This window comes from Oryctolagus cuniculus, chromosome 13 (genome assembly GCF_964237555.1).
Source record: "Oryctolagus cuniculus chromosome 13, mOryCun1.1, whole genome shotgun sequence".
NCBI lineage: Eukaryota > Metazoa > Chordata > Mammalia > Lagomorpha > Leporidae > Oryctolagus > Oryctolagus cuniculus.
In genome coordinates, this window is record NC_091444.1 from 90751886 (window position 1) to 90859060 (window position 107175).

A 107175-nucleotide genomic window follows, 5' to 3' on the forward strand; every position below is an offset into this window, starting at 1 on the left:
AGCACCCCCACGCACGCATGCTCCCTTGGTCCCCACGTCTCTGCCCTTGGAGCCCGTCAGGGCTGGGTCTCATGCAGTGGGAGCCCTGTATGGTGACCAGAATGTGTCCATTGCTGCAGAATCCGGGGAAGTGAGCCACAAGGCAGGAGGTAGGGTCCCCGCAGCATAGACGAGGAAGTGGAATGGTGGCCGTGGTGTGCAACCTGGAGAAACCGGTACTTGCAGGTTTCTTCGGGAAGGTGGAATTCGAGGCAGGTGGAAGAGAGCGGAGGGATGCTCCCTTTCCAGTGCCTACCGGGTGTTGGATCATTCAACACACGTGGCCCTATGAGGGAGTTGTTGTCTGTATTAAAGAGATCAGCTCAGTGAGGTTGGCTTCCTTATTCGAAGCTGCACCACCAAAGGCAAGCCTTCGCCGCAGAGGTTGGGGTGCCCACGTCGCACATGCGAGGCTCAGGGCTCATCCTGGCCCCCGCTCCTGACTCCAGCCTTCTGCTGTTGCAGACCCTGGGAGGCAGCGGGGATGGCTCAAGTGATCAGGTCCCTGCCACCCACATGGGAGACCTGGATGCAACTCCTGGCTCCTGGCTTCAGCCCGGCCCAGTCTCGGCTGTTGTGGGCATTTGAGGAGGGAACCCGCAGTTGGAAACTCTCCGTGTCTCTGCCTGTCAGCTTAGAAAGCAGAAACAAAAAGCATGTGGCTAGTCCGAGTGACAGCCGGTCTGGCCAGCTCCTGAACCCGTGTTGGTACTAGCTTGGTGTCGTTTTTGAAGAACACGGTGATGCTGTCATTCGTTGTGTGTGTGCATGTGTGTGTGTGTATGCGTGTGTGCGTGTGGGCACATGCATGCCTGTGCTTCTGCTTAGGGAATGAGCCACGTGGGTGGTTGTGACCACTCTCAGAGCAGCTGCCACCAGAGGGCGCCGTGCTCCTCTGACCCGCCACTGTTCCTGGCAACTCAACTGGAGGAGCCTCCTGTGAGCCCCTTTCTGGGGCTGATTCCGATTTGGGGGGTGGTGGGGGGACAGCAGACAGCCAGAAGCCAGTCAGAGCTGGGACTGGGGGTGGCGTGAGGCAGAGTGGACAAGGTCAGCGTCAGGTCTGCTGGACCCCTTTACACATCCTTTCCAGTGCCTGCTGCCCTGCAGCCTGTGGGAGACCAGTTGTCCCACACGGCCACCCAGCCGTGAAGAACCCCAGGTCGTGTTCACGCTCTCCATCAAGGGGAGGAGGGCAGGGTTGGTTCTGGGAGCTGAGCAGACCCAGTAGACCAGTGGTGATCACACACAGCTCTGCCTGAGGGTGAGACGCGCGTCTACTCGCTGCCGTGTGGGAGACGGCCACGCATGCACACGCACATCATTCCCAGAAAATGAAAAGATAAATTAATAAGAGTATAACGATGTTGAAATCCAGCTGTGGGTTTTCCATAATAGGCATTTTAAGAGCCCTTGTAATGGGTTGCAGAACTTTAAAATTAATTTTTCTATGATAAAGGGATAGATGTTTACCGTGATTTGAAAATACAAAAAAAAAAAAAAAGTAATAAAAAACATAAAACATTTGGAACTGCACCAGCTGGAGACTCCCTTAATCCTTTGGATCCACAAACCCCAAAATGCCCTAAAATCTGAAGCTTTTTTGTGTGCCAGCGGTTGCAGATTTTAAAGCATTTCCGATTTTGGATCTTCAGGTTGGGGCTGTCCAGCCAGTCACGTCTGTGCAAATATTCCCCAGATCTGCAGTCCTTCGGGTCCCAGGGGCTGTGGATAAGCGATGCTCAACCCGCACCTGCGAACTTTGCCCAAATCTGTGTGTTTGAAGGAGAGAGACAGACAGACCAGTAGGTAGGTAGATAGAGATAAGTGGGTGGCAAGGTGGATAGAGATTAGGCAGATAGGTAGATAGGTAAATAGGCAGGTAGATAGAAAGTAGGTGGAGACAGAAACACAATAGCTAAGTAGGTAGGTAGAGAAAGTAGGTGGAAAGGTAGATAAGGATTACATAGATAGAAAGGCAGACGGAAGTTAGACACATAGGTAGCTAAGTAGATAAGTATGTGAGATAGATAAATACATGGGTACAAGGACAGGTAGGTAGGAAGGTAGAGATAAGTCGGTAGAAAAAGATGATACTGATAGATGGATGGGTAGACGGATGGACGGATGGATGGACGGACAGACGGATGGATGGACAGGCAGGAGCACAGGCCTTTAGCTTCCTTACCCCGGCACCTGCCCCCTGGCCACCTTCCTGTGGTCCTCACCGGGTGGAACACGGCTGGGGTCACACAGTGTGCGTTAGACGAGACAGTCACAGTGTGGGGGAAATGGGTGTATTTCAGGGGCCACCTGGGGAGGGGGCAGCTCGGGCCCCCTTTTCCCACGTTCTCAGCTCCTTCGCTGCTCTCTCCTCACAGGCATGACCCACATTGCCGGCGGGAAGACCCTCGGCGCCCTGGAGCCCGCGGAGCCACTGGGGCCACCCAATCTCGCCGGCGCCTCGGCCATGCACCTGAGCCTGCTGGACATGCGTCACGGCATGGCAGAGCTCAGATGCCAGCTGCAGCAGATGCAACAGCTGCAGGTAGCATGCACGTCCCTCTCCCCCCTCACCGACCCCTCCTCCTGTCCTATGGCTTGGCCACCACGATTGACAAATAGGAAAAAAGCAGACGAATCTGTGCCCTGGCTCAGGTCCTAGGGAACCAGGGGCTGCGGTCTCTGTGACACCGTGCATTTGCACCGCGTCGGCCTAACACCTCACTGCCTGGACAACGCTGGCCTCGCCTGGTGTCACCCGGATGCAGGCTTCTGCGCTGCCCTTGGGGAGCTCTCGTGCAGCACTGCTAAAAGCAAGCGCACTCAGGAGCCTGGTGCCCTCCATCTCCCCCCAGACCTCCACGATGGAGAATTCTCCCATCACCTATCTAAGGCTGACAAAGGGATTTCCCTGGGCCAAGAAGGGTGGTGTGCCCGAGGGCCCTGCCCCAAGGCCCCAGCACCAGATGGGCCTGACCAGGCTGCCCAGTGTCCCCAGCTCCCAGGGCCGCTGCATCTCTGTGCTTGGATAGCCAGCGCACGTCCACTTCCGGTCTGTGGCATCCATGAAGTTCCCCACTGCTGGTATGAGCTCTACAGTCTTAGGGACACTTTGCAGGGTGGGCATTTGGCTTCACGGTTAAGGCACTACCTTGCACACTGGAGTGCCTGGGTTCTGCTCCAGCTCTGGCTCCTACATCCGGGTTCTTCCCAGTGCCTGGTGACGGCTGCAGGACTCAGGTCTCTGCCACCTATCTAAGAGACCCTGATTGAATTTCCAACTCCCAGCTGTGGCCCTGGCCATTGCAGGCATTTGGAGAGTGAACCAGCAGATGGGAGCTTGCTCTCTGTCTCTCGCATTTAAAAAGAAAAAAAAATTAAGACACTTTGCAATGAAATAAAGTGTCCAGGTCGGGCAGGGCTTGCATGCAGGGTGGCAGAGTCAGATAGCTTCCTCATCCAGCAGGTGGAAGAGAGAAGGGACAGTGGGCTGTGGTACGCTCTACCCAGCCAGCTGATAACCGGATGCCGTGAGACCAGCATTTGTAGGTGTTTTAGTGCTTCGAGGGAATCTGGGAATATGAGCTTTCTGTGAAATACCTCTTCCTTAAAATGTTGGAAAGTCACTGAAATCTCTGTTTCCAGTAGAGAGGGCCTTCCCCCAAACCCCTTTCTTCACCAGGACTTTGTGGAAATTAAGCCCCTTCACACACACTGTCCCTGCCTCTGGCGCCACCTGCTGGCCATGCTGGAATTGTGCTCTCACTGGACCCAGCAGAAAAATAAGGCATGGTGGTGCACCGGACCCACCTGCTCTCCAAACCGGGCCCTTTCTGGTTGGAGACAGGAGTAGAGTTGCTTTGGTGTGAACTGCACGTGTGCCATGGCTGTTTCATAGGTGTCAGAGGCTAAGCTGTGGCACAGCTGGGCATTCCCGCTGGCTGGGCGGGCTCTCCCACCAGTGGCCACTCCTGACAGAATCACAGCCTCCTCAAACAGGTCAAGGTCAAGGTTTAGGTCTGGGACGGCGTGGGAACCACACCAGCACCCTGCTTGTTCCAGCACTGTCCAGCTGTTCCTGCTTCCTGGGAATAAAGGGCAGACACGCAGGAAGAGGGGGCGGCACCTCGTTCGGTGCCCTGGCTGACTCTGGGGTCCACTCCCTGTCAGCTTCCCTCCCTGCCCACTGTCTGCCCCTCCTGCCACGATTCACAAGGGCCACTCAACCCCAGCTCTCCCCCAGCATGTAGGTTCCCACAAACCAGAGGGAAGCATGAGCCCACTGGCCGACATGTCCGACAGTGGGGCCGTCACCAGAGATACACGGAAGCCCCTGCCACGGTCTCACAAGAACAGAGATGGGCTGAGACGCTGAGATGTGCTGGGAACCGCGCTGTACAATGGCGAGACCGCGTGAAGCCTTGTGCTTGGCAGCCAAGCTCTGGAAATCGGATGATGGAACCGTCGGGAAGTCCTCTTGGAGCGTTCGTCTTTCAGACTGATGGGTGATTCTTGGGAGGGGACACCTGGTGCAGCCCCCCCGGGGGGGTGGATTTCAACAGGGCAGAGTCTGTTTGGGAAGGCAGAGGGTGGCCCGTGATCACCCTTCCCTGCACATCTGTCTACTAGGATTAATTTGTTTGAAAGGGTCTGACCTCGTCGGCGTGGACTGGAGCATAGGCAGGGGGAGCCTAGCAGGTTCTGGGAGTGCTCAGCCCCCCGAGGTCCCTCCCGCAGTTAGCACAGAGGGTGACACAGTGGCAGGAGAGCTGACAGGGGCTCTGCGCCATGTCCCCGTGCCCACAGGTGGCCTGTGGTTAGCTGGGGCGGTGTCTTTCCCATGATGCCGCAGGACCTGATGTTACTAGGATAATCAGGACAATCCTATATCCACAGAAGGGACTGTACTTTGGTCCCTCTGGGAGGCGCTGAGGGGTGAGAGAAGTTTCTAGAAGCAGAAACTTCTGGGAGAAAGATGAGACCTGACCCAAGTTGAGAGAATGGATGCATTCCGTTTCTCTAAATTCCCACTGTTGCTCACTCCATCTCTTGCTTCCTGATAAATTAAAAAAAAAACAATAGGTTATTTTTATTCTGGTCATAATGTGGCCTTTTGTAGATTCCTGAGAATTGCTGCCCCTTCCCATGAGAGGGAGGAGATAGAACAGGAGCCCCAGCACCCAAATCTCTTATGTTTGAAAGGATATCATTCAGAACACTTGTCTCCACCTCTCTGCTCATCAGATAGAACTGGTCCAGGGCCCCAGTGTCCCGCTGACATCCAAAGAGAGCCAAGGGAGCTCTCGGAGTGTCCCTGTGGGGAGCTTGCTGGGGCATGGTCCACGTGGAGCGGGCCAGGCAGGACGGGCAGTGGGATGAGCACAGGGATTGATGTTGGACTGCTATTTACTCCAAGCATTTGTCACATCCCCCGACAGCCAGAGGCTGTGGGAGATGCAGACAGCACCCGCAGAACATACAGCTGTGACCAGGCACCCTCCGTGCTGGTCTCTGAAGCCTGGAGGAACTTAGCCTGGAGGCCAGGGCTCAGTCTGGAGCCCAGCTGTCATCGTGGAACTTCTGGACTTGCCGCTCACAGACCATGCAGGGACCCTGCTGAGGAGCAAAGCCAGAGTCAGTGTGGTTATGGTTCTGGGAGTGCTCAGCCCCCCAAGGTCCCTCCTGCAGGTAGCACAGAGGGTGACACAGTGGCAGGAGAGCTGACAGGGGCTCTGTGCCATGTCCCCGTGCCCTGTGGGCAAGCCCCACAGTCTCAGGATTTGCCTAAGAAACCAGGATTGGGTATGTGAACTACAGGTCCATTTGGAGGTGGGTGGAATTAGGTTTAAGTAACTTTCTAGTTTCTTCATGAAGTTATTATGGGTAGCTTATGTGGTCCAATTAAGATTTTAATGGCCAGGAGCATTATTTCTGTCTAAGGATGCTTGTCAATAAACTGCTTCCAGGCAGGAGGGAGGAACTGCCTGGCCTTCCCGCCATTAGCAGCTAGGAAAGTGGAAGGTAGATAATTTCACAAAGCAATGGTGTTGACATTGGACAGCACACAGCGCGGGAGTGTGACCCTACAGAGAAGGGAAGCTTAGGATTCACCTGGCTTTCTGGATGGAGGCACCACACAGATACGACACAGACCCAGAGCTGGCGAGCAGGACACAGTTATCAGAGCTGCGAGGTCAATGTGTATAGAGAGCATGTGAGAAGGCGCTATGGACATCTGTGGGTCTGTGAGTGAGCAGTAAGCTATGCACGGGTGGTAGCGAGCTCACACAGCCTGGGAGATGACCACTCTCTGACAAGCAAGCGTGGAGAGGCGGAGTTGCGCCGCTGGGTTTCAGTCTTGGTGCTGAAGTAGCCCTGGAGGAAGGCTGCCCTTGATTCCAAAAACGAGTCTCTAAAGAGCAAAGTCCGTCCCCGATGCAGTGGCCTCCCAGGAGTCCAAGACCCAGAAAGGAAAACAGCAGGATTGCACGTCCCATGCCCAGCATCCAATCAGAAATTACTAGACATGGTGCCGAAATAGGGTCTTCAAGAGCTGGGAAACACAGAGTATGAATGGACCTCACAGAAGATTAATCACAGCCCGAACACGGAATCAGTCAAATTGAAAATGTGATGGAGGCTGTCCAGATGGAAGCATAGAAAGACAGAGGCGTGAAGACAGTGAACGGAACTACAGTGACCCATGGGGTAGTGGTAAGTGATCCAAGATAGAGGGAAAGACAGTTCAAGAGATAATATCTGGGCCAGTGTCGCAGCTCACTAGGCTAATCCTCCGCCTTGCGGCGCCAGCACACCAGGTTCTAGTCCTGGTCGGGGTGCCGGATTCTGTCCCGGTTGCCCCTCTTCCAGGCCAGCTCTCTGCTATGGCCCCGGAGTGCAGTGGAGGATGGCCCAAGTGCTTGGGCCCTGCACCCCATGGGAGACCAGGAAAAGCACTTGGCTCCTGCCTTCGGATCAGCGCGGTGCGCCGGCCGCAGTGCACTGGCCACGGCGGCCATTGGAGGGTGAACCAATGGCAAAGGAAGACCTTTCTCTCTATCTCTCTCTCTCACTGTCCACTGCCTGTCAAAAAAAAAAAAAAAAAAAGAGAGATAATATCTGAGATTTTTCCCAAATTTGGTGTAAGCTGTAAATCCACAAACCAAAAAAAGCTGAGAAAACCCCCAGAACGCCAACCACAAAGGAAGTGACAGAGCACACATCGCAGCCAAGTTGCTCGACACCAGGGATAAACAGGGACATCTTAAAAGTAGCTGGGGGAAGTGGGGGAGAGAGGGACACTGCAGACAGGGAAATGCAAAGAAGAAAGAGCTGGCCCATCAGAAACAAGACTCATAAGACAGAGGCATTGCCCAGCTCGAACCAGACAAAGATGTAACAAAAGAGAACCATAGGCCCATATCCCTCATGAAAACTGAAGGTTCTTTAACAAAATATCAGCATTGGACCCAGCCAGCTATAAAAGGGATGACTCGTTCCTCCAGGGTTTTATCTCAGGAGTATGAGGTGGTTTCAGTATGAAAAAGCTAAGTAACGAACTTGACCTCTTGAACAAGGTGTAGGATGAGAACCGTGTTGTTTCAGTAAAGGCAGGAAAAGCAGGGGTCAGAATTCAATGTTGATGATAGAAACAGCACGCTAAGAGTAGAAGAAAACTTTATCTTTTTTAAAGATCTTGTTTATTTATTTGAGAGGTATGTTTATGGATGGAGAGAAGGAGAGAGAGAGATAAAGAGAGAGGTCTTCCATCCACTGGTTCACCCCCCAAATGGCTGCAACAGCTGGAGCTGCATCGATCCAAAGCCAGGAACCAGGAGCTTCTTCCAGGTCTCCCATGCAGGTGCAGGGTCCCAAGGACTTGGGCCATCCTCCACTGCCCTCCCAGGCCATAGCAGAGAGCAGGATCAGAAGTGGAGCAGCTGGGACTTGAACCAGCGCCCATATGGGAACCGCTGGCCTGGAAGGAAACTTTCTTAACTTGACAACCTACAGATGCATAAAGTTGATTAGGAAACACTAGACACATTCCCAATATTTGTATGTCAGCATTTTGTCACACAAATTCCCGAGAGAAACTGCCACTGGCAGAAGGAGCTGTAAGGCAGCTGAGTGTTTGGAGGTTCACAGTACCAGATCACATGGCCCCACTGATTTGGCGTCTGATGGTGGAGGTGGGTGGTGGGAGCCGAGGAGGCTCACTCCGCAAGCCAGGAAGCAGAGAGAGGAAGCAGGCTCCCCACCAGCGTCTGTGCCGTCCCTCCACATAAAACCACCCTGACTAATCGGGGCTCCACCAGTGACCCCAGCAAATCTGATCACGTCCCAAAAGCCACACCTTTTCACACCATAATCAAAGTTCATACCCCAAAGCCATTAAGCATTTTAAAAGTTTTATTTAAGGCAGAGTTATGGAGACACAGGGAGAGACAGACAAAAACAGAGATCAATTTTCCATCTACTGGTTCACTCCCCAAATGGCCACAACAGTTAGGGCTGGGCCAGGCTGAAGCCAGGAGCCTGGAACTCCATCCAGGTCTCCCATGTGGATGGCAGGGGTCCAAGCACTTGAACCATCTTCTGCTGGTTTCCTAGGCACAGTAGCAGGGAGCTGGATAGGAAGCAGAGCAGCCAGGACTCAAACCCATGCTGTTATCACAGGCAGCATCTTAACCCACTGTGCCACAATGCCAGTCCCCAATCAATTAAACATTAGCATGAGATTTGGGGGCCCTTAAACACCCAAAGTACTAATCAACCACAGCACTGGCAAATCCTGGGCCAGACCTGGCATTTGATTCTCTGTGACACCATACAGAGGAGCCTACCAAGCACAGTAAAACCAAGGAATAACACAGAGGTAGACAGATGGGAATTGAAAAGTATAGTTGTTTATACTCGCTAATGACATCATTGTATGTCTGAAGTCAGGAGTTCGGAACCTGCAAAAGAAAATCAGTGAATTCGGCAGATCACCAGAATCAGGTTAATGTACACAAAGCTAAAATGTTTAGTAGGTGCATACACAACACCTCTCGGCACTAAAAAGAATGACTCACTGGAAGATGGGACACACGGCTGCGAGTTGAAAATAATGCCTGGAATGAAAGAAGCCAGACCCAAGGGAGTGCGTTCTCATGGGTGTGGTTCCATTTCTGTGACTTTCCGGAGCTGGAGAAGCTAATGCACAGTGACAGGAGTGGGTTAGTGGTTTCGGTGGGCTGGGGGTGGGGTGTTGAAGGCAGAGGGTCATGAAGGAGTTATCTGAGGTGGCAGAAAGCGTTGTTTCCTTGTTCAGTTGTGGCTTTGTTTGTCGAACCTCCCCCATGCATTTGCAATGCGTGCATTTCATCATTCTTAAATCGTACCTCCGTAGAGTTGATTAATTTTTTCTAACAATTGTAGTTGAGGGCTCACCTCCCAACTTGATGGTCTGAGATGCTGAGAACTGACTTACTGGAAGCCATAAGATCCCTATCCGGGCTTTGGGACTCTTTGCTCTCTGCTGGGGGGAACAGGGACAGAGCTGTGGCTTGAACACCAGACAGATCAGGTGGGGGGCGGAGGAGACTGCACAGAGGCGTATGCGCAATTCACTCGCCATCGCCTGCATGTGCTGTGAAAAATGCCCTCTTGGTGCCCTGGTGGGATCCCACCCAGCCCCTCTTTCTGGGAAGTCTGGTAATAAACTGGAATGCTCTCTCTCTCTCCCTGTTCCTCGTCTGACGGAGTGGGTCAAGTCGCACGCGGTTCTTTCCTGCACTGGAGTTCTCCCAGCACGGCCACTGCCTTCTCACAGGTGTCGCTTCGACCTTGATTTGCAGGACATACCCACGGGTACTTGAGAAAACCGATGGGATTCAAAGATGAATGGTGCAAGAGATTTTGAAATCCATGCCTCGCATTCTCAGGACATGCACGTGCCATGAACTCTTGAAGCTCTCTCGTGTTGGGGGGAGTACCTGCTGTGTGCCAGGAACTGTGATTGGAGCCACAAACAAAGCAGACAGGGTTCCTGTCTTAGTTAGAAGTGCACCTTGGGGCCAGGGTGGGGGCGGGGGAGGCAAGCAATTGGGTTGAGTTCGAATGACCAGGTCCCAGTCCTGCCTATGCCTTGTCATTGCCAGGCGATCCCCAAAAAAGTCGTTTGAACTCTGGGGGCTCCACGTTTCCTGTCTTTTGAGCTTGGATGTCAAGTTTGTTCAAATATCCCGGTAGTTAATTTCCATCTTGGTTGCCATTGTTCATATCTGCTACCAACGAGAGCATGGGTCACTGCAGATTTCAACGTCTTAGACAACAATTTCGGATTCGCCACGGTTGGCTGTGACTGTCAAACATCCCTGCTGTGTTCAGCCTACTCATTCAACAGATCCTTAGTGGGCTTCTGCTCACAGTCTCCCAGAGACTGCCGAGAGTAGAAATGGAACAGGAGCTGGGACCTGCAGCTCCAGAATGCCTGCGACAGACAAGAGAGTGCCTGGTCTGGAGAGGGTGCAGGGCACGTGCAGTGGGAGGTGCCCGACCGCAGACAGAGGCGCCACCCTGTCCAGCGCCTTGTGGGCAAAATGGCAGCAGCAGAGTGCCCAGAAGGAAGCTGGCCTTTGAGTGCTGCCCCCACCCCTACTGATTGTGTTCAGCAAGCCAGATAGTGCCTGGCTGGCTGTTTTGAAGACCCTAATAAAAGGACTTTAGCCAGCAGCATGCATGATGTGGTGCTTTCACAGATCACTGGGACTGGCACTGGCATGGTTCTTTCTATTCTGCCCCAGACTGAACCGCAGCCCCCCCCCACCGGCTTCAGGCTCCCCAGTAGCAACAGCTGCCATGTGCTCAGGGCTAGAACTCTACCAGACACCTCCATCAGCCCTCTCATTACTGTCTCGCGGGATCTGCACAACCAGCCTGTGAGCCGTGAGCTGTTAACTTCCACCTTTCAATGGACAGACACAGAGATTGACAGCTGGCTGCTGGTCACCAGGCTCTGAGGCAGTGAAACCAGAAAGGGAGCCCCTGGCAGTCTGTCAGAGGCCAGGCTTGTGTTGGGACCCAACGGGGCCCATGTAGAAAGGGTTGTGCTTTAGAGGAAAAGCAGGATGGGATGAGATTTCGAGCAGGTGTAACCAATCAGGCGTGCAGAGAGTGTGCAGAGAGTGGACTGGCCTGAGGCTGGGGACAGCCACAGCAGTGTAGACCTGTCTGTGTAATCAGGCGGCCACCAAACCGTGTCCGTTGAAGTTGCACAGGAACTGGAGGGATTGTGTAACAGGCAGACCATCATTACTGTCAATGGGGGAATCCTGGCGGCCACCTTGCTCTTCCCTGTACTCCTCTATAGTTGCAGACACAAGTGTGTTCCAGAAACTATATGGCTATCGTGGGCTTGGGGACAGAAGCAGCCCATGTTAGATCCTGGGAAATGGGTAAGCTGCCAAGAGCCCTGGGCACATCTAGAACACTCAACGCCACCATCGCTGAGTCGCGTGTTCCAAGGACCTGCGATTTCATGCTATCTGGTGCATGGAACCATGCACCCAAGCTGGAGGCAGCGTCTCCTTTAAGTGACACTCTAAAGAGGTTCCTGGCCAGATCAGCATTTGTTAAGGACATGTTCTGCACCATGCAGAATCCTTGAGGGCTACGCCAGACCAAAGTCGGGAGCCAGGAACTACATCTGAGTCTCCCACGTGGGCGGCACAGCCCGGGTACCTGTGCTGTCCCTTGCTGCCTTCCCAGGTGCAACAGCAGGGAGCTGGGTTGGAAGCAGAGGAGCCAGGGCTGGAGCTGGACTTGGAAACGGGATGCCAAGTAAGTGGACCTTTAGTCTGCTGCACCACAAGGCTGGCCCAGGGCCCCATCTTCTAATACCATTTGCATATTGCTGAGGATGATGGGATTTTGACATTTTTCGTGATTTGTTTTTCATTTTATTTGAAAGGCAGAGAGAGACAGAGATCGTCCATCTGCTAATTCACTCCTCAAAGGCCTGCGACATCCAGGTCTCCCACATGCACCCAAGCACTTGCGCTGTCACTCCTGCCTCCCAGGGAGTGGGTGGGAAGTGGAGCAGCCAGGACTCAAACCGGCACCCATTTGTGGTGCTATAGGCGCTATATATGCTATATAGTGCTATAGGCAGCAGCGTGGCCTGCTGAGCCATGGCACCAGCCCTGAGGACTCAGGTTCAGTGTGAGTTTTGGAGGGGACAAACACCCAGCCTGTTTCCAACAGAGATCAAGAAAGCCTAAGAGAGAAGTGCAAAGTCTCACTGTGAGCTAGGAGAAGTTTTGGGGACTGTGACCCAGAGCGTCCATGGCTGCAGAACTGGGGCCCTCGATTGCGCCCTCTCTATGCAAAGGTGGCAGACATAGGCACACGGGTCTGGTTGCTTGGTGGCTGCTGGAACTCAGATGTTGGGAGAAGCAGCAGTGCTCGGTGCAGCGTGGGTGCCCTTGCCTTTCTCGCTGAAACAAATACATTAAAAAGCAGCGGGGCTGTGACCTCCCAGCACCCGCCGAGGTCCATCTCTTTCGTCCCGCAGCTGCAGAACCAGGAGCTGCTACCCACAATGATAAAAAAGGCAGAGCTGGGGATCAGCAGCAAAGTCGCGGAGACCATGAGGCGCCTGGAGGACCCCGTGCAGCGACAGCGCACCCTGGTGGAACAGGAGAGACAAAAGTACCTCCGCGAAGAGGGAGGATTGGCCAGAAGCTAAGGTGAGCACCTGCGGCTCCAGGCCCCGGGCACCTTAGCCTGGAAGGAAAAGCGGTCTTGGCCAACAAAGAGGCCCTTCTGGTTAGTGTTCTCGCCTCTCTTTAGCGAGCACCGACTGTGTACAAGTCAGAGTGGTGCTGGGTTGTGAGTATCCAGGGACCTCAGGCCCCCCCTCCATGTAGGCCCAGGAGACTTCAGCCAACCTCAGGCCGACTGCAGCACCCGATCTTTCCCAGAATTCAGTGTCAGGTACAAATGCCCAGCACAGTGACCCATGGGAAGTCTGTGTCACATCCACACAACTCAGACTCCTAGCAAGAACAACCCAGCCCTGAAATTATCTCCCTATCATCCAGCTGTAGTTGAGATCACAGGAGAATCTAAATGCAACATGTTCCCCCGGTGCACCCGATCTTGTAAAGGTTCTCACTGAAGATCCCAAGTCCCACCATTGAAAGGAGCAGAGTTGTATGTCTTCTCCCCCATGAGGCTGCTGCATCTGTCATTTTAAAAATACTCATTTTATTTATTTGAAAGGCAGGGTTACAGAGAGAGAGAGAGGTCTTCCATCCACTGGTTCACTCTCCACATGGCTACAATGGCTGGGGCTGGGCCAGGCTGAAGCCTGGAGCCAGGAGCTTCTTCCAGGTCTCCCATGCAGGTGCAGGGGCCCAAGCACTTGGGCCATCTTCTGCTGCTTTCCCAGGTGCATTAGCAGGGAGCTGGACGGGAAGTGGAGCAGCTGGGACTTGAACCGGTGCTCATATGGGATGAATCCGCAGGTGGCAGCTTATCCGGCTGCCCACGTGTTTTATGTTAACGTTTAGTTGTGCACGGAAGATTGACCATGGAACTTTTCATTTTTAGATAATGAATATTCACATTTCTGGGTCCCTTGGTGTGAGTAATTCTCTTGTTTCTGGGAAAGCCGAAGTCTCCCACATTGGGGGTTGTAAAGTTGCAGCTTACAGACACTCTGTCCCATCTCCCGTCTCACATTCAAGCTACAGCCCAGGTCCGCCTGAGGCCAATCCACTGTGTTTGATGAGAACTAAAGCATCTCTCTTAACATTGTCAAGGGGGAAAAAAGATCAATGTATCATTGCCCCCCCCCCCAATTAAATTAGGCCACTGTTGATCCACATTTTCTGAAATCCCTCTCCACTCATGCACTTGGAGAGTTAATCACCCACTGTGAGCTGGTAAGGGCGCTACTTGTTTTTTGTCTGAAATGTTTTTTGGAACAGCCCTGTTTTTTTAAAACTGGGTTTTCCAAAAGAATCTGGAAAACGCATTGTTTTATAGACTCCCGTGGCAGGGTTCTGTGCACCTGTTGTAAGGTGTGTGTGGGTTCACCGATGGGACGGACGTGGAGGCGAGAGTGTGTTGTCAAGGAAAGCTGGAAACCTCAGGTCTGGAGCACCTGTACCTCCACAGCCATCTCCTTCTCTCCCTCCCTCCCTCGCCCCTTCCTTCTATGTCCACACGAGAAACCGGCTCCTGTTGGGCCGAGTCCCTGGGGAACCATTCACATGGCAGACAGACAGATTTTGAGCCTACAGCTGAAACTATGGAGAGAAGTGGGGTGAAGATCCTTTCTCCTTCATGGCTTCCTGATGGCAGGAGTAGATGGATCTCTAATGAAAGAGGTCTGAACAGATGTTCCGCTCCTTTGAGACAAAGGTCAAGTGCAGGCCCTACCTTACACAGGAGGCTACAAATGCAGCATCTGGCTGTTAACTGATCTCAGCCGCTATTCCAAAAGTTGTCTTGATAACAGGATCAGACACGGGATTCAGCAAGTATTTCAGCTCCGTGGTTTCTGTCCCAGCTTTCAAGTGAACGATTTGATCTGTGATGCTTCATCTAAAGTACGTCTCAAAAAGCCTGGGAGCTTTGTGCACAGTGCAGTCCACTTCCATGTCCCATGGTCCCTGCACGAGAGCTGTGGTGGAGTTTTCGGGGTCTCTGCTGTGTGCAGGTCCCGAAATCCACAAGGCACAGTGTGCAGATGATGTGGAAGTAGAATTTGAGGAAGTGGCTTGGGCGGACGATGGCTCTGTGCAGGAGCTTGGGCTGTGCACGCAGCCCTGATGGCACTCGGGTCTTCGCTGGTCTGTCCAGTTCACCCTGCAAAGCAGTGCTCTTTGGGCACAAAATGCAGAAGCACCTGGAGCTGCCAGGGGGTCCTGGGCCCTGGGCCTCCAGGATGCAGGGCTGTGGGAGGGGTCCTGGCAGAGCCTCGTCCCATCCAAAAGATGCAGCGGCAGCCTCCATAGCAGAATGAGAGACAGCACGGGCGCTCCATGCTGCTCCAGGAAGGCGGATGAATTTGCCCTATCCCTGTGGTCCTTGCTGGACGTGAGAACGGGGGCCCTGCCCGGACCCCTCCTGCAGCCACCATGCTCTCAGAGGCTCTGTCTCCTTGGCCACATGCCCCCTGGTCTTCCTGCTGCGGGCTGCAGGCTCAGAGTTCCTGCGGAGGCACCACTGTCTCTCTGCTACCACCTTTTCAACAGGGGTTTTCACTCCTTGGAGCTCCAGGCAAAGCTGCAGGGATTGGGGAGAGACACCAGCGGCCAGCGGGCTGTCTCCTGCCCCAGGGCGCAATGCAGGTGCTGGTGCTGGACGCAGCTCTGTTGGAGAGGAGAGAATCCGTCCTCACTGATGGCACAGTCAGGGGTGTGGGGGGGTGCTCAATCAGGGGCAGCCTGTTCCCCCACCCCCAGAGATAGCCAACAGTGCTTGGGGACTGGGGACAGCCCTGCTTATCACAGCTGGGTGACTGAGGGGCATTGCTCCTGGAGAGCAGAGATGCTGCAGAAAACCTGAGGGGGCACAAGACAGCCCCTCCCCCTACACACACGAAAGATGCCAAAGGCTGAAGTTAAAGACCTATGGACTAATCCCACAGCCACAACACCTCTCTCTCCCTCTTTCTCTCCCTCTACCTACCTCTCTCCCTCTCTCATCCTCTCCATCTCTCTCCCTTTCTCTCCCCTCCATCTCCCCCTCCTCCTCTACTGCCAGCCCTCTTCCCCTCCTCTTACCCTTACCCCTCCCCATCTCTGTCCCCTTCCCCCCCTCCCTTTCTCGCCCCGCTCCCCCCATCACAGTGTGTGCTGGCCCCTCCCTTAGCGGTCATCACTACCCCTGGCCGTGACCAGTGGGTGTTGTTGAGCCGGACACAGTGTCCCCTTGGCCAGCCCAGGGCCCACCTGGGGATGCTTCCTGGTGCCCGCGGGGGTTACGCGGTGGCTGTGGGAGGCGCAGGGCTGGGAGCCTGGGTGCTGAGCCCCACCTGTGGTCTGACTACCCTGCAGCGAGCTAGAGGAATTCATGGACGACCTGAAGAAGAGGCCCACAGCCACGGTCCATGCCGTGATGCTGAAAGACGTGGAGGACGTCCCACCTCCTGCGGCAGGTGGGAGAAGCCGTGGCTGCCCTGAAAGGTGGGAGAAGCCGTGGCTGCCCTGAAAGATGAGCGCCCTGCGGACTCTGGCCTGCAGCCAGCACTAGTGGGGGCGGGGAGGCGCGCTGCTGGGGACATCTGCCCTTGGAGAGGGGCTTCCGTGACAGGCCCTAGGCCCAGCTGACCTCGCCCCAGGCACGCCCCCCTCCCCGAGATCTCACTGCCCGCTCTGGCCCGCAGGGGAGTTCCCCACCCTGCAGAACAAGATGCGTGCGGTCCTGCGCATCGAGGTGGAGGCCGTGGGCTTCCTGAAGGAGGAGCCGCACAAGCTGGACTGGCTCCTGAAGCGGGTGCGGGGCCTCACAGACGTCCTGATGGTGCTGCGCAGGTGAGTGGCCGCCCTGCACCGGCTGCGCTGACACGGGGCGCTGGGGTAGGGTGGGGCCACTGGGGTGGGGCGGGGCCACCAGAGAAAAGAAAGGTGGGATTGGAGGAGCGAGGAGCAGGGCCAATAGGGAAGAGAAGGGCAGGATCGGAGGGGAGGGGCCCTGGGGCAGCTGAAGTGAGGCGGGGCTGCTGGAGAAGGGGGCGGGGCTGGAGGGCGGGGCTTCTGAGGTGGAGCGGAGGGGGGGAGACCCCAGTGAAAAGGGCGGGATAGGAGCAGCCGGGCTGACGGCTGGGCGGGGCCACCAGAGTGGGGCATGGCCAGGAAGACCTGGGTTGCTGTGTAGGACTCCCCGCCTCTGCCAAGTCCCACCCATCTCCTTGCTGTCACTCATCAGGACTCACTTCCGGTGTGCTGATCAGAAGCCTGGACTCCCTCCTACCTTGAATTTCTATTGCTCTATGAAGTAAGGGCCTAATTGAGCAACACAGGCTTACTGCACTGTGCCTTCCAGGGCTTAAACTTCAGTAGACATTTTTTTTTTTAATAAAGGAGGGATTTTTTGCAAGAACGTTTTGAGGCTGAACAGTGGGTTTGCCTCCTTTGCTTCAGGACAGGAGAAGAAATGGTGTTGAAACCAAGTCTTAATGCAATTACCAACTGAAGGTGTAGGAGGGAGAAGCAAGTCCCCCTTGAGGGGCCCAAGCCAGTTACCCCCATTGAGGGAGAACCCCCGCATCAGCCAGGGTCACCATGTGGCAAAGGACCCAAAGAAACCACAGACTCATCGGACACTTCCCTGGAAAAGAAGATTCCAGAAGTCCACACCCACTAGCACTGTGCTGGTCCACGCTCACTAACACTGTGCTGGTCCACGTGTGGGCAGGGTTTGTTTCCAGGAGCACTTTTGTGAGGGACCCTCTTGTTAAGCAAACACAGGCAGCCCACGGCCTGGCAGGTAACTCTGCCCCTGTGGAAGAATGTAGCTCTGTGTCTGCCTTCCCTCCAGTGTTGACTGCCACGTGATGTCTTGTCTCTGAAACCACCAGTGGGGAGAGTGAGGCAGGACACCAGTTAAATAACTGAAAATAAACAGAAATGGGAAGGGCATTTCGGCTGCCATCAGGACCCAGGGGATGAGGCGGGAATACGCACATCCCGAGGTCGTGCACGTGTCCTGTTCCACACCGTGGTGGGGAAGGGGAGGCAAGCACCAGGCACAGTTCAGAGCAGACTCTGGGGGTTGCCAAGCGACAGCCGTGTGTCCCTATATGTTGAACTTGAGACATGGAAACCACATCCCAACAGAGGTGCCCACTAGGGTACTGCAGACTTCGGCTGAAGTTCAGAAGACTAGCTAGAGGGGGTCCCTGCCTTAACTCAGAGGGAGGGGCTGGGAGCAGGGCGGGGCTTGGAGATTCAATGCACTGAACATGCAAAGTAAGGAGCAAGAAATAAAGTTGAGGAGCAGAGGAGAGACTTGTGATATCTTTTATCAAACCAAGAAAGGAAGAAAGAGCATTTTTTAAGCTTTATTTTTGCTTATTTGAATGGCAGAATTAGAGAGAGGGGGAGAAAGAAACAGAGATCTTCCATCTGCAGGTTCACTCCCCAAGTGGCTGCAGTGGCTGAACCCAGCAGACAGGAACTCTATCCAGGTCTCCCACGAAGGTGTCAAGGGCCAAGCACTTGGGCCATCTTCTGCTGCTTTCCCAGGTGCATTAGCAGGGAGCTGGATCAGAAGTGGAGCAGCCAGGACTTAAACCAGCGCCCATATGATATGACAGCAGGGCAGACAGCAACTTGACCCACCACACCACAATGCCGGCCTAGGAAAGAGCATTTTAATAGGAAGGGGGTGGGGCTGGAGTGCGGCATAGCTGGTTAAGCCACCACTTGCAACACCAGCATCCCGTATCAGCACCAGAGTCCCAGCTGCTCTACTTCAGATAGAAGACAGTGGAAGATGGCCTAAACCCTGGGGCCCCTGCACCCACATGGGAGACCCAAGTGGAATTCTGGGATCCTGGCTTGTGCCTGGAGGCCATTTGAGGAGTGATCCAGCAGATGAACGATCTCTATCTCTCCCTCCACCTCTTTTGTCACTCTGCCTTTCAAATAAATAGATAATAAATCTTTTTTAAAGAACGGTGGGATTCCCAGGTGTGATGGTGAGACCAAGTAGAACTGGTCTCACACACAGGACTCTCTGGCCCCCAGGCCTCGTCATTCCCATGGGTAGGGATGGACACACAGCCTCACGTGACTCTGAAACATGGCAGCGTGAGGACTGAACATAAGGCCATGGTCACCACTGACCCTGTGGGAAGATGAGGCAGCCAGAGAGCCCCAGCAGAAGGAACTGGAACACAGCAGGAGGCCGTGGGTGAGGACTGTTTCCCGGGGCCATGGGGGCTGGGTTCAGGTGGAAGCCACAGGCAGAGAGAGAGAGTGTGTTGTTGGGTCAGGTTGTCCGCACCATGGCACCGGCACCAGCACCTGCACAGTGAAGGGATGGCGGCAGGCACCACAGCGCACCAGGCAGGGCAAGCAGCTGTAGGGGTAACCGCTGGACCCATGAGGGGGTCCGGAATTTAAAATGAAAACCCACACCCCGGAACTAACACTCTGCTTTAACAGCATTTCCGGCCGGCTCCTCTAGGTGGTGACACCGGAAGTGACTGGTCTTGGCTAACGCTGCCTCGCACCTGTGCGTGTTCTCTCCTAGGCACCTGACCAACAGGCTCCTGAAGGGCGCTGGTGCTGCCCAGGCCGCGCACTACATGGCGGTGGAGAAGGCCATGGCCGCGGAGGTCCTGGGGGGGCCGGAGGACTGCGGCCCAGCCCGCGGTGACACGAAGCCGGACGTGGTGCCCCTGACCGGGCAGCAGGCGCAGAGCCCGCCGGCCCGCTTGCGGAGGACGCCAGGACCAGAGCCGCGGCCGTGGAGGTAGCGCAGGCCCCTGCCCTCCCGGGCAGGGTGTTGGGTCTCCAGAGGCCTTGGGTCTCTGGGCGGGGAGAGAGGCCCAGCCTACAGGCCTGGGAGAGCCCCTGCAGGTGTAACCACTCCTCCCCCAGCCCCGCCAAGACAGCAAAAGCACCAGGTGTATCCCCGGGCCGGCGGTGGACCCAGTGCCCAAGATGCTGCTAGCCAGACCACCTCCGATAGCAGAGCACCTGGGGTCCAGGCCCAGTGAACTCCCAGTCCCAGCCGGGGTGGTCTTCCACTGCTCTCCCAGGCCATAGCAGAGAGCTGGACCGGAAGTGGAGCAGCCAGGACTCGAACCCACACCCCTATGGGATAACCGGCACTGTGGGCGGAGAGGTAGCCCACTAGGCCACTGCGCCACAGTGCAGATATGTTTTTAAGAGTAGGCAGGTGTTTAGGAATGTGGTCCTCCAATGTTCCCTGTTGCAGAACTCTCCAGAATCTAGATGCCCCCACTCCCACCCCCACCCCCACCCCCACCCCTGTTTTAAAGTGAGAACCCGGGGTCCCGGGGGTCTTAACTGGTGGCAATTCTTCCACTTAAGTGCAACTGAGCCTTGGGATGTTTTCGGTTCTTAGCAGGTGTTGCTCCCAGCCCCACGATGGGAGAAAACAGAGTTGGTAGTGGGAGACGTCCCCTAGGCGCCCGTGACCCGGGTGCTGGTGGGCGTGTGTGTCGCATCCCCTAATCTGAGTGCTCTGGGAGTGTCTCTGGGCCAGACGGCACCTGTCCCAGCACAGGTGGCAGCAGAAGGGAGAGGGGCCTGGGCCCAGGCTGTCCTCCGTCCACGCCCACCCCCCACCCCCCACCCCAACAGGAATCCCCAACACGGCCACGCGCTTTCCCTCTGGGTTCTTGTTTTTGTTTGCTTTTTTTCCCTAACCTTTCTTTACTTGCTGGTTCCCTTCAGAAAGCTGAAAAGAAATGAGAAAAGGCCGAACCTGGACCGCTACAACGGCAAAGAGTTTGAGAAGCTACTGGAAGAAGCTCAGGCCAACATCATGAAGTCCATTCCAAACCTGGAGATGCCGCCCGCGCTGGGCCCGGCACCCAGGGAGAGGGCACAGTGGACAAGCTGGAGCTCTCAGGTGAGCTCCGGGTCCCAGTGGACGTCCAGGGCGCTGTGTGGTGCCACCTCTGGGATAGGGTCTGGTCACTGGGCCTGTGTCTCACTGCTCAAGAATCTTGGGCAGGAGGTGAGGGGTCCAGCACTGTGGCGTCGTGGGTAAAGCTGCTGCCTGCAGTGCCGGCATCCCATATGAGCACCAGTTGGTGTCCTGGCTGCTCCTCTTCCGATCCAGCTCTCTGCTATGGCCCAGGAAGGCAGTGGAAGATGGCCCAAGTCCATGGGCCTCTACACCCACGTGGGAGACCTAGAAGAAGCTTCTGGCTCCTGACTTCGGATCCGCGCAGCTCTGGCCTTTGTGGCCATCTGGGGAGTGAACCAGCAGATGGAGGACCTCTCGGTCTTTCTGTACCTCTCTCTGTAACTCTTTCAAATAAGTAAAATAAACTTCTAAAGAAAAAAAAAAGTGGAGCAGCCGGGACACCAACCGGTGTTCTTATATGATGCTGGCATTGCAAGCACAGCTTAACCCACAGAGCCACAACACAGGCCCCAAGGGTACTACTGTTCTACCCATTTGACAAGTGAGGAAACTGAGGTAGAGGTGGATACTCACGCAGGGTCTCTCTGGGTCTGGGTCTATACCCGCAGTCATCCCTCCATACAGGGAATTCTTCCATTGGATGGCACTGTTACAGCCCACACTGACCCGTGGATGGTATCTCGCAGAGAGTTGATGTTTGCAGTGTCACCCTGTTTTCCAGGAGACTCTCCAAATTCAGAGCAGGGGGGAAAGTCACCACCCCCTCCTCCCCCGCCCCCTCGGCGAAGCTACCTGCCGGGAACCGGGCTCACCACCACGAGGTCGGGGGACGTGGTCTACACCAGCAGGAAGGAGACAGTCACGGCCAAGGTCTGGCATGCTGGTTTCAGGTCCAGAGGTCACTCTCAGAGCAGGCACTCCTCACTCAAAAGTAGAAGTCGTGAGGCAGAGAAGAGAGGCGGACACTGGGCTGGATGGGGGAGGTGCGTGGAGGGGGACCTGGGTGGATCCAGGCAGGTGCCATGGAGGGGAGCAGTCACTAGATGCAGCAGCCCAGGGGGATCCTGACTTGGCTGAGGCAGGTCATGGGCTTCTTCCCAGGAAGGCATTGGCCCAGCATGTGTGGGGTAGGTGGGGATGCCAGCGATCACTGAGGCGGGCCCACACAGGCGTGGGAGGCTGTTCAGGAAGAAGTTCAGGGAGCTGGATGTGGAAGAGTTGCTGTTTCTCCAGCATTGTCAGTGCACACAGCTGGTGCACACGAAGTGCAAATGCAGCGCCGAGCAGACAGCAGACCTCTGCTAGACGGGGACGCACAGTCAGTGGTGTAGGCTGTGGGCACTGCACATCCCCCGCTCGCTGGCTCCTGGCTGGCGTAACGCCAGCATCTGTACTTTGACTCTCCATAGGCGAGCAGCGAGGACGCCAGACCAAGACCACAGACCAGAGCAACCAAGTGTTCCACAGAGGAGCCCACCTCATCCTGGACCCCGGCCTCATTAGCAGTCACTGCGTCTCCCAAGGACGAGGAGGAGGAAGAGGAAGGAGGCAAAATAATGGCAGAGCTGTAGGTATGTGGATGACGTGCAGGGCATCTGGGACTCCCTGCCCAGTGTTCACAGACGTGCTGGCCGCAGAGAGCAGGTGCATCTCCTGCTGCGGCTCCCCCCGCTCAAGATGGAGCTGAGCTAGGTGCCCGCAGCACCTGTGCCGCCTGTGAGAGCGGGCAGCCCACTGACCAGCTCTGAGACTCCTACAGAGAAGCGGTTGCACACTTTCCTGGCGTCAGCTGGGAGCATTCGCTGTCCTTCCCCTCCGTCTCAAGAGTGTCTGCTTCATGCCAGAGGTTGCCAAGGCGGGACTCTGCGGGTGTGCAGCCTCGCTGAGCTCTGGTGGAAGCTGGCTTCCAACGGGCTCCTCTCTTTGGCATTCACAGGAGGAGAATGCCTCTTTGGCATTCACACGTGGGATGCCAAGGGTGTGGGCGAGGGGCGTCCGCCTCTGGGACTCAGCTCGGGGAGGAAGACACCATGACCGCCGACTTGCCCCAAGTTTCCAATCCAGGTGAACCTGAGCCTAATGCAACCTCAACAGAGGAGGGTGGGGGCGGGGGCGTAGATGCTGCGCCTCCCCGGGCGAGGGGGAAAGAGCTGCGCCCTCCGGAGCCTGCCCTTACCAACCAACCTTTCCCCAAGCCGCCAGGCCATCAGCGGCGGCCGACTGGCCGCTCCGTGGTCCCCGGCTCCCGGGAGCCCGGGTCCCGCGTGCATCCCGGAGCCAGAGCCCTCTGCACAACAAAGCACTGAGGGGTGCCCTCATTTTCCTGTCTCCTCTCTCACCGAAGGAGCCTCCCTCCCTCAGCTGGGCCTTCGCCACGCCGGCCCGCGTGTCCGCACTTCCTGGGACACCTCGGCATTACCTGCCCCGCAACCGCGGGCACGCTCGCCACCAGCCAGGATCAAAGGGACAGAGGCAGTGGCAAAGCTGCGTGACCTCCCGGCTCAGCCAGCATGCAGGTGGAGCGGACGCTGTGAGAGCGGAGTCTCCCACAGGCACTCCTTTCACAACTCTCCCAGCCAGCCTAGGAAAGCGCCCCTAGAGCCCGCCCAGGGGTATGAGCCAGGTCGAGGGCCCCACAGGCAGCGGGTGAGCCGCGGGACCCGCCCCTCCCACGTTCCCTCCCCCTCCCGCCAGAGTCCACCCAGTCTCTCCAGCGAAAGAAGCCTCGGGGACATCCCGCCACCCCCGCGTGTGCACACACGCACAGGCGCCCACTTGCACCCAGGCGGCCGCGCCGGGGCCTGGGGCTGCCGGGCGGGGCCCACGCGTTAGAACGCCGAGGTCTGCGCTCCCGAGAGGACAGACTTGCAAAGCCAGGCGTGCACATGGGGCTGCCAGCAGGAAGCCTGCGTGAATGTGTGTTTCATGGTGGGCAACGCTGGAGCCCACGCCCGCACCTCTGAGAGCTGGAGCCGCAGCTCTGGTTTGGGGGGTGGGAGGGCGGTGGCGGAAACACTTTTCCAGCATGGAGCCTCCTGAGGCGCTGCACGTTAAGCCCGTTAAGTGCGGATTCCGCGGATGTCCGAGGAGCCGTCAAGTTCCGTTTGGAGGAACCGGTGTCTTGCGCGTGGGCGCTGCCACGCGACCTCCCGTTGGCGGCGGTCTCCCCTCGGCGGGCTGTCGCCTCCTCGCCAGACCAGGAAAGGCGCTGCTGCCTCCCCCGAACTGGTCCCCGTGACCGACCCCGTCTCAGTTCCTAAGGGAGGACAAACAGCACCCCACCTCTGCGCCGGCCCCCGCGAGCCCTCAGAGCTCCCCCGGGACCCCCTACCCGGCAGCCCACCCACCGGCGCGCCCAGCTCCTTACCTGAGGGTCCGGGTCACGCCGGGCCTCCTGAGAGGGTTGCGGTGTCAGCAGGACCTCCGCATGTGTCAGCGTCTGTCCCTGGGGAGCAGGTAACCGGACTCCGGCAGTGCTGGGCTGCTGCGAGGGGGTGGGCACAGCGGCAGAGGGCTGAGGGACTGCGAATTAAAGCCTTCCGGAGGGAGCTGAGGTGGCCAAGCCCAGGCAGCGCTCTGAGTGGGGGCGAGTGGGGCGGAGGTGGTTGTTGTGGTTAGGGGGCGGTTAAGTGAAGATTTCTGGCTCTCGGGGAGGCTGGGATGGGGAATCCTGAGCTAGTGGGGCAAGAGGGCAAGAGTAGGATGTGTCCTTGGGAGCCGCCTGGAGCTGGGCTTTCGACAGGGTGAGGCAGGGGCAGCAGGGGTCAGGGATGTGGACTGAAGGGAAAAACACAAAACGGCCCGGCCCAGATTCCAGGGCCCACGGGGGTGGTAAATACCCACACTTTCCAAGAAACAGAAAAAAAAATCAGACCAATAAAATAATAGTAACTCAATAATAACTCTTCTCTCTCTCTCTCTCTCTCAAAAAAAAAAAAAAAAAAAGAGGAAAAAAGTTTGGCAGGATGCCTCACAGGAAAAAAAAATACTAATCTGCCCAAGCACTTTTCACTTTGAGCAGGAGCTACATTTGTCCGGTTTTCCTTCGCTTCCTTTTGGCCTCACAAAGCCCTACCTTTTCCTTTTGGACAGAAGATAGGGCTTGGAGATCATCAGGCATCTTTGTGGTCAGTGATCCACTTTGAGGGACGGAGGGATTCATGGTTAGTCAGGGCTTGGGAGCCTCCAAAGGACCCACATGGGGTGCAAATAACAGAACTGCAAAATAACAGGCACACAAAGGGGGTGCTTAGCCTAAAGGCACTATTGGAATCCTGAAATTTGAAACCTTGTGAGAATGTATACTTTACCTTCTGAGAAAACCTGAACGTGATTATTTCAGGTGAAAATGAGATTTTGGTGGAGGGAGGAAAAAAAAGATCTTCAAGATTTTCTACAGTGGAGGAAAACATAACTTAAAATAACTCTGTTTTTTTGGAAAGAGTTCAGTGGTGTTCAAAATCTGTATCTGTAGAAGACTTGAAACCCTTTTAGATTTTCTAAGAAGCAAAGCTAATTAAATAAGTAGATATTCCAGGGCTTTGTAGAAAAATTGTAGCAAAATTCTGCTTGAATTGCAAATATTATCTCTAAATCTTGAATGAAACCATGTTACTAGTTGCACAGATCAAATTTTTCATTTTATGAAATTGATTCTAAATTACAGTATGAGGTAAGGTTAAAGAAATAAAAATGGGTGTTTTTCCATGATAAACACTTTGTAAGTCATTATAATAATTTTTTCTTAAATAAATAATAAAAGTGAGTCGTTGTATGCTTTAAAACTTGAGAATTCATTTTGTTTAAGATCACATCTTTGAAATAAAATCCTATTACTGAACAAAGTTTTTATTAAGTTATTTGCAATCTCATACATGTCATACACTTAAGAATGCAAATTGTTACATTTTATATTCATATAAATTATTGGAGCACTACAAATCATTGGTTGTACTTTAATCTAGAGACACAGATGGGGATCCTCCATTTTTCATAACTGCTCATATCCATGCTTTTTCAAACAAGATTTACTTGCTAGTAAGTAACATGTCTATGCAATCCAGAAATAGGCACCAATGAATAGCCATAGGAAACAGCACACAGTGGCAAGAATTTATTTGAGTAAATAGTTTAAAACATACTAAGGTGTAAATATCTTTAAAATTAAAACAAGTGTCTTTTGTACATTGGATTGTGTTTTTATTTACTAAGTTTGACAACAACCATTACTGGATTAGAAATTTCATGATTTAGGTTACTAGATTATTTGAGTAAAAAGCAAATATGGAAATTTTATTGAATTAAGTGAATGTCCAGTGTGAACTCTCCACTTCTTGTTCTGATGTTTCTTACCTTTTATGTTAATTTACCATTGTTCACTCTCCCTGTTACCCTAAGATCCCTACTGGTTAGAGATTTAGAACCAAGAAAATTTTACAATGATGTATATAAAATTAGTAAATTCCATCTTGTCTTAGTTTATGGACAGCTTCCTCTGTGGGTAACAGGTTGTCATAAAAAATTTGTGCACAGTTTAGAAACTGTGAACCAAATTCCAACTCTTATTTAGGAGTTTTCTATGAATAAGCACATAGCATTCAAGAGAAATGATGTTAACCAGTATTTTCATACCACATATGAGATATACTGTAGTTAAATCATCTTACAGGTTTTCAAGAATTAGAATTTAAGGATTCCAAAAACGGCATTGTAGCTGACACTAATGTATTTCATGAATAAACATTTTCATAGCATATAGCTGTAAAACTTTGTTGTCACCTAAATTAAAGTAAAATCTAAAACTCTGATCTACAATGTTTAATCTTGTAACTTATTATGCAATAGTAATTATATAGTACTTGTCTAATTCTAAATTTTCTCTGGTTTATTCTACTTGAATTTATAAAATCTCTTTTTAAGAAACTTGGAAATGAGGTTTTGCTGTAATCTGCTACACAATTGTTTTAATTGGTGGTCCATGTAAATGTATGCTTTTGTCTATAAAATTCTCCTGTTTATTATTTCGATAAAAACATTTCTGGTTTATTAACTTTGAAACAAGTTACCCTACTTTTTAGCCTGATTTGCTTGTGTGTGCAAATGTTATCTTGTTGAGTAATTGCCATGAAAAACTGTTACTTGAACAGAAAGAGTGTAATATAGGGCAGTGCATGTTAATGCATTCTCCCACCCTCCTCAGGCAGTTCCAAGATAGTTCCTTGGGTATTTTCCTTTCCTAAAACACAATATTGAATGCTAAATATCCTAAGGGAAAAAAAAAATCAACATTTTAAATCAACTTTTTCAATTGCAAAATTCTAAACTTGCAATGATTTTTAAAATTCGGTCTTCTACATAAATTATTTCCTGTCAATTTGAAAATTACCTGATATGTACTGTGAGGGAAAAAAATATACCAGGTAGTAGCTTATACAATTTAAGGAGAGAAAAACAGACATTATTATCTTCTGCAACAATCTGTTTCCATGGGTTCTACTAGTCTATAATTATCCCTGTGCAACATGTCAGTACCATACTCATATTTGTATAATTGTCCTCATCTTTTCTAGGTTTTTCCCTTTTGAAAGACACCCGTATCTTCTTTTTTCTCCATGTATGTGTGTGTGAATACCGGTAAGTTCTTAGTGTATTGTTAGGACATGTTTATAACATGCTCTTTCATCATCTGTATTAGAATTCTGAATAATCAGGAAAGCAACTATGAAAACATACTTACAAAAGAGCGTGAAAACTACATTGAAATACCTCACTTCCTTTCAGTTTACCTCTATTTTTCACTGGCATCTAACATTTCTTATCTAAGATAATACCAGCATATTCACTGCACATATGGCCTAACAGTTGTGTTGTTAGAGCTGCTTTTGGCTGAGCTGAAAGGGGTTCATAAGTGTTTTAGACCATTCAGGTGGAGTAGAAAAGGTACAGCCCAGAGTTGGTGAGGATGATAAAGTGGAAGCTGGGAAGTGGGAGAGATGAAGAAGGCAGAGCTTCTGTGATTGGGGTGGCAGCAGGGCCAAGTGAAGGAGGCATGTGTTGAGTTTGGGGGGCCACGGGGTGCAGCCTCCATGCTGTAGCTATTGTGCATCCAGGCAACTTGATTGTTTCAAGTGAATGACATCCTGTGTCTATCCTAGTATGCCATGAAATCTTTTTTTTTTTTTAAGATTTTATTTACTGATTTGAGAGAGTTACAGACAGTAAGAGAGACAGCACTGTGCCGATCCAAAGCCTGGAGCCAGGTGTTTCTTCCTGGTCTCCCATGCAGGTGCAGGTGCCCAAGCACTTGGGCCATCCTCAACTGCCCTCCTGCGCCTCAGCAGAGAGCTGGATTGGAAGAGGAGCAACTGGGACTAGAACCCAGCACCCATATGGGATGTCAGTGCCGCAGGTGGAGGATTAACCAAGTGAGCCATGGTGCCGACCCCATGAAATCTTTCTTATGAGATGAGATCGTATAGTATGTGTGTCCATATTCACCTGATCCTATTTTGTGTTCATTCTGGATTTCTCCCGAAAATATGATAGAATGGAATCTTTTGACTGCCTAGAAGGAAGTATATGATAGCATCATTTTGAAGAGCAAACATTTTACCATGAATTGAAGAGTGTGTCTGATTTTTAAGCCCTTTGATAAATTTGTTCAAAGTTACTGACATCTTTGTATTCCCAATACCTAGTGCAGTAACTGACGAGCATTTTATGTGCAACAAAGATTTGTCAACTGAAAAGTTGGCTCTGCATCCTTTCATCCCTGTTATTTGACACTACATCTTTCTATCTGCTGTAGGGGACTATATTAGAATCATTTTTAATATAATGCCAACAAAGCATTTAATAGTTTAAAAATCAGTGTACTCATCTTAGCACTCACTTTAGAGCTGTGTTTCCTTTACGTGCAGTTCCTTTCCTTCTTAGCCCCTTTTCAAAATCCTATCTCCTTTCAAGACTCAGCTCCTCCACAAAAACCTTTGAAAGTCCCTCTGCTGGAAGACCTCCCTCTTCACTCTAGCTCCTTGGGGCCATGCATTCTGCAGGACTGAAATCTTGAAGCTCTGCTCTCTGCACCCCAGTCCTCTTTCAGAGCATGTGCCAGGACTTGTTTCCTTTTGACAGTTCTCCAGCTCCTGGCCATGCCCTCTGGCCATAGTGGGTGGCCACTTACTATTGACTCCAATAGCCACAGGACAGACTGGAACAGTGAAAGTTAAGAACCAGTGTTTCATCTTGCTTAAGCAGGAAAGAACCACTTTGGGTAAATTTGATATGTTTTCTCCAGTGTTGCAGATACTGGTCATTTAAAGCATTTCTATCTGAAAGAAAATGTGTTTAAACAAATTTCTCCATTCTCTACTCCTCAAAACTCCATCAAAAAGAATTCTCTTTAAAAAGAGCAAATACTAAATGCCGATGCAAGTTAGACACCATCTAACCCAGACCCTGGAAAGATTGCTAATTTTATCGGCCATATCCTTCAAATTTCAGGAGACTTAGAACTTTTTATTCTTGTTTTTTCTTCCCTTTGTAATAGTCCCCATACCCTCGGGGAAGAGTCATTTAATCTCTCTTGCCTGCAGAATCTATGCCTATTATATTGGTTTGCTAATCATCAGGAAGATATTATGGAAGTAGTTTGGAGAGATCAACAAAGAATTTTACCTTCATAAGAGAGGGTATGGAGCTATAATAGAGGGTGTCAGAAAGCTTGAAATTTGATCTTGTATTGGCCACAAACTGCTGGTGTGACCTTGGGCAATATACTTATTCCCTTGGCTTTAAGCTCTTTACCAATAAAAGAGATGATTAGGTTGGATAATTTCTATAGCCGGTGCAGCTTGGAACTGCTGTGCTTGTGCAGTGTGCTCTGCCTGACAAGGGCAGTACACAACTTTTTTATAAATCATGACATGCTAGAAGATGGGACTATCATGTCAGCAATGCGGAGAGGTGTGTGGATTTCCACTGCGAATTATAATGGCTTCTCTCTCTTGCTTAACCTTCCAGACATCCAAGACTGAACAGAGATGAAGAAACGTTAGGGGGGGGTCTTTACCGCTTTTATTAGAGATCGGGAAGCAGGAGTCCTGCTCTATTTGTCCAAAACTAAGTGTGATAAGCAAACTAATCCTCATTAGTAAAATGTGATTAATGAGTTGTAGTCATCCACATATCTCAGAAATCTAGGGTGATCACACAAAATCCTTAAAGGTATTGTGAAGTGTAGCATTGGTGGATATGACCCGTCTGTAAACTATTAGAGAGGTCAGTGGCAGCTGTACCCCTGTGAGGCAGGGGAAGGTCGAGAAGGGAGGCTCAAAGGCAGGTTGCTCTGAATTAGAGAGGCTGCGGCAATATCAGGTATTTCCAGCGTCACCCATCCAAAGCTGTTACGGAAACGTGTAGAGGTGGCTGTTGCATCCAGCCATACGCATAGCTTCAAGATTCTCCCTGGATGCTCACAGGAAGGATGTTAGGCAGTTAGAAGGAGGATTTCATGGATTTCTAGTCTGGTTCCATTGTGGGCTGGGTTTTTAAGCTTTCAGATTCTCAGTTTCCCTCACAGTAGGTTGGCATGTGTAAATGCCTACTGTTGTAATTTGGCATTCATCAGACAGTAGTATCAGTATGCAATCTACATCCCTTTCACGAAATCACATTCCCTATTTTTTCATTTTAGGGATAGCTAACCCTTTCATAGACATTTTTTCATAAAAAAAAAAATTGGACTACAGGGAGAGAGAGACAGAAGGTGTCGCTCCCCTCTTCGCGGAGGAACGACACAGGACCCTGCGCTGTTCTTTTGTCTGCTCGGCCCTCCCCGGGTTTGCTGCTGGTTCTTCCCGGGTTGGCTACCGTCCCTTCCACCTCCGTGGAACACACGCCAGCACACCGCCGGCCGGCTCTCTCAGGGGCTGCACAGGTGTTCCTTCAGATAGATGTTCCTGGTGCATGTTGTCTCTCTCCTCCTTTATAGTCCTCTTCCACCAATCCCCACTCTGCTACCCACACGCCGAGTACGCTGCTCTCCTCCAATCAGGAGCAGGATCAGCTCCTGGAGGTCATCACTCAAGTTGGCAAGAGGCAGCTGCGTAGAAGCTGTTTTCTCCTCTCCCAGCGCCATATTGTGGGAGAGCAGATGCATAGAATAAGTCTTAATTCCAGTAACTTAGTCTAGTCCGAGTTGCTCCCAGTTGCTCCCCACAGAAGGGGTGAGCTCCCATCTGCTGTTTCATTCTCCAAATGCCCACAAGTGGCTGGGGCTGAAGCACAGTGCCAGAAGCTCCATCCAGTTCCCCCGCATGAGTTGCAGGAACCCAGAGATTTGAGCTATCCTGGCTGTCTCCCAGAGTTTACTTTAACAGGAAGCTGGGCTCAGGAACCAGAGCTGGAAACTGAATCCTGGCCCTCTGATGTAGGAGACAGGCATGTTAACCAGTAGGCCAAATGCCTGCCTCCTGTCTGTCATTTTAGCTGGATTGGAGCATCCGCTCATTGCAGGAGGAGCCACCCTAGAAACACAGAACCCACAAAATGACCTTGGCCTTGACAAAAGCCTGTCTCTGGGCGTGTGAAGAATGGCAGAGAAGGCGAGTTGTCTTACCTGAGACTTCTCTTCCTTGTCCAGGGCTTGCTGCACTGCTGCTCAGTCTCCTTGTTTTCCTCACCCTCTTCCTTCCACATGGCTCTCTCTATTCTTCCCTTTGCCACTGCTTTGATGTGGCCCAAGGACCACCCCATTCTGCTCCTTAAGTCTGTACCTCAAATTTTGGCTGACATTTGTTTTAAACACTGCACTTTGCTGCCTCCTACACAATTCCTCCATGGGCTACCCTCCCAGAGTCATGGGGACCCTTCTTACTTCTCCTGCTTGAAGTGCTGGCTGGTTCCCTGTTTGTCATCACCTCTTCCCCAGCCTGCTACCTTATCTCCTTGACATGGGTGACATTGCTTTTCCTACACTGCACTCTCTCTCCAGAAATACTCAAGGAGAGCTGCTCCACTCCTCCATTTTGGTCACTTCCCAGGGATGGTTCTATGGTTCCTTGGCTTCTTGTCCTTTGATAGGTAGTTCAATATTTCCTTTTCAGCCAATTCCCTGCTTTCTTGTTTCTCCTCATGTACCACCAAGTACCTCACTCTGTAGTTCTTGAATTTCTTTCTTCCGCTGATGACTCATGAAAGAATCATGAGACTGTATGAGGGCTCTTCAAAAAGTTTCTGGAAAATACGTATTGTGAAAAACTATACCTGCATTTGAAAAGTTTTTCACACACACACAACAAAACCTTACCTTTTAATTCCATTTTTCCATGAACTTTCTGAACCACCCTTGTGTGCACAATACTATAAAAGATGATGGAGTCTGTGAAGGCAGTATCAGGGGACTTTCTTAAATCTGAGTCCTTTCCCAGAGTCAGTGAATGAGAAGTGTTGTTGAATGAAAGGTCTAGGTCATTAGAAATGTGAGTGCTTTCAGATAATGTTCTAACTCCCCAGTTACCAGTACTCTTTCAGACCACATTGTGTTCACCTATTGCCTCTGAATCCTGCATTCCATGCTGTCTCTTTGAAGGATGAACTGCTAGGCAGAGTAGATAAAAGTCTACAGTTTTCCCTGCTCCAGTGCTCCTAAGTGTGTCTTCAGGTTGCATTCTCATGGCCTTCCTCAACAGGAAGACATAGAATGATAAAAGGAAAGTTTGTGAAGCTCAATCAACTTGTCCCTCCAGGGTTCCCACTAGGTCTGGGAGAGCCATGAAATCCACACAGGGAAGCTTAAACTTGACCACTAGGCAACACTTTAAAAACTGATTTAAGATTTGTAAGTAGAGAAGCTGGCTCTTGGAGCAGTGACAGGACAGAACCTGTTTGCAAGGAAAATGATTTTGGTAGTAGTAGATGCAAGAAGGCGAGCCAGGGAGGCCAATGCTCAGGATCCCATGAATGACCAAAGGTGAGAATCTAGGAGAGGGAAAAAGCAATGACTTCTGGTCCCGGGTTCTAGTCCTGGTTGCACCTCTTCCATTCCAGCTCTTCGCTGTGGCCCAGGAAGGCAGTGGAGGATGTCCCAAGTGCTTGGGCCCTGCACCCACATGGGAGACCAGGAGGAAGCATCTGGCTCCTGGCTTCGGATTGGCACAGCGCTGGCTATGGCGGTCATTTGGGGAGTGAACCAATGGAAAGAAGACCTTTCTCTCTGTCTCTCTCACTGTCTATAACTCTACCTGTCAAATAAATAATAAATAAAATAAAAAAGCAATGACTTCAAGAGAGAATTCAAAGGCAACATTTGATAGGATAATCTGTATAGACTGATGGGATGGCTGTAGTTACTTTATATTAAACTGGCCCTTTAAAACTTCCTAATTATTTCCATTTTACAGACAATGAAACAGGCATAGGACCCAACTTCTTACCAGTTTTTTTTTAAGATTTATTTTTTTATTTGAGAGAGTTATAGAGAGAGAGAGAGAGAGCACTTCCATCTGCTGGTTCACTCCCCAAATGGCCACAAAGGCCAGCACTGGGCTGATCCCAAGCCAGGAGCCAGGAGCTTATTCCAAGTCTCTCACATGGGTGCAGGAGCCCAAGCACTTAGGCTATCTTCTACTGCTTTCTCAGGCACATTAGCAGGGAGCTGGATTGGAAGTGGAGCAGCCAGCAATCAAACCACTGCCCAAATGGGCTGCCAGCATTGCAGGCAGCAGCTTTTACCCAGCAAACCACAGTACCAGTCCCTGCTTTTGTTTCTTGATGTGTGTTGACCTGCTTTGGGCTTGAAGTCCAAAAGGAGTACTTGGTCTTGGAAAGTGGAGGATGGGGATGGTTCCCACACCCAGCAGGGAGATACTCATGCCTTGAAGACGAGTTCCCCTGGAAGGTGGATGCCAACATCACAGGTGGAAGCTTAACCCATTATACCACAGTGCCGATCCCTCTAACCAGGCTGAATCCAGGTTGGTTTGTGTATGTGTGTGTGTGTGTGTGTGTGTATTTTAAGTGGTGCATCCCACAAGAAATAAAAGAAAAATGGCAACAAAAGGATGTCTCAGGGAAAGGAGTTTCATTTTTGAATTTGAGATGTCAGCCAAATAAAACTAGCTGGTAGCCCATGAAGTAGGGAGCTTTCCCTTTGGCCTGGTTTTGCTTTTAAAATAGGCTCAGAACCACCATCTTGAGAAAGCCACTGCTGTTTTATTTTCAAAGGGTGTTCTGCTTTTCTTCTTTCCTATCTCAGGGCCAGCCTCATAGATCCTCAGCAGCACAGGGTCCATTCTCAGAAGGGCCTTGGGCTTAGTGCAATGCTCTGCTGTTGCCATCTGCTAAGGTTTGAATGTTTTTGTCCCTTCCAAATGTTGCAACTTCACACCCATTGTGATGCTGTTAAGAGGTGGAAAGTTCTGAGAGCTCCACCCTCATGAAAAAATCAATGTCCTTTAAAAAGAATTTTCGGCAAGAGTTCTCTCCTTTGCTTTCCTGCCATGAGAGAGCACAGTGTGCTCTCCAGAGGATGCAGTGAGGAGGTACCACCTTGGAAGCAGAAATCAGGGTCTCACCAGGCAGTGAACCTGCTACTCATGCATCTTGGACTTCCAACCTCCAGAACTGTGAGAAACAAATTTCTGTTCTACAAATTACCCAGACTAAGGTATTTTGATAAAGTAGCACACGTGGACTAATCTACCATCCTTTTGAATTAATTTTTTAAAAGAAGAAAGAGCCTAGAGGGAATGAGGCTTGAAGCCCCATGGGGGAAAGTTCACTGAAAGTGAAAGGCTGAAAAAAGATATACCATGCCAATAGAAATGAAAAAAGAGTGGGCATAGCCATCTTAATATCAGACAAAATAAATTTTAACACAAAAACTGTTAAGAGAGAAAAAGAGGGGCACTATATAATGATTAAGGGAGCAATTCAACAGGAAGATGTAACTATTATAAACGTATATGCACCTAACTACAGGGCACCGGTGTATTTAAAAGATATGTTAAGGGACTTAAAGGGAGACTTAGACTCCAATACAATAGTACTGGGAGACTTCAATACTCCACTCTCAGAAATAGACAGATCAACAGGACAGAAGATCAATAAGGAAACAGCAGATTTAATTGACACTATAGCCCAAATAGATCTAACTGATATCTACAGAACTTTCAACCCTACATTTAAAGACTTTACATTCTTCTCAGCAGTACATGGAACCTACTCTAGGACTGACCACATACTAGGCCATAAAGCAAGTCTCAGCAAATTTAAAAGAATTAGAATCATATGATGCATCTTCTCAGACCACAGTGGAATGAAGCTGGAAATTAGCAACTCAGGAATCCCTAGAATGCATGCAAACACATAGAGACTGAACAACATACTCCTGAATGAACACTAGGTCATAGAAGAAATCAAAAGAGAAATCAAAAAGTTTCTGGAAGTAAATGAGGATAACAACACAATATATCAAAACTTATGGGATACGGCAAAAGCAGTGTTAAGAGGAAAGTTTATAGCAATAGGTGCCTACATCAAGAAATTGGAAAGGCACCAAATAAATGAGCTATCAATGCATCTCAAGGATCTAGAAAAACTGCAGCAAACCAGACCCAAATCTAGTAGCAGAAGAGAAATAAAATCAGAGAAGAAATCAACAGGATTGAATAAAAAAAAAATTACAAAACATCAGCCAAACGAGGAGCTGTTTTTTTGAAAAAATAAACAAAATGGACATCCCATTGGCCCAACTAACTAAAAAAAGAAAAGAAAAGACCCAAATCAATAAAATCAGAGATGAAAAAGGAAATATTACAACAGACACCACAGAAATAAAAAGAATCATCAGAAATTACTACAAGGACTTGTATGCCAGCAAACAGGGAAATCTATCAGAAATGGATAGATTCCTGGGCACATACAACCTACCTAAATTGAACCAGGAAGACATAGAAAACCTAAACAGACCCATAACTGAGACAGAAATTGAAACAGTAATAACGGCCCTCCCAACAAAGAAAAGCCCAGGACCAGATGGATTCACTGTTGAATTCTACCAGACACTTAAAGAAGAACTAACTCCAATTCTTCTCAAACTATTCAGAACAATCGAAAAAGAGGGAATCCTCCCAAATTCTTTCTATGAAGCCATCATCACCTTAATTCCTAAGCTGGAGAAAGATGCAGCATTGAAAGAAAATTACAGACCAATATCCCTGATGAACATAGATGCAAAAATCCTCAATAAAATACTGGCCAGTAGAATGCAAGAACACATCAGAAAGATCATCCACCCAGAACAAGTGGGATTTATCCCTGATATGCAGGGATGGTTCAGTGTGTGCAAATCAATCAATGTGATACACCACATTAACAGACTGCAGAAGAAAAACCATATGATTATCTCAATAGATGCAGAGAAAGCATTTGATAAAATACAACACCCTTTCATGATGAAAACCCTAAGCAAACTGGGTTTGGAAGGAACATTCCTCAATACAATCAAAGCAATTTATGAAAAAACCCATGGCCATATTCTATTGAATGGGGAAAAGTTGGAAGCATTTCCACTGAGATCTGGTACCAGACGGATGACCACTCTCACCACTGGTATTCAACAGAGTTCTGGAAGTTCTAGCCAGAGCTATTAGGCAAGAAAAAGAAATTAAAAGGATACAAATTTGGAAGAAAAGAACTCAAATTATCCCTCTTTGCAGATGATATGATTTTTTGCTTAGGGGACCCAAAGAACTCTACTAAGAGAGTATTGGAACTCATAGAAGCATTTGGTAAAGTAGCAGGATATGAAATCAATGCACAAAAAGCAACAGCCTTGGTATACACAGGCAATGCCATGGCTGAGAAAGAACTTCTAAGATCAATCCCATTCACAATAGCCACAAAAGCAATCAAATACCTTGGAATAAAATTAACCAAGTATGTTAAAGATCTCTGTGATGAGAATTACAAAATCTTAAAGAAAGAAATAGAAGAGGATACCAAAAAATGGAACAATCTTCCATGCTCATGGATTGGAAGAATCAATATCATCAAAATGTCCATTCTCCCAATAGCAATTTATAGATTCAATGCAATACCAATCAATACCAAAGACATTCTTCTCAGATCTGGAAAAAATGATGCTGAAGTTCACATGGAGACACAGGAGACCTCGAATAGCTAAAGCAATCTTGTACAACAAAAACAAAGCCGGAGGCATCACAATACCAGATTTCAGGGCATACTACAGGGCAGTTGTTATCAAAACAGCATGGTACTGGTACAGAAACAGATGGATAGACCAATGGAACAGAATAGAAACACCAGAAATCAATCCAAATATCTACAGCCAATTTATATTTGATCAAGGATCCAAAACCAATCCCTGGAGTAAGGACAGTCTATTCAATAAATGGTGCTGGGAAAATTGGATTTCCACGTGCAGAAGCATGAAGCAAGACTGCTACCTTTCACCTTACACAAACATCCACTCAACATAGATTAAAGACCTAAATCTATCACCCAACGCTATCAAATTATTAGAGAACATTGGAGAAACCCTGTAAGATATAGGCACAGGCAAAGACTTCTTGGAAAAGACCCTGGAAGCACAGGCAGTCAAAGCCAAAATTAACTGTTGGGATTGCATCAAATTGAGAAGTTTCTGTATTGCAAAAGAAATAGGAAAGTGAAGAGGCAACCAACAGGATGGGAAAAAATACTTGCAAACTATGCAACAGATAAAGGGTTGATAACCAGAAGCTACAAAGAGATCAAGAAACTCCACAAAAACAAAACAAACAACCCACTTGAGAGATGGGCCAAGGACCTCAATAGACATTTTTCAAAAGAGGAAATCCAAATGGCCAACATGCACATGAAAAAATGTTCAGGATCACTAGCAATCAGGGAAATGCAAATCAAAACCACAATGAGGTTTCACCTCCCCCCGGTTAGAATGGCTCACATTCAGAAATCCACCACCAACAGATCCTGGCGAGGATGTGGGGAAAAAGGGACACTAACCTACTGTTGGTGGGAATGCAACCTGGTAAAGCCACTGTGGAAGTCATTCTGGAGATTCCTCAGAAACCTGAATATAACCCTACCATTCAACCCAACCATACCACTCCTTGGAATTTACCCAAAGGAAATTAAATTGGTAAACAAAAAAGCTGTCTGCACCTTAATGTTTATTGCAGCTCAATTCACAATAGCTAAGACCTGGAATCAACCCAAATGCCCATCAACAGTAGACTGGATAAAGAAATTATGGGACATGCACTCTGCAGAATACTGTACAGCAGTAAAAAAACCATGAAATCCAGTCATTTGCAACAAAATGGAGGAATCTGGAAAACATCATGCAGAGTGAAATAAGCCAGTCCCAGAGGGACAAATATTATATGTTCTCCCTGATCGGTGACAACTAACTGAGCATCAAAAAGGAAACCTGGTGAAATGAAATGGACACTATGAGAAACAGTGACTTGATCAGCCTTTGTCATCACTGTTGATGTACAATTTAATACTTTATCTCTTTTAGTATTTTTTGTTCTACTTAATTGCTATTGTAATGTTATTGTAATGCTCTGTAATTAACACATAATTATTCTTAGGTGTTGAAATTTAACTGAAAAGTGATCTCTGTTAAATATAAGAGTGGGAATAAGAGAGGGAGGAGATGTACAATTTGGGACATGCTCAAGCTTACTTGCCCCAGATGGTGGAGTTAGAAATGTGCCAGGGGATTCCAATACAATCCCATCAAGATTGCATGTACCAATGCCATCTCACTAGTCCAAGTGATCAATTTCAGTTCACAAATGATCATACTGATAGGTCTAAGTGTCAAAGGGATCACACAAACAAGACTAGTGTCTGCTAATACTAACTGATAGAATCAAAAAGGGAGAGAACAATCCAACATGGGAAGCGGGATACACAGCAGACTCATAGAATGGCAGATGTCCTAAACAGCACTCTGGCCTTGGAATCAGCCCTTAAGGCATTTGGATCTGGCTGAAGAACCCATGAGAGTATTTTAGGCATGGAAATCCAAGACACTCTGGCAAAAAAAAAAAAAAAATCTAAATGAAAGGCCTCTGTGAGTGAGATCCCAGTAGAAAGAATGGGCCACCAAAGAAGGAGGTACCTTTCTCTGAAGGGAGGAGAGAACTTCCACTTTGACTCTGACCTTGTGTTAATAAGATCAAAGTCAGCGAGCCCAGGGGGATTCCATGGCCTTGGCAACTCATGACTAGAGCATGGGGAGATTGCTGATGCCTTAAACAAGAGTGTCAATTTGTTAAGTCAACAACAGGAGTCACTGTGCACTTACTCCTCATGTAGCATCTCTGTCCTTAATGTGTAGTTCAATGTGAATTAATGTTATGACTAGTGCTCAAACAGCATTTTGCACTTTGTGATCTGTGTGGGGGCAAACTGATGAAATCTTTACTTAATATATACTTAACTGATCTTCTGTATATAAAGATAATTGAAAATGAATCTTGATGTGAATGGAATGGGAGAGGGAGCGGGAGATGGGACGGTTGCAGGTGGGAGGGAAGTTATGGGTGGAAAAATCCATTGTAATCCATAAACTGTACTTTGGAAATTTATATTTACTAAATAAAAGTTAAAAAAATGTTCCCAATCTGTGCCTTCATGGCTAGCCTCAAGATGCTCCCTTTACCTGGAATGCTTGTTTTTTGTTTGCACTCTTTCTTTCCTGGCACATCTCCATTTCTACTTTTCTTTCTTTTTTTAAATAAAGATTTATTTACTTATTTGAAAGGCAGAATTACAGAGAGGAAGAGAGAGAGAGAGAGAGGATGTCTTCCATCTTTTGGCTCACTCCCCAAATGGATGCAACTGCCAAAACCAGGAGCCAGGAGCTTCTTCCAGGTCTCCCACATGGGTGCAAGGCCCAAAGACTTGGGCCATCTTCCATTGCTTTCCCAGGCCATAGCAGAGAGCTGGGTCAGAAGCGGAGCGGCTGGGACTCGAACCGGCGCCCATATGGGATGCCAGCACTGCAGGTGGCGGCCTTACCTGCTATGCCCCAGTGCTGGCCCCCTATTTCTCCTTTCATTTGTGCTCCCAGGGCATCTGCTTTCTATTGCATTACTCCCCACTGACCACAGATCCCACACCCCCAACCACAACCTCCCACAAAATTAATGATTCTTTGGTGTTCCCAGAGCAGCACATGTTTGCTTCCACTCCAAGTCCTTGTCTCAGTGTATTGTAGTGATCCATCTACTCATCTGTCTCCTTCACCATACTGCCAGCTCCTAGGAAGCCACAGTCACCTTTTCTCAGGTCAAGGACACTCCACTAAGCTCCAAATCTCTCTTCCAGAAGGCTTGGCTGACTACCTGGGCTGAAGTAACAGTTCCCCCCATGCTCTGTAGTACAGCACGTACAGTATTGAAGTGACCTGTTGACTTATGCATCATCTCCTACTAGAATGGGAGTATCCTAGGACAGGAGCTCATGTAATTCATTGCTGCCATCCAAGTTCCTGCCACACAAAAGGACTAAATAAAAGCCCCCGAAAGCCTTTATGGTTTGTAGTTTTAGTGATTTTTCAGTACTTGAGTTATTTTTAGATGTCAAATGGTGCTTTTGTCTCGAACTAAATTGGGTACATTTTATTAAGTGCTTATTACTTTACTATGAAGATTTCAGCTCTATAGATAATTGAAAAGTCTCAAATGCTAGAGAAGGACCATGTTTAGTTGGCAGAAAACCTTCCTGACTTGTGGGTGGTGGAGCTTGAGAGAATGTGGAATTCAAAGGAGAAGAGTGAACATGTAGAGTGATAGGTGGTGCTCGTTCATGGCACAGGAATGCCAATAAACATGTAACATCCCACCCCTTGGGGTTTACAGCTGTTAACCCCATTTATTAGAGAGAGATTTTAAGAGAAGGTTACTGAAGTTACTTAACAAATTTGTGCTAAAAACCAAGATAAAATGATGCTGAAAATCCCCTCAGTACCCAGAATCATTGGGGGTGCTTGCAGCCACTGCCAGCTCTGCTCCCTTAGGCACTATTCCTTCATCATTCAGGTCTGAGGCCTGGGGAGGGTGGAGCAAGGCTCCTTCTTGCCTGTCCACTCACCTGCCCTTCCTATAGCCACTGAGACGTGGGCAGAAGATGCACTTTAACCATGAAAGACTACTTTTATGTCTGTGGTGCAACCTTCATGGACCCAGTTCCTTGGGGTTTTGGATTTTTTATTCAAAGCCAAGCTTGCTTTATTTTTAAAGAAAAAGATTTTTTTTTTGACAGGCAGAGTTAGACAATGAGAGAGACAGAAAGAAAGGTCTTCTTTCCATTGGTTCACCCCTCAAATGGCCACTACGGCTGGCACAGTGCCGATCCGAAGCCAGGAGCCAGGTGCTTCCTCCTGGTCTCCCATGTGGGTGCAGGGCCCAAGCACTTGGGCCATCCTCCACTGCCTTCCTGGGACATGGCAGAGAGCTGGACTGGAAGAGAAGCAAGCAGCAGAGAATGGGCGCCCCAACCAGGACTAGAACCTGGGGTGCCGGTGCCACAGGTGGAGGATTAGCCTAGTGAGCCACAGTGCCTGCCTCTAAAGGAAAAGATTTATATATTTCTTTGAAAAGCAGAGCAAAAGAGGGAGAGGGAGAGAAAGAGATACAGAGAGAGAGAGAGAGAAATGGAGAGAAAGAGAAAGAGATCTTCCATTTACTGGTTCTACCCAAATGACTACAGCAGCTAGGGCTAGGCTAGGCAGAAGTCAGGAACAAGGAACTCCATCTGGGTCTCCTGCATGTGTAGTAGGGACCCAAGTTCTTGAGCCATCACCTGCTGCTTTCCCAGCCACATTAGCAGGAAGCTGGATTGGAAGCAGATCAGCTGGAACTCAAACTGGCATTCTTGATGTGGGATTCCAGAGTTGCAAGCTATGGCTTAACCTACTGTGCCAAGATGCCAGCTCAAAGCCAAACTTTTAACACTCAAAACACTTCCCAAAAATGGGGTGATGTCAAATTGAAGCCCAGCTGTGGGTCTTCAAGACTGGATTTTTTTAAATCTACCATTTTCTTCGTTTTTCTGGGTTAATTTGTGCTCTGCTTTCTCTGGGGCAAAGAAATGTTCCCTTGAGGCTGTGAATGTCCTCTGCTCTCAGAGGTGCTCCCAGCACTAAAGGCACAAGGCATGGCTGGCTAATAACTCTGTGTGTCATCCCTCCACATGTATTAAAGTGTATAAGTAGTCATCAACACAGCACATTATATGTGATACATACAATTCTCGGGCAACATATATATCTGTATAATTTTCTTCTGCATCCCTCATATGTAGATAAATGTCATCAGGAGAACCTGGACTGGCATGATGGCAGTAAGAGTAGAATGAAAAAGAAGGGCTAGAAACAAGAGACATTTCAAAGACCGACTGATTGCCTGTTGGCAATAATGTGGAGACCCTGCCTTGTCCTGGTAGGAATGTTTATGTTAGAGAGACTAGGCAGATTTTGGCAAATTACCTGAATACACTTAAAGGTTCAGCTTCAGTTGGACCAAACACTTAATGTCCTTTGTTATTAAAGAAATGGCCTTAGAGGACAATGAACCTTAGACCAAGGATTCAGAATTTTCCCAAACCTTACAGTCTGTTATGGTTTGAATGTTTGTCTCCTCCAAAGCTCATGTTGAAATTTAATGGTCTGGCCAGTGCCACAGCTCACTTGGCTAATCCTCTGCCTGTGGCACCAACACCCCAAGTTCTAGCTCTCGTTGGGGTGCTGGATTCTGTTCCAGTTGCTCCTCTTCCAGTCCAGCTCTCTACTGTGGCCTGGGAGTGCAGTGGAGGATGGCCCAGGTCCTTGGGCCCTTGCACTCATGTGGGAGACCAGGAAGAGGCTCCTGGCTCCTGGCTCCTGGCTTCGGATTGGCACAGCTCCAGCCATTGTGGCCATCTAGGGAGTGAACCACCACATGGAAGACCTCACTCTCTGTCTGTACCTCTCTCTAACTCTGCCTGTCAAATAAATAAAATCTTAAAAAAAGTAATAAAAAGGAAAGAAAAAGAAAATGAGTTAGCTGAACTGGGGAACTGATATCTTCCCACATCTCCCAATTTGTACATCACACCTCAGTTCTAGGTGCCAACATTCTCATTAGAATGTATCCATGGCCTTTGGTCACTCTGCCTAGGGATAGGCCAAAGAACATGTTACCCCTAGAAGGACTGTCATATAGATCCATTTCTTCTCTGTCCTATTTCCCTTGATTACTCTTGAATCTATCCCATGGCACCATTTCCCTGATGGGCGGGGCTACTCACTGCCCAGAGGGGCAGGGCATGTTGATGTCATAAGGGACCCTGTGACACAGGCTGGCCTATAAAAGCAGCTGTAGTCCTGGACACCTACCAGTCGCTGATTCTGACTTCTGGACGCAGGACAGAATGACAGATAAGACTAAAAAAAGTTTTGCCTCCCAAGACCATATTCCCCCTTATTCCGTATCTTCCCTCTGGCCTGACCCTGCTGATCCTGAACCCTGGCTTCACCTGTCTATTCCTCCGCCCCAGACTGACCCCCCTAAATCTATATTTGAATCTTACCACCCTGCATTTCTGAACTGGCCTTATCCTCCTCTGCACCCTCTACTCCATCCCAACTATCCATCCTTCCCTCGTGTCCCTTCGCACCAGACCAAAGCCCCAGGTCCTGCATCTGGATCTCACCCTCCTCCTAGTGCCCTGCCCACATCTGACTCTGCTTCTCCTCTCCCGGACCCTCCTCCCGGACCAGTGTTTGAGCCTTTCCCTCCTCCTGCTCCTCCTTACTTGCCCCACCCTCCTTCTGATCCTGCACCCCAACCTGGCCCTGCTCCTGCCCCTCCAGCTTCCCGTCGTGGGCTTCCACAAAACCCTCTTCCTGCTCCTAGTTCCTCCCTCAAGTCTCATCCCCCTTGTCATAGGAAACACCAGCCATGCCCTTCTGTCACTAAACCTAAACCCCGCCCACCCCCTGCTCCCAAGCACAAGCCTCGCCCTCCTACATGTAAACCCAAGTCCAAACCTCCCCCAGATGTTCCTCTCTGCCTTCCTTTCCCCTGCGGCCGTGATCTACGCAAACGCTTCCTAGCCCTTCTTTCTCAACACCCTCACCCTTCTCCTACCCTTTTACACCTACACCACCTTCCTGTCACTGCCCTTCATAAACCTCGTCTCTCGTCCAGCCTATCTCCACAGCGCCACCTTCCTTCAGTCCGTTCAACTTGGCGCGAACCTTTCATTGCCCCTATACACCGCCCTCACCCTCCTCCTGGTCCCCCAGCCCGCTCTCCACGTTCTGCTGCTTCTCGGCGCCATCTTCGGCTTTCCTCTAGTCTCTCTCCGCAACGCCACCCTCCTTCTGTCCCCTCCCGTCGGCGCCACCCTCCTACTACATCTGTGCAGCACCCTCACCCTCCTGGTCCCCCAGCCCGCTCTCGGCGTCCTGCTGCTTCTCCGCTCTGTGCTCGCCTGCCTTCTGATCCTGCACCCAAGCCTCGCACTCCTCCTGCTGCTCTCTCCCAGCCTCAGCCTCACCCTCCTTCTGACCCTCCTCCCAAGTCTTACCCTCATTTTCGTTCTCCTTATCAGTCATTTCCTCTTTTTCTTCCACTCCAGCCTCTTGTTGCTGCGCCCCAGCCTGTCCGTCTTTCTGCTCCGTCCTTCCAGCCTCACCCTCCTCCGTATCCTCCATCTCAGCCCCGTGCTGCTCCTCCTCCTCACCCTCCTGACCATGCTCACCTGCGCTCTGTACCTCGACGCTTGCCTCGCCCCCCTGCTCGTCCATCCCAGCCTGACCGCTCCTCAGGCTCTTCCTTCCCGCCCCACCCTCGCTAAGGTCCTTCTCCCTAGCCTCACCCTCCTCTTCCTCCACCTCCTCCCTCTCATTCCTCCATAGCCACCTCAACCTTCTACGACTATGTCCTGTCTGCCCATTTGTCTCCCACACCAGCCTGATCTTCCACACTGTTCTTACCTTCCGTATGACCTCTCGCTTCAGTCTTGCCCTGCCTCAGGCCCGTCAAATTATAATCCTCTAATCTACCCTCCTCCAGGTCTCCTCACTTTGTCATCTTTTTCCATCCCTGACAAATTACACCCCTCCCCAGCACCTGATCTTATTCACTCCACACCCAGCTCCTCAAGACTCTGTTCCTAATCGTACCTAACCTGCTCATGGCCCTGTGTTATCCTACCTGTTCCTACTCAGCCTCTATGTTATCCCCAACTCCTCCTTCTTACTAGTCCTCTAGACCCTAACACACCCCCACCCACTTGTGATCCAGTCACCCCATCCTTTTACACCTACAAAAAGAACCCCAGCAGGAAGTTTCCTTCCCACGGCCACAGTTCTGAAGCTCCCCGTTATGACAACCAGACTCCCAGAAACATGATGGTGGGTATAGGGGATGTGGCCCCAAGGACAGATTACCCCTCAGCTGGAAATATTACTTGGTTCTTTACAGGACCCTTTTCCATGAGCAAGTCCTGGTTAGGTGACTAAAGTATTTTGCCTTCATCTGCACTTGGTTCCTCTGAATAGACTAGAGTACCTCTAACAATTTCCTTTTCTCTGAACAGGCAGTTAGATCCTCTCCTGCCTGATTAGTGTGCTTGCATCAGCCTTTACAACATGGTTGGAGCAGACCAAACTGCAGGAGCCTAATGAAGGAGAGAATGAGAGGGATTCATCCCCTCTGTTCTTGGGGAGGGTGTGTTCTGTTGCTCTGCCCTGAGTTAAAGTGAGTGAAAGAAATGGGGAGCCCTGAGAACTCAGCTACAGGGCATGAGGATTCCACTGTAGGCTGCTGGGGACCTGTGTGGTTTTTGTTTGTTGTTGGTTTGGTGGGGTGGTGGTAGTTATAATTGACTTGATCTGGTTGTGCTCAAACTTTGTTGTTTCTTTTAATCCCCAAATATTTTATAACAAGGTCCAGGGTCACTAGACTGCTTTCAAATAGCTTGAATGTACACGTTGTTGAATAAGCATGGTGCAGTCTCTGGCATTGCCCACAGGAATCTGACTTTTATAGTAATTTCGTCTCCTTGGAATTTCAGCAAATCCCTGTAGCAGGCATGCAATGGAGAGGAGGAGTCACTAATTGGTGAACAATGACATTATCTCCAGTGGTTGGACTCCATTTCTGTGGATGACAGCTATCCAATAACACAACTCCCATGAGTGCAGAGAGATGAGAACAATTCTGGACAATCCTGATGCCTCTGGCCTCTAAGCTATAGCTCTTCTGCTCCCTTACGCAGGAAAAAGCAGTCCTTCTTTGAGGGATTAAGAAACTCATGTCCCTTGGACCAGTCTTAGCTGCAAGGATAGGCAGGTCTGTTTCTATTGTAATTGAGTCAGCAAGTTGCTCTATGAATGAGCTGTCCTGAAGGTTTTAGTTTTCTTCTGGCATCTCTGTCCCAGAATTGACAAAACAGGTCCGCCAGTTGTAAGGGTGCCAAAACCAAGATGGTTGAGATTCCATTTACTCCATAGAGAACTTGAGGCACTAAAGTGTTGATTCCATTGGATAGATGACCTTTAGAGATGCAGTTATCTTTGGCTGGATTTGCAAGATTGATACAATGAATAACAACTCTTCCCAGGGCAAATACTTCCCAGGGCCAAACCAGTTGGCTTGTTCTGTTTGTTTATTAAAATAGCCACACCCCAATGCTGGCAATTCAGTGGAGATTTTGATCCCTGTGAATTCAGAAGGTTGGTTCTCTTACTGATAGTCAGCCTGTCTCCACAGTTGCTACCATGATCATACTGTATCACATCTGTATAGTAAAGCTCTTCAGGATGTGCAGCATCATTATAGGATTTGATAAACAGGCATCCCAAAACTTGAGAGTCTCATCCAAGCAACTGGTCATTATACATCAATAACTGTAGACTGGGGCTTTGATCAAATGGTTGTTTCTAATAGGAATATCATGCTGTGCAGTCTGTAGCACTTGATTGCTATTGAGGTCGTGAATTTTGACACTGCTATATCAAAAGACAACACACTGATATATAGAAAGTTGTATTTTGCACAATACAAAATCTTAGGCCCAAGGATTATCATGAATCCTCACATGACTGTATGAAATCCCCACATTCCTTGAAATGTTACTGTTTTGCTCCTTTGACATTTTAATAATTGTCCAAATGTGTAATTTTACTAAACTAAATCTATGTGCTATTTAGGAAATTCATATCCTACCATTATTCTGCTGGTAGAAAAATGTTGTGGGTAGTGGTGGCCTCAGCTGCTGTGGTGTAGGCTGTGGGACATAAGGTGGGGGAAATTCTCCTTGATTTGAGGAATGCATCAGTTCAGGGCATGTGGATGGATACATAGGAGAATGATAGTATGAACTGTGGTACTTGCATTGAAATGGTGTGGACACATGACATTTTCTGAGGCACTATGTGAATTTTATGGATCCCATTGTCTTCTACCACCTATGATGTATAACCAAGAGGTAGATATATAGGTGGCAGAGGACGGGGACATGAGAGGCACATAGGCAGCCCATTGAATATTCTGAATTCTTTAGTGTTGATAGTGAGAGTCTCCCCAGGAATAACTTGTACCAGTATAATCTGTTGTATCCAGTATTGAGGAAAGGAAGGCCATCTGGCCTCTCTCTGGGGATGTTATCATCGTGTGTGAGTACTTAGTAGTATGCTGGGTTGCAGCGGTGGTGTTCCCATGATAGCTCTCCATGTCCTCGAGTGGGCTGCAGCAGCCTTATGACCTCCATTCACTTGTTTTTAAAATGATTCTCCACATGACAGAGCTGAGCAGCAACCAATGGCCAAGCCCTGCAGGCGTAGAGACAGGTAACATGTAGTCACACATATTTTGTGTATGAGATCAGCAGAGGGTTCATACTCTGGGCATCTGTTGTAAAGTGTGAGATGTTTGACTTCCTCCAAAATCTTTTTCAGCAGATTGGCCTACCTGAAGTCTAGTCAGCGGGTGACCACTTCTTTCTTCTGCCACATAACCCCAAGCTCTATTCTGGTGGTATCCAGAAGTGGCCCAGTAGCCAAGTCATATCTGAGCAGCTGGGTCAGGTGAGTTCAGAGCTGGAATGGGACAGAGGATGGAATGGGACACTCAGAGGCACAACATGGGGTAGGGGTGGGACAAAGACAAAACAGATTGGGGGTTATAGAATCTGGAATGGATTTTGAAAGATTACACATGAGCTCCTAAAAAGCTTGGGCAGATGCTATTAGATTAGGGGGATGAGCTTTTCAGACCCTGGAATGTGAGCTAAAGCTAAAGCAAGGAACTCAGGAAGTTGAGAAAAAGGGCCACACAGCTGTGAGGTCCAGGGCCACACTGTGTCCCCAGCCTGAACAGTCCTGAAATCCTTATGCTTAATGAGTGAGTGAATGAAGAATGAAGGAAACACACAATGAGTGGAACCCAGGCCTCAGCGTCGGTGTGTGGGTGCCTCCTAAAACCAGGACTTGGGGGAGGGGTTCTTTCTTTTCCAGGACTGTTTCTGTTGCTTTAAGATAAAGTATATCAAATAAGGCATGTAGTGGAGGCAGATTCAAAGAAGTAATAATAGCCCTCCTGAATTATACTTGCTAAAACTTATATGTCTGTTTCTATGGTTACAAGTCAACACTTATGTGTATGTTACCATAGTTACAAACCAATAACGTGTAAAATACCAAGTTGGTTAGGTTAGGAAAGAGTGATTTTTTTCTTATTGGTGATTCAGGACACCTTGGTACAGATTGTTTTATCAAATGTGCGAAACATCCATTTTTTTGTTTGAGACAAAGAGGGTTTGACTGTGGCCATCTGCTTTAATGCAGGAGAGGATTCTAGCTTCCTCTAGCATCTTCTTTTAAGAAGTGATTGGCCCAGATGAAGTCTGGTCATGAAGTCCCTCTATTTCCTGGGTCTGCCACATGACAAAAGGGATTTGAATTCAAGAGAGATCCAGATCTGCTTGCCAGGTGAGTCAGTGTTGAAGTGGGCAGTAGAGGAATCCTAAACATTGAGTGTTGGGTTCAAACATGGTACAGCACAAACAGGGACTTGAAGCTACAGTACAGAGAATGGTTTTTGAAAAGTGATATGTGTGTGCTCATGTAAACTTTGGGTAGCTATTCTCAAACAGAAAGAAAAAGAGTAAGAAGATTCTAGGCCATGGAACATTAGCTAATGGAAGGAACGATGAAATAGGAAATTGCAGAAATGTCCTAACAGCTAGCTTGTTCCACACTGTCTGTTCCTGATGTAAACACATCCTGAAACACACTGGCCCAGAGTGAAAGGACGTGTGCAGTCCATAAGGGGATGGGGCCGGCATTCTCCACTGCGTCAAGACACCATTTGGGAGGCCTGTGTTCCTTCTCAGTGTGCCTAAACATTTGTGAAGTGTGCAGTGGGAAGAGTGCAGGCTTTAGATCAGTGTTTAACTGCTGACAAAGACCAGGGTCCAGGGCTAGTTACACTCCCGTGCAAGGCCTTTGTTCATTTCTTTCTCTTATTTAAGGTATACATAGGGCTCAGTGTCACAGAAACAGAAAATAGAATACTGATTGCCAGAGACTAGGGGGAGGGGAAGTGAAGAGTAGGTTATGCTTGATAAAAAGTTCTGGAGACTGCATTCAGTAGGAGTCTACTTTAAACAGTCCTAAAAATGACTGCAATGTAGAATTTCAAATTGTGCTCTACCCCCAATGAAAAAAATCAGAAAATAGCTTAACTGCAACAACATCATGTTAGATTAGGAAAGGTTTATGTTCCTACATTGGCCACATTGGGCTGAATTATTTGTCACATATGAAACGGTGTGTGTGTGTGTGTGTGAAAGACAGAGAGAGATTCTATGCTTCCAATAGTGTCAGAAAGGCTATTGACTCCTTCTAAAACGTGTTTTAATAGACAATTTGCCCAAGTGAAATACAATAATCAGGGTGAGGCTGCCATGTACAAGATGGCCAACCCTTTGCTAGCAGGGCCCAGATGAAGATTTCCTATGAGCTCATGTAAGCAAATATTGGAAAGCTGTCCTCAAATCAGGTTTCTAGGAGGCATGCCGTGGAGCTGTGCTCAATGCATAGAATTAGAGTTGCTCTATTGTTTCAAGTGCATTCCTACCTGATATAAGGACATCCTGAACTATACTTTCCTCTACAACTGTGTGAGGAAAGAAACGAGTGGAGTACATAGTGAGAAAGGACACATATGAGTTGATGTTTGGGGATTTATTAAACCAGGGCTGGTCCACCCCTTCAGAGCTGTTGTACTGGTGCTAGCATTAAAATAACTTCTCATTAAACATATTTATTTACGTGAAGAGAACAGATTTCATGTATTTCATATATTCAGTTTCAAGCCTGCAATGATCCCTCCCACCTTTGTTGTCTCCTTTCCCTCCCTCCTTCCTCCTGTTTTTTTTTCCCTTTTAATATTGTTTATTTTTTGAAAGCAAGAATTAGGAGGAGAGAAAGAGAGATCTTCCATCTGGTAGGTCACTTCCCAGATGGCCACAATAGCCAGAGCTGGGCCAGGCCAACACAGGAGCCAGGAGCTTCTTCCAGGTCTCCCACATGGGATACCGTAGTCCAAACACTTGAGCCAATCTCGGCCTTTTTTGCCAGGCCTTTAGTAGTTGTTGTGCACAGGACATAAACCAGCACCCATATGGGACACTGGTGGCCACAAAACACTCAACCCCACACATTCAATGCACTTCATACTCACAGGTTTAATCCTACACTCAATGAAGAACTCAACCAGAAAAAAATACAAAGACCACTGTTGTGCAATAGTAGACAAGGGCTGTAACAAATGATAAACTATAAGGATGTCAGCTTCACTCATAAACATCAATGTGGGGGGGTACAGATGACCCTTTCATATGCTGATTTCATTCCTTTGGGTAAATTCCCAAGAGTGCAAGGGCTGGGTCATATGATAGGTGTATTTTCAGATTTTTGAAGAATCTCAATACTGTCTTCCACAATGGCTGTACTAGTTTACATTCCCACCAACAGTGGACTAGGTACCTTTTCTCCCACAGCTTCAAAAGCACTTCTCTTTCTTTTTCTTTTTAATTTTTGGATGATAGGCATTCTCACTTAGGTGACATGAAATTCATTGTGGTTTTTATTTGCATTTCCATGATGGTTAGTGACCCCGAGCATTTGTCCATGTGTCTGTTGTCCATTTGGATTTCATCCTTTGAAGAATGCCTTTTCATCTCCGTTGTCCATTTATTCATGGGGTTATTTGTTTTGTTTTGGTTCAGTTTCTTGAGCCCCTTATATGTTTTATATCTTAATGGTTTATCAGGAGAATAGTTTGCAAATATTTTCTACCATTTGGTCTGATGCCTCTTCTCTTTGTCAAGTGTTTCCTTTGCTGTTCATAAACATCTTAGCTTGAGCTGGGTCTCACACATGGGTGCAGGGGACCAAGGACTTGGGTGATCTGCTGCTTTCCCAGGTGCATTAGTAGGAATCTGGATTAGAAGTGCACCAGCTGGGTCTCCAACCTGTGCACATATGGGATACCAGCATCATAGGCAGAGGCTTAATCTGCTACACACAATGCTGGCCTCATCTATTGGCCCTTTGTAGTTCATCCTTTGAAAAATGCCTATTTATGTCCTTTACCCATTTTTTCACTGGATTTTTTGTTTTGTGTATACTCAGTTTCATGAGCTCCTTATTATTCTAACATACTAATCCTTTATCAGCTGACTAGTTTGTAGATATTTCTCCCATTCTGTCATTGTCTGTTTGCTTTGCTGTTTCCTTTGCCGTTCCAAAGCTCCTTAGTTTGATGTAATCCCATTTGCCTATTTTTCTTTTACTACCTGTGTTTCAGGTTTCATAAAATATAGAACATTGCTTTTAATGTTTTGGCAGATTGAAAAAAAAATCTACATTGTACGTGTGTGTGTGGGGTGTGTGTGGGTGGTGATTGTGGCTGTGTGTATGTGTGTGTGTTGCATGCATTCATGTTGACAATAGGCAAACAGGATTTGGAAGCTTTTCAAGATGGAGAAATTTCTGACTCTTTCTCAAATCTTTTATAGGAAATGAATGATGCAGAGGAATGTTTCCAATGAAGCACGTATCACCTGCACTGTATGAAGGAAAAGCATTCTGAGATGATAGAAAGGAGTTACACTGTGCAACACAGAGATTGACAAGCTCCAGGACAACGTCAGATCAAATATTCAGACAGAACTAAGATATTGGTGGTCAAGGTTGTTTAAAGGAAAGCGTGATATTGGTGGTCAAGGTTGCATAAGAAAGATATTGGTGGTCAAGTTGTATAAAGGAAAGTGTGATATTGGTGGTCAAGCTTGTATAAGATGTTGGTGGTCAAGGTTGTATAAAGGAATGTGTGATATTGGTGGTCAAGGTTGTTTAAGGAAGATATTGGTTGTCAAGGTTGTTTAAAGGAAAGTGTGATATTGGTGGTCAAGGTTGTCACCGATATCTTCCTTAAACAACCTTGACCACCAATATCACACTTTCCTTTAAACAACCTTGACAACCAATATCTTACTTAAACAAGCTTGACCACCAATATTGCACTTTACTTTATACAATCTTGACCACCAACATCTTACTTAAACAACCTTGAAACCAATATCACACTTTCCTTTATACAATTTGACCACCAATATCTTTCTTATACAACCTTGACCATCAATAACACACTTTCCTTTGAACAAACTTGACCACCACTATCTTAGTTCTGTCTGAATGCTTGGTCTTACATATGTCCTGCAGCTTGCCAATATCTGTGTTGCACCAAATGTATGAACTCTCCAGAGAGAGAGAAAGGACTGGGGTTTCAACAGCCGGGTACACACTGACTCCAAGTCTGTGCTTGCATCTCCTGGAAATGCTCCACCCAATCCATTTGTGACTGAGTGCTCCAGGATGCACTCCATCGGAAACACACTCTGCAGAACATTGCCATTATGCAGAGCAACCATTATGTTTTGGGTCCCGTTGCATCTGGTGCAAGCTATTCCCCACTTTTCTTTTGAAGAAACAGTTACCCACTGTCCAAGTGAGCACATGGGTACTGTTTCAATGTCTGTTTTCAACCCTATAGGCACAGGCACATATTCTGGCCTGCCACTGCCAAACACCTACTCTTACCCCTCTGCTCATTCACATTCCCTCTCATTTTATCACAAGCACCAGTACAACTGCCTCAAAGACAGCAACTGGCCCCAGCTTTCAAATGTTTGTGTCCTTCCTCACTACATCCTTAATTCATCCTGTCACTCACTCACCTGTACAGTACGAGCATATTTCAGGATGCCTTTACAACAGGAGGAATACTGCTGACCACATTCACTGCTTGGAAAACCTCCTAATTTCTTGTGTGCTGCACAAAGGCCAAATTAGGCACATTGGTGCTTAGAATTGGTGGCAGATTGCCAGATGAATATGGCTTGCTTATGAGACTATGTCAACCATTTTTGTGTCACCACCAAATGAAGACTCCTTTGGACAAGATAGGCAGAGACATTGTGTCATGCCAAATTAGGCACATTGGTGCTTAGAATTGGTGGCAGATTGCCAGATGCATATGACTGGCTTAAGAGACTACGTTGACTGCTCTTGTGTCACCACAACAAGTTGGAGATTCCTTTGAGCAAGACAGGCAGAGACATTGTGTCATGCCAAATTAGGCACATTGGTGCTTAGAATTGGTGGCAGATTGCCGATGCATATGACTTGTTTCTAAGAGACTATGTAGACTGTTGTGTCACCACAATGAGTTGGTGACTCCTTTGGGCAAGACAGGCAGAGACATTGTGTCATGCCAAATTAGGCACATTGGTGTCTACACCTAAGCTGGCAGTTTTGTATCATGAACATGGTAATGATCATCAATGCTTCAACTGTTGTTACCATTGTGATAACCAAGTTGAAATCATGGAACTCAAGGATATTCTAAGATAATATTGCTTGCAGTTTGACCCAACACTTTATAGAGAGGAGTCACACATTCCTCATCATACCTGGACTATATACTACTCCTCAGGAAAGTATCATGGCTGCCCTCAGACACCTTGTGAAGCCTAAGACTGACAAAAAGAGGACCAACAAGCTCATCCTGCACCAGTCAGACTAAGATGTCGAGTTTAAGGATAAGTGGCAGAAATCAAGGAGTACTGACAACGGGGTGTAGAGAAGATTCAATGGCCAGATCTTGACCCCAACATTGGTTTTGGGAACAATAGGAAAACAAAGCTTCCTGGTGGCATCTGGAAGTTACTAGCCCTCAATGTCAACGAGCTGGAGGTGTTGCTATTACACAACAAATCTTGCCGTGCTGAGATTGTTCAGTGTTTCCTCCATGAACCATCATGGAGAGGGCATCATGGAGAGAGCAGCCCAGCTGGCATCAGAGTCACCAATCCCAATGCCAGGCTGAACAGTGAAGAAAATGGATAGCTCCTGTGCACATTTCATTTGTGTTTAAGTAGAACCATTAAAACTAAAAAAAAAACAAAACAAAACAAAAAAAAAAAAACAAAAAACAAAAAAAAACAAAAAAAAAAAAAACAAAAAACAAAAAACAAAAAAAAAAGAAAAAAAAAAAAAAGAAAGAAAAGCCTGCTGAAGGTAGCTGTTTGGTCCAGAAAGCTGAAAATTAAAAATTATCTGTCCTTCATCTGTCGCCAGCTGAATATGAAACAGTCTGTGGCTGAGTCCATGAGCTACTTGTGTGGAGATAGAAACAGGAAGATTTCAAGATTCTACATGATGCTGTGTGCATCTCTTTCCAAAAATCAGAAAAATCAGGGAGGAAAAAAAAAAAATCCAAGAGTAAGTCCAGGGTTTTCTTCTGTTTTGTAGCCCCTGTCCTCCACCATTCTGCCTTTAAGCAGAGAGCAATCTCAAGTTAACTAAATTCCTAGGGCTGTTAACATGTTTATGAAAGTTTACTACCAGACATGGCAATAGGTTAATTTAGTTTTTGTCACTTATTAGAGAATGTATTTTGTATATATTCATAGTGAAGTAGTTTATTGTACCTTTAAGCAACTCCTTTTTGAAAAGGAAGTTCTTTTTGAGGAACATGATTTTTCTTTGAAATGTTTAATGTGAGTGAGAATTTATTTGTGTTCCTTGGTTAAAAATTATGCACATTGCTACGTTTCTTATAGAGGGCAAGATAAACTGTTTATAATAAAAATGAAAGAATTTTTTCAGATGTGTTAGTCATTTATTATATAAACTGCTTATATTGCTATAACAAACTTAGCATGCCACGGTGTAGCAGCCTAAAATGCTGGGAAAAGTAATTTCTTTTTATGATATTTATGATGTTATTAGAGATAAACATCAAGAATCAGTAATCTAGAAGGAAAACCTGAGAATTAACAAATCATAGTCTAAAGAGACACAGAACGTTATCTGATTATATGAAATTGAAATACTAATTTCCCCATGTATAGAGAAAAAAATGAACCAATTTCCCAGAGGAAGAACAAATATAACTTAGTTTTCCATGATACTCATGCTTGCTTCCCCACAAAGGGAATTGAAGTTGAACAGAAAGTGTGGTGGTGCTTTTGGTGACCCTGTAAGGAGGTGGGATTGAGACTCCCCAGGCACTGCCACAGGCCTCCTGCCCAGAGGGAGGATGGCTGAGGCTGTGATTTATGAGTCAGAAATGAAAGAATGTTAAACCTAAGCCCAAGGTACATTTTTTGCCTTTGGAAGTATTTCTAAAGTGGCTATCAAAGTGAAGTAGAGAACTTTGTTATCTGTTTTGGTATTTTGTTAAGTTTTGAATATTCAAATTAGCTTTTGCTGTGAATACTATTTGCTGTGTATGACAGTTACCTTTTTTGGTGAAGCACATGATAATAAAGATGTTGGCGAATGGGGCCAGTGCTATGGTGTAGTGGGTCAAGTTGCGGCCCTTAGCACCAATGTCCCATATGCTCCACTTTCAATCCAGCTCCCTGCCAATGTAGCTGGGAAGGCAGCGGAAGGTGGCCCAAGTTCCTGGGCTCCTACCACCCACATGGGAAACTTGGAAGAAACACTTGGTTCCAGGCTCCAGCCCAGCGCAGCCCTGGGCTTTGTGGCCATTTCTGGAGTGAACCAGTGGGTGAAGATCTCTCTGTCTCTCCTCCTCTCTCTCTATAATTCTGCCTTTCAAATTAGTAAATAAATCTTTTTAAAAAAAGATTTTTTGATATAAAGAAATTTTAACAGCTTGACCTATTCACACTTTAAACCCCTCTTGTTTTTCTTTAGTTGATCAACTGAGTGTTCATGTCGATGAAGGTGGATGGGCTTGTCTGGCCTGCAAAGAGAAATGGATTATTTGGAAGATTTCTCTGTCACCTATTACTAAGGTAACAATTCTTTTTTTTATGTTTTTTTTTTTTTTTTTGACAGGCAGAGTGGACAGTGAGAGAGAGAGAGAGACAAAGAGAAAGGTCTTCCTTTTGCCGTTGGTTCACCCTCCAATGGCCGCCACGGCCAGCGCGCTGCGGCCAGCACACCACGCTGATCCGATGGCAGGAGCCAGGTACTTATCCTGGTCTCCCATGGGGTGCAGGGCCCAAGGACTTGGGCCATCCTCCACTGCACTCCCGGGCCACAGCAGAGAGCTGGCCTGGAAGAGGAGCAACCGGGACAGAATCCGGTGCCCCGACCAGGACTAGAACCTGGTGTGCCAGTGCCGCAAGGCAGAGGATTAGCCTAGTGAGCTGCGGCACTGGCTGGTAACAATTCTTGAGAGAGCTTGAAGGAGATAGAAGAGAAAGCTATCAATTGGTTCTTACCTTTGCCCTTCATTTTCTAGTCAGTAGAGGGTAGTGATGTGCTTCAGGCTTTATGGGTTAGCATTTCCATAGTAGTATGAAATGCCAAGCATGTATACACATTTGTGTATTAAAGAAAAGGCTTTCCTCCCATTAGTAATTTTTAAACATCATTTACATTTAATAAAATCAGAGACATTTTTAATGAACATAATGCAAATCATTTTGCTGACTGAACTCTAAGACTAAATGCCATCCATATAAGCTAATGAACTGTGAATTTGCCACCAGAGAAGGATTCATCCATCACTGGCTAAGCCTGGCTGGGGAAGACACCTAGAGAGACTCTTGTAGATTTGGGAGGTGATAAGACTTACAATTTCCTAAAAGCAGTGCAGGTATGGTGGATATTGTTTATATTGATTGGAAAATTGTGTTTTGACTTGGAAGTGAGATTTGAATGAATACAAATCTAGGGATTTGAACAGATCATTCAGACCAGGGATCCATCAAAAACAGTTAAGGAAAAAGAATGTAAGGATCTTAACACTAAGACAAAGGAGATTCTTCACGTAGGACTCTCAGCTAGCAGTGTTGGGTGGTAGTCAGTGGGGTTCATTTCTTTCAGAGACATTTTGTGAGAGTAGCTTGAACCTCTGAGGCACTGTGATGGATGATTTTCTAATATCTACTCTGTGGGTTTACCAAAGACATAAAATCTCATACTTAATTTGTTGCACATGCAATATTATGAGCCTATAACTTAAAAGTCAGAATTAAAAAATATATGGTGAACTTTTTTCTACTACAAAGCTTTTCATTTTGAATGGATGGACTCCTGAGTATAATCATTTTAAGAAAATAATATTGTTCTTTTTTATTATTCTTTAGATTTATTTAAGGTGAAGATAATTTTTCTCTGTATCAAAGCATTTGTTGTTACTCTGTCCTATTGTTAGATGCATAACTGAACTAATCTCATGATGTTGTTCCCAGGGAGGAAGTTTTATTTTGTCCTCATCGGGAAGCCAACTAATTTGGTTGATCCCTGAAAGCTCAGGAAAGATTCATCAGCACATTCTGCCTCAAGGGCAAGGCATGCTCTCAGGCATTCAGCGAAGGTTTCTTCTCTCTTTGGAATTTTGTCTCCTAGTAGTGATCTCATAGTAAGTTTATAAAGTAGCTGCTTTCACACTTAATTCTTTGTGAAATTGGTTAGGTTGAAAGTTTCTTATGAAGTTGGCATTTCACCATATGAATAATGGAACACACAAAATAAAACCTTTGATTTTCTTCAGTGAACCATTTTTCTTATGATGATAAATCAGTTCATACTAACCCTCTCCTTATACTGTAACATTGATACCCTCACTTCAGACACATCATCTTATAAGTACTTTTTTTTTTAATTAAAACAGTTATGTAAGATTTTTTTTAAGATTTATTTATTTGAAAGAGTTACACAGAGAGAGGACAGGCAGAGAGAGAGAGAGGTCTTCCATCTGATGGTTCACTCCCCAAATGGCCTCAATGGCTGGAACTGCACCAATCTGAAGCCAGGAGCCAAGAGCTTCTTCTGGGTCTTCCACGTAGGTTCAGGGGTCCAAGTCCTTGGGCCATCTTCTGCTGCTTTCCCAGGCCATAGCAGAGAGCTGGATTGGAAGAGGAGCAGCCAACACTCAACCCAAGGCCCACATGGGATGCTGGCACCAGAGGCAGAAGCTTAACCGACTGCCACAGCGCTGGCCCCTTAGCCCTTTGCTAATCTCTTCCAGCTTCTCATTTCTTTTTTGCCTTCCTCACAGCAAATGACTTAGCCTCCTATAGCACAGAGATCAGAGAAGCTAGATAAAAACTCCCTGAACATGTAGCATCTAGAAAACAGCCATGTGCCTTGGGCTTGTTTACATAACACAGAGTTTAGAAGTGGCACAGGAGCAAGCCTCAGTGCATAGGTACCCTTGGGTCTCTGCTTGGGTGACATTTGTTAGTGTGCAGTTGGTCAGAGCAAGTTGAAAGGTGGAGCCCACAGTGAGAAAGCATTCAAGGGAGTTGAATTCAGATTTTAGTTGATCCTAGTTATGTTTTCTATATGCCATGTATTCCGGAACAGTCTTTATGAGATGATTGATCACCCAGGAAAATTGAATCCAGCCATTGTTCTACCCCTTACATTTGAGCTGAGTGAGACTTTGAACAACTTGCTGAACATTTTTGGCATTCTATTTCTTCCTTCGCTCAATGTTGAGTGGGGAAGGAGTTGGAATAGATGAAGAATCATTAGTGTATCCAGCAGACACTTGGTTTGAAGCCTATTCTGTTTGCTTCCTTTGTTTTCAGCCTCAGCTTGTGAATGCAGAACCCCAATCAGTGCTACCAGATGCACAGTGGCTCACTCTCACAACAGGGATAGCAGTTAGACTGAAAGTGCTTTTAAAGGCTTAATACTGTGCCTCCAAAGTGGGCCTTCTGGCAAAGAGGGTTAAGCCACTGCTTGGGATACCCACATTCTTTATTGGAGTGCTGGTTCAAGACCTAGCAGCTTTCTGCTTTTCCATCGCAGGAGGCAGCGGAAGATGGCTTGGGCCCCTGGTGCTCATGTAGGTGACAACGTGTGGAGTTCCAGGCTCCAGGCTCTGTGCCCCTACCTTCTGCTTGGCCCAGCCCTAGTAAACCAGCAGATTAAAAGTGTGTGTGTGTGTGTGTGTGTGTGTGTGTGAGAGAGAGAGAGAGAGAGAGAGAGAGAGAGATTCTGCCTCTCCAGAACTGGAAAATAAATAAATTAATTAACAAATGAACAAACATAAACAAGACGGAAACTGAGCCTCATAATAATTTCCTAAGGGTAGTTCTGGTCCCGAAGGGGCACCATTAAATGGGTTTTTGTTAAATCTTACTTAATATTTTTTTTTTGACAGAGTGGACAGTGAGAGACAGAGAGAAAGGTCTTCCTTTTGCTGTTGGTTCACCCTCCAATGGCCGCTGCGGCCGTCGCGCTGCGGCCGGCGCTTCATGCTGATCCAAAGGCAGGAGCCAGGTGCTTATCCTGGTCTCCCATGGGGTGCAGGGCCCAAGGACTTGGGCCATCCTCCACTGCATTCCCGGGCCACAGCAGAGAGCTGGCCTGGAAGAGGAGCAACCAGGACAGAATTCGGCGCCCTGACCAGGACTAGAACCTGGTGTGCTGGTGCCGCTAGGCGGAGGATTAGCCTATTGAGCCATGGCGCCGGCCCTTACTTAATATTTTTATAATCTTGTTGCTTGGTTCAATCTCACTGCAAAGATTTAGATTATCTTATTTTATGTGTTTATTCTTTAATTAAAAATCTGTCAGATTTGTGGCATCTCAGAATGTCAATGACATTGTAGATAAGTGGCTGCTATAGCAAATCACCATAGAAGGGGTAGGTTCAAACCACAGAATGTATTCGCTCATAGTCTGGAGGTCAGAAGTCCAAAATCAAGACATCAGCAAGGCTACATTCCCTCCAAGGCTCTGGGGAAAAACCCTTCCCTGCCTCTCTGCTAGCTGCTGGTGGTTGCTGCTGGTCTTTCCCATTCCTGGCATTGTAGATGAATCACTCCAGTTTCTGTCTCCACTGTCACTTGGCCTCTGCCCACTGTAGCTGTCTTCATGTTGCCTAAGGGCACCAGTTACTGGACTTAGGGCCCATTCTAACCCTTAACTTACTACATTTACAAAGACCACATTTGTCTGATAGGCCATCTAGTCACCTCTCTATATCACAGTGAACATGATTGTCTAGAAAACTAGAAGGGATCCTGACACCTTTCTGTTGTCAAAAGGATTAAGTTCAAACTCTGTAATATAGTTTACAAGGCTTTGTCTTCTCTGGTTTTATAATCCACCCCCTCTGAATTTATCTCATTCCTTCATGGGAATTCTGTTTAATCTGCCTTTGGTTCATTGACATCTGGTTGTGCTCTGATGTCTCTGACCAGTTTAGAAGAGTCTGCTTCTTTTAAGGGCTCACCTGTCCTTTACTTGGTTGTTCTGGGAGCTGTTTTTCCAGATACTTCCCTCCTTGTAGGATTTCATCCTATCCATTGGTTTCAGGTCTCTCTAGAGATCCGGGCTTACTTGCTATTAGACATGGAAATAAGCTCTGTGCATCTGCATACCCCTCCCTATATTCTCTGCAACTTGTTTAACCCCTTCCTTAGCCATTAGGGCTTGGATTGACCGTCTCTTCCTCCAGCAGGTCTTGCCCCTCTGATACATTGCTGTGCTCCGTAGTCCTCTGTTCTTGTCCTGTCACAATACTTGTCATTGCTTTTTTAATTTTCTGACATTCAGGTCTGTTTCTTAAGATCTAGTTTATCATTCTGTGTGCAGTGTTTAGCTATAAGTATTCTGTATATATTTATTGAATCAGTAGGTACATAATATTTTTCTCGCTTTTAATTAAAAAGTTTAAATAAAAACACTTCAGGCTAAGATGTATACATGGGACTTTAATTTCACAATTTTTTGTTGTTAGTGTCTTTTGTTTAAGAGATTTATTTATTTATTTGAAAGGCAGGGTGATAGCGAGACATCTTCCGCCCACTGGTTCACTCCCCAAATTCACTTTCTGCAAGGGTTGGGCTGAGCCAGGCCAAAGCGGGAAGCCAGAAACTCCATCTGAGGTCCCACATGGGTGGCAGGGACTCAAGTACTTGAGCTATGATCTGCTGCTTCCCAGGAGCCTTATCAGGGAGCTGGATGGGAAGCAGAGTAGCTGAGACTCGAACTGGCAGAGCAGCTTAACCTGCTGCACCCCAAAGCCTCCCCTCATAGTTAGTTTTGAAGATGTTTGACCTCCCTTAATATTTTTGTTTTCCAATTCTATTTCAGAAAAGATTTCGGTCATGCTCAGATGATGGTTGATGAGCTGTTTTCCTCTCACGCTGATCTGGGTTCTGATTGTGAGCTAGACAAGGCTGTTACCCAAATCAGCGTAGACCTGATGGATGACTATCCAGCTTCTGACCCACCATGGGCTGAATCTGTCCCAGAAGGTAAGGATATTCTGTGTTTGTATAACAACCATTTTTATAATATGTAACATCTGTATTAAAAGTGTCTCTCAAAGCACATTTTAAAATTTCTCAAGTGATTGGCAATTCAGTTTTGTTTTGTTTTAAAAATGTATTTATTTATTTGAGAGATGGAGTTACAGACAGATAGTGAGGTGTTCCATCTGCTGATTTATTCCCAAATGGCCACAATGGCCAGAGCTGAGCTGATCCAAAGCCAGGAGCCAGGAGCTTCCTCTGGATCTCCCACATGGGTGCAGGGGTCCAAGCACTTGGGCCATCTTCCATTGCTTTCCCAGGTCATAAGCAGAGAGTTGAATTGGAAGAGGAGCAGCCAGCACACAAACCATTGCCCATATGGGATGCCAGCACTGCAGGTGGAGGCTTAATCTATTACACCACAGTGCCAGCCCCCAATTCAGTATTTTTACAATCTTTCTTGTAAAGATTTTGAAGAGGCCTCAGAACAGACCTAGGTTATAGACTATGAGGGAACATTGGAGCAAATCCTTATATTCTGTCTGAGGCATATTACTGAGCTTTCTCAAAATTTTTATTTCTAAAAGGAAATTGTGTAGCAGGTTAAACTGCTGCCTGCAATGCCAGCATTCCATATGGCTACAGGTTCCTGTCCTGACTGCACCACTTCCAATCCAGCTCCCTGCTATTGCATTGGGAAAGTGGCAGAAGGTGCCTATGTGCTTGGGCCCCTGCTACCCACGTGGGAGACACAGAAGAAGCTCCTGACTTCCTGGCCTCACCCTGGCCATTGTGGTCATTTGGGGAGTGAACCAGTGGATGGGAGATCCCTCTCTGTCAGTCACTCTTTCTCTTTCAAATAAACAAATAAATAAATAAATCCCTAAAAAAAGGAATTAAATTGGTGGTATCAGTAAGCATTTGGTATGTATTTACCCCCAAATTATTAAAGATAATTTTGGCATGATCAGTATATTTGGCTGATAGAGATTGTACATTCTCAGGAGAGTAGCAGTAAGCAAACCTCAGTATGTAAAAGTGGGGTGTAGCAGGTTAGTGTCTCTAGTGACTGCCAACTTACTCTTCCATCCACTATAGAAGGGAGGATACTCTGGGGGTTCCTGAGGACATTCCTCTCCCTGATACCCTACTTCTTAGTGAGTTTTCTGAGCATTGCTCAAGACTTAGGAAGAAGACATCAGCACTCCCCTCCTTCCTTTGACTGTTCCTGAGTTTTTAAATTTGGATGACATAAATGATTAAACCAGTAATAACATGTTCTTCATTTTGAATTAATACATCAGAATTGTATCAAACTCCCCAAATTTTCCTCCAAATTTTCAGAATTCTTGGGTAATTTTATAAATAATTTAGTTGAGGGGTTGCTACTTTCCCATTGTTTTTATATTTTCTTTTTAAAAGAATAATCATTTTTACCACTGAAAGGTAGAGAGACAGAAGGAAAATTCTCATTCACTGATTCACTCCCCCAATTGCCTGCAATAGCCCAGAGTGGGCCAAGTCAAAGCCTGGAGCCAGGAACTCAATCTGGGTCTCCCATGGTGGCAGGGACCCAAGTGCTTGAGCTACCACCACTGCTTTCCAGGGTGTGCACTAGCAGGAAGCTAGAATTGGAAGCGGGGCTAGGACTCAAGTATGGGATGTGGGCCTCCTAAGCCTCATCTTTTTTTCTTTTTTAAAAAAATTAATTTATTTTTAAGGAATGCAAATTTCATATCTACAACTTTAGGAATATAGTTATTCTTCCTATCATACCCACCTTCCCACCCACACTCCGACTCTGACCCCGAGCCCTCCTCCTTCTCTTCCCAGTCCCATTCTCCATTAAGAATCATTTTCAATTAACTTTGTACACAGAAGACCAACTCTATACTAAGTAAAGCTTTCAACAATTTGCACACATGCACACACACAACCTGGGAATAGGTATCACATTTAATTCTCATAATACAACTCATTGAGGACAAAGTTCCTGCATGGAGAGTTAGTGCCCAGTGACTCCTGTTGTTCCTTTAACAGTTAACACTCTTAATGTATGACATCAGTGACCACCCGAGGCTCTTGACATGAGCTGCCTAGGCTATGGAAGCCTTTTGAATCCACAATCTCCGTCAGCATTTTTAGACAAGGCCATTAACAAAGTGGAAGTTCTCTCCTCCCTTCAGAGAAAAGTGCATCCTTCTTTGATGGCCACTTCTTTCCGTTGGGGTCTCACAAAGATCCTTCATGTAGAACTTTTTTTGCCACATTGTCATGGCTTTCCATTCCTGAAATGCTCTCACAGGCTTTTCAGCCAGACCAGGAAGCCTGAAGGGCTGAGCCTCATCTTAACCACTGGGCCAGTCACCTGCCCCGTGGTAGGTTTCATTTTAGTAGCAGTCACTATCCTAAGACCAGTCTGTTGTGTGTTTCAGTTTTGTTACTCTGTTTTTGCAGAAGCACCTGGGTTCAGCAACACATCACTGATTATTCTTCACCAGCTGGAAGATAAGATGAAAGCCCATTCTTTCCTTATGGACTTTATTCATCAAGTAAGGGTCCAGGTTGCTGCACAGGGAGGTGGGGACTCTTGATGTTTGTGCTCTACATTGTCAGCTCTCTTTGGTGTAACAGGAAATACCCCCTCTGTACTGAGGAGTTTTTTTTTTTTTTTAATGTGGGATGTGATGTGTTTTCTGTGCTGACTTAAAAGTAAAGTATTCTAGGGCTGTTTGGAGGCCTATTGCTCTAACTATAAAGGCTGCATTGAAGATTAGATAAAAGAAGAAAAATAATGTATTTCAGGAGAAATGTTCTTTTCAGCTTTTTTAAAAAAATTTTTGGTAACACAGTATTTTAAGTCCAGTTCTTTAAAAAACAGGATTTAATTCAGAATTTCTGTGTACTTTTGTGTAAAACTTTAGATTGTCATAAGTTGATTTTATATTATTAGAAAGATAGTGAAAAATATTGCAACAGTGATAGATTCTTATGTGGATTTGAAATATTTAAGTATCAGAATCAAATCCTCATTAATAACAGAGGGGGGGTTTCTTTCATCCATTGATTTACTCCCCAAATAGCTGCTACAGCCAGGGATCGGCCAGCCTGAAGCTAGGAGCTTGGAACTCCATCCTGGTCTCCCTCTGGGGGGACTGTGGCAAACACTTGGGTCTGTAGGACCCCAAAAGCGGTGTCCTCTTGTGACGACCCCAGAAACACAGACTCCAGACCAGACGATGCAATAGAACAGGAGGTAATTTTATTTCATTTGTACAAATGGGCCCCCTACTGCTGCAAGCAGCAAGCAAGTGAGAGGAGCCCCGAGCAGCTATCGCACACAGCTTTTAAAGGGCAAAACCACAAAATTAACATATTATAGGCTGGTGTAAGTTCATTGGATAATTTTCAGTAGCGGGCCTTGTATGGCAGTCTAAAAGTGGTAATGTCGGTGGAAAAGTACTAGGTCAAAGGGATACATTAGGGGAGGGGGTCTCTAGGAGAGAGGAATAGGTTGCTACGTGTCTTACAGCTTTCTTTGTTAACCTTGAGCAAGCGTAGGGAAGGGGCTTATCTACAAGGCAGGTGTTCTGTGTCTCTCTGGTTAGTAGCTGACTGCTTTCTCTGTGAACCGGTTTACTCCCCATTTCCCAAGGCCGTCTCTGGAACGGTTTGTCTCAAGAGCCCCATTTTTTTTATGGTGGCTCTTGGCTCCTTTCATTCCCCCATTTTCTCTTTGAACTAATTTTAATCCTAAAATTGTGTGCCGTTAATGAGGGGTTTCAATACGGTCACTGGTGGCCAGGGCTTGATACTGTTGCGTGAGGACTAATACCAATGATCAGCAAGCCAGGCCTTAGCATGTGGGCCCATGGCCAGCCATGGGTTTTTATATATATATATATATATTTTTTTTTTTATTAAATTGAGAATGGCCTCTGTCTTAGGTTGCCCTCAGTCATCTCTGTCCTTACCCGTCATCGGTAACTCTGGCAGCTTGGCCTAGAGCCCTGTCTTAGGTTGGTACAGGATGCTGAGCGTCTTACCCGTCTTTGAGTACCATTCCAGCCCAACATTAGGTGAGAGATGAAACATACAGCCAAATATCAATTATTTTGATTACAAAGGAGGTTTGGTACGAAGTTTTAAATGATGAATCTCAGTCCATTTATACTATAGGGAAGTCAGCATAAAATGCAGAACACACGGAAGACATCCCATACAAAGTGGGAAAAGCAGTAGCAGTCCAGCCAACATTAATAACCAATGAATCCATTGAAACCCTTCAAATGAATAGTGGGTTAGTAATAAACATATGTTGTATTTTACTCTTAAGTTTATCAATAACAGACTCTGTATATGGCACATTGTTAGTAATGTTAAAGCAATATCCCCCAGGTGCAGGTTTACAACTTAAATGATCTTTTTAACAGCAAGTAATTGTTAGCTGCATGGCTTAAAAGCACTCCTGAGTGAACTTGATCCAATTCTTTGGCTATATTGGATAGCACAGTAGCAGCAAGATTGATTGCTTTGGTCACCAAACATGTAAGCCTTTATAGTCCACGATTATTTTTAAAAGCCAGTCCAGGAACACTTACTACTGATGCAGCCATGGCAAGGGCAGTGTCCTCTCCTATTAGGATGACGTTGTTATTGTAGTCTTCAGGTAAAGCACGCCACTGACGTACTCTATCCGCTGCTGTAAATACAGATGTTAGCATCAGGGCCACACGGCCCAGGGAGCAATTGCAGAAAGGCATGTTGGTTACATAGAAAAACCCATCCCTTAGGAGCCCTTGTCCCATACCAGTACTGGATCAGGTCCATTCCATTGATTGGTGATAGGATCCCTCCATTTTAACACTGCTCTTTTTGTAGCTGTTTTTAAACAGTTAGAATTTAATAGAGACATCAAGAGAACATAATAGATTACTTTAACTCATTGCTTTAACAGAGGATCAGATTTTGATTTTATGTCAAAGAAAATAACTAAAGATTTCTTTTTTCCATAACATTTTGCGACTTTTTCACACCTTCTGTAACTTGCTCAAACCTTTCTCTTCTCCCCCCCCTTTTTTTCATTCCAGTATAAACCAGCCATTAAGATAAACAATTTTTATAAATTATATTTTTTTAAAAGTTTTTTTTTTAACTTTTCTTATTAAGAACACGCTTTTATGTTTGTGACCTTTTACATTAAAATGATGGTATCTGGGACTGTAGCAGTCAATGGGAGAGTAACTTTGTTTAATTCCCTGTAATCCACAGTCATTTTTCAGGTTTTATCTGATTTCTTAACATGCCAAATTAGATAATTCTTTTTAGTGATTATGGGAATCATCACTCCAGCATTAAGATAATTTTTTACTGTTTTAGATTTTTTTTTTATGTCCACCTGGAATTTTGTATTGTTTACACTGAATAACCTTAGTTGGCCCTGGCAGCAGTACAGGAGCTTGATATAATTTTTCTACCACTATTTAGCAGTTTGACTCCGAAGGGCAGTATTTTTTTTTAAATTTACATTTATTTTATACTGTTTTTTTCAATTGCTTACATATGCATCAGTATGCAGATAACAAAATCCATTCTCACCTTCCCAAAGCCTATAGTTTATCCCCCTTTTCTACCGGCACTGATAGCAAAACCTCAATAAATTGTGGAGGCTGTGCACTCCGTAACTTGCCATTCCAATTCTCACTCGATTCTGAGCAGAGAGCCCATTCCTTCACCAAAGAGGCGAACTGAAGGTCTTTTCAGCCAGGAACATCGCAGGTTACACATGCAACTTCAGTTTTTCTTTTAAAGAAAGGCATTGCTTTGCATACTTGCAGATCCTGCCAACTACGCCAATTTGTGACAGTAAATTACTTTTTAGCTGTCTGCTGTGCACAGACTTAGTTACTTTTAATCTGCAAGAAATACGCTGCAAGCCTTGTAGTGCACACTAAAATTATTTACAGGAAAGATGGTAAAGGAGCATAGATTAACAGAATGTTGCAATAAACATGGCTCCATTGCTTTAATGATACTATAGCAAGATGGTCCACTGATCCCTGTAGGGAGGGCCTGAGGCTGGCCCCGCTTCCAGTTTCCTGAACTCTGTTTTTTAATGAATTACCTTTTTTTTTTTTTTATCAGTTTTGGAGTGACACTTATTGGCCCAATGCCTTTCCCTTTAGCACTGGAAGCAAATCCCAGGAAGAGCCTTATTTTGATTTTTGACTTCTGGACAATTTTTGTACATGTCCCTGTTGCCCATATTTATAGCACCCTCATTTATCAGGCATAGCCCTCCTTGATGATTTTTGTAATGACATACCAAGCAGAGCGTCAGGTCCTGAATGTCCTGTTATTAATCTATTTTGTTAATTTTTTATTAAAGGGACTGTCACAGAACACCTCAATCACAGTAGCCAATTGATCATGTAATCATTATGGGCATATTTAACATTCAGCTTGACTGCGTGTTCCCCCAGGATGAAACAGCAGCAACAGAGGCTTGCTCCGGCTCCCCCCTAAAGCCTCCAAGGACAAGGGTGGCTCATTGCCAAGATTTTAGGCAAGCAGTGCGTCCCATCTCGGGTCTTGGCCAGAGAGCCGAGACATGAAGCATGCCCACCTATTTATCAGAAAACATTCCTTTATCCTCCTCCCCGGGAACTGGCCAGGCTCCCAAGGAGCAGGAGAAGGTCATTCGGCAGCAAAGTTTCTTGGTTACCAGAGCCAAATCTAGGTACAAGCCTCTCCAGCCCAAAAATTTGTCCTTACATTTGGCCCTAGAGTTGCATTGAGAGGTAGACATAATTAACACATTATAAGAATACAATACACATTTTTCATACAAGTATACATCTAGCAATCAAACACAACAATAAAAACAGATGGGGGAGACAGTAAGAGATAAAGGACAACAAAAACAGTGACACACAGAACACAAATCACAAGCCGCGCGGCAACAGACCGAGACAAAACCGAAACTATCAGAAGGGAGCGGCAGTCTAGCCAGGCTCTCCCCTGGAGGAAAGGAAATTCCCTCCTTCCCTCCTTCCCAGACCACCACTGGAGCATTCTCCAGGGTTGAACCAGGGGTCTCAGGACACGTCTGAAATCACAAGCCGCGCAGCAACAGACCGAGACAAAACCAAAACCAAAATCTCAGAAGGGAGCGGCCGTTTGGCCAGGCTCTCCCCTGGAAGAAGGGAAACACCCTCTTTCCCTCCTTCCCAGACCACCACTGGAGCGTCCTCCAGGGTTGGACCAGGGGCCTCAGGACACGTCTGTCTCCCTCTTCGGTCCAGTCAGTACTGAGCCTGTACAGGCGCCCCAGGACGGATTCCACATCGTCCTGGCAGACAAGGACAAACAGTACAAACCACAGTTACAATGATACACAAGTAAGCAAACTTACCTCCGTCTGGCCGATGGAGTGTGGGAGTCTGGGGTCCCCCAAATCCCGGACGAGCCCCCAAATGTAGGACCCCAAAAGCGGTGTCCTCTTGTGACGACCCCAGAAACACAGACTCCAGACCAGACGATGCAATAGAACAGGAGGTAATTTTATTTCATTTGTACAAATGGGCCCCCTACTGCTGCAAGCAGCAAGCAAGTGAGAGGAGCCCCGAGCAGCTATCGCACACAGCTTTTAAAGGGCAAAACCACAAAATTAACATTATAGGCTGGTGTAAGTTCATTGGATAATTTTCAGTAGCGGGCCTTGTATGGCAGTCTAAAAGTGGTAATGTCGGTGGAAAAGTACTAGGTCAAAGGGATACATTAGGGGAGGGGGTCTCTAGGAGAGAGGAATAGGTTGCTACGTGTCTTGCAGCTTTCTTTGTTAACCTTGAGCAAGCGTAGGGAAGGGGCTTATCTACAAGGCAGGTGTTCTGTGTCTCTCTGGTTAGTAGCTGACTGCTTTCTCTGTGAACCGGTTTACTCCCCATTTCCCAAGGCCGTCTCTGGAACGGTTTGTCTCAAGAGCCCCATTTTTTTTATGGTGGCTCTTGGCTCCTTTCAGTCATCTGCTGCTTTTCCATGTGCATTAGCTGGGGGCTGGATTGGAAGTGGAGAAGCAGGGATTCAAACCAGTGCTTGCATGGGATGCTGGTATTGCAGGTGGTGGCTTAACCTGCTACAGTGCTTTTCAAATTAAATAAAGGGGGAAAGTTTAACTGTAGGACTGAAACTGTGAACAAGAGTTTTCATAACATTTTTGCCATGTTGTCTTCATGTGTTAATGACACAAAATAGAAGAGTAAGAAATCATATGGTTGATTATTTAGTAATTTTTTTAAGATTTATTTATTTATTTGAAGGGCAGAGTAACAATCAGAGACACAGAGAAAGGTCTCCCATCCTCTGGTTCACTCCCCAGATGGCTGCCATGGCTGGAGGTGGGCCAATCCAAAGCCAGGAGCCAGGAGCTTCCTCCAGATCCCCCACATGGGTGCAGGGGCCCAAGGACTTGGGCCATATTCTACTGCTTTTGCAGGTCATAGTACAGAGCTGGATCAAAAGTAGAGCAGCCAGGACTCAAACTGGTGCCCATATGGCTTGCCAGGACTGCAGGCTGCAGCTTTACCTACTACACCACAGTGCCGGTCCCTGCTAATTGTTTTTCTACAAACATTTTTGTTACACCTGGAAAAGCAGGGAATTCTTCAAAGAAAAATTAGCAAGTTTCAATTTGGGTCATTATTATAATCCAGTAATTAGTTTGGGGGTCTTACCTAATAAAATTATGTCAATTGTAATAAAGTGATAGAAGGTTATATTGAGCGCTAATAGCTATTATAAACAGATATTTCAGTTCAATTGAAATATCTACGTGGTGGGGGAGGCATTCAACCATGTGATTATGACACTGGTTAAGAAGGGGCTAGCACTGTGGTGCAGCAGGTGAAGCCACCACCTGCAGTGTCAGCACCCCCAGACTCAAAGCATCCCCAACCTGTGTGGGATGCCAGCATTGCAGACGGCAGCTTTACGCACTACACCATAGCGCCAGCCCCTTAATATTTTTTTTGTGCACTCCAACTTTTAGAAGTTGGGAGATTATAACTTGGTTTTAAAATTTATTTTCACCAGTAACTCAGTATATTGGTGTAATGAGTAAAACTCAGTGAGTGGTTGTAGTTGTGACCCATCATCATAATTTTGTTGTAAGTGTTGGCTTCTGTTTATCCCCTCAGGTGTCCCAAGTAGATACTATCTGCGAGTGTTTACTGGAGCACGAGGAGCAAGTCTTGAAGGACGCAGCACTGGATTCTGTGGAATGGGCTGAAGCGGTGATCAGCGTGAACAATATTCTTAAGGTATAAAAGTACCATCAAGACTGCAGCAGATTAAAGCTCAGAGTCTCGATACACAATAAGTGGTTTCCATATTCAGAGTCTGCATGATCAATAATTTATGAAGTTTTAGCCATTTGCTGTTTCTAAAATGAAAAATATCAGCTAACTGAATGTATATATTAATACACACACATTTATGATGTTCTTAATAAAACCCGAATTTCTCCTTGTTAAAAATTAATACACATATTAATATTAACAAACCCAAATAGCTCTCATTTCTATTTTCTAACCACTCAGACACTTGCTGCTTGTATTATTGATCAAAATATTCCATCTAATTTTAGCTAATAGACTTTATATTAATGATTTTCCTACTTAGGTTGGAAACTTATAGTTTTCCAAAGTTGAAGTTAAATTGTGGAGTAAAGCAAATGTCAAAAGCAGAGAAACCCCAAAAGTAATCCTCTGGTCTTTTGCAGGGTACTTTTTTTCACTAACAGACCTTAGTGTTTCAAATTATTCTCTGAGCTGGTGCTGTGGCTCAATAGGCTAATCCTCTGCCTTGCGGCACCGGCACACCAGGTTCTAGTCCCGGTCGGGGCACTGGATTCTGTCCCAGTTGCCCCTCTTCCAGGCCAGGTCTCTGCTGTGGCCAGGGAGTGCAGTGGAGGATGGCCCAAGTGCTTGGGCCCTGCACCCCATGGGAGACCAGGAGAAGCACCTGGCTCCTGCCTTCGGGTCAGTGTGGTGCACTGGCCACAGTGCGCCAGCGGTGGCGGCCATTGGAGGGTGAACCAACAGTAGAGGTGTTAAGGTCGAGAACGCCCACCGCCCAAGGGACGACTCCAAAAGACCTCTCTCATGCAAATTGCAAAGGGTTTTTTTTTTTTCCAGTATGCTGGGGCTCTCTGATCAAACCAGAACTGAGCAGCCCTGAGGATCTACAGCATAGGGTTTATAAAGGCAAAAAATGCAAAATCCGGAGGGGGAGGGAATGCATGGTTGCTATACACGGTTGCTAAGATCAAAAAAAGAGTACATAGTTACTGGGGTCAACATAACCTAAGACCTAACTGAAATTAATATTCATCATAATCTTGACAATACCAGTTACAATCGTACAATTATCATTTATGATCTTGACATTAATCCAAATTGTATGTAAGACATAGACAAAGCACAACTTTATCATTAACCCAGGTGCAACCTTTCTATTTTCAAGCTTGAGCAATCATGCTAGGGGTTTTCTGTGCTCTGTCAAGGGATGTAGTGCACTGCTATTGTCTGACTATTTGAGATCATAGTTTCAGACCAGAGTGTCACGTTGGGTGGGGGGGGTACTTTCCCAGAATGCAGTCTCAAGTGCTCCAAAATGGAGTCCCTACTGTCAAGGTGCTACTTCAGAGGAAGACCTTTCTCTCTGTCTCTCTCTCTCACTGTCCGCTCTGCCTGTCAAAAACTAAAACAAAAACAAAGAAAAAACAAAAAACAAATTATTCTCTGAAATGCTGTGGTCCATCACTTTGCACATGTGATAACACATTTGATTTGTCTTCCATGATATGTTGCAGGCTGCTAATCATTATCGCCAAAATAGAAACTCCTTGTATAGGAGAGAAGCACTAGAAAAAGGACCTGAATATGTTCCTTGGGCAGGTAATATGCTGATTTATTAATAGCTGTTTACAATGTTTCTGATGATCCATCATTTTCAGAAGCTGTATAATTCCTGCACTGCAAGTGTGTAAGTGAAATGAAAAATCAGTGCCATCTTCAAAATGATCAGTTCTTGTTAATTCCCTTGGGTTATTTATGGATCTCTCAATAATTTAGTTATTATTTAACTGGGATTTATGTATCTACAGGGTTGTTTATTTTATTTTATTTTTGCTACTTCAGCTTTATTGCACAACTGGAAGAAAATATTTTTAAATTAGAAAACATAAAAATGCTTTCAATATAGAAGAGACAATCTCATTTTAAAGACAACACTCTATAAGAATGTCTAACAAGAAAATCACAAACTTTCACAGGATATCAAGCTGGACAGATACTTTGGCAGATCTAGTACAAAGCACTATTGAAACCAGTCTAAAATAACTTAATCCAAACTGTATTATCATTTTCCTAGAAATCAGGACACCATTGAAGGTAGTTTCTTATACTTAAAAAAAGTTGTGTGTGGTGCAAGTGTTTTAACCGCTGATAAAATTTTACATTTATAAAATTAATATATTTTGCTAGCACAAAATAATTTAAAATTACATTCTGAAAAGCTAAAAAATTTATATATAAACAAAAAGACTCAATATTCTCAGATCTGTGTTGGATTTTGATTAGTCAAACAAAATATGATTTGGCTCCCAGGGCACATTTCCACATGGATTATGTAAGCAAGACATTTATCAAGGAAAGTGATGGAAATGACTAAATCAAGATACAAGGACTTTTAGGAAAAGTACACCCTCTTTGTAAAGATATTTCTCCAGTTCTTTTTATTTCCATCTTAGAAGATAGATCATGACACTGTTTCAGTGTCATGATCTGGAGACCATGAATGAATTTCATTATTTTCATTAAGTTATTTTCAATTATGTCCTTCGGGTAGAATGTTCTGGATCTTAAACAACAAAAATCAAGGAAGCAATAAAAACAGTTTATTTATTTATTAAGAAATATAAATTTTGAAATACAGCTTTTGGATTATAGCAGCTTTTCCCCCCATAACCTCCCTCCCACCCACAATCATCCCATTTCCCAGTCCCTCTCCCATCCCATTCTTCATCAAGATTCATTTTCAATTATCTTTATACACAGAAGATCAACTTGGTATATACTAATATTTAAACAGTTTGCACCCACACAGACACACAAAGTACAAAGCACTGCTTGAAGATTCATTTTACCATTAACTCACATAGTACAACACATTAAGGACAGAGATCCTACATGGGGAGCAAGTGTACAGTGGCTCCTATTATTGATTTAACAATTGACACTCTTATTTATGATGTCAGTAATCACTTGAGGCTCTTGTCATGAACTGCCAAGGCTATGGGAGCCTCTTTTTTTTTTTTTTTTTTTTTTTTTTTTGATGAGCAGAGTTTAGACAGTGAGGGAGACACACAGAGAAAGGTCTTACTTCCATTGGTTCACCCCTCAAATGGCCACCATGGCTGGCGTGCTATGCTGATTCAAAGCCAGAAGGCAGGTGCTACCTCCTGGTCTCCCATGTGGGTGCAGGGCCCAAGCACTTGGGCCATCCTCCACTGCCTTCCCGGGCCACAGCAGAGAGCTGGACTGGAAGAGGAGCAACCGGGACAGAATCCGGCACCCCAACTGGGATTAGAACCCGGGGTACTGGCACTGCAGGTGGAGGATTAGCCTAGTGAGCCACTGCACTGGCCTTGTGGGAGCCTCTTGAGGTCACAAATTCCGACCCTATTTAAATAAGACCATAATCTAAGTGGAAGTTCTCTCCTCCCTTCAGAGAAAGGTACCTCTTTGATGACCCATTCTTTCTGCTGGGATCTCACAGAGATCTTTCATTTAGGTCATTCTTTTTGCCACAGTGCCTTGGCTTTCCATGCCTGAGCTCACTGGTGCAATGGACATGCCTTATCCCACTGATTTGCACATATCCGTGAAGTGATACAAGTGTTGTGAAAGGTATTTGGGAGATGTAGTAAGTTGAACACACAGGGAAACTTGTAACCAAACCAAATACCTCTTTATCTTTTCCTATTCTGATGAATAAAAACAAACTCCAGAGCCTGTAACTGACTGAAGTGTCTATTCATAAACAGAAAAGTAAACCTTGCTTGTAAATTCAAGGAAGTGACAAAAAAGCTATCTCAGATTTTCTGGTCTCTGCCCCTCCTCACCCTCCGGTAATTCTCATTGTAGAGAACTTTGACATCTTTGGTTAAATTATTCCAAGGTATTTGATTGTTTTTGGAGCTATTGTGAATGCGATTGATCGTAGAAGTTCTTTCTCAGCCATGGCATTGTCTGTGTGTACAAAGGCTGTTGATTTTATATCCTGCTACTTTACCAAACTCTTCTATGAGTTCCAATAGTCTCTTAGTGGAGTTCTTTGGATCCCCTGAATAAAGAATTATATTGTCTACAAATAGGGATAGTTTGACTTCTTCCTTCCCAACTTGTATCCCTTTGATTTCCTTTTCTTGCCTAATGTCTGTGGCTAAAACTTCCAGTACTGTATTGAATAGCAATGGTGAGAGTGGGTTTCCCTGTCTGGTACCGGATCTTAGTGGGAATGCTTCCAACTTTTCCCCATTCAATAGGATGCTGGCCATGGTTTGTGATAAGTTGCCTTGATTGTGTTGAGGAATATTCCTTCTATACCCAATTTGCTTAGAGTTTTCATCATGAAAGGGTGTTGAATTTTATCGAATGCTTTCTCTGCATCTATTGAAATAATCATATGGTTTTTCTTCTGCAGTTCGTTAATGTGGTGTATCACATTGATTGATTGTCGAATGTTGAACCATCCCTGCATACCAGTGTTAAATCCCACTTGGAATGGGTGGATGATCTTTCTGATATGTTGTTAGATTCTATGGCTAGACTTAATAAAAGAGAATTTTTGTGTCTATGTTCAGGGAAATTGGTCTATAATTCTCTTTCTGTGCTGCATCTTTTTCAGGCTTAGGAATTAAGATGATGCTGGCTTCATACAAAGAATTTGGGAGAATTCCCTCTCTTTCAGTTGTTTTGAATAGCTTGAGAATTGGAGTTAGTTCTTTAAATGTCTGGCGGATTTCAGCAGTGAATGCATCTGGTCCTGGGCTTTTCTTTGTTGGGAGGGACTTTATTACTGTTTCAATTTCTGTCTCAGTTATGGGTCTGTTTAGCTTTTCTGTGTCTTCCTGGTTCAATTTAGGTAGGTTGTATGTGCCCAGGAATCTATCCACTTCTGATAGATTTCCCTGTTTGCTGGCATACAACTCTTTGTAATAACTTCTGATGACTCTTTATTTCTGTGGTGTCTGTTGTTACATTCCCTTTTTCATCTCTATTTCATTGATTTTGTTTGTTCTCTTTTTTTGGTTATTTAGGCCAATGGTGTGTCAATTTTATTATTTTAAAAAATCAGCTCTTCATTTTGGCAATCTTTGGCAATTTGTGATTCAATTTTGTTGGTTTCTCCTCTAGTTTTAATTATTTCTCTTCTCTTGCTAGTTTGGTTTGCTGTAGTTTTTCTAGATCCTTGAGATGCATAGATAGCGCATTTATTTGGTGCCTTTCCAATTTCTTGATGTAGGCACCTATTGCTATAAACTTTCCTCTTAACACTGCTTTTGCTAAATTCCATAAGTTTTGATATGTTGTGTTATCTTCATTTGCTGCCAGAAAGTTTTTTTATTTCTCTTTTGATTTCATCTATGACCCACGGTTCATTTAGGAGCATGTTGTTCATTATCCATGTGTTTGCATATGCTCTAGGGATTCCTGAGTTGCTGATTTCCAGCTTCATTCCATGGTGGTCTGAGAAGATGCATGGTATGATGTTGATATTTTTGAATTGCTGAGTTTTATGGCCTAGTAAGTGGTCAATCCTAGAGAAAGTTCCATGCACTGCTGAGAAGAATGTGTATTCTGCAACTGTAGGAGGAAAAGTTTTGTTAAGTATCGGTTAGGTCATTTGGTCTACAGTGTTGATTAAATCTGCTGTTTCCTTGTTGATCTTCCATCTGGTTGATCTGTCCATTGCTGAAAGTGGAGTATTGAAGTCCCCCATAGTATTGTTTTGAAGTCTAAGTCTCCCTTTAAATCCCTCCATGTTTCTTTTAAATAGCCAGGTGCCCTGTAGTTAGGTGCATATACATTTATAATAGTTACATCTTTCTGTTGAATTGATCCCTTAATCATTTTTTGACAGGCAGAGTTAAACAGTGCAAAAGAGAGACAGACAGAAAGGTCTTTCTTCCATTGGTTCACCCCCAAAATCTTAATCATTTTTAAAGAGTTATTTATTTATTTGAAAATCAGGTTATACAGAGGAAAAGACAGAGAGTGAAAGTGAATCTTCTGTCCACTGGTTCACTCCCCAAATGGCCACAGTGGCCAGGGCTGGGCCAGGCTGAAGCTAGGAGTCAGAAGCTACTTCTGTATCTCTCACATAGGCACAGGAGGTCAAGCACCACTGCTTTCCAAGGCACATTAGCAGGGAGCTGGATCAGAAGCAGAGCAGCTGGGTCTGGACCCATTGGCCATATGGGATGTCAGTATTGCAAGTGGTTGCTTTTACCCAGTGCACCACAGTGCCAGCCCCCACTATCAGTATTTCAGTGTGACATGGTAGCTCTGGAACCAGACAGCCTGAGTTCACATCTCAACTCTACCACTTTCTAGCTGTGTGAACTTAACAACTATTATTATTTTTCTGTTCTTGATGATAGCATCTATCCTCAAAAGCCAGAGATGCCTGGCCCATGCTCATTGGGGGATGTCTCCTTGCTGGCACCTGACAGCATGGCTCTGGTATCCAGGAGAACAAGGGTGACTCAGCCCCTGAGCTGAGGTCCTCCTTCATGACACAGACTTTGTCCCCTCAGGAGCTCCATCAGCAAGATCATGTTGGAGATAGGCAGTGAGACCCTGGGGGATGAGTGGCAGTCTGTCTCAGTCAGAGATCACCTCTACTTGCTACTCCATTGTGGAATCACTGTCCAGGAGGGACAGCCCATCCCAGAGAGTAGACACCTCAAGGGAACCTAAAGGTCGATGCTGGGCGAGAGCCTGGGAGGCTGTCAGAGAAGATGTTGCACCTGTCCATGCTCAGGAAGCTGCAGGAGAACCTACAGAAGAAGGCTGACAGGGCTGCCCTGGAGGAGGAGATGTGGAGACAGAGGCACCACCATCAGAGGCTACAGGCTGAGTCAGAGAGCGCAGCAACTGCCTGCTCCTGAACGCCAAGCAGCCAGGCTCCCCCATGACCAAGTGGCTGGAGCTGGCCACGGACCTGCCTGGGCCTCACCAGCCCTGGGCCCTCCTCAGGAACTGCTCTCTGTGCCGAACTGCATCTCAGCAGGGCTCCCACTCCATGGCCTCTTGTTTGGTGGCAAAGTTGCTGCACCCATCCCAGTTTGTAAATATTCTGTGTAGAAGAGGGAACTTCAGGGAGTAAAGAAGCCACTGACAAAGACACACACACACACACACACCACCACCACCACCACCACCACCAACATGGGGTTACCCATCTCGGGTAGTGGACTCATCAGTGCACACACTCAGGTGTGTGTGCCAAGTATGCCTAGAAACTAATGCGTACCTTCCTACCACTTATGGCCCTAGGTTTCTGGGCCCTAGGAAGAGGAAATACAGAGACATTAGGGCAGCAAACTATGCTGCAGAAAAGTGCTCTGAGCATTTCAGGCATGGGAAGCCAAGACACTGTGGCAAAAAATGAGATACATGAAAGATCCCTGTGAGGGAGATCCCAGTGGAAAGAAGGGGCCATCAGAGAAGGAGGTACCTTTCCCTGAAGGGAGGAGAGAACTTCCACTTTGCTATGGCCTGGTCTAAATAATGTCAGAGTATGTGGACTCAAGAGGCTTCCATCTTGGCAGCTCATGACAAGAGCCTCAGGTGATCACTGACATCATAAATAAGAGTGCCAAATGTTCAATCAACAAGAGTCCCTGTGTACTTACTCCCCATGAAGGATCTCTGTCCTTAATGAGTTGTGCTATGAGAATTAACTGTAAAAGTAGTTCAAACAGGTCTTTATAGTTTGTGTGTCTGTGTGGGTGCAAACTGTTGAAATCTTTACTTAGTATAGAGTTGATCTTGTGTCTCAGCTACCACCTGACTGCTCATTTTCACTTGTCTTTTCCAATCTTAGAAGTTTGGTGTCTCCTGCTTTTGAAATGCTTTGGCTCAGCTTCCACAACAGACCTGAGTGTGAAGGATCGAATTGCAGCCAAGCCAGGTAGGGATTCCTTCATTGATTATGTAATCTATAGGTTATTGCTGTCCCCCCGGCTGGGATATATACAGCTTTCCTTTCTAATCTCTAGCATATGCTTCTCCCTTGAACTTGCCTTTGTCTCCTCCTGCTCTGTGACAATGAATGCCACATTTCTTGGCTCTGCCATGGGGCAGGGGAAAAAGGAGGTGGAAGTGCTGCTCATGGCTTAGCTGAAAGTTCCAGCAGGGCCTGACTCCTCTCCCCCAGTAGCCAGATACCCTGAGCTTGCGCTTGTGCTTGACCTCCAGTCAGTAGGCCAAGGCCATGGGCAAGGCCTTTTCTGCTATCTCCTGTGCGATTAAACTATGACTCTTTACTAAACCCTGTAGCAAATCAAATCAAACCCATTGGTATCCCTCTTGAAAACCACTGGAATGGTTTGCACAATGCTACTAACTTAGCACAGAACCTGAGAGGGTGGTTATTCAGTGGGACTTTCTTTTCTTTTGTTCAGACTTGGGGAGTTCAAAAAGTATAGTTGAAGGAATGCAATGACATTTGTTGTGCTAGAATCATAAGCAATAAATACATATTTTTGCTGGCCCATGGGCCATAGCTGTAGTTGTCCATTCATGTGTGTGTGCATGTACATGTATGTATGTTTATTGGAGATGTTGCTTTTTTTTAAACTTAGGTACATTGATTCAGCATGGCTGCCCTGGACATGACCTATTGCATTCAAGTTGCTTGAACACATCAGAAGTCCCATTGCTAAGGTTGATTAATTGAAATTTATATGTTACCATGAATAAAAATTGTTTTTATGTGGAACATCATGGGCCTGACTTGGTAAATTCCTCAGTTTTGTAGCTGTGCAGGGCAGCATGTGAGCAGGAGTCATTCATCATCATACACAAACACACTTTGTTATATTTGGGCATAACCACAGGCTTTCCTCTTTTAAGAAAATAGCCAGAGCTGGAGCAAGCCACAGCCAGGCACTCAGAACTCATCCCAGGTCTCCTGTCTGGGTGTCAGGGGCCCAGGCAGTTGAGCTATATTCCACTGCTTTCCCAGGCACATTAGCAGGGAGCTGGATCAGAAGTGGAGCAGCCAGGACTTGAACCAGCACCCATATGAGAAGCTGGCATCACGGAGGGCAACTTAACATGCTGTGCCCCAGTAAAGCAGAATTTTTTTTTTTTTGGACAGGCAGAGTGGACAGTGAGAGAGAGAGACAGAGAGAGAGAAAGGTCTTCCTTTGCCGTTGGATCACCCTCCAATGGCCGCCGCTGCAGCCGGCGCACCGCGCTGATCCGATGGCAGGAGCCAGGATCCATGTGCTTTTCCTGGCCTCCCATGGGGTGCAGGGCCCAAGCACCTGGGCCATCCTCCACTGCACTCCCTGGCCATAGCAGAGAGCTGGCCTGGAAGAGGGGCAACCGGGACAGAATCCGGCGCCCCAACCGGGACTAGAACCCGGTGTGCCGGCGCCGCATGGTGGAGGATTAGCCTATTGAGCCACGGCGCCGGCTCAGTAAAGCAGAATTTATCTGAAATGTCGGCAGACACATATTAAAAGAAAGAACTGTCAGCTGATGCCACTTTGTGTGCCATTTCATTGAAAAAATTTGTCACAAAGTTTTCATTGAGCACCAACCATAGTTTACACTGCTCAGTTTACACAGAAATGCAAAGGAGATTGGTGAAGAATATGATAACTTCCTGATGCCTTTTATTTTTAATGTACTCAGAACACAACATTTTAAAAATAATTTCACCATCACATGATGAAACAATAGGTTTATATGAAATACGTTCTCTGGTCATTCATGTCCCTGAAACAGTTCAAGTTCACCCAACATTTCTCAGTTTAATTAGATAGGCGATTTCAGTTCAACAGTTCTGGAGCAGTAATAAAGCTGGCCATAGATAATGTGCATTTTATAAAAGGCCGGGTGTCTGTTGGAAAGCTGATCGTCATAATGTCACTTGTAAAATTCCATGACTGCATTTGGAAGTGATCATCTGTATCTGATTTTTAAGGAAACTTTCACTGTTCCACAGCCAATTTCCTTTCAGGTCCTGGATACAGATCATTGGTGAAACAGTACCAGATAGCTTTGGTGTACAGATAGCTTTTGGTGCACAGAATAGAACAAAAGTACACAATATTCACAGATGCACTTCATCTTGTGCCTTTGGTGAAAAAACCAAGGGCAAACTCCATTCCTCACCCCTGTCTTTATGAAAGACTGGGCTTGCAATGCGGTGTTTCCACCACATTGCAAGAGGCAAATAAAGAATGGAGAAGCTTTCTAAAGCTATTTCTGAAGGGATTTTCATTTGGGCTTTGGGGCTATGTAAGTTTTGCAAGTATGAATTTGGAGTTCTGGAAGCTATGGATTCCTGCGAACAAGTCAACAACTCAGGGACTGAGGACTAACTGCTCCTAAATTTCACCCTTGACATTCAGATAGTGGAAATGCTATCACATAATACCATGCTTGGCTGTGTAGCTTACCAAGGAAATACAGTAATTTTTCACATATATTTTAAGATATATATACACACTGCAAATATTTAAAATTTTAAGTTTTTTTTTTTTCTTAATGGAGAAGAGGTTGCTAACGGGTAATCCTGAGTAAAGAGGTTGTGATTTCTGCAGAGGTGGGGAAGAATGCAGAGAGGCCTTCTGAGACCCATCCTGCCTGGTGGGACCTTCACGAATCCTTGTCTGACTTGTGTGGTCTACTCTGACTGCCTTAGAACATGAATCCCAAGCATTGAGGAAAAACCTCTACCTTACTGCCTGTCTTAGGGATTGCTTACAGAAAAACTTCATTCATACAATTTGTGGAATGAATGAATGAAAAGAGATGTTCATGGGGCTGGAGCTGTGGCTCACTTGGTTAATCCTCCACCTGCAGTGCCGGCATCCCATATGGGTGCTGGGTTCTAGTCCTGGTTGCTCCTCTTCCAGTCCAGCTCTCTGCTGTGGCCCAGTAGGGCAGTGGAGGATGGCCCAAGTGCTTGGACTCCTGAACCCACATAGGAGACCAGGAAGAAGCACCTGGCTTCTGGCTTTGGATCAGCACAGCACCGGCCGTAGTGGCCATTTGGGGAGTGAACCTATGGAGGGAAGACCTTTCTCTCTGTCTCTCTCCCACTGTCTATAACTCTACCTGTCAAATAAATTTTTTAAAAAAGCAAAAAGCTAAAAACCTAAACAGTCAGGAGGCCCCTTTTGCTATCCACAGCCTTTGTAGTTCCATCCCAGACTGACTCTGGTCTTGGCCATGTAACTTTCTTTGGCTAATGGGACACAACTAAAGGTGAAACCAACAGGGTCTCAGACACCACTTAGGTACTGGAGCTTGCTGTCTCCAGCTACTCTTCAGAACCCTGAGGCCACAAGGAAAGCAAGCCCGAGTTAGCCTATCTGATGAGAGCCTCCAAGTCTGGTTACCCTGCCATCCCAATCACCAGCCAGCATGAGGCCATCAGTGGGCAGCTGACTACAGAATAGAAGTGACCTCTGAGGACCCCACAGAAGATCCACCACCTAGCTGAAGGCATAGAGTTGTGAACAGCATGGAACTGCAAATCCTGTGTTATAGCAGGGTTAGAGAGCTCGTGCAAGGGCAAGGTAGAGGTCATACATCATGAACTTTTTTAAAAAAAATTAAATAATTTATTTGAAAGAGTTACAGAGAGAGAGATCTTGCATCTGCTGGTTCACTCCCTGATTGGCCACAATACCTGGAACTATGCTGATCCAAAGAGCCATGAGCTTCTTCCAGCTCTCCCACATGGGTGCAGGGACCAAGGACTTGGGCCACCTTCTACTGCCTTCCCAGGCCATAGCAGAGAGCTGGATCAGATTTGGAGCACCCGGGTCTCAAACCAGCATCCACATGAGATGCTGACAACTGCAGGTGGTGACTTAACCCACTACACCACAGCACCGGCCTGACATGTCTCTTAAAGATTTATTTATGGGAAGTCAGATTTACACAGTGAGAAGAAGAGACAGAGATGGAGAAAGAGAGAAAGAGAGTGGGAGAGATCTTCCATCTGCTGGTTCACTCCCCAGATGGCTACAGTGGCAGGGGCTGGGCCAGGCTGAAGTCAGGAGCTTCATCTAGGTCTCACACATGGCCCCAAGTACTTGGGCCACCTTCCACTGCTTTTTGCACTCCATTACCAGGGAATTGTATCAGAAGTGGAACAGCCAGGACATGAGCCAGCATGCATATGGGATGCCAGAGCTGCAGGCAATGTCTTTACCCACTCCACCACAACACTGGCCCTGTATTGGCATGTCTTAAAATGATAGCTCAAACACAAGACTGTTTCTTTAGGAAGAGAACTAAATCTTCATTATAACTGATTGTTATTGTATGTAACCTATGGCACCTGCAACCCATGTGGGCACCAGATCCAGCTCCAGCTGCTCCACTTCTAATCCAGCTCTCTGCTGATGCACCTGGGAAAGAAGCAGAGGATGGCCCAAGTCCTTGGGCCCCTTCACCCACATGGGAAACCTGGAAGAAGCTTCTGGTTTCTAGTTTCCCGTCAGCTCAGCTCTGGCCATTGCAGCCATTTGGGGAGTGAACGAGTGGATGGAAGACCTCTGTCTCTCTGTCCCTCTCTCTGTAACTCTGCCTCTCAAGTAAATAAATAAATCTTAAAAAAAGAAAAGAAAGACCCTGAACCAACAAAATGAAGTCGCCTTTGCCCAGGTTCACATTACACAGGTGGATTGTGGTTATGTGTTTTTAAGGCAGCTGCATGGACATTGTGAACGACGAGATTTTACATTCCTACTTAGGCTATTAAAGACTTTGGTCTGACAGACTGTTACCTCCATTGCCAAAGTTTCATTCATTCATTCATTCATTCAACAAATACTGATTGAGCTTTTCCTGTGTGCCTGTCACCATAGGTAGAGGGGGTATAGCAATGAAGAAAACACACCAAAATCTGTTTTTCAAAGGTCTGTTTTATGGGGCTGGCCTTTGGTGTAGTGGATAAAGCCACTGCCTGCAGTGTTGGTATCCCATATGAGCTTGGGTTCAAGTCCTGGCTGCTCTATTTCTGATCCAGATCTCTGCTATGGCCTAGGAAAGCAGTGGAAGCTGACCCAAGTCTTTGGGCCCCTGCATCTGTGTGGGACACCTGGCAGAACATCCTGGAACCTGGCTTTGGACTGGCTCAGCTCTGGCCATTGGGGCCATCTGGGGGGTGAACCCATGGATAGAAGACCTCTCTCTATTTCTGCCTCTGCCTCTTTGTAATTCTGCCTTTCAAATAAATAAATACTTATTTCAAAAAAATATTGCTATTTATTTGAAAGTCAGAATCATGGAGAGGGAGAAGGAGAGGTCTTTATCTGCTGTTCAGTCCCCAGCTGGCCGCAACAGATGGAGCTGAGCCAAAAGGAAGCGAGGAGACAGAAATTTTTCTGGGTTTCCCATGTAGGTGCAGGGTCCCAAGGACTTGGACCATCCTTTACTGCTTTCCCAGGTGCATTACAAGGGAGCTGGATTGCCAGTGGAGCAGCTGGGACTCAAGCCAACACTCATATGGGACACCAGCACAGCAGGCCAGGGCTTTAACCCAGTGCACCACAGAATCAGCCCCTGACCAAAATCTTTTATGTTCTAGTGAAGAGATAGATTACAACAAGTGAAGCATTTAGAATGCCAGAAGGTTGGAAGTGTGAGCAGAAAAGTGAAGAGGAAGAGAGGTAACCTGTGTCCTGCATTTTTAAGTGATGCTGTCCAAGCAGCCATCTTGGAGAGAGGATATTGGAACAGTGACCTCAGGGAAGGGTGAGAACCTCATACAGAATGTTCACTACTTAAAAGACTCACACTTCTCCTAGAGCTGTGTTTGCCAACTACATACCCAGTTAGCACTGAGTATGTGCTACAGCCTTCATTAAGGTTATATAAAATTAATACTAGCAACTGAAGCATTAGCAGTAGCCATAGCACAGACAGCAAAGTGATTGCTGTGTGTAGAGTGTTGGGAAAGTGTTTCCTAGGGCTCAGTCCACATCGTGTCCCTCTCAGAGCCTCGCCATGGACTGTGCTGTGGGAACAGGTTTCCTCTGGGTAAGCTGTCCACATAGTACCAGACTCAAATGTGACCCAGGGAAGAGGAAGCCTCCCTCCCATCCTGCCCTGACTCACCCAATGGCATTCTTAGAAAGATCTGTTTTACCTGCTTGTGATTTCTCTTCTAGAATGTGTGTAAATAAACTTGAAAAACCCACAAGCAGATAAGGCCCACAATAACAGGGTATATTTATTTGTTTTTTAAAAAGGTTTATTTATTTATTTGAAAGTCAGAGTTACACAGAGAGAGAAGGAGAAGCAGAGAGAGGCCTTTCATCCACTGGTTCACTCCCTAGTTGGCCACAATAGCCAGAGCTGCACCAATCCAAAGCCAGGAGCCATGAACTTCTTCCAGGCCTGCCTTGCAGATCCAGGGGCCCAAGGATTTGGGCCATCTTGTTACTTTCCCAGGCCATAGCAGAGAGCCGGATCAGAAGTGGAGCAACCGGGACTCAAACCCGCACCCATATGGGATGCTGGCACTGCAGGTGGCGGCCTTACCCACTAAGCCACAGCACGCCCCCCCCTTTTAGATCTTCACCAACAGTGGCTAAATTGTTTGATCTCTGCTTATCCAATACATAAAAAATAGTATGTCCTTGTAGTTTATTTAACTTTTTAAAAAACTTTTTAAAATAAATGTAAATTACCAAAGTACATCTTATGGATTACAATGGCTTCCCCCCCCATAACTTCCCTCCCACCCGCTACCCTCCCATCTCCTGCTCCCTCTCCCATTCCATTCACATCAAGATTCATTTTCAATTATCTTTATATATAAAAGATCAATTTAGTATATATTAAGTAAAGATTTCAACAGTTTGCACCCACACAGAAACACGAAGTGTAAAGTACTGTTTGAGTACTAGTTATAGCATTAATTCACATTGTACAACACATTGAAGACAGAGATCCTACATGGGGAGTAAGTGCACAGTGACTCCTGTTGTTGACTTCACAATCCACACTCTTATTTATGGCATCAGTAATCACCCTAGGCTCTAGTCATGAGTTGCCAAGGCTGTGGAGGCCTTTGAGTTCGCCAACTCCAATCTTATTTAGACAAGGTCCTAGTCAAAGTGGAAGTTCTCTCCTTCCTTCAGAGAAAGGTACCTCCTTCTTTGATGGCCAGTTCTTAAATGGATAAATCTTTTAAAAATAAATAATAATAATAATGTGGAGAATGGTTTCACGCAGTGTCAATAAACTTGACCCTCGACATATTCTTTCAAAATGATAAAATGGAAAATTTTATATTTTGTGTAGTTTATAATAATTGAAAATAAAATATAAATACCAAATGTAATATAAATAATAAGCTAGACAATAACCAAGTTACTTAAATGAGGAACAGATTATTCTCTGTATATTGCTGCATGGTATTGGCAACATGGGTGTACATGTTTTATCTGATATGAAACTACCCTATTTGTGCGTTTGTGCATATGTGTGTGTGTGTGTGTGTGTTGTTCAAAGCCAATGAGAGTTATGATCGTGAGTATCTGCTTTATACTGGAAGCAATTTTTGACTCCTTCCAAGGTCTTTTCAAAGAAAGGATTGATCCATGAGACTTCATTTCATCAGGCAGTCACCTCTTGGGTTTGCCACGTGCATGAGGCCCTTTCCTGGCCCTAGCTGGAGGGATCCCTATGTTATATCCAGAGAAGCTGGGGCAGGGCAGTCCCTTGCTGGAATGGGGCGTGGCCCAAAATAGGATCCCGAATGTTGGCTTATGGTATAATATAAAATAGGGATTAAAGCTCTAGAGTAGAGAAAAAATTGTTTTTAAAAATTACACGTGAGTTAATGTAACCATTGGATGGTCATTCTCAGACCATGGGAAAGAGCGTGGAGCAGGAGTTAAAGCAAGGAAGCATGAAATAGGAAAGAGCAGAAATGTCCATACAACCAACGTGTGCCACACAGCTTCTCCCCCAGTGAAACCACACCCTAAACTCGCTTGTCCTGAAGGACTGAGTGGATGAAGGAATGAAGAAAGCAGTAATGGAGAAGAGCGCACATTACAGTCAAGGATTATGGCTGGCTCCTTTGTGCAAAACACACTTTAGTGTATTTAGTAAATGGAGTTGGGGAAGTCACACTCATAAAGTAAAATAGTGGTAACCAGAGGATAGAGGGAGGGAGAAACAGACTGAGTGAAGGGGTGTGCAAAGTTCTGCTCACTGGTTTTACACAGTGTGAATCTATTTCAGTCTCCTGAATTACACACTCAGGAATAAAACAGAGAGCAGAGTCGGGCAGGGTCTTTGCACAAGAACTTTCAGGTTTCACCTACAGAAGAAAGGATCTCCATGGATTACTGACAGAACTTGCCCTGCGGCCAGGGACGCGGGGGCTCCGAGGTGGGCGGCGGCGGCGGCGGCGGGAGGCTGTAGAAGCTGGCGTCCCTCGGCAGGGGCTGCGGGGCCGGCGGGGGCCCGGCCAGGACGCAGAGCGGGCACTAGGCGGCTGGCGGGGCCGGGCAAGAGGCGGCCTCGCCCCCGCAGCCCCAAGGCCCGTCCCACTGACAGCAGCCCGAGGGCGTCGTCGGGGGCCGGGGCAGCGGCACTGGCGGCGGCGGCGGCCGCGAGGGGCTCTGGCTGCGGCGGGCGCGCGGGGCAGGGGTCAGCGCTGTCCCTGCGGAAGTGAGAGGGGCCTTTCCGGGTTGGCTGCCGCCCCCGCAGTCCCTGGCCGGGCTGGCCGCCCTGCCCGCGCCCCCTCCCGGCCCTGCAGGCACATGGAAGGCCTTATTGCTTCTGATCAGAGACTGGGGCGGGCAGGGAGGGGTGGGGAGGGGTCTTGGGGCAGCCCCTGGGCACTGGCCCCTCCCGCTTCTGACCTGCGTGCCTGGCCCTGGTTGCCCTCTGGGGCGCCCTGGGCTGAGGTTGGGGTCAGGGGTCTGTCTCTGAGCTGCCCCGCGGGCTCCCTGGCTGGGCGGCCACAGCCTCCTCTTCCAGGAATGCCTCCGGGAACACCTGGGCTGCAGGGTGGGGGTTGCATAGAGACCTGGGGGGCAGGGGTCCATTCCTCCCAGAGTGAGCTGGGTGTGGGGTCTGATGGGCCCCCTCACCACTCCCGGCACCCTGGGTGGGAGCTGAGGCTGGGTTTTGGGGATCCCTCCCAGAGTGGGAGGAGGGGGCGGTGAGGAGGGTCAGGCACAGGGCCTTGAGTGCCTGCTGGGCGCTGTAAACTGCTGTTAAGCAAACATGCTGATCATGGTCAACATGAAACTTGTTCCCCTTATATAAATAAATAAATAAATAACAAAACGCTACTTTACAATTGCTTTTTTTTCCCTCTTTTAGGAACTTTTATTTTCAAAAAAAATATTGTCGTTAATATATAGACATCTCATTCTCTCAAAAAATTCTACAATTATACAGCTGTTTTCTCCATTATTTGCATAGGAAATGATTACCCTATAAAAATAAGAGGAAAAAAGGCAAAACAGCAACCAAGTTACGCTTTTTATGTAGGTATGTTTAGCATATAACACATATGACATCTTGTAGCCTCTTACAAAATTATTTACACTGATTGTCATCTATTTACACATTTTAAGAGCAACTTTTCTAACAAACAAAACTATAATTGATCAAGTTATGAAAATAAAGATTTTAAAAAAGATTTATTTATTTATTTGAAAGAGTTACACAGAGAGGACAGGGAGAGAGAGAGAGAGAGAGAGAGAGAGAGGTCATACATCCATTGGTTCACTCCCCAATTGGCTGCAATGGTCAGAGCTGCACCGATCTGAAGCCAGGAGCCAGGAGTTTCTTCCAGGTCTCCCACATGGGTGTAGTGGCTCAAGGACTTGGACCATCTTCTACTGCTTTCCCAGGCCATAGCAGAGAGCTACATGAGAAGAGGAGCAGCTGGGTCTTGAACTGGTGCCCATATAGGATGCTGGCACTGCAGGCCAGGGTGTTAACCCGCTGTGCCACAGTGTCAGCCCTGATAAGTAATATTTTTAAAATGAAATTAAATTTTCATTTCAATTAAGACCCCTTTTGACATTTTGCTTATGGATGCTGCTCTTTGGTTAACAGCATGACCTTCCTGATAGATATAAGCGTGCATTACCTAAATAGTGTTTTTGAAAACATAATATATTCACGGAAAAGTATTATTCTCTCCATCACACCCCATATATGTTGGTGAGGAGGTGATTTTCAGCAAATCCTACTTTCAAAGTATATTAGCATATATTGTTTGGACATCTAAATAAAGAAATCCTCTCATACTGTTACATGGATTAGTTCTTCCTGGAATAGGCAGAGGCTAGGGAGAGAAATTAAAAAAAGGGGGAGGGGAGAATAACCTGGTGTGGAGTCTGAACTTTCAATTAAATTCAGACTTTGTCAATTATCTAAAGCTAGCTTAGAGTTAAGTGAAAAGTTATTGAGTTATCCTTTAATTAATTTGTTTGTTGCTATTGACAGATGAAAGTGTATGTAAGAGATTAAAGAGAAATAAAGTTGTATGTTTGCGCATGAATTGGGGCTCTAACTTTGATCCAGCAGTAAATATTGTTAGGCTGGTTTTTGTCCCTGTATAAGTACCTATTTGCATTTATTTGGTCTTTTGTGAATAAAATATGTTTTACCATAAATTTTGAAAGAACGCCCCAATATTTATCCTGAGCTTCTGACATAGAATCATTAACTTTAAGTTGACAGTTTAGTTGAAGAGTCACTATTAATGTATATATAATAATAATATATGACATAATTGCTTGGGGACCGGTGCTGTGGCATAGCAGGAAAAGTTGCTGCAGGTGCTGTGCCTTAACAGGTAAAGCCACTGCCTGCAGTCCCTGCATCCCATATGGGCACTGGTTCAAGTCCCAGCTACTCCACTTCCTATCCAGCTCTCTGCTATGGCCTGGGAAAGCAGGAGAAGATGGCCCAAGTCCTTGGGTCCCCACACTGGCATGTATGACCAAGAAGAAGCTCCTGGGTCCTGGCTTTGAATCAGCCCAGCTCCGGCCATTACAGCCATTTGGGGAATGAACCAGTGTATGGAAGACCAACCTTCCCCCCCATCTCTCATCTCTGCCTCTCTGTAACTCTGCCTTTCAAATGAATAAATACATCTTTAAAAAAGTAAAAAAAAAGTATAATTGCTTAATTTATGGCGCCGACCAATAATGCTATGGCATTTCAGTTGCTGGAACTATCAAGGATAAAGATCTTGGAGCTCACTGTGTGTTTGGCAATGATAAGCTCTCAATAATAATAATCATAGTGATAAAAATATTCATGGTGTGTGTACAATTTGGCTCCATAGACTTCAATTGAGAAAAGAAGGAAATATGATGGGCAGAACAACCAAAATGAAGATTTATTGCTACTGATGAACTAATGAATATAAGACACTATGAGGACTTTTCATTTCTGTATTGGGCAGAGACTGAAGATTAAGGGTTTTACCTACCATTCTGATAGATTATAGGTATGTGACAAAAAAGAATAAATAAAAGAACTACCACTGATGGAAAGGGGTAGGGCATTTTGTTATCCAGAGTATCTATGGATGTGTCACCAATAAATATCAACCGTGGTGCATTATCTTGATAAGAGGCTCAAAGCTGAGATTAGTGTTACTGATGAGATCTGCAAGAGCCCACCTGTCATGGTATTCAGGGATCAGGATGTTAATGGGATGGGCTGACACTTGCACAGCACCGTGCATCTTCCCAGCTCTAATCTCATTTCCTGAATGCCTGCTAGTTTATTGCAGCTCTGGAAACATCTAGCTTGCTATGAATTTTGCCACCATGCTACTGACTGACATGAATATTAAATTTGGGAGTAAAAGGTGAGCCACTAATTTGATATTGGGCTGAGGCCCAAGACCAAGATACAAGGACCCACATTCACACAATAGCTAGAAATGTCCATTTCTGCTGAGCTAATATTTATTTTCCCCAATAAATGTCATACCTCTGCTTCCATGATTGTGTGTCATTCCAGCATATGTCTAAAGAACCTAAAACATCTTAGAATAACTTTCAATCATGACACATATTTGAAGTTATTGATATAACTGTTTATTCCACCAGCTCATTGTGACTACTGAAATGAAGAAGGTGAAAAGTATCTCCATAAAAAAATGGACAAAAATCAACTACTTCTCTTGCTTCAGATTCCATTTGAACACTCATGTGTAAAAACCCAGATTAAATTAATCTTTGTTGTCACAGTCACACTTGGTAAATGAATCATAGTTTCATCTTCTTATGATATGTTGCCCTTGACAGCAATTTAAAATCTTAATAAAGGTTTTTAAAGAACACAACTAACTACATGTGCAGCCTCTTTGTATTGGAGCTCAATATTTTTAATTCACAATTCTTTTGCTTTATATTTCAGATTTTGTAAACTTTCAAGAACATTTTCCATGTTTCAAATTCCCTATACAGTAGAATAAAATTTACTTACTTCAAAATCATTGTTTTGGAGTTTTGCTGGAATAGTGGGATAAGGAATTTTTATAAAACAATTAAAATAAAATCAAATAACTTACTGTTTATTTAAATAACATGGATAGTAATCATTTAATTCTCTATCTTCCAGTTTTTCTCAGAAACAGGCTTCTTGGGGCCATGACATAACAGGGGCAAATCAGAGAACAATTGTGGAGAAATACTACTGAATCACCATAGAGCCATGAAACAAAAGAATTATAGCAATAGTAACAATTCAAAAATAAACTCAAGCTTGAAATTTATATCACACATCCAAGTAAAAGCATTATTCCAAATTACAGTAGCTATACATGACTGTGCTTCTCCAACTTTAATGTGCCTGGACCTGCAGCCCAGGTAGAGATCAAGAGTTTGGATTTATAGTAACATCACTGTGAGATTGGTATGCTGATCTGTGGTCCACATTGGGGTAACCATGGCATATCATACACATATATTCATAGGATATTTTAATTTCCCTTGAAGATGATATAATACTATTTTAGGAAACAGAGCTGTATTCATGCAGGCAGATATAGTTTGGCAAAATATCATGAATTAGGGGCAGGTGATGTGTCATAGTGGATTAAGCTGCTGCATGGTACTCCCATGTCTCATATGGCATGGACAGATCAACCTGGCTACTCTAATTCCTATCTAACTCCCTGCTAATTCAGCTGAGAAGCAGGGATTGTTGGATAAAGTGTTTAAGTTCTTGTCACACATGTGGGAAACCTGAGTAGAGTTCCTGACTCCTGGCTTCAGCCTAACCCAATCCCAGTCATTGTGGCAATATGGGGAATGAACCAACAGTGGGAAGATCTCTTTCTTATTTTCACTTTGTCACTCTGTCTGTCAAATAATTAAAACTTTTTAAAATATAATGAATTAGGACCTGGCACTGTGACACAGTGGGTTAATCCTCCACCTGTAGCACCGGCATCCCATATGGGCACTGGTTCTAGTCCTGGCTGCTCCTTTTCTGATCCATCTCTCTGCTATGGTCTGGGAAAGCAGTAGAAGATGGCTCAAGTCCTTAGGCCCCTGTAGCTGAGTGGGAGACCTGGAAGAAAGTCCTGGCTCCTGACTTCGAATCAGCATAGCTCCAGCCATTGCAGCCAACTTGGGAGTGAACCAGTGGATGGAAGACCTTTCTGACTCTACTTTTCACTGCCTGTAACTCTACCTCTCAAATAAATAAATAAATTTATTTATTTTTTTTTTGACAGGCAGAGTGGACAGTGAGAGAGAGAGACAGAGAGAAAGGTCTTCCTTTGCCTTTGGTTCACCCTCCAATGGCCACCGCGGTCAGCACACTGCAGCTGGTGCACCGTGCTGATCCGATAGCAGGAGCCAGGTGCTTCTCCTGGTCTCCATGGGGTGCAGTGCCCAAGCACTTGGGCCATCCTCCACTGCACTCCCTGGCCACAGAAGAGAGCTGGCCTGGAAGAGGAGCAACCGGGACAGAATTCGGTGCCCTGACTGGGACTAGAACCCAGTGTGCCGGCGCCACAAGGTGGAGAATTAGCCTATTGAGCCGTGGCACTGGCAATAAATAAAATATTTTTTAAAAAACAAGGAATTAGCCATATAAATTCAAATACTTTTGTCTGTCTACTGTTCAGTTCTAGTTTTAAATTTGCAACACTGGCTTAATCTCATGTGAGATTTCCCTCAGAAAGAATCCCTAAATGAAACCTATTAGTCTTGTAAAGTAAAGGAGATAAAAACAATGTCTAAATATAACAAGAAAAATATACATAATCCTAAAGGTATTGATAGTATTACTTTTTTTTTTTGTTGCATAGAAGAGGATATCTCATAGTTTCAAGGAGGATTTAAAATAAAGACTTGGAACATTATAATTTATTCTGAGCAGTTATTACAAGTCATTTATTTTTATTTTCAGCACCAAATCTGATGATATGTGGAATAAGTCTGTATTCATTTGTAGTCTTGCATTTATGCATAATTAGAATTCAAATCCAGATGCCGAGCTACTCAGAAAACTAAATTATTGATGTTATTGCATGACTTTTATTTTCCAAAGAGAAAACATTATTATCATTGTTATTGGTGCATTATCCATTTTCCTAGCTCCCGCACTCAACTAATTGTTTAAAAATAAGTATTCTTAACATTGATACTGCCTGTGTGTTTATTACCTGAATATTCCTCACCAAATATCTTCTTCTTAGATTTATTAGAATGATAATCATATTTAATTTTCAATTCTATTATCTTTGTAAATATAATCAGGAATAGTGACAAAAAATTGAGACCTCCAAGACCATGTTCCCAATTAACAGAAGACTTAACACGAAGAACTAGAATCTCTTTAATTGCTTACTTTACAGATAGGTCATATAAAATCATATGGGAAAGATGGAGTAATGTGTATTGATTATGAATTTAAATTTATCTGAGCTATTGGATTTTAATTTTAGAAATGTGTGCTTAGGATATGAGGTTGTCCCTAATCTTCAAAGAGCAGAGAGATGACATATTTAGTCCTGGATTTGATACTAGAAAAAAAAAGCAAACAAATAAAAAACACAAACTAAAGAGAGAGAAAATGAACCAAATATTTTAAACCACATTAAAATGTTATTCTATCATTTAAAAACTATGAATCAGTGTATTTAATGAACTATAAGTTTTTTAAGGAAAATATTTTCACATATTATGTGTCTAATCACTTACACATAATAGAAGAAATTTTTACATGTTTAAGAAAATTATAGTCCTTAGATTTCTTCCTTTAAATAAAGTTTTCATTTTAGACTAGGTTCATAAAAATCACAAAAATGGTACAAAGTTCTCATATCCTCCTACAGTTTTCTCTAATATTAACATCTGAACTTAGTGCAGTATGTTTGCCATACGTAATGAAGCAAATGTATATATTATTAACTAAAACCCACACTGTGTATTTCCTTGGTTTTTACACAATTTTGTTTCCCTGCTTGAGTACTTGAGTCCCCGCCACTCTTTTGGGATACCTGGATGGAGTTCTAGGCCCTTAGTTTCAACCTGGCCCAAATCAAATATGTTGTATGTATCTGGTGGAACATTTCTCTACCTCACTTGCTTCTATCCTGTCTTAAAAATAAATAAAAATAAAATTTGAAAGAAACAATGTTCTAAACTGCACATTATAATTTAATTATTTATTATAACTTATTTCAAGTAGATTACAGACCAAAATGTAAAAGCTAAAACTGCGCAAATGAGAGCTCTGCAGGATATAATATTCTTGGATGGCAGTTTTTTTCTCTTAGTACTGGGCCATTCTCTCTTAGCCTGCAGGGTTTCTGATGAGAAGGCTGCTGTGAATCTAATTGGAGATCCTCTGAAAGTAATCTGGCATTTCTCTCTTGCACATTTAAGAATCTTCTCTTTATGTTTTACTGTGGTGAGTTTGATTACAATGTGTCATGGTGAGGATCTTTGGTCAAGTCTGTATGCTTCTCTGGAACTTCTCTGGAAGTTCTGTGTGCTTCCTGTCCTGAGGTCTCTTTCTTTCTCCAAACCGGGGAAGTTTTCTGCTAGTATCTCACTAAAAAGGTCTTCTAATCATTTTTTTCTTACTCTGCCTTCAGGATCTCCTAGAACCTGAATGTTGGGTTTTTTAATAGTATCCTGTAGATTCCCAACAATATGTTTTAGATTTCTAACTTCCTCTTCTTGTCTTTGGTTTGACTGCATACTTTGCTGTGTTCTGTCTTCTAAGTCCGATATTCTCTCTTCTGCCTCACTGATTCTGTTTTTAAGGCTTTCAATTGCATTTGTATTTGCTCTATTTAATTTTTCATTTCCTTTTGATTTCTCTTCAATATCTCAATTTCCTGTTCTATTTTTTCCTTTCCCAGAAGATCTATATATATATTTTTTTTAACTTTTATTTAATGAATATAAATTTCCAAAGTATAGCTTACGGATTACAATGGCTTTTCCCCCCACATAACTTCCCTTCCACCTACAACCGTCCCCTCTCCCACTCCCTCTCCCCTTCCATTCACATCAAGATTCACTTTCAATTACCTTTATATTCAGAAGATCAATTTAGCATGTATTAAGTAAAGATTTCAAGTTTGCACCCACACAGAAACACAGAGTTGTAAAATACTGTTTGAGTACTAGTTATAGCATTAAATCACGATGTACAGCACATTAAGAACAGATTAAGGTTTTTTTTTTTTTTTTTTTTTTTTTTTTTTTTTTTTTTGCCAGAGTGTCTTGCTTTCCATGCCTAAAATACTCTCATGGGCTCTTCAGCCAGATCCGAATGCCTTAAGAGCTGATTCTGAGGCCAGAGGTCTGTTTAGGACATCTGCCATTCTATGAGTCTGCTGTGTATCCTGCTTCCCATGTTGGATGGTTCTCTCCCTTTCATGTTCTATTGAATTGTTCATTTTATTTTTTTCCGCCTTAAGATTTCAATTTCATCTGAGAGATTTTCTTCCATGTCCTGTATGGATTTTAGTAGTTTGTTTGTTTGATTTTGAGTACTTCTATGTAATCTTATGATCAATTTTTTGAGTTCCATTTCTTGCATTTCTTCTATCTCATTGTCTTCATAATCTAGGATTGAAGTGTTGTGTTCTTTTGTGAACGTAGTGCTGTCTTTCTTATTCTTGTTTCTTGGATTGTTGCATTTGTTGTTCAGAATTTGTGGGAATATTCGTTTGTTTCTTCTTCTTTTGTTTTATCCACTGTGGCAGCTTTTATTGTTGTACTATGACTCTGGAGATAAGTGGACTGTCTGCTTTTAGTGAATCTCTAGAGGCCTGTAGAGTGTGTGACCAGAGAGCTCTGTTCAGTTCTCCAGGGTTAAGGGCATGCCTAAGGTGATACACCCAGGTTTGGTGTCATAAGTCTTTTATCTCCTTTTAATCAGAAGGGATGTATATTCTGCTCAGCTGAGCTCTTCTCAATAGAGACAGTGCCTGAGCACTAGCCCTAGTTGGTATAATATTTGTCTGCTCTGTCCCAAGGACCACACAAGCATCTGTGCAGTTCTCAGTGTAAGCTCTGATTCCCCAGCACTGTCTCCGACAGGGTATCCAGGACCACCAGAGCTTGTGGCATCTCCCACTGAGACTGCTCAAAGTACCACCCACACTGTGAGTCCTCCCACACACCCTGTTTTTTTTTTTTTTTCCACAGTCCCAGTTCAGAAGCTTCACACAGTCACAGGCTCCTAGCTGCCTATTATTTCCCCCCACCAGAGTCAGGAGTCTCCACTTGGCTGATTGCTGGGAGCAGACACTAGCTGGTGCAGCTGGTATGTATTTCCAAAATGGCACCCGCTCTATTGGTTTGTATGCTTTTGAAAGGTGATTGGAGAGAACTGTGTCCATACCATTATTTATTTTTTTCTCTCCTCTAGTTTTGCTGGTACACTTTCCCCCATGGGGCTTCAAGCCTCGTTCCAAGCTCTCCTTGCTGCTTTTTCAACAGTGGCCAAGGCTACTGCGGTCCCATCTCACTTCACTTTCCAGCTCTGGTGCATAGGCTCTTGGCTGTTGGAGTCCTGAGTCATGGGTGACCACACCCTCCAGATATGTCTACCTTGTCCCTCTAATTGTGGTAGTTTCCTCTGCCATTTTTCCCCCTAACTCTTCCCTGAGACTACACTATCTCCACATTTTTTTAAACTATCTTCTCCTTAGGCTAGAGCAGTTAGCTCCCTCCATACTCTGTCCCAATCCTTTTGTTGCTTCGTATTAGGAAGGCAAATACTAGGGGGAATGGTACTGTGGTTTAGCAGGTAAAACCACTGCCTGCAGTGCCGGCATCCCATATGGATGCCAATTTGAGTTCCAGCTGCCCCACTTCTGATCCAGCTCTCTGCTAATGCACCTGGGAAAGCAGCAGAAGATGGCCCAAATTTTTGGGCCCCTTCATCCATGTGGGAGACCAGAAAGAAGCTCCTGGCTTCTGATCAGTCCATCTTGGGCCACTGAGGCCATTTAAGGAGTGAACCATCTGGAAGATCTCTCTCTCTCTTCTCCAAGTTCCCTTCTCTCTTTCTCTCAGTCTCTCACTCTCTCTGTAACTCTGCTCTTAAAATAAATACATACATACATACATAAAGTTTTCAGTGCAAATATTGTGTGATGCACAGAAAGGAAAGGAGGGAGAGACATAATTCCTCCACACGGTGTTTATGAGAGTTGGAGAACTGGGACATCAATGCATGAATGTATAGGTCAATGAAAGCCACCCAGGCTGGGTGTTCTTCCTAACAGGTTAAAATACCTACCCCCAATATTAGTGTTCCTGGGTTCAAGTCCTGACTCTGTCACCTATCCTAGCTTCTTGCTAATGTGTACCCTGGTAAGATGCAGTGGTCACTCAAGTGGTTGGGTGCATGTCAGCCACATGGCCGACCTAGATTGCATTGCCAGTTTCTGGCTCTGGCCCCTGCCCATCCCCAGCAATTGTGGGCATTTGGAGAGCAAGCAGTGCAAGGGAGATCTCTCAAATCTATCTGTGTGTTTCCTGTCTCTCTCTGTGCCTCTCAAAGAAACAATTTTTAAATAAGTGAAAGCCACTAATTTCTGGCATAATAAAGAAACAATCTAAGGAAAACAAAGCATTGTCAAAGAATGAGCCAACCTCCACAGTAGCTGGTGATCCAGGGCCAGCTGTATTAAGACAGGGAACTTCTGGATCTTGATGTCTGGATCAAGAGTGACCATGCCCTCCAGACTGCTGGCCCCTGGAGGGTCCACAGCCAGGATGTGGAGGGTGTCAAGGAATCATAGGGACTGTGTACCAAAGCAGCATCTGTGTGTGCTTTTCTGAGATGAAAACTCCTATTGTTGATCCAATTTGAAACATGCCCTTGACCCAAGCACATGTGAATTACAAAATACAAAGACAAGATGCAAGGCTGGTGGGGAGGAAGGAACAACAGGTAGAGGGTAGAAGGCCCTTCCATCAGGAAGTCTGTTATGGAGGTGGGGGTAGAGCAGAAAGGGTGGGGGCAATCATTTCTAGCATACAGTCTTAGGCATTCTAACACTAGGAGGAGAAAGCCATCTTGAGGGAAGCCAGATTTGGTAGTCATGGCAGAATGGTGGGCAGGACAGAACAGACTTTGTATTTTCAATCCCAACTCAGATTGTGAAAGCTTCTTTCTCTCTGGGGGTAGCATGAAGAATTTTGTGGGGCTGAGATTTAGCACCATAGCTGCTGGCTGGTCACATGACCCAGGTCACAGGAGCACCTGCTGGTGGTGAGAGGGGCCCAGTTACCCAGCTGCCACCTCATTGCTCCATGCCTTCTGTACTCTGCTCTGTAAAGCTGGGGCCACCCTTGCAAACATCACCAGCTCCTTGGCCATCTGCTCAGTGTGAGGCTCCACATAGAAGGGGTAGATGTGGGGAAACTGCAGGGCTGGAAGAGGAAGAAGGCACTGGTTCCTTCTAGAATCTTCCCAGCAATGCTGTTCCCTGCATTGGCTACTCTGGGGTAATTTTTTTTTTAAAAAAGGATTTATTCATGTATTTGAAAGGCATATTTACAGAGAGGCAGACGAAGAGACACAGAAAGAAGTCTCCCACACACTGGTTCATTCCCCAAATGGCTACAATGGCCAGAGCTGAGCTGATCTGAAACCAAGAGCCTGGAGCTTCTTCCAGGTCCCCAAGATGAGTGCATGATTCCAAGGACTTGGGCCATCTGCTACTGTTTTCCCAGGTCTTAAAAGAGAGCTGGATTGGACATAGAGCATCCAAAACTCAAACTGGAGCCCATACGGCATGCCCACACTGCAGACAACAGCTTTACCAGCTATATCACAGTGCTGGCCTCTACTCTGGGACATCTTCCTGTATGCTATGCCACTCCTGCTTACTAGCTAATAACTTTGCTCTTGTTGGAAAGGCTTAAATTTTTTAATCAGTGAATTACTATTTGAAGGCAAGACAGAAACAGACAGACTGCCCAATTCACTTGTCCCCTCCCCAAATGATGAGCCAGGTCAAAGCCAGGAGCCAGAACTCAATCCAGGTCTCCAGAGTGGGTATCAGGAATCCAGGTACTTGAGCCATCACCTGCTGCCTTCTGGAGTGCAATTAGCAGGGAGCTGGAATCAGAAGTGGTGCTGGGACTGGAACCCAGGCACTCTGGAGTAAAATGCAGGTGTCTTGAGCAATGGCTTAAACTGCTGCACCAAACCTCTACTCCAGCAATTCTTTCATTAAGTTCTCTGTTAAAATCACAGGTATGGTTTCTGTCTCCTGCTTAGACCTTGGACTCTCAGTCAGAGCAGAAGAGCACTGAGATGCTGAGTGTCACAAAAAGGAAAGAGAAAGTCAGGAGGAGGTGAGAGGGAGCCCCAGCAGAGGGGGACAGAAGGATGCCACAGACAGTTTGCCAGGAGAGGGAAGGCCATGGAGCACAAGGAGCCCAGAGGACATTCTAGAAATCACCTGCCTCTGCTCTTGCCTCCCCTCCCTCCCCAGCCTATAGCACAACTCTGCATCAGACATAGGTACTGGGAGAATTGTGGGAGATGATTCTTAGTTTCCAAGATCTTTCCAGAAGCTGAGAGACTTACTGATGCCAAATATTAACTTGCTGATTTCTTCACACCTGAGAACTTGTGAGCTTTGAGGAAAACCTAAGTGAGTCTTTGAGGAGCAAAGGAAGTGTTTTGGCAGCCAAACATCAAAACAACAGCAACTCAAGCATTCTTGGAAGTCATATAACTTTTAGATTAAAGGAAAAATAATCTATTTTTCCTGTCTTCCTGTCCACTTTAAAGGGAGAGGGAAAGGCAGTACTGTGAACAAGCATCACTTTTGGTGTCACAGTAGGATATAATTTGATTTCTGCTATCCCTGTTGAAAGATGGTTTAAGAGAATACACTTTGTAGTGTCTGGTTTGTGATGTCCATATGGGTTCGAGTCCAAGCTGCTCCACTTCCATCCCAGCTCCCTGCTAATGTACCTGGGAAAGCGGTGGAAGATGTGCCAAATACTTGGGCCCCTGCACCCACCAGGGGAGATGAGGAAGGAGTTCCTGGCTCCTGGCTTCAGATCAGCTCAGCTCCAGCCATTGTGGCCATTTGGAGAGTGAACCGGTGGATAGAAGATTCTCTCTCTGTCTCTGCATCTCTGTAACTCTGCCCTTCAAATCAATAAATAAATCTTTAAAAAAAACCACTTTGTTCCACCTAAGGAAATTATAGCTTACAAAAATCTCCCTGACTTCCAGGGGCATATATTTCTGTATTGAAGGAGAGCACTTGTTGAACTAATATCTTCTTTAAAAAAAAAACCAAAAGACTCATTTGAAAGTGAGAGTTACACACACACACACACACACACACACACACACACAGATATCTTCCATCTGTTGGTTTACTTCCCAGATGGTCACAATGGCCCAATCACCAGGATTGGGCCAGGACAAATGCAGGAGCCAGAAACTCCATCCAGGTCTTGCATATTGATGTAGGAGCCTAAGTACTTCAGTCATCTTCATCTTTGACTGCTTTTCCCTGGCCTGAGAAAAAAACTGAATTTTTTCCAAACACTTATCTCAGCAGAGATGAATTCAGAGATACAGATAAAGTTCAAGAGTGGGAGGAGGACTTATTTAAAGAGACAGCACACCCTCAAAGGTGATTGTGAGCAACCTCTCTGGGGAGAATTGTTCTCACCCAAATTCAGTCTCCCCTAAAGGAATGTACAAATCAGGGGGAGTTTGGATGGTGTGAGGTGTACATGGTGACCTCTGGGAAGGTTTCCCCATGTCTGCACGTGGTCATCTTCTAAATGTCTTCTGCCTGCTGGAGGAGTGAGGCTCAGTTACATCATGGGAAAGTGGAGGTGCTGAGTCAGCATGGAAGGGGGTGGTATTTTAGCTGTGTATGCCTACAGCAAGGAAGCAGCTGGCAACTTCTCAGCTCCTTTGTCCACTCATGAGCTCCCACCTTACCCATGTAAGTTTCACTACATTGAGAACTATTTAATCAAAAGATCCCAGAGAGGGAGAGTGAAAATAGAAACCTGCAACTGGGAGATCATGTTTTCAGTGCATGTACCCAACAAAGAATTCCTCCAAACAGTTAAGAAAACGACAAAGAAGCCCTCAAGCAAATAGACAGAGACATGAATGGATATTGTATCAAGTAGAGAACAAATGAATACCACTAAGGGAAACACAAACTGTGCCACACAGATGTGCCATTCCAGAAACATTAGATTGCTGATTCAATTTTTTAAGATTTGTTTATTTGAAAGGCAGAGGGGCCAGCACTGTGGCCTAGCAGATAAAGCCACCACCTGCAGTGCCAGCATCCCATATGAGAGCTGGTTCGAGTCCTGGCTGCTCCATTTCCTATCCAGCTCTCTGCTATGGGCTGGGAAAGTAGTAGAAGATGGCCAAAGCCCTTGGGGCCCTGCATCTGTGTTGGAGAACTGAAAGAAACTCCTGGCTCCTGGCTTCAGATCTCTGCAGCTCTGGCTGTTGTGACCAATTGGGGAGTGAACCTGTGGGTAGAAGACCTCTCTCTCTGCCTCTCCTTCTCTCTCTGTGTAACTCTGACTTTCAAGTAAAATAAATAAGAATCTTAAAAAAAGAAAGGCAGAGTTACAGTGAGAGGTTGGCCACAGCAGAAGAGGCTGACTCAGGCTGAAGCCAGAGTTGAAGAACCCCATCTGGGTCTCCCATGTGGGAGCCAGGAGCCCAAGCACTTGGGCCCTCTTCAGCTGTCTCCCAATCATTTTAGCAGGGAGCTGGATCAGAAGTCAACCAGCCACCCACATTGGATGCCAACATGGCAGAGAGCCACAACACCAACCCCAGTAATTTGCTTTTAAATGAAACACCAATTAATGGCAAAGTTGTGGAATATCAGAATCCTTTTTTTTTTTTTTTGAAGACAGAGAGAGAGAGATAGAGATCTTGAGAAAAATTGAGTCTGGACCAAGGTGCAGCTTTTAGACTAGGCCTCTGTCGTGTAACTTGGGCCTGTCGGGCCCTGAACCCTAAGCCAAAAGCTCCTGAAAGAAGAAAAATAAAATCCCCTTGTGATAAACCCCCCTAGCAACAGCCAATCAGCAGATAGCAGGGAAATACCTAAAAATGCAGGTGTCTTTTCAGGCAGTTAAGGTGTTTGATAACATCCTGAAACCCTGCAGTTTGGCACATGCACCCTAGCAGCTTGGACCCTATACTTTAGCCAATCATTTAAAAAGCATCAACCTCAAAGCCATCCAACCACTTTTACTAGGTCTAATAACACTGCTAGATACATTAATCAATTTTAAGAGATGTTCTTCAAATTTCCTGCAGAATGAGATAATTTGCTGAATGGTGCTATAATGTATAATGTATAATGTAATGGTGTATAATGTCTCTGAAAACCCTACAAAAACCATATTAACTGAAGAGTCTGGGCTCTCAATTCTGATCCGCTGCATCGGTGATGGTTGGGAGTCCAGGCCTGAGCTTGCAATAAAACTCTGGTGTGTCTTACAGTGGTGTTGGCTCCTTGGTTGTCTTTGGGGATAATCGGACTGGGCATAACAATCTCACCCCCTGTTTCACTCCCCAAATGCCTGGAACAGCCAGGGCTGGGACCAGTTTAAAGCTAAAAGCCCAGAACTCAATCCAGGTCTTCCAGGTGGGTGTTAAGTACTTGAGTAATCACCTACTGCCTCCTACAGTGTACATTGGCAGCTTCCCTGTTGCTGGGGTTTATTGCCTGTGACAGATAAGTAAGCAAACAGATTGATATTACTAAAAGGGTGCATTGTACTCACAGCTTCTAAGTTCAGTAGTTGTGTGTATGCACGAAGGTGGTGTTTATCTGTGTCTGCTACCCAAGGAGCAAATGAAAGTGGAAGTGCACAAGGTACAAGTGCAGTTGTACTTGTACACAGTACAAGGCAGCATCTTTATTTTCAGTCCTCTCTCCACCACCTCCCTTTCAAGCACCTGGGGTAACCATTACTCCACCGTTCAGCTCCCAACCTACACCTCTTACAGGGCCTGAGAGGAATGGGGTGATTTAAGGTTCCAACGATGTCCTGCTTTGTCCTGTACAGCAGTGACTGCCTACTGGATTTCTGGCAAGAAAATCCAGCTGACAAAGCAGCAGAGGCTTGACTCAAAGAACCTGATCTTTTGGCTCCTGGGTTCCCCAGCTTTTCTGGGAGTCAGAAGCATCACAAAGGGGTCCTATTAGGAGCAGAGCCTGGAGGCAAAAAATGTCAGTGCAACCCATGTCTACCAGGCTCTGTGCTTGAAGAGGCTCCCGCAGTACTGCTGAGCAAGGAAGTTACAGAAGTGGAAAGTCCCACCAAGAGACCCAGCCCCAGAGTGAGTACTCCTGAGGGGGCCAGGACCAACAGCTTTACCACAGAGCATGTCAAGGGCCAGGGCAGCTGGGCTTTTCCAGGTATAGGCAAATTATGAGGCCTGGAACAACCTGAGTTGGGGATGATGTAGGTAGGCATACAGGATAAAATTGATCATGTTTGTGAACTGGAAGATCATACCCCTATGAACGCATGCCCCTACCTCGCTACACCTGTGTGCCCATTGGCCAATCAGGTAAATTAACCACTCCCCTTTGGAAGTGAATTAAAAGCCTGGGACACAGTGTGCCAGCCCATTTGCCCTTTTCCATTCTTATTGGCCTTTTACCATTGTGGCCCGTGCTGCCCCTGTGCCTCCAGGGCGTATGGCATTTGAGCCACCTGCCCAATGCCTACATGCTCTGCCATGCAGCAGGCTCCTGATACTCAGTATGGACCCAGATTTCTCTCTTTTAGATAGGGCCCTCACTCTCCTATGTATTTCTCCCACTGAATAAAAGTCTAAAAACATATCATGCTGCCTCATTCATTTATGCTGGTATTCAGAATTCTTCTCTGAATGTTAGGCAAAACCCACACAGGCTTATTTTTTTTAATTATTTATTTATTTGAAAGGCAGAATTACACAGAGGGAAGGAGAGGCAGAGAGAGAGAGGTCCTCCTTCTGATGGTTCACTCTCCAATTGGCCGCAACAGCTGGAGCCGCACCAATCTGAAGGCAGGAGCCTCTTCTGAGTCTCTCATGCAGGTGCAGGGGCCCAAGGACCCTCTACTGCTTTCCCAGACCATAGCTGAGAGCTGGATCAGAAGTGAAACAGCCAGGTCTTGAACAGGCGCCCACATGGGATGCCGGTGCCCCAGGCCAGGGCATTAACCCACTGTGCCACAGTGCCGGCCCCACACAGGCTTATTAATGTTGGGCATTTATTAATAAGCACATAGTGATGTTGTATGGCACCCCATAATCCAATATCAGGAATATGGACTTTGACACTTTAATGCAGCTCGGAGCACCTGTAGAATGATGCTGATGATGTCTGTGCCTGTGGGTTTTTATGTAGATGGAACAGAAATATTCACCAAGTAAGCAGAACCAACTATGTTGCTTGATCTTTTCATCTGGTAACCAGTGCACATCTGGGATAGGCAGTGACTTCAGCTGTCCACATGTACCCTTCCTATTAATTCAAAGAAAACTCCCTGACTGCCATCTGCCTTCCTTGGATTTGACATCCCACAGGACCTCTGAGACTAGGCTCATTCCTTCCTATGAATTCAAACTTCTCATGACTTTAAGAAAATGATTTTAGACACAACATGAAACTTCATAACTCCTTACCCTAAAAGATTCACCCAAGAACTTGAAATACAAGGGTGTTCCAAAAATTCATGTTTTTAGCTTTATTTTTGATGCAAAAAATCTTTGGAAATCCACACACAGTTCTTTTATCATATGCATTTTTTCATGAACTTTTAAAAACCCATATATCTATGGATTTCAAAAAATTTTGCACCAAAATAAACATGTTTTAATTCCATTTTCCATGAATATTTTGAAATCCTTTTGGCTCTCAAAAGCTGCATTCATATAAAATTAACACAAGAATATACACAACTAAAGTCTTCTTTGGAGCAATTTAGATTTTAAAATATGCTACCACAATTTTGCCATGTTTTTCCATTTGAAAGAGTTTATTCTCTTTGCCCGTTTCCTTCTACTTGTGTCTTGCATCACTAGTCTAGGAGAATTAAAAACAAAATAGGAAGGTACTTCACACATCTCATGGAAAATGGAATTAAAAGATAAATTTATGTAGCTGTCAAAGGTTTTCAAAACCCATGCCTATGAACGATCTTCAAAGAATTCATGAAAATGTGTATGATTGAAAAAAAAATGATTCCAAACATTTTTTTTTTTTTGCAAGGCCACATTGTGGTATGGTAAGTAAAGCTACTACCTGCAACACTGGCATTCCATATGGGCACCAGTTCACATCCTGGCTGTTACACTTCTGATCCAGCTCCCTGATCATGTCCTCAGAAAAGCAGTGGAAGATGGCCCAAGTGTGTGAATCCCTTCCACCCAGGTGGGAGAACCCAATGAAGTTATGACCCCTGATTTCAGCCTGGCTGAGCCTTGGCTGTTGAGTCCATCTAGGGAGTGAACCAGCAGATCAATGATCTCTCTCTCTCTCTCCATAAATCTTTTTCATAAATAAAAGTATCTAAAAATCAAGTATTTTTGTGCCAATACTTATTTTTAGTTCCATTTTCCATGAAATTTTTGAAGTATGCTTGGATGTCGGATTGAATCCCATGATATGTGAACAGAAGTCTCAAAAATGTCTAACCTGAGGGAGCCACACCACAGATAAAGGAACTCAGAGTAAACCCTGAGAATTTGTATCCTGCCCAAAGAAACCGTTGCTTCCCAAACATGATATCATGGCTTTCAGCTGAGGTCCTGTTGTCAATGCACCCCTATCTGGGCGCAGGGTCCTTAGTGCTCCTTCTTCCTGTGCCCACTGCCTCCTGGAAGCACTCTTGAATGTTCTGTGTACTTCCAGTTGCTTCACAAAAGACTCATCATGGGACTACCATGAATGACAGGGAGCAATGAGTCCCACCACCTCGAAGTCTCTCAGTAAGGGTAACTACTGTTTCTCCTTTCTGGAATCTGCACAAAGCTTCCTGAGGTGCTGCACACACAGACACAGATGGCTTCTCCATCTCTGCAGGGTGCTCAGCAGGAAAGATTGCCCCCTGCTACAACTAAATATAGTCCATTGTGCTCAGAGAAGATGCATGGCATGATTTTAATTTTTTTTAATTTTCTGAGACTTGCTTTATAACCAAACATGCAAATACATTTTAGAGGAAGTTCCACACACTGATGGGAAGAATGTGTATTGTGCAACTGTGGATTGAACAGTTCTGTAGATATCAATTAGGTCCATGTGGAACATAGTGTCAATTAGCACTGTTGGTTTTGTTGATTTTGTCTAGTTGATCTGTGCATTGATTATAGACAGGTATTGACAGGTATTGAAATCATACATTAGTACTGTATTCAAGTCTATGTCTCTTTATTAATATTCATTCATATTTATCTTAAATAGCTGGTACACCCTGTACTTGGATACTATAGTCATATCTTCCTGTTGAATTGATCCTTTATTCATTACATAGTGCCTTTGTCAGGTTTTTTTTTTTTAACTTTTATTTAATGAATATAAATTTCCAAAGTACGGCTTATGGATTACAATGGCTTCCCCCCCATAACGTCCCTCCCACTCCCTCTCCCTTTCCATTCACATCAAGATTCATTTTTGATTCTCTTTATATACAGAAGATCAGTTTAGCATACATTAAGATGTCAGTTTTAATAGTTTTTGTTAAAGTCTATTTTTCCAGTATTAGGATGGCAACACCTGTGCTTTTTTGCCTTGTTAGCGTGGGATATACTTTTC

General features: G+C 45.7%; 2 protein-coding genes and 1 long non-coding RNA gene across 18 annotated transcripts; all 3 read left to right on the plus strand.

Moving 5' to 3' along the window:
* The first annotated feature begins 2423 nt into the window (after positions 1-2423).
* LOC138845030 (uncharacterized) lies at positions 2424-16598 on the plus strand. Its single transcript, XR_011381660.1, has 3 exons — positions 2424-2587; positions 12602-12855; positions 16098-16598. It is a non-coding gene; the product is annotated as an uncharacterized lncRNA (long non-coding RNA).
* A 1577-nt stretch (positions 16599-18175) lies between these two features.
* On the plus strand, positions 18176-22213 carry LOC138845028 (uncharacterized). Its single transcript, XM_070055911.1, has 3 exons — positions 18176-19521; positions 20472-20649; positions 21392-22213. Exons 1-3 carry the CDS (start codon positions 19355-19357, stop codon positions 22067-22069), a joined length of 1023 nt encoding a protein of 340 aa, XP_069912012.1. The 5' UTR covers positions 18176-19354; the 3' UTR covers positions 22070-22213.
* Positions 22214-23700: 1487 nt separating this feature from the next.
* Positions 23701-79601, plus strand: LOC103347031 (nuclear pore complex protein Nup133). 16 transcript variants are annotated; one of them, XM_070055900.1, is made up of 12 exons: positions 23703-24126; positions 27240-27303; positions 47660-47788; positions 48548-48691; positions 51787-54553; positions 55997-56097; positions 61367-61530; positions 63985-64079; positions 70722-70844; positions 72398-72482; positions 78700-78786; positions 79460-79601. In XM_070055900.1, exons 6-12 carry the CDS (start codon positions 56015-56017, stop codon positions 79552-79554), a joined length of 732 nt encoding a protein of 243 aa, XP_069912001.1. In that variant the 5' UTR covers positions 23703-24126; positions 27240-27303; positions 47660-47788; positions 48548-48691; positions 51787-54553; positions 55997-56014; the 3' UTR covers positions 79555-79601. The 16 variants fall into 15 exon arrangements, 11 of the variants coding, with proteins under 11 accessions (XP_069912005.1, XP_069912008.1, XP_069912001.1 ...); XM_070055902.1 differs by having other exon boundaries at positions 47663-47788; XM_070055904.1 differs by lacking the exon at positions 51787-54553 and having other exon boundaries at positions 23701-24126.
* Positions 79602-107175: the final 27574 nt, after the last annotated feature.

Excerpts from the sequence above, each read along its gene's own strand:
- LOC103347031 (XM_070055904.1), top strand. The coding sequence starts at position 56,015 with ATGTCGATGAAGGTGGATGGGCTTGTCTGGCCTGCAAAGAGAAATGGA. Across the intron at positions 70,845-72,397 it reads GCGTGAACAATATTCTTAAG|GCTGCTAATCATTATCGCCA; the intron begins GTATAAAAGTAC and ends GATATGTTGCAG. Across the intron at positions 72,483-78,699 it reads TGAATATGTTCCTTGGGCAG|AAGTTTGGTGTCTCCTGCTT; the intron begins GTAATATGCTGA and ends TTCCAATCTTAG.
- LOC138845028 (XM_070055911.1), top strand. The coding sequence starts at position 19,355 with ATGGCGGTGGAGAAGGCCATGGCCGCGGAGGTCCTGGGGGGGCCGGAG. Across the intron at positions 19,522-20,471 it reads CCAGAGCCGCGGCCGTGGAG|AAAGCTGAAAAGAAATGAGA; the intron begins GTAGCGCAGGCC and ends GGTTCCCTTCAG. Across the intron at positions 20,650-21,391 it reads GGACAAGCTGGAGCTCTCAG|GAGACTCTCCAAATTCAGAG; the intron begins GTGAGCTCCGGG and ends CCTGTTTTCCAG.